Source organism: Acinonyx jubatus, chromosome B3 (genome assembly GCF_027475565.1).
Source record: "Acinonyx jubatus isolate Ajub_Pintada_27869175 chromosome B3, VMU_Ajub_asm_v1.0, whole genome shotgun sequence".
In the NCBI taxonomy this organism is placed as follows: Eukaryota; Metazoa; Chordata; class Mammalia; order Carnivora; family Felidae; genus Acinonyx; species Acinonyx jubatus.
Window position 1 is genome coordinate 117,706,630 of NC_069386.1, and position 111,561 is coordinate 117,818,190.

A 111,561-nucleotide genomic window follows, 5' to 3' on the forward strand; every position below is an offset into this window, starting at 1 on the left:
GGCCACATCATGATAAATGATATCATGGTAAGTGATAACAAGCATGTAAATTGGTACAATTTTTAGGACAGTTTAAACTTAACACAAATAGGGGTGCCTGGGTGGCTCAGTCAGTTAAGCGTCCGACTTTGGCTCAGGTCATGATCTTGCGGTCCGTGAGTTCAAGCCCCATGTCAGGCTCTGTGCTGACCGCTCAGAGCCTGGAGCCCGTTTCAGATTCTGTGTCTCCCTCTCTCTCTGCCCCTCCCCTGTTCATGCTCTGTCTCTCTCTGTCTCAAAAATAAATAAACATTAAAAAAATTTTTTTTTAACTTAACACAAATAAAATTGACAAATGTATTATGGCTTTTGGGAGTTATGGTGTTTCAATTTTGGTTTCTAATTATTCATTGCTAGTATATAGAAACAAGGTTCATTTTTGCGTGTTGACCTTACATCCTTGCTAAATTCACTTATTGACTCTTGGGTTTTTTTGGTCATTGTTGATTATTTGGATTTTCTGTGTGGACAATGATGTCTTCTGTGAATAGGAGCAGTTTTCTCTCTAGTCTGTATGTTATTAAACTTTCTTTCTCTTACCTTATTGCACTGCCTAGAACTTTGACTATAATATTAAATAGGAGTTGTGAGAGTGGACATCCTTGCCTTGTTTCTGATCTTAGAAAGAAAGCAGTCTTTCACCTTAAAGTATGATGTTAAGTGCAGGCTCTTGTGGATATTCTTTAGCAAGTTGAAGAAGTTCCCTTCTATTCCTAGTTCTCTGAGAGTTTTTTTTTTTTAATTCAATGGCTGTTGAATTTTGTCAAATGCTTCTTGCATCAATAGATCTGATCATGTGGTTTCACTTTTTATATTGTTAATATGGTTGTTAAATAATGATTAATTTTCAAACATTAAAAGAGCTTTGCATCCCGGGTTTAAATTCTATTTGGTAATTATTAATCTTTTTATTCATTGCTGGATTTGATTTGTTAATATTTTGTTACAGATTTTGCATCTGTGTTTGTGAGGGATACTGGTCTGTAGTTTTCTTGTACTCTCTTTGTCTGATTTTGGTATTGATGTATCTTTTTGGATGGCAATATGTCAAATGTAACAAATGTCTTAAGAAAATGAGTTTGCCCAGAGATCCTAAGAACTTATCTTAAGGAAACAGAGATTCTCATGACACACAGACTTTAGATTCAGATAGTCGGTAGATTTGAACACGAATGCGTCCCCTTACCAACTGCTTGAATTTTGTGGCCGTTTTCTATCCTGTAAAATGCGGATAAAAGGACCTACCTCACAGAGTGCAGTAGATAATTCACACACAGCGCCCAACACATAGTAAACTTGAAGTCAATAATAGCTCTTGGTATTATGTTATACTCTCTAGCCTATCTGGAAGGACATCATCTTTGCTCTCATATAAAGCTCCCACTTTGAACCTCCTTACTGGTGAGTATTCGTCTCTTCATCCCTGATCCCTGCCTCACAATAAGTGTGTGAGGCGATGGGAATGCAAAGGTAAAAAAGGTATGGTCCCTGCTCTCAGGGAGCTGAATCTATTAGACACAGGTGCAAACGAACCAGTTTTATGCAGTGTAACAGCATTATAATAGAGCGTCTGCCCTAGGTGTAGCGGGTCCCGGACGCGCACTCTCAGCCCGAGTCAGAACAGCTGGTGGTCACTGGAGCTTAGGGATCAAGAGGGAGGGCGGGTGGCAACTTTCACAGCACAGCCTCGGGTCGTTGTGGGGAGTGGGAGCGCCGAGACCAGCTGTTTCCATAGCAACAGAACTAGCCACCCTCGCGGGGCCTCCCAGCTCACCTCTGTCCAACTTCGTAGGAGCTGCGAACGGCCACTTCCGTTCCTCCAGCCTCGGAAGCTCGCGGACGCTCCACCGTAAATGAGCAACTCGAGTTTCTAGTCTCTGATTGGTTCAGGCAGATGGAAGGGGTGGGCTGTGGCACGGAGGGGCGTGGCCTGCGGACCGTGAAGCCCGAGTTTTCCTCGCGGAGCGGAAGCCGACTTCACCCGCCCCGGAAGTGCAACGATCGAGGTTGTACAGGTGCGGATTTCGCCGGCGAGGCGGCTCTTTTCGAGATGCCGGGAGCCGCAGCCAATGGCTCGGAGTTGTACGAGAGCATCGAGAGTTTCGTGGAGGCCCTGAAGCGGGGCGGCGGGCGGCGCAGCTCCGAGGACATGGCTCGGGAGACCCTGGGGCTGCTGCGCCGGATCATTACGGACCACCGCTGGAGCAATGCAGGTGAGGCAGGTCTATTCTGTCGCGTCCCTCGTCACTATCCGTTCCCGATCCCCAGGCGGAAAGTCGCCCAGGTCTCATCGTGCTCGTGCCCTCTCACGCTCTGTTCCTCGGACTGCAGGGGAGCTGATGGAACTGATTCGCCGAGAGGGCCAGAGGATGACAGCCGCGCAGCCCTCAGAGACCACGGTGGGCAACATGGTGCGGAGAGTGCTCAGGATCATCCGGGAGGAGTATGGCAGGTCAGGACGTGTGCCTTTTTGCACGAGCTCCGCCCTTTGCTTGGAGCCTTTAGTGGTGAGCAGGCCCTGTTGCTTCAAAGAGTACACCTCAGCCCACCTCCCTTTTTGCGTCTTGTTGCCTCCGTAGACTCCATGGACGCAGCGATGAGAGCGATCAGCAGGAGTCCTTGCACAAACTCTTGACATCCGAAGGCCTGAGCGAGGATTTCAGCTTCCATTACGCCCAACTCCAGTCCAACATCATCGAGGCAATTAGTGAGCTGCTTGTGGAACTGGGTAAGAGTCCTGATCCCGGGTGTCAGGACAGGTTACAGGCAGATGAAGGAAGAGAAGACCCTGAAAGTTGTTCATCAGCAGACTTGGGAGATCGCCAGTTATGCTGTTCTCAGCTTTGTCCTCCATCCTGACTAAGAGGAAGGTTTGGAGCAGGAGTAAGATAACCCTCGCTACATTTCTTTACAGACCAGCCCTTTATAGATTGCTGCAGAAGCTGTTAGGACAGAGCTTTATTTTCGTTTTAAAGATGAACTCCCTAAAACCACAGGTGGTAGACTTCACTAAACTTCTAGAATTTTTATGCACACACGCGCCACCTCCATTCCCCTTGTCTTTGTGACCTGGGAGATCTGCAGATATTCATTACAATCAGAATTCCCCAAGGAAGGAAGAAGCTGGGTCTGTGTATCTGGAGCTGCTGCTTCCAAATTCCTCCCCTTTTTTCTTCTGTGGCCTCCTCAGGTGGAGGTGTTGTGGCCACCTTTTGGAGGAGGAGTCCCTTTGGGGGAAAACTGTTTACCCCACGCTCAGCATTTTATGATTTCCCCAATTGGACCATTTTTTTTTTTTTTTTTTTTGGCCTGAATTCAGTGTCTTCAAAATCAATCGTAAGGAGCTGGTGTTGTGGCCGGGCAGGGTTGGGGGGTTAAGTGGGTGAGTTGGGGGTTCTACTGGGAAAGAGGGTAGACTGAGAACTTAGGAGGTAGAAGATCCCAGAGGAATGGGGCTTTGAAGAAGAAGTGACCTTCATATTAAGTCCATTTACCCTGTGTTACCAGGGTCCACTAGGTGGGCACCTGTCTCTTTCATGTTGTAGCACGGTGGTTTCATATTTTCCTTGCAAAACTGACTGTTCTTGCAGAAGGGACAACAGAGAACATTGCAGCCCAGGCTCTGGAGCACATCCACTCCAATGAGGTGATCATGACCATTGGCTTCTCCCGAACAGTAGAAGCCTTCCTCAAAGAGGCGGCCCGAAAGAGGAAATTCCATGTCATTGTGGCAGAATGTGCTCCTTTCTGTCAGGTAGGGGGGGGGCTTCTGGAGTTGCTAAGAAAAATGAAAACTGAGGAGGGAATCAAGAAGTGATAGATGGGCTCTGTGCTATCTTTGAATTGATAAGCAAGACGTTGAGAAGATAAAGTAAAATAAAACATTAAGGGAATTTTCAAGTTGTTCATCCTGTCAACACTCTTCAACATTGGTTTGGGAGGCTTAGGTGAAATGCTGGGTTCAAGAAAAGAAATATATTGGTTCTTTTGGGAATCAAAATAGGGTAAATTACCTTGGGGATGACTGATGCTTGGCCTGACCGCACTCCATCCCTACGTGAATAATAGGTCTTTCAGAAGGAACTAGGTAAGGATGCAGGATGTTGTAAAGGAACGAGCCAGGACCTATCCTGTCAGCTCTGCCCAATTATACACGCGAGCAGTATTTCCAGTTTTGTGGCTGGTCTAATGCTCCTGTGGAGAATTCAACATTTATTAGCTTCTCCTGGGCTTCCCTGCAATGTACCAGAGAATACCAACCACGGGCAGAAAAAGGAGTTATCTGGAGGCATTTGTGTGTTGGCTGTGCTCAGTATCACAGAATTCTCCAGATCCAGTTCCATTGGAGATGCCTCCCACTCTCTCTCACTCTCTCTCATAATGTCAGCCTTTCTGTCCTATTGCAGGGTCATGAAATGGCAGTCAATTTGTCCAAAGCAGGTATTGAGACAACTGTCATGACTGATGCCGCCATTTTTGCTGTTATGTCAAGAGTCAACAAGGTGGGTATATTTGGACTTATATTAAATTCATGAAGACTGTACTTCTAAAATACTGATTTTTCCCCCCTCCGTCCTATAATATCTATGAGAAAAGAAAGTTTCTAACACCTTTTGAAAGTACATATTTGGGCCTTTTTAATATATTAACTGAATTTCTTTTTCTTCTCTCTGTATCATTGTTCCTCACTTAGAGTAGCTTCTTTTTGTTGTGTTGTTTGTTTTAAAGATTTTATTTATTTTAATTTTTTTTAATGTTTTTATTTATTTTTGAGACAGAGACAGAGCATGAGCAGGGATGGGGCAGAGAGAGAGAGGGAGACACAGAATCTAAAGCAGGCTCCAGGCTCTGAGCTGTCAGCACAGAGCCCGACACAGGGCTTGAACTCATGGACTGTGAGATTATGACCTGAGCTGAAGTCGGACGCTCAACCGACTGAGCCACCCAGGCGTCCCAAAAGATTTTATTTTTTAAAGCAGTCTCTACACCCAGTTTGGGGCTCGAACTCACAACCCCAAGATCAAGAGTCATGATCTACATGCTCTACAACTGAGCCAGCCGGGCACCTCAGAGTAGTTTCTTTTTGGTGAAAGCATTGAAGAGAATGAAATAGGGCTAAGCTAAGCGTGGCAGCTGCTAGGGATGGGGTAGAGGGTCCCTGCTTTCTGAGCAGAGAGCTTGGCAGTGGTGGATGATGAATAAAAAGGCTTCTCAGGAGCTGTGACATAGAGATCCTAGAAGACAGGGCTAAGAGCAGGAGGTGGTACAGCTTCCAGTCACAGACTATATTCATTCTTTGGGAAGCCACTTTTGAGCTAGAACTCATGGTCCTTAGTCTAGAATCCCTTTTCCTTTACGGCTGTGTGACCCTCACGATGTCAAGAGGGAGGCCTGGGCATTTAGCCTATTGTGCCCAATGGCCTATTTAAGGTTGTATCTCTAGGATGACTCACATTTTGCTTCCTGTTCCAAAGGTGATCATTGGCACAAAGACCATCCTGGCCAATGGTGCCCTGAGAGCCGTGACAGGAACTCACACTCTAGCACTGGCAGCAAAACACCATTCCACCCCGCTCATCGTTTGTGCTCCCATGTTCAAGCTTTCCCCACAGGTACGTCTGTCTGTCTGTAGCCAACAGAAAGAAGGAAGCCAAAGTGTAGGCTTGATCTCCAGGCCTTCAACCTGCTCACTCTGGGGCTTCTCTTTATCTGTGTTTACTAAATGGATTAGACCCAGTAGAGGCTGGAAAAAGCCACAAAAGTCTTGAACCAGGAAAAAAATTGATAGTTTTTTTTTTTTTTAATTCCTTTTTTTTTAACGTTCATTTATTTTGAGAGAGAGAGCACGTGTGCGAGCAGGGGAGGGGCAGAGAGAATCCCAGGCTGAAAGTGCAGAGCCAGATGTGGGGCTCAAACTCACCAACTGTGAGATCGTGACCTGAGCTGAAATCAAGAATCGGACACTCAACCGACTGAGTCCCCCAGGCGCCCCTCAAAAATTGATAGTATAACTTGTCAGCTTTGAAAAGTCAAAATTGTAAGGTCAGGGTAGTACATAGTTGGGGAAGGCCCTTTGTTTCCACTGCCACCATTCCCCATCACCCTGACCATTTCTGAAAATGCCAAACAAGTTGAAACTAGGAACATAGAATCGGTTTTATTTGTCATAGTTGGAGGGACGTTCCTCTGTAGCTTGAATACAAACAGTATTACAAAATGAAGAGTTATTTCATTAGCAATAGAAGCTATTTGTAGGTCTCTTTTTTAAATTGAGGTGAATTTCACATAACATACAATTAGCCAGTTTTAAATGTACAGTTCAGGGACACTTACTACATTCACAGCATTGTGCAACTACCACTCTCTGGTTTCAGACCTTCATCATCCCGGCAAAACACTCTGTACCCGTTACATAATCACTCCCTGTTGCCTCCTCTCCCCATCTCCTAGGAATCACTAATCTGTTTTCTGTCTCTGTGGCTTTGCCTGTTTTGGATATTTCATATAAAAGAAATCATACAATGTGTGCCTTTTGTTTTTGACATCTTTCACTTCGCATGATGTTTTCAAGGTTCCTAGCTATAGCACAGCTCTTTGTTTCCTTCTGTGGCTGAATGATACTCTCTTGCATGGATATACCACAGTTTATTTATCCATTCACCCCTTGGGTAGTTGGGTTGTTCAGCCTTTGGTTTTACTGAATAATGGTCCTGGAAGCATTTGTATGCAAGCTTCTTTGTGGACATGAGATTTTTATTTCCCTTGGTTATGTACCTAGAGGTGGAATTTGCTAGGTCTGTCTCACTCTTTTTTTTTTTTTCTTCCTTATCTAGTTCCCCAATGAAGAAGATTCATTTCACAAGTTTGTGGCCCCTGAAGAAGTTCTGCCTTTCACAGAAGGTACAGAAGGGGGTGTGTGTGTGTGTGTGTGTGTGTGTGTACACGTGCACACGTGTGTTTGGGTCCTTTTGCTTTTGTTTTGGTAGTCAGTCAGGGGTGAATGCTGCCAGGTTGTGTTTTTTATCATACTTCTTGTGGAGACTTCTCTTTAGTGTCTTAGAGTGCATGGGGACCTGATCATTTTGTTCTGGGACTAATATATTCAACGGAGTATTGGGGTCATGGTGGGTTGGATCACCCAGCATTGACTGAGTTTGGCTTTGCACGTTGATTGACAGAGGCAACAACCGAATGGGAAAACAGACTTGTTTTTCAGTTGCTGTAGGGAGTCATTTTGGTGACGTGAATGGCAAAGGAAGTAGGCTCCAAAATGTTCCTACTATAAAACTTGCCTGTAATCTTTGTGCATTGGGGTCCTTTTCTGTGACTTCTGAATGTAGCAGCTGTGGTCAGTGAGCCTGCCACCTTATCAACATCACATGGCCTTAAACACCATCTGAGAGCAAAGCAAGTGCTTGGGCTACAGTTCTTCTTAGAAGTTGAATAACTTCATTTATTCACACATTTGTTCTTTCAAGAATTATTTTATGTATGTATCCACTATGTATCCAGCACTACGCTAGCAACTAGGGATGTAAAAATGAACAACAAATAGGTCCTGCTCCCACAGAGCTTACGTTCTGTTGCAGAAGATAGACAAGAAAATGTCAGGTCATGAGATGTTTTGGGAAGAGAACAAAGAAGGATGATGTGATTGGAAGGTGGTTGGAGACTATGTTAGTTTGGGGAGGGTCTTAATGAGGGGACATTTCAGCTGAGTCCAGAATGAATAGACCCCACTGTGTGAAGATCAAGGAAAGAGTCTTCCAGGCATTGGTGCAAAGGGCCTGAGTTAGGTCCCTGCTTAGCCAGTTGGAACCAGATGGCCATTATAGCTGGAGAGGAACGAGCACGAGGGAGAGTGGGATGAATTATAATTAGTGTAGTGCAGCAGGGAGGGGCTAGATCTTGAGGGCTGCTATCCCAAGCTGGAATACTGTTCTAAGGGCTATGCAAAGGCATTGGAGAGTTTTAAACAGGGAGTGGTATGGTCTGAAGTCCTCTCTTCTGGTTTGCACTCTGCTGCAGCTTCCCGAGGGGTAGCGAGTATGCCTGCATTATTGAGCCTAGAATCTATATGCTACCTGGTTATTAGAGCAGGATCCTCAGTTTTATCTTTAGCATGTGTGATTGATTGCCTTTCAGGGGACATTCTGGAGAAGGTCAGCGTTCACTGCCCCGTGTTTGACTACGTCCCCCCAGAGCTCATTACCCTCTTTATCTCCAACATTGGTGGGAATGCGCCTTCCTACATCTACCGCTTGATGAGTGAACTCTACCATCCTGATGATCATGTCCTATGACCACCATTCATTCTAAGCAGAAGCTGCTTAGCCAGATACGGAATGGAGAGGGACTTCAGTGCGACTGCTGAAAATCAAGTCCTTGTAATGGGGAGTGAACTGGAGCCAACCTAAAAAACTTAATACTGTTTCCTGCCTTTTTAGGCATCCCATAACAAGGACACACATTCAGGTCTGTCTCTTGCCTTTCTGATCTTAACAGCAGCAGCGGGCCTTGACCTATTAATTTTGTAGCCTCTTGGGGCGCCTGGCTGGCCGTCGGTAGAGCGTGCGACTCTTGATGCTGGGGTTATGAGCTCTGTTCCCACGCTGGGCACAGAGTTTACTGTAAAAATTTGTTCTTTGGAACCTCTTAGAGACCTGGGGAGTCTGTTTTAGGAACTTAAACTTTCTGGTTCAGTGGGGCGTTAAACATAACACTGAAGACCTTGATGGGATATAGGTTTTTGCCCAGAAATGGCTACCACACCTTTTCCTGGGCTGTGCCAATAAAAGCTGCTTGAAGATTCCTGAGTTGGTTTATTTATTGTTCTGCTCTGAACTGCCTGAAACAGCAGCAGCAGCAGAGCCCTTTTTGTGCTTTGATAGAGGGCTGTAATTAGAGGGAACCGGCTAAGACAGAAATGCAAATGAAAGTATTTACAGTTTCCTTACTAATTCACTGGCAGTGGTCCCAAACAACTTGTTAGTAATCTAAGAGAGTGGCTCCAAAACCTCTCCGGATCATCGGGGAGCTTAAGAAAATGTACCATCTTGGGTTCTATCCCGGGCCTACTACATCTGATCTCCGGGATGGCACCTGGGAATCCGCTTAAAGCTTCCCAGAAAAGGACCCTCTCGTGTACTGTTAATAGGATTGTACGCTGGTACCTTTCGAGAGCAATTTTGAACGTGCATTTCTCAAATTATTTGTACAAGCACATGGAGATATAGAGAAGAATACCTATCACTGTAGCAGCTGTAATGTCACAGCCTAAGTGTCCAGCAATAGCATTTTGTATTCTGTTAATTAAAAACAAGGAAGGTTTTTAAACATGACATACTGTGGAACATTATGTATACACTGCAGTAGAAGTTTCAAAAGAGTGGCTTAAGGGCAGTGTTTGGGTTAAGGACATTTTGGCTGGCTCACCCTGTATTTAATTTGAATTAGTTACCAATAATTAAAAATGTGAAAATAGGGGCTCCTGGGTGGCTCAGTCGGTTAAGCGGCCAACTTAGGCTCAGGGCACGATCTTGCCGTTGGTGACTTCGAGCCCCACATCAGGCTCTGTGCTGACAGCTCAGAGCCTGGAACCTGCTTCAGATTTTGTGTTTCCCTCTGTCTCTGCCCCTCCCCTGCTCATACTCTGTCTCTCAACAATAAATGTTAAAAAATTTAAAAAAAATAAATAAAAATGTGAAAATAAAATAGAATAATAAAAATGTGAAGATCACATACTAAAATTCAGAGTTCTTGCTTCTCTTGGAAACTCCGCAGCTTTGGCAATTTTGCGCCCATGTTCCCAAATGGCAGCAGTTGGCTACACTTGAGCAGCTTCTGACTCCATTAAATGGAAAACCTCCTTTTCTGCAGTTCCTCCCCGTCCGTGTAACTCATGTTATCTGCCTGACCCCTAGAGGCATTTGATCCGTGAGCCTTGTGTTAAAAGAATGGGACAGATTCGGAAGGAAGTCCATTTAATGTTGTTAATTAAAGACAAGCTGGGGAAAAGTCAAGCTGCCGAGCAGTATGCATAATATGACCTTTTACTTCATTAAAACAAAACAATATGTACATGCAATAGGATAAAAGTCTGGAAGAATACTACCAAATAGTGGCAAGCTGGAGGATATCTTCTAATTTTTAGTAGGTTCATATATTATTTCCATTTTTTATGTGTCCTACTTTAGTACTTACCTTTTCAGAAAGTCTCCCCAGGTAATCCAGATGATCCGCCATGTTTGGGAACCACTGGCCCAGAGCAGAGGTCCCGGGCAGACTTGAGCATACCGCGGAACCCCCCCAAGATGCGGGTCCCAGGCCAGCTTCCTGTCTCCTGCGGCACTGTCTGTGGGGTGGAGGGAGGGAGCACCAGGAGTCTGCATGTTTAACAAGCACCCTAAGGGATCTGAACAGGTGATTTGATAACCACACTTTGGTAAACACTGGCCAGAGGTAGGTTATGAGGGGAAGGCCTCTGCATCAACTTGAGATAGATCTTTGCCTTAGGGCTCTTGTCTTCCCTGAAAGAGGGAGAAAACAAGATTGAAGAGGTTTAGTCTGAAAGACCGGCCTAAAAGCTCTGACTCAGAAGAGGCTGACTCACTCAGGCCTCAGTCTGTCAATTCTTTTCCTTAAAGCATCTAAGACCCCGCGCTTTCTCAGTGAAGTGGCTTATAGCTACCAATTACGAGCAATTGTCTCCTCTGAAGGCACCAATTCTAACAGCAATCCACTTGGGTACATACAACTGTGTGGTCTGGAGTAAAAGGAGTGAGTCAAGGAACTTAAATCTGTTTCTGGTCTAAAAATGCTTTATGATACTTGTCCTTTGTGCGTCCTAGTCTCTGGCTCTAAAATTAGCACCCACATTCTTCCCAGGCATAAGTGAGATGGATGAAGGTTCCAAGGGTAGTTTTGGTCAATTTTTAAAGTGCCTGGGACAGAAGAACTGCACCAATGCATGCTCTTCGGGCTCTTTAGGACCTCAATTAAGCAAGTCCCACAAAGCTATTTATATGCCTCATTTTTCTATTTCTCTCTCTCCTCTCTTCGACTGGAGGAGGAGTAAATATTGGAAAGGGGAGAACCTTATCTGAACAGGGAGAGACAAGCCCCATGTCAACTTCCTACCTCTCGGCCTTTGTCTGCCTTTGCCAGCAGGACCCGGAAGCTAAGGACAAAAACTTGTAGCTGTTGCTTGAAAAGAATTAATAGAAAGAGGATTCCATGGATGTGAAAGTCCTCCTGAATACGCCAAATAAACCAAGTTAGATAACTTACTCAATACGGTTTGTAAAGACACTTTTCCCACGGTTTATATCTTCCAATTTAGGCGGAGGGCAGGAGAGGCACAATTCTTGGAACTCAAATCAGGAACAGAAATTCCTAATTTAGCCTCAGAAGTCTCTGAAAAACACTCCACCAAGGAAAACTTAAGTGTAAAGTGATACCTCAAAGAAATAAATGCGGGTATGGGTAGGATCATACGTTTCACAGATGTGCTTCACAACCATTTCTCAAGGCAATCTGTTGGCTCAGTCTCTGGGTTAACGAAGGCTGCCAGTCCTGTGGCTCCATCATCGGGCTACGTGATTCTATAACATATGTAGAACTCAGGACATCAGAACTGTTTTTGCTATATGGTACCAGATGGTGACGTAATTATCGTAAAGGCCCCATACTATCCACCTGTCCTCGCAAAAACTCCCTCTGCAGACATGCACCTAGTTGACACAAAGGACCTATTCTGAAATGTGGTTTGGAAGTGTTTTCTATCTGGCCTACTTTGCTTTGAATTATTCTTTCATTCACCCAACAGCTGTTCCAGGTTATTGTGCAATGGCTAAGCAATTATTATTCATAAAGAGCTTATAGTCTAAGCTTTCAGTCTTCTGCACAACACTCACACAATGGAGGGCAGCCTTTGAGCCTAACCACACTGGCAACAGTGATTGCTTGATGTTTATATTAAATACCAAGCTAAAGAGGAGACTTTTCAGTAGTGTTTTTTCAGGCATGTTACATTTAGAATTAAGACCTGCCTAGAGAAGAAGGAAGCTGCTTAAAAGCTTGACAAGATTCCTAAAATTCGTAACTTCTATGCAAAACTCTGCAGTTTACTATAAAAGAGAGGTGATAAAATACCTTGAATAATAACGATACACTAATATAGCAGTAGCTAACTCCCAACTCCAAACCATCTTTTTTTTTTTTTTTTTTTTTTTGGCCAGGGTAGGGGTGGGTGGCAACCACCACTGCATATGCCTTACTTTTGTGGTAAATAAGAACAAGTTGTTTAGTCAGGCAAGTTGTGAGGGTGAAGTCAGGCCAAATTAGCTTCTTCAGATTGCTACCTGGGGCACGCTAGCTTACGGGCTCCAGTAAGCTCCATAGATTCAGGTACGTAAGATGCTTGGATCCTCCAGATTTTGATCAGGTTGCCTGAACTTTATGTTTCAAAGCACAGGGTGCTCTCTGACAAATGGGCACAGGATGACAATGACCCAAGGGTCTGAAAGATCCGAAGCCATAGGATAGCCTCTTTTTTTCTTTATATGCCTGCAACTTCTGATACATTTAGAAGGGACACATACATGGAGTTACTGAGTGTTGAATAAATGGAGAACGAGAAGCAAGAGTTTGTTTGGTGAGATTATCTAGATTTTTGGTTTCCCAGACGTCCTTCTTTTCGGAGTCCACCTTGTTGCTATCTCAGTGCTGATAAGCAACTTCAGTTGAGAAAGTGTGACAAGGCAGGACAGGTAACCGCAAACGCAGCAGTCAGTTCTCCTTGGTAGCCTGCTTTCGTAAAGGTTCTGATGGAACCGGGTGGCACTTCAGATGGAAAACAGGTAGAACGAGCCCGACTCTTTGTGCCAGAAACTGCTCTTCCCTTCATTTGGACTTGCTACCACTGGCTCCCACTTAAAGCTTCATCCAAGCACAGTTGTCCGCGCTCTCTAGGAGCTGACCACTGCATCTGTTCTCCCTTGGCATGGCTCCTCAGGCCCCTACACATCTCTAGAACTTGGTCTTGGGCCGCCTCCTGCTCTGCCCCTGTGTTGGCCGCCTTGTTTTTTTCCACTGTTAGGTTCAGATCCCGTCTGTTCATTTGTGTCTGACCTTTTCTTTGCCTCACTCTGATGTCTGATTGCTTGAACCTCTCCATTCTCAGCTGCTCGTGGGGTTCCAGACCACCAGCTAGGTTCTGGACCTTTCCCTAGCCCTCTCCCGTCTCTTCCCTCCCTTCTAGCCTACACTCTAAGCTTTGCTTTAAGCTTTTCTGCGTCTAGCCCCTATTATCATCTATAGATTTTATTTCTGACAGAACTGTCATCTCCTCGTATCCCAGTAAAAACGACATAGCTGTAACTCAGTGACCTCTAAACTAGAGGAAGTTACCACATTCCATCATCAGTTTCCTTGTCCTGACTAAAGCTAAGCTTCTTAAAGACATGCACCCTTATTTCAAATATAATTGTGATGAACGTTCCCCAAAAAGGCACTCTCTAGAATGGCTTCATCGCACATCGTATCTTTTTTTTTTTTTTTACTCTGAAGTTAGTGAAGTTAGTGAAGTCAGTGAAGTCTCCACTAACCAGAATCTAATACAGTTGAACCACTAAGTTCACAAACTGGTAAGTCCCTAATAAATTAAAAATATATGGCAAGCACAGGGTAACAGTGGGAAGGAGTGTGCAACGTGAAGCCACCCAGATCTGGGTCTGAATTCTGGCTCTTTTAGCAAATGGGGTAACATCTCTGAGGCTTAGCAGTCTCACTGTTAAAGAGACATCGGCGGGGCGCCTGGGTGGCTGAGTCAGTTAAGCGTCTTGACTCTTGGTTTGGGCTCAGGTCATGATCTCACAGTTTGGTTCGTGAGTTCATGCCCCACTCTGCTGACTGGACACAGCCTGCTTGGGATTCTCTTTCTCCCTCTCTCTCTGTCCCTCCCCTACTGACGCTCTCGCTGGCTCTCTCTCTCAAATAAATAAGTAAAACTTAAAAAAAAAAGAGACATTAGCTTGCTAACAGAACTGTCGGAAGGCTAGTAATAATGTACACAAAACATTGGGTATATATAGTAGGCCCTTAGTAAATGGTAACATTCATTCTCGTGACTGGAGCCAGAAAACTTGTTTACCATTAGTCTGCCACTTAGTACCTGTGTGATCTTAGACAAATCACTTAATATATTTCAGCCTTTGTAAACTGGGGAGCATAACACCATCTTATCTGGTGGGTTGCCAAGAAAATTCAAGTAAGACATGCAAAAATCATGTTGTAAACCTTAAAGCACCACAAAGGTGTTAATGACTACTCTCATGTGTTAGAAAATTAAGTCTGTTTTTACTCTATGGCAAGTAAAGTTAAAAACAAACAGAATAAAACAAAATCCAAACAGGCAACAAATGTCATGTTAGATATTTTTGGCTAATAGGTTGGTTTTATGTTGATGCATGCAACTGAGTTTATAAATTATGAAAAAGGATAATTATCTCTTCCATTGCTTGAGTCAGGCTCGCCAGGAAGATTATTACATTATTTATGGAGAACTTTTTCTAATCTCTGCTATTCTCAAAAAAACGGTGGTCTGAGATTGTAGCAAAACATTTTGAAACTGCACCTCATCCTAATATAAGAAGTATCATAACACTTTTTTTAATCCCACAAATTGGTCTAACCTGAAAAATATTTTAAACTCCCAGGACAGCTGGCCTCTGTATAGCTCTGGAGAGTGGAGGCAGAGGTCCAGAGGCCACAACACCCCACTGGGCCCGGAGGCAGAGACCCTGACAGCCTTGCAAATCCCCTGAAAACACCCTCCTTTTGAAGGTCATGTCTCCCAGTCTATGAAACCGCTTATATGTATTAAGAAGAATAAAGGCCATTTTTAGACAGTGGTGCCTATTCTTCAGAGTTCCAATTATGTAATTCTACAAGGATCCCCTTGAAAACCAGTGAAGGCTTTTCCTGAACCTTCTCTGAGACACACACTAATGAATGTAATACTTCATTGCTCCTGTAAGATTCACTGCAGGGCTGCTGGCAAACAAAGTTTTCTTCCATGAGTACAAATGTGTTTCCTGTATTAAAAAATGAGAAAAATCATTCCATTGATACAAAGGCCAGTTTCAGCAGGCTGCAAAATACAAAAGTGGAAATTCTCACTGCAACGTCTTTCTCATTGTATGGGATCCCAGTTGCAACAAACATTACCAGCTGGGGTTTTTTGCTTTTCTTTTTGTCTTTCTATAAACCTTTAGTCTATTGAGTCTTATTAACCAGAAATCAAACATTCTAAAAAGGTAGAGGAAATACAGATTAAGGATGGCATAACAAGCATTTGCCACAAAGATCAGTCCTGGTCTCAAATGAAATTATGAGGCCATTAGATAGGCATATTGTAATAAAACTAAGATATAATTTGAAAGGGATCAAAAGAACTGTTGTCTCCTGAAAAACTGTAGAGAACAGGTCTGGTTAGGTTGAAAGAATAAATTCTGCATTTTGATATGAAACTTGCTCTCACATAAAGAGACACTTTTAAAGTACCAAAAAAAAAATCATAGTTTTACAAGTCCTAGTACTTTCACCATTTTCCCAGTTGGAGTATGAACAATATCAGATGCTGAATGAGATCTTGCAGGGGAAAGAAGACAACCAACCAGGACAGGAGTTTAATTGTCTCTATTCTATCCTTGTCCTTGTTTCTCTCCCTCTCTCTCTTTTTTTAATGTTTTATTTATTTTTGCAACACAGAGACAGAGTGTGAGCAGGGGAGGGGCAGAGAGAGAGGGAGACACAGAATCCGAAGCAGGCTCCAGGCTCTGAGCTGTCAGCACAGAGCCCGACTCGGGGCTCGAACTCACGAACTGAGAGATCATGACCTGAGCCGAAGTTGGACGCTTAACCGGCTGAGCCACCAGGTGCCCCTGTCCTTGTTTCTCTTTTATCAATAGTTTTTTAATCCCTAAAATAATCTAACTATAGGCCTGATGGAAGACTACAGGGGACATTTTTTATTGAGTGTAGAGAACTCTTTAAGTCTGAGATTTAGAATGTAAATTACAGCAGCAGCAGTGAGAGATCAAGAAGACGGGGGTGGGAGGGGACCAATGGAGCGGGGCTATGGGCTGTCTAGGAAGGCAGAATGGATCCCAGGGAGTTCAGCATAGGTAAATTACATCAATGCAAAGTATGAGGCTGGAAAAAATTGCAAAGCCAAAACCAAGCAACCCCTCCTCCCACCTCCCGCCACCAAAACAAAACAAAATCAAACCCACAAATGAATCAATTAGTCATTAAATTTTATCTCTAAATAAGTTATAAAAAGTAGATATCATAGGGCAACCTCCTGAGTCCACAACTGCAGATGAATGAACTGTCTTTAGCTTGGAGGGATCATCTGCTCAAGACTGATTGATCACGTTGCTTGGAGACACTGGTGGCCTCAGACTCTGCTGGTACCTGCAGCCCATGCTATCTGCTCAGAGGCAGTTAGCATCCCTTTGGCTCCTTACAGATCAATAATTCTGTTCTCACGGTGGCTCACAAGGAGGCATGGATGCCCTCTGGCTTTGCCCTGTTTCACATCTTTCCGCTTTTCCAAAGAGATGCCAGGCCTGGGCCATTTTGCGAAGTTTAGCAAGATTGGGTTTAACCTGTGGGAAGAAAGAGAATAACTCCCATATGCAGCTTGAAAAGCCAAGTACCAAATAAAAATTTCCTAATTACGGCTATTCCAATCTGTTCGGATTTCTAATTTCTGGATTCAGAAAAGATTAGAGATTTCCTTAGGATAAGCGGGACTGCCAACTTTAAGTCTAGACTCCCATCTCTTCAGGAATGAGGGCAAAAGTTTGTTTTCATTGTCCTATGAAACAGTAAGATTTTAACGGAGTAAAGCCTATTGGATGCATCAGAAAACTCCATGCAAGGAAAGACTTTATAGCCCTTACAAGGAAAGGCAAGCAAAAGAAAAGATTTTGGAAAGCAGCAACATGGACATTCCTATTATGCTTTTGTGTTCTGTTTCATTTAAGATTATAACAAGAACAGAAAATGTCTTTAATTTAAACCACTCTGTGTCTTTATTGCATTATCCACATCATTGTTCCTGGACTGCTGAGTAATCAAGGCCAAACCATAATGTGAAAATCTCCTAAGCTTGGTTTCCTGCCGGATGATCCCCAAATCATAACTCTAGAGATCCTTAGAAATGGCTACCATTTCCAGCAAAAGCACCATCAAGAAACTGGCTGTTCAGGTTGTATTTGTTAGCAGTAAATTTGCTGTGTTTCTACCAACTTTCTGTAGCCCCAGAGAGACCTTCTACATCCTATCAAACCTAGAGCTAGTAGGCAACAGATGTCCAGGATACATCAGTCCGTACATGTGTGTTAAGCTTAAAAAATACAAAGGCATCACGTGTGTAATCTGACAGTGCAGCCTGAGCTCCATGGTGAATTTGAGCTAGAAGATGAAGTGGTGAGATTTTATATAAATAAACTTTCAATGCATACTTTTCAAAACTCGGGTATTTTGGAAAGGATTAAGACAGGTTACATTTGGCTGATAGGAGTGGGAGAAGAAAGAGAAGATAAACCTTGCTCCTCTTCTTCTGTTAGTCATTACTGTACCTGCTTTTCCTGCTCCAAGTGGTCTATGTCAGCCAGCGGCAGCATAGAAGGTCTCCCGTGAGCACACTGGAATGGCAGCTGGCACCACGACAGGGCTTCAATAAGGCGATAGCTCTCCTCCGAGCTCAGGCCATCATTAAACTTGATGGCCCCTACACGAAAGACAGAAACAAGGTTATGGTGTGTATAGTAGGAAAACAGTGCTGACCCTGGGCCAGCGCCAGATATCTGGGAAAAGTAAAATGTGTCTTAGGCTTCTTTCATGTGACCAATACTGCTTGAAATTGGCACTTATCGACACGTGGATGAAACTAAGGGTTCATGATGCACCTGTGTCTCAGCTCTTCCTTATGGAATCATGGTCTTTCTAATCCCTAGGGGAGGCATTCCTTCACTTGTTGGGATTCTGCTTTCAGAGTTTTTCTCAAAGAGACAAGGGCAACATTTTGCTTCTTACAGATTGTAAAATCAAGATCATCTTTTAGCCAGTCTATCACAAAGATCTCTACTTGTTGTTTTTCCCACAATGTCCATTTTATTTGCTTTTTTCTATTTCCATAATAATCTTCCTGCTTTTATGCAGACATTGATACATTAATTCACTCGGTCAACAAATATTTGTAAGTATGTACTTTGTGCAGCAGGAGCTATGTCAGGCAGTGAATGAGACAGATGGTCTCTGCCTTTAGGGGGCTTATGATCCAGTGGGTCCAACAGGCGAGACAAACATGAAACAAATAATTATACAATAATTATAAATTTTTCTTGTAGGCTTCTATTCTTTCTTACCAGCCTAATTTCTTGGTATCCTTTGCTGCTCCTCATATAACTAATTTCTTTCTGCCTTTCGATCTGTGCATAGGCTATTTCTACCCCTTGTGGCAAACCTTCTCTTCCATCCTATGAATCCATGTCCCTCAGTTTGTTCAAGGCTTGACTTACAATGCATCTCCTCTATGAGTTACCGCTCCACTCATCCATGTCAGTCTGAATTATGGTCAAATGTATGTGTTGGTGTTTTGCTTTGTAAAAGCAATTTTTTAGTGTTCACTCTTAGTGTATTCAGTTTCTTGATCTAAACTGTACCCTCCATGGGGCGCCTGGGTGGCTCAGTCAGTCAAGCGTCTGACTCTTGATTTTGGATCAGGTCATGATCTCACGGTTTGTGAGACTGAGCCCCATGTCGGGCTCCACACTGACAGCTCGTGCTCTCTCTCTCTCTCAAAATAAATAAACTTTAAAAAATAAATAATAAACTGTACCCTCCAAGAAGTGAGTAGTAAATGTGCCTTCTATCTCTTTCATAACTTCTGTACTCCTGCCGGCGCTTAGCATACAGAAGCACTCATTATCTGGTGTGCTGAGTCTTACCGTGGCAAGCTTGGGATGCCAACACCTTCTGGACAGTCAGTGGCAAAGTCCCTTGGATGCCTCCTGTGGTCTGGAGTAGCTAATGCATAAACACATTCTTCATTAAGAAAATGAAGGGAAAAGGAAATGCGACAATAGAGCCTTTTGTGAGTGGTGCCTCTGTGTGAAACCCCAAAATAAGAGGCTTACCTCCACTTGTTCTCGAATAAATTCCTACAAAGCAGAAAGGAAAACAGGCATTAATCCATTGTTGTAACTCTTCTTTTATAGTTTAAAAATACACTTCCTGGGGCGCCTGGGTGGCTCAGTCAGTTGAGTGTCTGACTCTTGATTTTGGCTCAGGTCATGATCTTGTGGTAGTGGGATTGAGCCCTGTGTCCGGTTCAGCGCTGACAGCATGGAGCCTGCTTGGGATTCTCTCTCTCCCCCTCTCTCTCAGCCCCTCTTCCTCCTTCTCTCTCTCTCTCTCTCTCTCTCAAAATAAATAAAGGAATATTAAAAAAAAATACACCTCATAAAGGAGAGAGTTCCAGCAATATAGCACTTAGGTGCAAATAATTTATTTGTTGTGAGGCACTCTGAATATGAAATACCAAGACAATTTAATAGAACTCCTACTGAAGAGAGAATATATTTAGCTACTGAAGCTTCCTCCAGAGACAGCTCATAACTCATGAAGTTATGTAACTGCTGAGAGCAGCTTTGATGATTCCAGAGTCTAACTCTCAGGGAGGCTTTTCACTAAGAGGCTGCGTGTATTTATGATCTTAGCCAGAGCAAGTGTAATGCTACACACAAACGGAATAAATACACAACGATCATCAACACGATGGAGCACTGAGTGGGACATTCGCTTAGATATATAGTAAACATAAGTAGTCACTTTAGTTCCCACAGCATTTTTTTTTTTTTGACAATTCCATTCGGGGTCGAAAAGCTTATTTTGGGGGGCATTTTGTTGAGTTTCTCCTCACTAGTATATTTCTGTCCCTCAAGTAGCCTTTTCAATAGTTATCCCTGCAGATGTTAATATTTACAAAAGGACTTCGGAGAAATTTAAAGCAGACACTATTTTTCATGCTACCAATTTGTTTAACCTCTGGAGCTAAAAAAAACTGTTTTGAGATACAGCACATTTAATAATTTCTTTATAAGAAAACCCAAGATTTTTTTACTCCTAGAATTGGCTATGTATAAATCACCTTCCTAAGATTACAAAATGGTAGATCTTCTTGTTAAACCAGACTCAGAAAATTCTCCCCTTTCCTCAAAGACACCCTAGTCCACCATGCTTACAAATGAGCACAGTTACCAAGCACTGGGTGGTAGATACCATATATTTTTTAAAAGCTGCATACGTTCCCAAACAAACCTACACAGAAAGATGTTTCATAATACCTGACCCATTAAAAAGCTTAGTGTGGACAGAGATCAAACCTAACCTCTTTGCCATTCTCTGTTGTGCTTGGTCATCTGGGACTTGTGACACATCATTTTTTAAGCCTGGTGAAGGGGAGAAAGATCGTATCTCTGTTCATGTCACATTTCAATTGTTCAATTAATACCAGATAACTTAATATTAAAAAGGCGCACTCATCAGGCTAAAGGACAGACCTTTATAGAAAATATTTGTGATCTTTCAACTGTCAGGATCCAAGTAGCTACTCCTTTTCAAGATACCAAAACTGTTGCAGCTTCTTCCAGAATTAACAAATCTCTCCTGAGCAGTGTGACTTAACATAGTCAAGATTTTCTGAAGCCATAAGCTGTATTTCAATGTGAAGTAAACTCCTTACCAGCAGTCTTTGAAGTCTCTTTGGGAAAAGTTGTTATTATAATTTTCTGGTTAAATACTTAGGGATTGAATTACAATAAAAGATTCTAACAGATTTTATCTTTTGGATTTAAGACAGTTTGGAGGAGGAGCTCTGGAGAAAAAAGGCTGTGTTGGGAAAAAGAGCACTGCTGAAAGCAAAGCAAAGGCTGTCTGATCAGAGAGCAATTCTGGAAGGGCCAAACTCATGATGGTCCAAGCACTGGCACTATTAACTGCCTTTCCCTCTCAAATGTCTTCTCACCCTTAGCCTACAGACATGCTTAAGTCTCTCCCATCTGAAAACACACCAAAATCTTTCTTCTACCCCGTGTCCTGCCCCACACTGCAGACCACCTTTAGCTCTCACCCTCTCTCTCTTCTTCTAAAACTCTTGAAAGAGCAGGCTACTTAGCTCTACCTCTTCTCCCTCCACTCCCTCCCTGACCCATAGCAACCTGCGTTGGGCGCCCCCGCCCCCACCCCTAGGAGCAGACGCCACCATGGAACACCGTCCTCATGATAGCCAAATCCAACTTTTCAGGCTTGATGGCTATTGCTGACCATTCCCTTCTTGCTTAAAACTTTCATTGGTTTTAGTAATATTACTTTTTCCTGATTTTCTTCCTCTCTCTGACTAAATATTTTCAATCATCCTTTACAGTTTCTTCTTTTCAGCAGCAGCTTTCCAGACCGCTGCCAAAATATATGCACCCTGAATGCTGGTGTGCCACCAACTCCACCCTTTGCTCTCCTCTCTTTTTATTCTTCATATTCTTCCTTGGCAGTCACACTTCCTCTAGGCTCTTCTCCAGCTTCTGATGTTATAAAAATATATATACTATTAACTACCTCAAACATACATACAGCCCAGGTTTCTCTCCCAAGCACAGATGTGTAAGCCTGCCTATCCACTAGACATCCCCATGTGATGGCACATTCAATGCATCTAAACCCAGGCTCATAATCTAACTCCCCAGACAGGTATACCCCTCCTCCTCTACTTCCTTTTTCTGTTGATGGCATTACCATCCTTCCAGTCATCCAAGCTAGAACCTTCAGAATCCTATCTTATCTTTTCTCCTTTAATCCCTTTTATACTTTCTATTATTGTTCACCAAGTCCTCTTAGTTCTACTTTCCAACTTATGTTTCAAGTATGTCTCTCCTTTCAATTCCCAATGCTGTTGACTTAGGTCCTCATCCTTTCCTATTTGAACCAGTGCAATCAATAGCTTCTCAACTGTGCTCCCTGCCTCAAACATTTCCCATATCTATGTAGCATACAACTTATCTACTAAATCTATCTTCTAATTTTTATTTTTAGATATGACTAAAGTAACTCAGACTTCTGGGAAAATTGTAGATTTACTTCATGTGGATTTACCTGTGCTCCAAACAGAAAGAGTTAGAGATGAATAAGGAGTAGAAACCACAATGAATTAAATAGGACACCATGAAAAAAGAACAGACAGATATGAGAAAAAACCTAACCAATATTCTGGATGTAAAACATGTATTCATGGAAATAAAAAGCTCAGTGGATCAGGTAAACATCTGGTTAAATAGTAGGTGAAGAGAGAATTCAACTCACTGGAAGATAATGTATCACAAAGGGGTAAAACAATGGGAAATACGACAGAGAAGTTAAAAAGGTAGGTCCAGTAGACATCTGACAGGATTTCTAGGAAACGAGAGAGGATGGCAGAAGAGCAGTGCTTGAAGTGACAATAACTGTACATTTTCCAAGTGGAAGAAGCATGATGAATGTGAAGAAGGAAATGAAAACAAAGATACATCATAGGGAAACTGCAGAACACCAAAGACAGAGAAAATCTTAAAAGCCACCAGAGAGAAAATCAGATTACCTACAAAGTAATGATAACTACATTGACAATGGACTTCAATGGCATAGAGAACGTCAAAGTTCTCAAAACACTGAGGGATGACTGACAATGTAGAAATTCCCTGCTTTGCTCGACAATCATGCAATTGTGAAGGCAAAATAAAGACATTTTCAAAGATGGTTTATCATTTACAGACTCTTAATAAAAGAACATTTTTTCAGCAAAAAGAAAGCTGAACACAGAATGAATAATCGGATGAAAGGAGCAACACTGAACAAAGACACTGGTAAATATTTTCATTAATCTAAATAAACATTGACTCTATAAAATTAATGACTACCAGGGAGATTAAAACAGGTCGAGTTGGAGTGCCTGAGTGGCTCAGTCCAACTTAGGTTCAGGTCATGATCTTGTGGTCCGTGAGTTGGAGCCCCGCGTTAGGCTCTGTGCTGAAGCTCAGAGCCTGGAGCCTGCTTTGGATTCTGTGTCTCCCTCTCTCTCTGCCCCTCCCCTGCCCACACTCTGTCTCTCTCTCTCTTAAAAATAAACATTAATGGGGCGCCTGGGTGGCACAGTCGGTTAAGCATCCGACTTCAGCCAGGTCACGATCTCGCGGTCCGTGAGTTTGAGCCCCGCGTCGGGCTCTGGGCTGATGGCTCAGAGCCTGGAGCCTGTTTCCGATTCTGTGTCTCCCTCTCTCTCTGCCTCTCACCCGTTCATGCTCTGTCTCTCTCTGTCCCAAAAATAAATAAACGTTGAAAAAAAATAAAATAAACATTAAAACAAAAAATTAAAAAAAAAAGGTCAAGTTAAAATACTGAGCAACAACATGGAAGATGGGAGGGGAATGCTGGAAGATAAAGGGTTGTAAGGCTTTTGTACAGTTTAGGAAGAGAATAGAGAAGCAAATTACCTTAAACTTTGTTAAGGCTAAAATTCAAGGCTAATCTGAAGTAATACAAATGGAATATGTAACAACTTAAAGAAAATTTTTTTTAACATTTATTCATTTTTGAGAGACAGAGACAGAGCACGAGTGGGGAAGGGGCAGTGAGAGAGAGAGACACAGAATCCAAAGCAGGCTCCAGGCTCTGAGCTGTCAGCACAGAGCCCGATGTGGGGCTCGAACTCACAAAGCCATGAGATCATGACCTAAGCCAAAGTTGTATGCTTAACCGACTGAGCCATCCAGGTGACCATGGAATATGTAACTTCTACACTAGCAGAGGAAAACAAGGAGAAATAAAGAAAACTCTAATAGAAAAACAGAAAGGAGCAAAGAAAAGGCAACAAAGACAAAATAAACTGTTTGTTGTTAAAAAAAAAAAAAAGCGAAACACATAAGTAAAGAAGTTCTAGTTCTCAACACCTCCAATGTCGTATCCCAAAAGCAGTTTTCCAGACGTTTACCAAAACACAAGTGTAGAGGGTGAAATGAAAACTACTCAGCAGAATATGCTAAATTCCTTTATGATTTTGTATTGATGACCTATCTAGCCTCATCTAGCTCACCACTACGTATATATCTTAATTCGAGCCATATATACTGGTAGTTCCCTAAACACAGGATCTGCTCCAAGTCTCTGATACCTGTTGTTCTGTCTAGAACGCCCTTCTTCTCTCTTCTGCACTCGGCAGGCTCCTACTGTTCTACCAGATTTTTCCTAAGGCAAAAATTAGCTTTTCTGTGACAGTTTCCTTGAACTCCACCCCCCTGGGCATAGTAATCATTTTGTATTTCCATAGCACTTTGAACATCCCTCTAACTGGCCAAATTTCATTGTATTTGTAATTATTTAGATGTCCTTCTTCACCTTGGGCTAATTCATCTTTTAATTTCTAGCACCTGGTACACAGCAGGTATTGATACTTGCTGGATGAAAGATGAACACAGAATTTCTAAAGAAAACAGGAGGTTACCCCCAGTTAGCAATTTCCTCAACATCTGAAGCAGTCTTACCTCCACAATACTCTTGGTCACAGGAGATCTTCCTCTTCGAAGTTCATTGGCTTCTCTTTGTACAAAACAGAGTGGTACTTTTCCTACAAGGACCAGAGAATCACTATTGTCTGGAAATATAATTTCAAGGCCCAGATCTTCCAGATTTTTGTGGTAGCACCTAAAGAGAGAGCCTCAATTACAAAACTATTACTTCATTCGCATTTCAGCACCAGTCCCAAGCACTGGAGGGTTTCTCACAAGATGCCACAAATTTTAAAAATTGTACTGCTTTTCTCATACATTTGTTTAGGATTTTATTATCAAATTTCCTGTTTGAATTACAGTAACTTGCATTTTTTTTCTCTTTTCCATTAAGAGAATCAATTTGTTTCTAAGTCTTGTTCCTAAGTTTTTATTCTTCACCGAGGAACTGCTAACTTCTCGCTGCTGGCACTTCAAGGAGTTTGGCACAAATAGAAGGGCTGAGAATGTTTTGAATCAGCATTAAAGCAGGGAGGTAATTTACAGCCCTAGGAACTGAGAAGTCCTGATTAACTGGATGTAAATAAATGGCTCTGCCTCTACTACACATCATGCCCCAGGGAAACAGATTTATTGGCAGTAGCATATTCCCAAACCTGACATGAATTCAGAGACAATTCTTTATTTCCAATAATTTGTGCCACCCAAAAGTGGGAAAACGTCCTATCTTATGACTCACCATATGATTTGCCCCTTCCTTGCGGCCCAGTGTTTTACTTTCTTCCCAGTATGATTATGGTAATGAAAACTAAGAATCTAGAATGCACCGAGGCAAAGCAGAATGGAAGCAATTACTGCAGTAACTTTGCTTTCAGAAACAGCACAGCATAAACACGGACTTTTCCAAGAAATGGTAAGAGGATTCTAAGCCAACTGCTGGAAAAAATTATCAAGGAAACTCTATCCTATACTCAACAGCTGTGATATAGTGGAAAGAACAGCATTTGAAGTCAGAAGACCCGCATCTGAAAGCCTGCTACACCATTCAAGAGTTGTTATGACCTTGAACAAGTCATGTAACCTCTCTTGGCCTCAGGGTCTCATCTGAAAAAAGGAACAACAGGTATGCCTGTACTGCACAGAATTACTGTGAGAGTTTATACTATAGATATCACGTCCTCATGGTAGTACTAACCGTAAGAGTCTGCTTTGTTCTTCTGTCACTGTTATCTCTAGTGGAGGGCTTACAATGGAAGACAGTAATTTTTTCCGACCAGAGCCTTGTGGCTGTTGCTTCTCATAGGAATCTATTGGAAAAGAAACGAATGGGTTCAGAGTAGGAAACGAAGTCTTCTAGACTTCAAAAAGAGCATGAGAAGGCACAGCCATGTTAACTATTATTGTGCTCAGCAGTGTGTTCAAACCGGTTTAGGCTTTGAGTTTCCATTATTATAGTCAAACGAGTAAGTATCCAGACCATTTATTCATTTCAGCAGTATTTCCAAAGTAAGATGTGTAAGACTTCAGTCTTACATTCAAATGAACAATGCAATGTTCCTGTAGATAGTAAATAAATGTGATTTTAATAATGGGGTGAATAATGTTGATTACTTAAGAAATAAAATTGGTTTACTATACAATCCTGTGGTTCAAGAAAGTTTCCCATTCCTTCAGAAAGGTTTCCCAGTCTCTGAAGAGAATTTGTCAGTACTGTTCTCAAATGAATGGTCTCAAGCCTATAGCCAGTTTTTCTAACACTGCTTTTACCATATCTTTCTCAACAATTAGGTCTTCATTTCATACGGAAAAGTGAACATGGAAGTAATGTCATTGCCATTCTAGCCCATGAACTATCTCCTTAGGTCCTCACCTACCTCTTTGACACAGTTTTCCATTATTTGACCACAGGGGTAAAGATTTTCCTGGGATTTTACCACTTGGAGAACACTGCCTCATGATAAGAAAAGAGCATAGCAAAGATTAAAAAGCACATATTGGCTTTGGAAGGCAGCTATGCTCACCACTATACCACCAATGCTGCACAGCAAAAAACACATGTTGGCTTTGGAAAAGCATATAACAAATTAGTGATACTGGTTGTCTCTGGGGAGAGAAACTAGGTGGGATGGGGAACAAGGGTAAAAAGGAGACTTGATCATATTCCATTTTGTACCTTTCAGACTTGAACTCATACCACCTATTCCAAAACAAATTTTAAAGTACAAACAATATTTTGGGCCTTCTGAGCTGGTGGTGGTCTCTGCCTGACGAACTGTGAAGAAGGTATACCAAGATCATATGGGCACACAGAGGGGCATATCTTTGTGATGGATGTCACGATAAAGTAGCCTAATCCTTAGGTACCCAGCCCTTAGGGTTGATGACAAATGTATGGCAAATATGTCTTTGACCATGTAAGACCACCAAATTCGAATCTGTAAAGTGAATCACTATATTCTTTCAGTTAAACAAGAAGCCAAACCAGAAGGCTTCAGATTACTTTTTTTAAACATACAATTCATCTTTCCTCACGACAGCCACAGTTAGAAAAACTCTTTCAGTATACTAATTGTGCAGGGCAGTTTCACATATTTTCTAGTTCCAAACAGATCCTTACCAACAATCAGCTGCTCTAAACGGACACGCTCATGGGCGGCATGCTGATCCACTAAGACTAGCAGGTTTCCACCTAGAACACGAACAAGGATTACTGGAGTATCAAATTCTCAGATCAAGATTAAAATAATCATGTTGTGTGGAGGGAAAAAAAGGTTAATTCAAACTAGCTAATGACATAAGCATAAGAAAGACATACATACTTAGTATGTATCTTTCATTTCTTAAAAAATTGAAATTATGGGGAAAACTATAAATTTATCCCTAATGAGAAACTTTTGAATACATTGGTATTTCATTTACAAAACAAGGTTAAAGCCCTATATTCCTAATGTTTAAATACTGATTTTGCTTTATTAATTCAGGTTGATACAATGAAGGCCCTTAAACACATTATCAAAATCAGCTGACTTTGATTTGTAAGCTACTCTGGAGCCCACAGAGAATGTAATTCTAGTACACTTTTTATTTCCAGAGAGTACACTTTTAATAAATGACAGATGTGATTCACTTTAAGAAACATTATAACCAAACATATAAATTCAATTTGTTGATTTACATTATATAATAATTATGTATTTTAAATTTAAGTGTAATTAGAATTTTTTTTAAAGACAGGCTGCTTCTGGCCAATTTAAACTTTTCTCACAAACCATTTACATATTAAAAAGGTGCGGGCCAGATGCAGTCCATTTAAAAAAATTTTTTCTTTTTTTAATATGTATTTATTTTTGAGAGAGAGAGACAAAGTGCAAGTGGGGTAGGGGCAGAGAGAGAGGGAGACACAGAATCAGAAACAGAGTCCAGGCTCCCAACTGTCAGCACAGAGCCCAACGCAGGGCTCAACTCGGGAATGGAGAGATCATGGCCTCAGCCGAGGTCGGGTGCTTAATCAACTGAGCCACCCAGGTACCCCAGATCTAGTCTACTTTAGATCAGAGGTCAGCAAATTTTTCTGTGAAGGGCCAGATAGTAAATATTTTAGGCTTTTTAGGACATATAGTTTGTCACAACTATTCACTATTCCTTTTGAACCAAAGCAGCCATAGACAGTATGTGAACATTGTAGCTGTGTTCCAACAAAACTTTATTTATGGATACTGAAATATTAATTTCATATAATTTTAATGTGTCAAGAAATAATATTCTTCTTTTGCTTTTTCAATCATTTAGAACTGTAAAAACCATTCTCACCTCCCTGGGTGCACAAAAGCAGGTGATGGTTGGATTTGACCCACAGCCACAGCTTGCCTTGTTTTAGACCCAGGTTTCTCAAACTTTGATGGGCATACAGATCGCCTGTGGATCTTATTAAAGTGCAGATTCTGATTCAGTAGGTTACAGATGACACACGAGATTCTGCAATTTTAACAAACTCCCAACTGATGCTATTTACAGACCACGCATTTGAGTAGAAAGGCTTTGGACTCTCAAGTACAAGAAAGAAGGCAGAATGTCCTGACCCAAAAAACCAAACCTACAGGGAAATCCCTTTCTCGTTGACAGGAGGACTGATTCTCAATTACATTAGTACATCTTTTTATCTTGTCATTTTATTAATCTGGTCCAAAGGTTGAGGTCTATTGCTATCAGTTGTTTTGAAATAAAAGCTCTCCTCCTGAATTTGATCAAAAGAGATAATACCTGTTTTTTCCATTTCTACTAAAGGATATAATGTTTTTATGACACCATCAAATTCATGGCATGAGAGCTTAAGACTTCAGGAAAAAAAAGGAACTAATTTTTCTGACAGTATGTTCAACCACAGGAATAGGCCCCAAAATACTGAATTTTAAATTCCTTTGAGGATAGGAGGAGTTGCAGCTGGTTGTGATGAATACTGAACATCCTGTATTGGGCAAAACAATGGAATAAATAATAAATTGTGAGGGAGTAACCTCAAACTTGAAATTGGAGTCAGTGTGAATTACCAAGAGTCAGGAACCCTAAGAAATCAATCCTGTACGTGATGGTGGCAGAATGATTCATAGTCTATATAGGGCTCACAACATTTTCTATTCCTTGAATGAAGCAGAATATATGAAAGTAATTTAATCACATCAGAAGCTGTATTTTTGATATTCTAACACAATACAAGTTTCATAAGGGCAAGGGATTCTTTTTTCCCTTTATTTATTTTCATTTATTTCTTTATTTTAGAGAGACAGTATGAGCAGGGGAGAGGGGCAGAAGACAGAGAGACAAAGAGAGAGACAGAGAGAGAGAGAGAGAGAGAGAGGGAGAATCTTAAGCAGGTGCCATGCTCAGTGTGGAGCCCAATGCAGGGCTCAAGCCCACAACCCTGGAATCATGACCTAAGCTGAAATCAAGAGTTGGACGTTCAACCGACTGAGCCACCCAGGTGTCAAGGGCAAGGAATTTTATCTGTTGTACTCCCAGCATGTATAATGGTACCAGGCACATAATAGGTACTCAAATATTTACAGAATAAATGAACGAATCCTTTTCTTTGGGGTATCATAACTGAACAATTGTATTTTATCATAGGTGGAAACATGCAATACAAAATGCCAATATATGGCATTAATGTCACCTTAATTTAAAAACAGTAATAGGGGTTCCTGGGGGGCTCAGTTCTCTAAGTGTCCGGCTGATCTCAGCTCAGGCTTTGATTTCAGGGTCATGAGTTCAAGCCCTGTGTTGGGCGCTGTGCTCAGTGTGAAGCCTACTTAAAAAAAAAAGTTTTAAAACAATAATATATTTGTCAATTACAAAATTATGTGCACATATTAAAATAAGTCGATTATAGGAACAGGTTGCTTTTAGTACTAATGAGTGACAGTAAAAGCACTTACATTTTTATTTAAAAAATGTATTTATCTAAGAGTACTCTTTGGTGGCATCTGACTGAAGTTGACTATTGAACGACATGGGTGTGAATGGCACAGGTCCACTTATGTGTACATTTTTTTCGATAAATACAGTACAGTACTGGGATGCTTGGGTGACTCTGTTGGTTAAGAGTCCAACTTCACCTCAGGTCATGATCTCACAGTTCGTGAGTTCGAGCCCCGCATCAGGCTCTGTGCTGACAGCTCGGAGCTTGGCGCTTGCTTCAGATTCTGTGTCTCCCTCTCTCTCTGCCCCTCCCCACTCATGCTGTGCCTCTGTCTCAAAAATAAATAAAACATTAAAAAAGACCAGTACAGTACTGTAATGTATTTTCTCTTCTTTAGATTTTCTTAGTAACCCCATCCTAGGTGCCATTAGTAGAGATTTTGGTATTAAACAACAAAGAATTCTAGGTCATCAAAACCTTAGAAAAAAAATCTATTCATTTTTCCAAAACAAACTACTAGAATTTGACTTTCACTGAATCCATATTTATGACAATTCTGACCTATTATGACATTTACTAAATAAATCTACAATGTAAGCAAGGTAAAAGGGAATATTTTGAAATACAAAGAGAATAAGCTGCTTTCAAACTTTAGAAGCATTCGCCTGCAGGTCTACTGGTCTGGGCCCAAACCCTCCACTGGTGCTCAGGGCTCTCAGCCACCTGCACTATCACGCATGCCTCATAAATGTGCTCAAGAGTCTTCCGATTGGAAAAAAAACAAAAACAAAAACAAGTCTTCTTTCACCCTCACCCTCCTTCAGTCCTTCTCTTCCATGTCACAGATTTCTAAGGCTCTCCTTGTGATCTCTGTCACCTGGTCCAGGAACATCATCCACTCAGTTACAGAGGTCAGAAAATCAGGAGTCATCTTTGATCTCCCTTCCCATCGCCAATGCATCACTAAACCCTGCTGACTTTCTCTCCTACATATCCTCCCAATGCACTCGCTAGGCTTCACCAACTATCATTTTTAGATACTGAAATATCCTTCCTACCAATCTTTTTGCAGGTACTGGGACTCCACCCCACCCCCAATCCATTCTCCACACTGCAACCAGAGCAATATTTTCAAAGTACAAATGGAATGTGACATGTGCCACTGTAAAAACAATAAAAAAAGAAAACAGAAAGCTTCCCGTTGTTTCCAATTGGTGTCGGGACAAATACAAAGCTTGTAACTGGCACTTAAGATCTGGCTTTGACCTACTTCTCTGGCCTCATCTCTGCACTCTCACTCCAGCTGTACTTGTCCTGCTTCCTCTCACTCAAGGAGAGGAAACACAAATTGTGTATGTCATTCCCTCAGCCCAGAATACTCCTCCCTCCCTTCTTTACTTAGTTAAATGCTCATACTCATCCTCACTTTACCAAAAAAAACCTTTCCAGACCTCCCTAATTCAAATCTCTCTGTACAGTTTCTTACAGCATCTTGTTTCTCCCGTAATGTTAGCTAGAATTAAAACTTTAACGTTTATGTCCTTATCTGTTTCTCTTACATGTGAATTTTTTGCCACCATTATGGGCTAGGGCCTAGTACAGTCTCTGGCATGCAACAGGCAGTCAATCAATGCTTGTTGGATGAGTTAATGTTATTATTTACAAACTATTATTGCTTTATTAAAGTAGGTCACCGAGATATTGTATGTAATTCTTGATAAACTTAGCAGGGTTCATTATATGAACTTTCTATTATTACAAAGGGAATACGTGAAACATCAAAAAGTCAAACAATATAACATATTTTAAAGAATAAAAGATGAAATTTCCCCTTTGCCCACTCTCATTGTCACTCCAAAGGCAACTACTATTAATAGTTTGAAATGTATCTTACATACATATGTCTCTGTATATGTATACAAAACTAATGCACATTAAAACTGTTGTTTCAATGCCTGGGTAGCTCAGTCCTTAGGCATCTGACTTCGGCTCAGATAATAACTTCACGGTTCCTGAGTTCTAGTCTCACATCAGGTGAGTTCATGCCCTACTTCAGGTGAGCTCTGCTTTGGGTGAGCACAAGCCCCACTTTGGGTGAGCACGAGCCCCGCTTATTCGGGTGAGCTTGAGCCCTGCTTCAGGTGAGCATGAGCCCCACTCTGGGTGAGCCCAGCTTTTCTCTTTCTCTCTCTGCCCCTCATGGGATAGTCTCTCTCTCTCTCCGCCCCCTCTCCGTCTGTCCATCACTCACTTGTGACCCCCCCTCAAAAACAAAAAACAAAACAAAAAAACAATGTTCTTTCATATAAATTTAGATTGGTTTTCCCAATTGGCTTTAATCTGTCCAAATCATTGCAACTATATTATATATTAAAAATATCTTAAGAAGTGCTTGCGTGTTTCAGTCGGTTAAGCGTCCCACTCTTGATTTCGGCTCAGGTCATGATCTCACGGTTGTGAGTTCCAGCCCCACACTGGGCTCTGTGCTGTTAGCTTGGGATTCTCTCCCTCTCTCTGCCCCTCCCCTGCTTACGCTTGCACACACACATGCTCTCTCTCAAAATAAATAAATAAACACTAAAAAAAAAAACCTTAAAAGGAGGCTATTAGGAGACCAGCTGGTTATTAATCAAGGCTAAACTCCATTCTTACCTGCCTCACCATTCTCTTCAGTCTTGGTGCTCATTAAACAGGCAATAAACTTGTTATCCACTTGCTGTAGAACCTGCCATATATTCAAATAAGTGGTACAACACTAAATAAAAGTTAACAAAGCCTCATCTGTATACAAAGAGATAAAACTGCACTTAATTAAGAGTTATTTGCATTATAATCTTCATATCTAAGACTATGGTAAGGGAGTCATTAGGAAGGATTAAAAAAATAAGCAGAGCTATCAGAAGGCATAAAAGGAAGGAGACTACAGGCTAAGGATTCTAAAAAGGACACGCAAGCAACAAAACTCTACAGAGCACACCTGAGATTCTCCCGACAGGACTCTTACTCATAGGTAACTATGACCAGAGGCGCCCGAGTGGCTTGGGGTGCCCGAGTGGCTTGGTCGGTTAAGTACCCGACTTCGGCTCAGGTCATGATCTCATGACTCGTGAGTTCGAGCCCTGCGAGGGGCTCTGTGCTGTCAGCTCAGAACCTGGGGCCTGCTTCAGATTCTGTGTTTCCCTCTCTCTCTGCTCCTCCCCTACTCATGACCAGAGACTGCTAACAAATGGGGCTAAAATAAATTTTGCATTTTGCAAAAGTAAGGAAAACCGTTTCAGAGGAGCTAATCCCTTAAAGTAGTAAGTTAATAGCCACCAGGGGCTTTAACCCTTGGGGACTCCTCTCTGTCCAGGTACAGACAACGTTCTCATTGCACTTCCCTGCCTCGGTCCCTATTGTTTAACTAAAACTGTTGTTTCAGCGCCTAAGCAGCTCAGTCATTAAGCATCTGACTTCAGCTCAGGTCATGATCTCACGGTTCGTGACTTCGAGTCCCACATCAGGTGAGCTCATGCCCCACTCTGGGTGATCAAGAGCTTGTTTTGCTCTGGTACCAGGTCAGTGCCATGTGAGGGGTTTACCTAGATCTATCTAATCTCCTAATTTGTTTCCATACTGAAAATAAGGAGATGAAGACAGCCTGAGTGGTGTAGGGAGAGGGCAAACTAGCAAAGCAGATGAGACAAGGGGTCCCTTTTGTTAAGACTGCTCCTCAATCTGGAGTCTCCTAAGCCATGTCATTTGTCGCCTCACGCAATAGAGGGTCATTTACAAAGGGGCACTGTTGTACATTTAAGGACAATGTCTGTACAGGATTTAGTTGATTTATAAATTATTGTCAAAATATAAAATCAATATATAATCCTTGAAACTGTGAGCCTCAATCCTTAATTCATCCCTCCAACCTGCTCACACTACTGAAGACATTTTTTCCTTTGTAATTAAAATTGGTCCCTGCTTTTTCTTCTGATAATAAAAGTTCTAGTAAGATTTAAAAAAACACATGTGCCTTGACCAAGGTGGTCTAGATCATTAAATAAATCCAATTTCACAAGAGTTAGTCCAGCTTAGGTCTTATATATATTTTTATGAGATTTCAAAGTCAATCTCTTACCTGCATTGAATGAATCATTTCTTTGGTGAAACGATAAGGATATAAGACATTGTGAATTTTAACCGCGAGGCTTTTGGCCTGGCCACTGCTTACATCAACAGCAACCTAGAAAGCAGCACAAACATCATTTAAATTTTTAATTCTTTATATCTGCAGAACTGTTTTACCAAAGATCCCAAACTGCTTTATCATTTTCATAGAACCTATTAGAAGTGGGTTGAATTCAGGGACCTTAGAGAAATTCAAAAAGCTCTGTGAATTATTAGTCTTAAATAATAATTTTGGGGTATAAACAAAATTACTAACAAAAACCAATGTTGTTTCAGAATAACGATTCGTTTATGTTCCATGATCAAGTCCTTAAACACATCTTAACTGAAAAATCAGTAATCAAGTGCTCATTTATTCTACACCTTTATCACAACACACAAAGTACCTTCTGTGATAACCCACTGAGAACACATACACTCACGTCCAATGATGAATTGTTCTTCCAGTAGAAGACTCGCTATTTTATCTGATGATGTAACAGTCCTTTTTGTTCTGTTTTGTTTTAATTATCACCACCCTAAATACCCTGCCAAAGCTGCAAGATAGGGTTTCTAAGAGTGGTAAACACATTCAACTCATCACACACTGACTACACATGTTTAATCCAGAATGTCTGAGTTCCCAAATTCTATGGATTCTGATTTCTCCTCTCTATATTAAATAGTATTTCCAAATAAATTATTTGGAAACATGCCCACTTTCCGCTTGTAATTAAAAATTAATATAGCCATTCATGCTCATATCCAGCTTAAATGAAGTACAAATTTTAAAATAACAAGCAAAGAAAATTTGCTACAGACCCACCTCTGGATAACGGGCAAATACTGGATTTTCCCACTCTGAGAACAAAGACTGAAGTGATTCTTTACCAACAGTATCATCCACAGCATCTAAGGCAAAAGGAAACAGATCAAGTTGGCATCGAGAGCCGCAGAAAAAAAGGTGAGTGGCACTCCCGTTTGCTGTCGTGCAGCGGCAAGATCAAAGATCAGACATATTGTCCCAATATTCTACAAAAATTTAGTGTTTGCTGGATCTCTAAATTGTTCTGATCTGTTACTTTTTAAGTTAGAGTTGATGACTGTATCTTTTGGCATTATAGCTTTTTCTCCAAACTATTTTCAAGAGATATTTCAGAATACAAATCCAGAAGAAACTGGTTCAAATTAGTAGTCTCACTTCCTTTAGATAAAAATATACCTTACCTATTTTTAGAAACAAAGAATCTGTAGCTTTTTTGAAAATAAGGATTTTGCTTACATAAAACTACTACAATACGGAGTGCAACTCCAATCTTTAAAAATAAGAGATATTCTCTCAATCACAAGACACCACAGACTGTGCATAATCACCCAGTATTGACTTCAAGTCTGGAAAAGTAATTTCTGATCTAAATGCATGCACTGAATTACTTAGTTCTGCTGTTAAATATGACCGTGGGGAATTACTGGTTCCAGGAAGGCACAGCTGGCCCTGATCAAGCTTAATAACACAACCCTGCTTTTTAAAAAAAATTTTTTTTAGTTAGGTGGTACAGTATGTACTAGATGTCCCGGCAACCTCTGTTTTTGCCCCTACCTCTGTTATTCTGTCTCACCACAGTCCTCTCTTCCCGAGCTCTAGGAAGGAAGGGAAGAACAAGGTCGCTTCTAAAAGGATGACACTTGTACTGAGATCCTAAATGTAAAAAAGAAAACCTAGACATTTGAACTCAAAATATAAATTATTAAAAAATCAAGTTACATTAAAATCTTTCTGCACAAATGGAGTTGAGACCTGAGGCAGACTACTAAGCATGAGATTGAGAGTCAGAGTTCTTTAATGAGATATGCTAATTTAGGAACCTACATTAATGCTTAGTCCCGTTATCCATATATACCAGACAGAATGAGCACTAAAACAGATCACTGATTCTCAATGGGCACGATTTTGTATGAGAGACATTTGGCAACATGTGGTTGTCACAACCTGGGTAAGGGGTGCTACTGGTATCTAGCAGAGATAGAGGCTAGGGACTGCCAAATATTCTACATGTATAGGACGAACCCTACGACAAAGAGTTATGAGTCCAAAATGTCAAGTGTCACGGTTGATATAGCTGGTATTTGACATATACTGGTACTTAATTGTTAGCCTTCACTACTTGGTGCAACCTTCACGAGTCCCCAGGTTTATGTCTCTTATACTCAAAATGTGTTGCTATTATAACATTTATCTGATATTACGTTTACATAGCTGTCTTCCCTAATTGATTGTGAACTCCTGAAAGCCAAGCCAGTGAATCTGCAACCTAGCAGTGTGAACAATAAATGAATGAATACATGAACAGATAAATGAATGAGAAGTTCTCAATTTAAACTTCAAAGTCCAGGAGTGCCTGGGTGGCTCAGTCAGTAAGGCATCAGACTTTTGGTTTCAGCTCAGGTTGTGATCTCACGGTTTGTGAGTTCAAGCCCCACATCGGGCTCGGTGCTGATAGCATGGAGCCTGCCTGGGATTCTCTCCTCTTCTCTCTCTCTATCCCTCTCTGCTCTCTCTCTCTCTAAAATAAAAAAAACATACATTTAAAAAATAAACTCCAAAGTCCAGTAATATCTGGCCTAAATTCTGCCGTCCTCTCTGAAGGATGATTGAGTTTTAGAAACAGTGCCTGCATTTGACAGTTTTTGAATAGGGGCCAAAACATGATGGAACTATTATTTCAAAACAATAAATCCATTGGACAAGAACTGGAGAGATGAATTCAGAATGATAAAATGAAAGGGTAAGGTGAAATTAGGTTGTGTTATTGGTAATAGAAAGGACAGAATTAGAGGCATTTTAATTTTTTTAAATTAATGTTTCTTCCTTCAAAAAAATTTTTTTTAATGTTTTTATATATTATTTTTGAGAGGCAGAGAGAGACAGAGCACGAGCCGGGGAGGGGCAGAGATAGAAACACTGAATCGGAAGCAGGCTCCAGGCTCTGAGCTGTCAGCACAGAGCCCCACCGGGGGCTCGAACTCAAGAACAGTGAGGTCATGACCTGAGCCCAGGTGAGATGCTTAACCGACTGAGCCACCCAGGCGCCCCAGAATTAAAGGCATTTTGAAGAAAAAAACTGCCAAGGCTTAGAGACTTACACCACTCCTTAAAATTACCTGTACAGATATTCTCTTGTGTACGATTTAATTTGCCTCTTAACAATTCATCCTAAGTAACGTTTTTCTGTATGGTTCAGCAGTGTCCCAACGTCCTACCACACGTTAGCCCTTTACAGAAGGTGTGACATGCAATGTGAATGGGGGAGCCATCTTTCCATGAAACTCGTTTCTATACCCAACATACTTTTTTATTTTCATTTTTCTTATGGAATTGAGTTAACAGGACACTTCAGAGACTTGCTACAAGACTTGCTAATGCAGAAAGTTAAATAGGTTGAAGTGTTTTAAACATCTAGATCGGCTCAACGGAAGCAGATGTTCATGTTGTGTGCGGCAGCTGACGTTCCCACTTTGGTTCAGCAGCAACCATCTCAGGTTAATGTAATCGCGGCCTTTTTTGTCTCCATTTAAAAGCAGTTGCATTTCAGGAAGATGAGGTGCCAGTGCTTTAGGTTTACTTCCGATAAGCAGTTAGTATAAAACAGAACATAAAACTACGTCAACTGAAAATCACGTATGTCTTTAAGAGCCACCTGAGAGTCTCAGGAGCAGTGCTGAAAGACAGTTCTCCTACTTAAAACTTTGAAAGTTACTACAGTGATTATTTTTTCATGAGGAAAAACTGGAAACCACTGAAAAATAAAGGCCTTATTTAACCTTAGATAAATCAGAGCCTCCTACTAGAGATATTCATGCTAAGGAGCATTACAAGTCAATTTGCAATTACATTCATACAGTTTACATTCTTTTGCAACATTCAAGACTTTTAATATGGATGCACATTTAATGTTTATCCTCCTGATGCGAAACCAAGATTATAGCCAGATGGAAATCAGTTTTACCATCTCCCAACATCTGGCTCTCAACACACCGCCAAAACAATGTCACTTTTAATGTTGACTGAGACATGAGAACTCAAGAGTCCCAATCTAGGCTCTGATGTAGCCTTGTGGTATGATTTCAAAGCCACATTACTGTCTTCCTGAATACTGGCTACTTATAGCATAAACAGATCAAATGGATTAGCATATGTATTATAATAAACCATGTCTGAAAAGTATAGTTGGGAAAATACACACTTAACCTACATTCCAAAAAATTTATGGTCAAGTCCTTTTTTCTAAAAACACAAACAGTTCAAAAATATAGTACTGTACTGAGCCACAGACTTCTGGGGAAACCCAGGATGATTACAGGATCGTTCTGGCTTTTCACCTGAGAGCTGCAGAGAGCAACTTCCAGAAAAATATCACACTGGCATTGCAGGTATCTTTAAAGACAAATTTCTAGGAGAGTTTTATGTTTGGGAGAGAGAAGAAAGGAGGCTAGGGAAGCACTGTGGATCTTCTCAACTATTAATAGTGCCATTTTCATGAAAAATGGTCTCACCCTCCTACACATCCACACATCCATATACAAACACTTCCATTCTATTATGTCTTTCATTGTATTTCTAGATGTAAATAGTATTGGACCTAGAGAATCTTTATATACCATAAAACACGTTTTATAATTAAACTTGAAAATGATCTATCAGCTGAGATAATCTCTTTGGACAATGATTATCTTACTCTTTGGCCATTATTACCACCTTCAAAAGCATTCCATGCCAGTGAGCACTATACATATATATATATACAGTATACTATACTATACTATAGTATATAGCACTATATATATATATATATATATATATATATATACACACACACACACACACACACTCACCATTCTCAAGTATGACATCCACAGCTACAGTTGTCAGGTCTTTAGTACAAGCAGTCTGAACATCCTCAGTAGGAGCAATGAATGTACTCAGTCCAGTTATTTTGTTGATGTAAACCATTCTTCCCAGGGCTACATCAAAATGCTGCTGCCAATCCAAAGAACATGTGTTTGACTCTTCATTTTCAGAACAAGTTCTTGCTATAGATTCTTCACTCTGAAAACGAGTTCCTTTTCTGTCAGCTGTGCCATCTTCTATGTGACTCATTAACATTTTACTGGGAGAGTCAGGACTTCCTGTCTGTGGGTCTGAAGCTATAAGAACATCCGTATCTTCACTGATGACTTTAGAATGACTACGGGGTAATACCAAAGGAGTTTCTGGTATCACGGAGTTCCCTGTTGTGTTGTTGTTAGAGTATGTTTTACTATCTTTATTGAAGGGATTATCCTGTGTGACAGAGTCCAACACTGGAATGATGCCACTGTCTGTTTTTTTATACTCATTTTTAAACAACTTGCAAGAATCCAGGATTAACCCACCGCACAAGTCATGGTCTTTCCTACTAGAATCTGATTGTGGAAGTTCATTAAAATGACTCATCATTTCCAATGCTTGAGTCTCTCTTTCGGAACCTTTCATTCTGGATAATTTAGAGGCTAAAGATTTAGGAGACTGCTTGGCATCCAAAGGTTTTCTGTTAAAATCAGATAATTCCTTTAGAGTTACAGGACTTTCTCTTAAGCAAGGAGTCTGTTGTTCCAAACAATCTTCTTCACTAGAGAATGGAAACTTCTTTGAGTAAAAGATGTGACTTACTGGCAGACAATTATTATTTGAATCATTATGTTTCATAGCAGTGATTTTACAAATGCCTGAGTTGTCTAAGTGATTCTTCTCTTTCCATGGAATGTCAGATTCAACTTGAGGACCGAGATTGGTAGAGATTTCAGAATTATTATTTTCTTCCACCTCTGTATTCAGAGGACTTTTAACCTTCCCATATTGCCTCTTAAACTTCTCTAAAGATCCCAGTTGTGACCTTAAGCTTAGTTTCTTACGGGCTATGGGTTTGGAGAAACCAATCAATTTATCTATTTTCTTACTACCATTTGAAACATATCTACACCAAGGGGAAGAAGAGGATGTGTCAAGTAATAAGCAATCCATGTGTGATTCTTTAGTACCTTCCTGAGAAACAGCAATGTTTTCACAAGTTGCTATAGGTTTGTTCTCTAGCCCATAACTTGTATTTGTTCTGCGCAATTTCTTGTCAGACAGTTGAGCAAAGTCTTTACTTAAAGTGCTGGTTGGATCTTCGATGTTTGGAGTCTCAACTGAATGGCATGCTCTGTTTACAAATGTTTCTCTGGCACTCACGGGACCAGGTTGAATACAGTTTTTAAGTAAATGTTCTCTTTCAGTTGATTTAGTTTGCTCATTTTGTACCACATGAGTTATAAAGCCAGTGGAGCATAATTTAACTTGTCCATAACTAAAAATGTTTACTCTTCCACAATTACTAGGTTGTTTTTCTTTCTCTTCCTCTCTCTGAGCACCACGTACTCTCAATAACGTTGTCTCAAAAGGCAGAGGTTGGGATCCCATTTTGGTAGCGTCTTTAAATCTCTCTAATTGATTCTGAACTCCATTATTTTTCAGGATACTGGCAGCCATGCCATTAACAATAGCACTTGCTTTCTGTATTTCTAGATCTTCTCTATTCTTCTCAAAGCAGTATGATGTCTGAAAAGGGTTTACAAACATTTCTGAACTGGTTCCACATGGACTTTCTGAAGAGTTACATTCTAAGCAAAGTTTTTTATGTTTCCCATTTTCTCCCCATTCTGATGCTTCAGCTGTCTGTTGTTGTAAGATCCTTGATTCTGAGCAAGAGCTATCTTTGTTTTGTAAAGATGACTCTGTCACTTTACCATGGCCTGGGCCATCTGATTCACAAATGTACAAGAATGAATCATTTGTGTTTCTTCTGGTAGCTTCTGAATCTCTAGAATTCTGTGTGTTTCTTCTGTCTTCTACAGTAGCTTTTCTTTTCACAGCTTTTGATTGAAAATTAAACATTTCATAGGAATCCAAAATACTATTACATGCTTCTTGGAAACTGACCTGGTCACCCTTCTCATCAGAAGACACGTGCTTCTGAAGAGTAGCACTAAATAAACTAAAATCGTTATCTTCACTAAATTCTTTAATGTCCTCACCTGATAATTCCACAAATAGTTTTTCTTTCTTTAAAAACATTTTCACTCCTTCCTGAATGCAAACCAAAATAGTATCCCAGTTCTGAAATTCAATCAGCGTTTTTGCTGGCTCCAGGCACACATCATATTCACAGAACTGACACTGCACATTGATTACATATATCCCATGGAGTTCTGGGTTAGACCGATGCCGAGGACTTGAATTCATTTGTCTAGTGGCAGAACCATTCTTTGGCTTGCATATAATACTTTCTTTCCTCAATAAAAAGTCAATGAATTTATGCAACTTTGTCCTTAAAACCAGTCTTTTGTTCACAAACAAAAATTGCATATTCTTATTGTAATGTGCTTCAGAGCTGATATAGCCGCTGAGCTCAAACTCCTTGTATTTAAATTTTATTTCTCTTAATTTTTGGGACTTACCCAGTCCATACATTTGACAAAATCGGGAACATATGTCTTTGGTTTTAGGAAGTTGAAGAACCATGGAACCAGAAACATCATTCCTCAAAGAGAAAGAAATGGAAGGGTGCATGAGCGAAAGAGCTTCTATCCTCTGCCTGACCTTCTCAAACTCCAGTCTAGGATCCATGCATTTCCTCCTTACAGGTAACTGGTAAAATAGGTTATATACTGTTACTGTTGTCCCAGCACTTGGTCTAGTCAGGTCAGCTTCACAAGCTTTCAGGGCTTTTCCATTCTGAAACAGTTTCACAAAAGTTTTCATTGTCTTGTTTTTCTTGGATGAAATTTCCACAGCACTGGCCATGTCAGCTATACTTGCCAAGGCTTCCCCTCGGAAACCATAAAACCTGGGATTCTCCAAGTCCTGTAGCGAGTTGCATTTACTAGTGAAATAACGATTTCCCACCTTGTCTATATCATCCCTCCCCATCCCAAATCCATTGTCTATCACTTGAACTTGGAAAGTCTCCATATTCACCCTGACAGCCACACATTTTGCTTCAGCATCAATGCTATTGAGGGCAAGTTCCTCAACACACTGGCCTAAGGAGCATATAGCCAAACCAGAACGCAATCTGGCTTGTACTTCAACTGACAAGCACTTGATCATGGCAGGTAGAAAGCTGGTTAAGAAGGCCAGGCACTGGCTTTCTTCTCTGACCGGAAATAATTGCCTATGGGAGGAAAACACACACACACAATCAAACCCTCAGAGCTACGGAGCATTATCCATTGCTCTCAAGCATAATGGAGAAATGCCATTTGAGGTAAATTAAATCTCTTATTAAACCACACTGTAAAAAACAAAACAAATTATAGCTTTGATCTCTACACAGATCACACAGCTCATGTTTAGTGCAATGGATTTAATATCCAAAGCAGCATTCGCAATTTCATAATTTTCACTGCTCCTTTCTAAATCCCACATGCCCTAAAGTGAAATCATAATCACGCTTGAAGTTGACCCATAAGACAGTGTTCACAATTCTAATCACTTCACCAAAAACAGATGTCTAAATTAAATTCAGCTAGAAATTCATGAAAAAAAATGTCCAAGCTAGTTTCATAATATTTATACATTACACAATAACCATGACTTTTAGTAAAAACTTGTAATGAACGGTTAAGACAGAAGAAATTTAAAAAATCAAATCTTTGTATCACGAAGAGATGGGGGTCAAGAGATTATTATTCTTGGTTAAATGTTGTCTCCGGGGAAAAAGACCGGGAATGCAAAACGATAAGGCAGGAATTTTCATTATGAACTTTTCTGTATCATTTAATTTTTAGATCTTGTCCACATATTACTTATTTACAGATGGCGGCTACAAACTACCTTCACAATAATAGTGATGGTCAGGGGCTATCTGAACTTGATTTTAAGTTTTCCCTTCAGGTAAAAAATATGAAGATTATAGTGCCATTAAAGGTCTCCCTTCATAGGGGAGAGAGCAGCATGGGCTGGACCTCTCGAAGGTGGTAGGGCTAGTTCTTCAAGCCCGGACATCACAGTTATAATCGCAGATCTGATGTTTTTTTATGTAAGGAACTTTGCAGCCGGCAGCAAATGAGAGGTATTCTGAGACTACTCAACTTCACGATTTCCTTTTACAACCTAGTCTTTTCAGGGCCACAGTCAAAGGGGATGATTGGTCCCGGGTCTCGAGCTGCGAGAGCTCCGGGTCGGGGGCGGGGGGGACAGGACAGCCGCCGCGGGCCCCCCAGGCTCAGGCTCCACCCCATCCCCTCCCCCAACTCGCAGGCCGAACCCCTGCCGCCCGACGCAAGAGGCCTCCCGGAGCCCCTGCACAGCCGGGTCCGAGAAACGCTCGCGGCGGTCGCCACGGCCTTTCCGCTATTAGAAGGGCTCCCGGAACCATCCTTTCGACGCGTGCTTTTCCCCCAAGTCACCTCGAACCGCGCTTCACCAACTCCCAGTTACCCACCGCCTCGGACGCCGGGCACGCGCACGTTCGCTCGCGAGGCTCGCGCACGCGCCACGAGCATGCGCTTCTGGGAACGCGCTTGCGCTTCTGGGAACGCGCTTTCGTCGGTGACACCCAAATGCGCGTGCGTACCAGCTGTTGTCTGACTGGGAGACTAGGCGGGGTCTCTTCACACTGGTACCCCTAGTTCTCAATCCTTATCCCCCTTTCGCATGGTGTGAAAAGCCGTTTCAAGCAGTTTTCTCTGTTTCTGTCGTTTTCCTTCCCCCCTTTCCTCCTTTGCACCTACTACCATTTAATTCAATTATATTTTATTTGTGTTTATGTCTTCCCTCACCGTAATGCAAACTATTTGAAGGCAGGGATTTTATCTATTCTGTTTACTGCTGTATCCCGCTGGCCAAAAACAGTGCCTGGACGGTGAGGCACTCGATGGGTGAATAAATCCACACCCTTCCATCTTACAGAATTACAGCATTTCAGAGCTGGAAAACACTGAGAAACTAGCTCCACCCTCTTCATGTACGGATGAGGACCCCGAGACTCCTTTCATTGACTTTTTCGTTGTGTTCCTAATGCCACTGCAGCTTATTTTCAAACTGAATAAGAACGTTAAGAACCCTGTGGGAATAGATGTTTGGGGAATTATTTTTTTTAATGGTGATTTAGTTTTGAGAGAGAGCGAGCCAGCACAAGCGGGGCAGGGGCAGAGAGAGGGGGACAGAAGATCCAAAGCAGACTATGGGCCAACAGCAGCAAGCCTGATGGCAGGCTCGAACCTGTGAACTGCAAGATCATGACCTTGAGCCTAAGTCTGACACTCAACCTACTGAGCCACCCAGGGATCCCGATATTTGGGGAATGACCAACCAATCCTCAGTTTTTGCTGTCTCGTTTTCAGAGCAATCTAGTATTTCCAAAAATTGTAATTTATGACAAACATGTTAAACTCAGTAGGCATTTGCGATCCACCTGTTAAATGACTGACCGAGACTAATCGACACATGTGAAGGGCTGGATGATGAGGCAAAATCCTGAGTATTGCTTGTAGGGCTGCCATAACAAAATGCCACACATCGAGGGGCTTAAACAATAGAAGTTTATTTTGTCTCAGTTCTGGAGGCCAGAAGGCTGAGATCAAGGTGTTGACAGGTTGATTTCTTCTGAGACCTCTCTTCTTGGCTTGTAGGTGGCAGTCTTCTCCCTCTGTCGTCACATGTTCTTTCCTCAGTGCACGTACATGTCTGTGTCCAATTTCCTTTTTTTTTTTAAGGACACTGGGGCATATTGGATTGGGGCTTACTCTAATGTCCTCATTTAACCTTGAGTACCTCTTGAAAGACTCTATCTCCAGATAGTCACAGTTTGAGGTTAGGACTTAAACATATGAATTTGGGATAGGGTGACATAATTTATCCCATAACATTGCTTTATATGAAATCCTTGCCCAGAGGAGAGGAATGACAGCGGGAACTCCAGAAAAGTAAAAGTAATTAGTCCAAAATGCCATTTAAACAGCTAACCTTAATAGGTGTACAATTTCCTGAAGAAAACTTCATGAAAACAATTTTTTAAAATGATTCAAAGTAATTTCTTTTTCTTTCAGCTCTCTTTAAACTACCTCAAAACTCTCTTCCCATAGATGTTTGCTGAGTAAATACCTCTTATTTTGCCCAAAATGAAGTTCACCAAAGAAAGTACCCTACACAGAAGGTTCTAATGTGTTTTTATTTATTAGAATTGTGAATAGTTAGTTGTCATCCTTCTATCATACATATACAGTGATATTCAAATATCTGATACTAACATAACTTACTGACAAATTCTAATACTGAACACAGAATAGTTCTGTATTAACAATAAAAACAAAACCAGTGAGTTTATCTTAGAAAATTTAAATTCGGGCCATTATTTCACAATCTGGAAATCTGAGTAATCCAACTTTACGATGACTTTCTCATTCCTGAAGTTTGCTCTATCGATATGTGATTTGGGACTTCCTCTTGTCTCAAGCCATTCCTGCATATGACGCACTTCAGAGATGGGACCTTGCAATTGTCCTTGCACTGTGCCCTGGTCAGTGTTCTGGACCCAGCCAACCAATCCCAGCTTTTTACCCTCAGCCTAAGGGAAAGAAAAATATGAGAGAGAAAAATCCAGTGAGATTGAAAACAGTGCGACTACAATCTGTTGCCAGAATCTTGGCCTAGAATCAAGCCACTGAAACTAATTTGATATTGTCCAGAACAGTCAAAACAGAACTACAGCAAGGAGAATCTCATTGACCTTAACATGAAGAGTTGGCCACTTGACGCCATTTCCTTCTTCTACCCTATAAAACCCAGGCACTAGAAATTTTCATTATGTAATCAGTTTGGTCAAGTACTAAAGACTTAAGTACTAAAGCAAATCAGATGCTTTCAAAATGATTCCCTAAGGCTGATTGTTGTTAGGATACTGGGCTGTATCTTGCTCATTTTCCTTTCTCCTAATCAAGAATCTGGTGGGTATATTAAACAGAAAAAGCATGAAGTTATCTGATCCTTCTCTTTGTCTTTAGCCAGGACCACACCTAAACAAATCCAGATGAACGAGTGTCCATTATATCTTTAAAAATCGGGGCGCCTGGGTGGCTCGGTCGGTTAAGCGTCCGACTTCGGCTCAGGTCATGATCTCACGGTCCGTGTGTTCGAGCCCCGCGTCAGGCTCTGTGCTGACAGCTCAGAGCCCGGAGCCTGTTTCAGATTCTGTGTCTCCCTCTCTCTCTGCCCCTCCCCTGTTCATGCTTTGTCTCTCTCTGTCTCAAAAATAAATAAACGTTAAAAAAAATTTTTGTTTAAATCATTATTTCCTGGGCAACTCATTCCTGTGTTCTCACTATAGAAAAACTGTCTAACCCAAAGTCTTTATGTTATATCCAAAGCCCACTTTCTATCCTCCTCCTAGGGCAGGAAAAATCATATAGTGATTAGCCTCTGAACATCAAAGTTTCATGAGACTATATAACTATTAGGTTTTTATTTGATTTTCTTTTCTTTCTGTCTAAATAATCACAGCACCTTTAAATTGAATAAGTTTATGAATACCATCTAATCATTGTAGTTGCTTTTCTCTTAGCCTTTCCAACGTTCTTTCCTTTAAGTCATTAAACTGTGGAATGACTGAAAAACTGGGAAAGGTAGCAATGTTTACAGGTAATTTTTTTTTTTTTGGTAAAATTTGCAAGCAGAGATATTATAAAATTTATTGTTAAAGTAACCTATGTAAATGGAAGGAATTGGGTTACAAAAGAAAATGGGAGTTAACATGATTGCGTGCCCAAATGCCAGAGTAGTGACCTAATAAATATGGGAAATTGCTGCAGTAGGCCAAAGAAAATGTTATGCACGGAAAACCATGTTTGATGAGAAACTAAAGTATCTATCATATCAGTTATGTTCAAAGCAAAGACATGTTTGTATAATGAACAAAGAGGCTGCCGTCAAATAAGTAACCAATTTAAGGGATACAGAGAAAATTAAGGAATGAAGAAAAATAGAAGATACCTACAGCACACATTAAGTGCCAAAATGGTGGCATAAAAAAAAAAAAAAAAAGAAAACACAGAGAATGGATTTCAAGGAAGGACTACATCCAATTGACTTTGTATAACAATTGCACTCTTCTGCTTCAGATTAACCTAGGAGGGTCCGATATCCTTAGATCTTAGAAGTTACCTTATATGGTAACTAGATATAATAATGATTATATTAAGTTTTGAGCAGGAGTTTATAAAGTCACAATAATCTTTAAATTGCAATGTGATTTATCTGAACTCCTGAGAGCAGAAAAAAACACTCCCAAGTTTGATTGGTGTTGAGAATGGGAATTGCCTATAGGAGTTTCCTGTAGGTTTTATTTGTGCATTTGATTCTGTTCTTATTTTCTTTTTTTCTTTTTTCAATTTTTTTTTGACGTTTATTTATTTTTGAGACAGAGAGAGACAGAGCATGAACAGGGGAGGGGAAGAGAGAGAGGAAGACACAGAATCTGAAACAGGCTCCAGGCTCTGAGCTGTCAGCACAGAGCCTGACACGGGGCTCGAACTCACGGACCGTGAGATCATGACCTGAGCCGAAGTCGGACGCTTAACCGACCAAGCCACCCAGGCGCCCCTATTTTTATTTTTTCAAAAATGTATTTATTTGTTTTGAGAGAGGCAGAGACAGCACAAGTGGGGGAGGGGCAGAGAGGGAGGAAGAGAGAGAGAATCCCAAGCAGGCTGTCAGTGCAGAGCCCAACACAGGGCTTGAACCCACAAAAGCCTGAGATCATGACCTGAGCCAAAACCAAGAGTTGGATGCTTAACCAACTGAGCCACCCATGTGCCCCTGTTCTTATTTTTATTTTTAAAGTCTATTTATTTATTTTGAGAGAGAAAACAGGGGAGAGTCAGAGAGAGAGGGGGAGGGGCACCTGGGTGGCTCAGTTGGTTGAGCATCTGACTCTTGATTTCCACTCAAGTTATGATCTCACTGTTTGTGGGATCAAGCCCTGTGTTGGGCTCTGCACTGACAGCTCAGAGCCTGCCTGGGATTTTCTCTTTCTCTCTCCCTGGCTTTTGTGTGTGTGCTTTCTCTCTCTCTCTCAAAATGAATACACTATAAATACATACATACATACATACATACATACATACTTAAAAACCTTTTTTAAAAAAGAAAGAGAGATGGGGCGCCTGGGTGGCTCAGTCGGTTAAGCGGCTGACTTCAGCTCAGGTCATGATCTCACGGTCCGTGAGTTCGAGCCCCACATCGGGCTCTGTGCTGACAGCTCAGAGCCTGGAGCCTGTTTCAGATTCTGTGTCTCCCTCTCTCTGACCCTCCCCCGTTCATGCTCTGTCTCTCTCTGTCTCAAAAAAATAAAATAAACGTTTTAAAAAAATAAATAAATAAAAATAAAAAAGAGAGAGAGAGAGGGAGAGAATCCCAAGCAGGCTCTGCTTACCACAGAGCCCAACATAGGGCTTGATCTCACAGAAGTAAGATCACAACCTGAGCTGCTATCAAGAGTTGGACGCTTAACCGACTGAGCCACCTAGGTTCCCCTATTCTGTTCTTATTTTTAAATGATAGTATATTTTTAAGTGATAGCATAATGTTGCTGAATCATGTTCAGTTTTGAATATCTATCGAAATAAATGAACAGTGTTTGTTCCTAAGAAAATTACAGGAAGCTAATTCTTCCTCATAACCATATTCTGAAAACATTATTTTAAGGAATATAATCACCAACTCCAGTCTCCATCTAAAAAGAAAGTCCTTGCAGGGGCACCTGGGTGGCTCGGTCAGGTGAGCGTCCGACTTCGGCTCAGGTCATGATCTAGCGGTTTGTGGGTTTGAGCCCCGCGCCGGGCTCTGTGCTGACAGCTCAGAGCCTGGAGCCTGCTTCCGATTCTGTGTCTCCCTCTCTCTCTGCCCCTCCCCTGCTCATGCTCTGTCTCTCAAAAATAAATAAATGTAAATAAATAAATAAATAAATAAATAAATAAATAAATAAATAAATAGAAAGTCCTTTCAGATCAATAACCTAGACTTCCATCTTAGGAAACTAGAAAACGAAGATCAAGCCAAAATTCAAAACAAGCAGAAAGATAAAAATAATAAAGATTAGAGTAGGGGCTAATAAAACAGAGAATGGAAAAAAAGAGGAAAATCACTGAAACAAAAAGTTGGTTCTTTAGAAAGATCAACAAAAATTGCCAAACCTTTAGCTAGACTGATAAAGAAAAAGAGAGAGAAGGCTCAAATTACTAAAATCAGTAATTAAAGAGGGGACATCACCATCAAGCTTACAAAAATAAAAAGGATTATAAGGGAATACCATAAACAATTGGGTAGCAACAAATTACATGACTTAGATGAAAAGGGAAGATTCTTAGAAAGACTCAAACTACTGAAACTGGCTCAAGAAGAAATAGACAATGTGAATAGACCTGTACTAAATAAAGAGACTGAATTAGTAATTTAAAACTTCCCACAAAGAAAAGCCCAGGACTAAATGGCTTCAGAGGTGAATTATATCAAATGTTTAAAGAAGACTCTTTCACCAACCCTTCACAAATTCTTCCACAAAACAAAAGAAAACTCTTCCCAAATCATTCTATTAAGCCAGTATTACCCTCACATCAAAACTGGGCAAAGACATCACAAGAAAAAAAAAAAAAAAAACAACCCCAAAACTCTAAGCTAATATTACTTGTGAATATGGATGCAAAACTCAACAAAACATGAACAAACCAAATACAGCAACATATAAAAAGGATGGCACACCAAAGAAAAATTGGGGTTTATCCTAGCAATGCAAGGTTGGTTCAACATAGAAAAATCAATACACTATAGCTTAAAAAATCATATTAATTATAAGCATGATATTAATAAAACAATGTAACATACCATATTAGCAAATAAAACAGAAACCGGATGAAACCAGATGATCATGTCATAGATGACGGAAAAGCATTTGACAAAATTGAACACTCAAACTCGGAATAGAAGGGAACATCCTCAACCTAATAAAAAGGTATCTGTGAAAAACCCACAGCTAACATCATAACTAATAGTGGAAGGTTGAACACTCTCTCCTGTGATCAGGAACAAGACAAGTGGCCCTTGCCACATCTACTTAATATTATACTGGAGGTTCTAGCCAGGGCAGGGAAGAAGAAATAAAAGGCATTCAAAGTGGAAAGGAAGATGTAAAACTACCTTTACTCACAGATGACATATCTCATATACAGAAAAATCTTAGGGGATAAACTCACACACACAAATTAGAACTAGTAAACAAGTTCACAAGATTGCAGGATATAAGATGAATATGCAAAAATCAATTGTATTTCTATACACTGTCAACGAACAATGAAAAATGAAACTAAGGGAACAGTTCCATTTATAATAGCATTGAATAAATACATTTTTTTTATTAAAAAAAATTTTTTTTAACGTTTATTTATTTTTGAGACAGAGAGAGACAGAGCATGAACGGGAAAGGGTCAGAGAGAGGGAGACACAGAATCCGAAATGGGCTCCAGGCTCTGAGCTGTCAGCACAGAGCCCGACGCGGGGCTCGAACTCACGGACTGTGAGATCATGACCTGAGCCAAAGTCGGCCGCTTAGGCGACCGAGCCACCCAGGCGCCCCGAATATAATACATTTCTTAGGACTAAATTTAACAAAAGAAATACCAGATTTACTTATGGACAACTATAAAATATTGTTGAAAGAAATTAAAGAAGATGTAAATAAATGGAAAGACATCCCATGCTCAAAAATGGAAGACAATATTGTTAAGATGACAATACTTCCTAAATTGATCTACAGATTTTTAGAAATTTTTAAAAATGCTTATTTATTTTTGAGAGAACGAGAGATAGAGTGCAAGCAGGGCAGGGGCACAGAGAGAGGGAAACACAGAATCTGAAGCAGATTCTGAGTTGTCAGCACAGAGCCCAATGCAGGGCTTGAACCCACAAACTGAGAGATCATGACCTGAGCCGAAGTCAGACACTTAATCAACTGAGCCACCCAGGCGCCCCATGATCTACAGATTTTAAGCAGTCTCTATTAAAATCCCAGCTGCCTTCTTGTAGAAATTGACAAATCAATTGTAAGATTCACATGGAAACATAAAGGACCCAGAATAGACAAAAATAATCTTGAAAAGGAAGAACAAATCTGAAGGACTCACACATCCCAGCTTCAAAATTTACTTCAAAGCTACAATAATCAAGACAGCATGGCACTGACATAAGGGGTGAGGGGACAGTAGAGAAAGATGGGCTATAATACTGCCAGGTCCTTTCCCTCAACAACTTTAATCTTTGACGCTATCACCTCAATTTACTAAGACACAGGAATTTACACTGCATACTTGGTACCAAAGCTAATTGGAACATAGCTCTTGCTTTAACGTTTCAGCAGTTCTCTTTTTCAACAAGCACTTCACGTATGAGTATGAAACAGGGGGAACTGATTTGCAAGCGATTGGAAAAAGAGGTATGACACGTACCATTCATATTTCGAAGATGCAGGATTGAATTTTCTGTCCCACAGTACCAGGACTGTGACACTTCTTGTTCTTCAGTCTTAACTCACTATCTTTGGGGTTGGCAATACAGTGGGAAGGCCTGATATCCTCTTTCAGAGACAGAAAGCAAACTGAGATTGCAGCGGTGTGTGCAAGTTGAGGGTAGGTGAGTGGCATTAAGGCAGAGGTAGAGTCTGGCTGTCAATGGTTTGTTCATGTCCACAATTACTCTCTATTACTCTAGTAGGAATACTAGACTCCATGTTCAATGTTACCATTACTTACCCTGGGATACGTAAGGTATTTTTATTAGAAAAGCTTTAGCTTGAAAAGGTAACTCTTCTTTCAAAGCCATAATGAGTAGGAAGGAATCAAGTGGGGGAATGGGGTAGATGGAAGAAATAAAAGAGGTCTGAAGAAAATGCAGCAGCTGCAGAGGAAACAATTACATAAATTGCATAGTTTATCAATAGTTCATCTAAATGCCATCTGACCAATGTTAGCTTTCCTACAAGAATTGTGATCTCGTTTGATGAGGCCACAACAGGGAGAACTGGGAAAGCCCTCGATTCCCCTGGGGAAGAGAGACGCTCATTAATAAGTGTTTAGGTACTCTGGTACCATTGTCAGGAAAGACCGATAGTAACAGCAGATGATTCTGCCATTTACATTGTATTTCACTCACTACAAAGCATTTTCATACCCATTGCTCTACAAAATACCATGCGGCTACCAGACAGCCAGCGTCTCCCAAAACACATTTGTTAGGAACACTGTCTCTTGTTCCCATACACATAGCCTAGCTATGTCCCCAAAGCTTGTAGGCCACATACCTGAGTGTATTTGCGGAAAAACACCCCTTGGACCTTCCCAAAAATCTCATAATCCACTGATATCAGGGTGTCCCCTTCTGCCATGTTCATGCTCATACCTGTCAGGGACCAGAAAAGCAGAAAAGTAAAGGGCTCGGTATCTTATTCCAGGACCCCAAATCCTGAAGAAGAAAGGGCCATACCCACACGTCTCCATCTGTAACCCCTGCGACCTCTCCCTGACATAATGATCCTCGAACTTCAGAGCACAGAAGCGAATACGTGCAAGCGCGGATATTGTAAGTGACAGGAAATCACCCAGGCCAAAGAGCTACGGGTCACAAATGCCCACAGAGGCCCCTGTTGGGGCAATTACCTGCTTATCCAACTACCTTCCTAAACCCATCTCTCACCTGGCTCCCTCTCCATCCCTTCCTCTTCCCACGGACCTGGTCCCCTCGGCCACCAGAATCACCTCCTACCAACATTTTAGGGGTAATCAAACTATGAGCACGCCACGGGGCCCTGTCCCAGGCTCACCCTCCACGTCCTCTTGTCAGGCGCAAGGGACTACACCGGCGACCCGCACCCCAACGGTTCCCACAGTCCGGTAACCTCGGCGCCCGGAAGCCTAGAGAACGCCTCCTCCTTCGCTGTCTCCCATGCCCATCACCTCGTATGACCAATCAGAAACGGCGCCCTCGGTCCAGGGCCCGCCCAGAAGGCGGGATTTCCATCGGGCTAGTCTGGGAGCGCCGGTAAACCTTGGGTGCGGGATCTGTCCAGAGTCTTAGCTCTCATTCTACAGACACAGGCCTCCCCCACCTCGGTGTCTAAGCGCACCCCTTTTCTCATTTTTCTCGTGGGGAGAAAGACACACGTGAAGAAGCACTTGAGATAAATTTACTCACTCAGTGAATATTTACTGAAAGCGTTCTGTGTCCCAGGCACATTTCTAGGTGGTTGACCTACATTAGCGGACAAAAAGGATCACTGGTCGGGAGGAACTTAAATTTTGGAAGTGGGAGATAGATGATAGACATTAAATACCATAAACAAATAAATTGAATAGGACACATTGGCAATCCTGCATTGATTAAGTCTAACAGCATCATTTTTTTTTTTTTTCCAGCAGCATTTGCTCACTTTGTGTCTCTGAGTTACCCTTTGGTAATTCTCACGATACATCAAACTTTTTAATCATTATCATATTTGTTATGGTGATCTATGATCAGTGATTATGACTCACTGAAAGCTCAGATAATGGTTAGCATTTTTTAGCAAAGTATTTTTCAAATTAAGGTATGGGCACTTTTTAAAGACACAATGCAATTGCATACTTAATAGACTACAATATAATACACTGGGAAAGCAATGCATATAAAAGTTATATTTCTATTTGATTCACTTTATCGCAACCTTCACTTTATTGCAGTGATCTGGAACAGAGCCCATGATGTCTCTGAGGTATGCCTGGTAACTTTCTGCCCTTTTTCTTTCAGTTCTCTTCAAATTTTGGGCCATGCCCAAGTCTGGAATTGGTAGCAAGGGAGATAAGTGAATAGAGAGGTCCCAACGGCAGTTATTTTTCCTTCTGTGCTTCTGGAAGCTGCCCATGAAATTCTAGCTTACTATGAAAACTCCAAATAATGCTTATCTAAGTCAACCAATCACAAACACAAGCAAAATAACCCACGGCCCTGGAATCACAATTGAATCAATCAATCTAAGCCAAATGACCACAATGCATGAATTTCTTTCCAGAAAAGGGAATTGTCAAGGGGGTCGTGGCTGACGATTGTTAAAAGTACAGTCATCTTGCAGGCATTTGAATACAGCTATCCTTATGATTAAGAATGTATGTGAAGGAAAACTGTGGTGTTTATTGTTCCTCTTTGGACTGCTTGTATACATTACATCCTTTCATAATATAAGACTCCATATGTGATTATTCCAGGAAGGCAGACTTGGCGAGGTGAGGTGGATTTGCAACAGAAGTCATAAAGATTAACCATTTTGCTTGTTCCCCCACTGAAAAGTGAGGATCCAGATCCTGAGGAATCATATAACCTTAGTGGGGGTGAAGGTGGGGTGGGAAGCAGGATTGAATGTTATACTTGGAAATATTTGAAAATAATGCTAAACAGAGTGCCTGACTGATGTTATTTCTTTCTCTAAAATTCATTTTTAATGTTTTTTTTTTTGAGAGAGAGAGAGAGAGAGAGAGAGAGAGAACAAGCAGGAGAGGGGCAGAGAGAGAGAGGGAGACACAAAATCTGAAGCAGGCTCCAGGCTCTGAGCTGTCAGCACGGAGCCCAATGTGAGGCTCGAACTCATAAACTGCGAGATCATGACCTGAGCTGAAGTTGGACGCTTAACTGACGGAGCCACCCAGGCGCCCCTGAAAAATTCATTTAAAAAAAAAAAAGACAAAAAAATCCCAAAACAAAACAAAAAACTAGTTTCTCTATAGAATTAAAAACAAACAAACAAACAAACAAAACACAACTATTGTCTACTACATATGGGACATACGTAGAATATACAAAGAAATATACAAAGATGAATGATATATAATTTTGTCCTCAAAGAATTTATTTAGGGGGTGCCTGAGTGGCTCAGTTGGTTGAATGTGTGACATCAGTTCAGGTCATGATCTCACATCTGTGAGTTTGGGCCCCGCATTGGGCTTGCTGCTGTCAGCACAGAGCCCACTTCAGATCTTCTATTCCCCTCTCTCTCTGTCCCTCCCCCTCTCGCACTCTCACTCTCAAAAATAATAAATAAAACCCTTAAAAAATTTTAAAGGGTTTATTTAGTATAAGGGATGACTATGCATGCAAATAAAGTGTACAACATGCTCATCAATTCCACGACCATCCACTGAGAGCTCATCATGAGTCAGCCCTGTCCTGCCACAAGGACAGAAGATATATGAAAGCGCAAAGGAGCAAAAAGATTCATTTTGACTGGGAAGATTGGGAAAGTGTTCTTGGAGGAAGCAGCACATCATCCAAGGTTACACAACCACGACCAGTAAGTGATAGAGCTGGGATTTGCTTCCAGCAGTCTGAGTACAGAGCCCACTCCCAGAAATGTTACGCTCTCCCACCTTCCAGCGCATGGAACTTGAGGCAAGTTAGTACTGCTGAGATAAGAAAGGGGGGGGGGGGGCGGGGAGTGCAAGTAGTCAGGTGTGGCTGGACCAGGGGTTCTCAACCCTCACTGAACAATAGAACATTGGGGGAAGCTTCTCAAAATACCAATACCCAGGTCTCACCCCAGAAATCGCTTTCCAGGGAGCCCTAAAGCTCAGCCAGGGGTGCTACCCACTGGGCTAGACTCTGGAGAGGCAGGGCTGGAAAGGTAGACTGGACCTCATCTGGCAGATCCAAAAACCACGTTAAATTATGTGTTCCAACTTGAAGGGGAAAGATAAAGAAGGTATAGGTAAAGATATAGGTAAAGAAGAAGCCACTAGGTAGGAGAATGATGGGGGTCGGAGGTAGTAGGATAACTGCTCTGGCAGCAGCATAAAAAATGAGCTTTGGGAACAGATGTTGCAAGCAAGAATAGCAGTTAGGAGAGTGATGCTCTCTGAATGAAAACTGAGGAAGAACTCACCAAGGGCAGTAGAAATATAAAGGAACAGTCACAGGGGCGCCAGGACGGCTCATTTGGTTTAGCAACCGACTCTAGGTTTCGGCTCAGGTCGCGATCTCATGGTTCGTGAGTTTGAGCCCTGCACTGGGTTCTGCGCTGTTTGAGCCTGTTTGGCATTTTTTCGCTCCCCCTCTTTCTCTGCTGCGCACACACACTCTCTCTCAAAATAAATAAATAAATAAATAAATAAATAAATAAATAAATAAATAAATAAATAACTGTAAAAAAACCCAACCAAACAAGAAACAGTCATGTATGAGACATTGCAGAATAAATTCAACAGAACCTGCTGACTAGTGAAACAGAAGGGGTGACCAAAGGGAAGGAGTGGAAGACGACACGCTATCAGCATGAAGGAGAACCCCGGACAAGAAGTAGATGGGGAAACGGGGAGATGATCATGAGTTTGTTTTCTGTCATACCGAGTTTGAGGTTCCTGAGGAACGCTCATGTGAAGGTGATACACGGGCTGTTGGAAATTTGAGTCTGTAACTAAGGAGAGAGTGTTAAGGTGGATATCATTTAAACATAGGTGAGACCAGAAATGTCAGCATTTGGTTGAAATCATTAAGGAAGAGAATGTCTGGAAGTGCATATATATGAGAAACCAGAGGGCTTTGGAGAACACCAAATTTGGGAGGCAGGTGAGGAAAAGACATAAATGTCAGAGACCTGGAAGAAGATGGAGGAAGCACATGAAAGAAGAAACCAAGAAGACATCGGAGCAAGTGAGAAGAGAGTTCCAAGGGAGGGAAAAATCAATGATGGCAGATGAATAGGCTGAAGAAATAGCTTTTGTCTTTGGCTATCGGGAAGTCATTGGCAGCCTGGCAGTTAAAGAAAATGGTAATGGTGGAAGCCAGACCACAACGGACTGGACAATGAGGGCAGATGAGAGAGTGGGGACCGCAAATGTACAGCTATCTATTAAGAAGTCTTGTGGAGAAGAGGAGAAATGAAGGGGAACCTAAGATGAGAAGCAGCAGGTCACGGGAAGTGAGGTTTGTTTTGCAGGGGAAAGTTAAACATATGTTAAAACCAAAGAGAAGGAGTGTGGGGGTAGATACAACTTGAGGTAAACAAGATGGAGGGATAAAGTGATGGAGGCAATTCCTGGAGGGTACCGGAAGGGACTAATTCAACAGAACTCATGCGAAGAGAAAGATTCTTTTCCCTCAGAAACAAGAGGGAAGGAATGCAAGATGGAGGGGGGCACCCTGGGAAATTCTGGCAGACTGGTGGGGAGCTGTAGGAGTTGATGACAGGCAGGCCAGATGCTGAGATAATTGGGACCGTCGGAGTAGCGGGAAACGTCTGAAACCGCATATATAGAGAAAGCAGTAGAATCAGCTAGAAAAGAAAAGAAGGAATCAGAAAGGACTGCCCTGGAGGGCCCACCAAGGAATTTCTCTGAAACATATAAAGCTGTAATATGACATGTTGAAGCATTAACACCGACTACTGCTGTCCATTTTACTTCCCATGTGCATTAATCTTTTGAGTAGTTACAGGAAAAAAGTAAACTGCCTGTTTCAAACAGCTTACACAAATGAACTGAAGCATGAAGACAAATAAACGCTCTTCTAATGTTAACAAGTTATAGAATACCATTTAGTGTTGAAACCAAGTTATACAGATTATTTTCGATCTGGTAGTTCACTTTATTATCATTACACTTGGCTGAGTCACTGTTGGGCCCCACAAAGAGACGGCCAGAGTTACCACGTGAGAGTAAAACATTATATCAAAATAATTAGCTTGGCTACAAAAACTACCTCGGAGAGATACTGAGTAGCAAAACCTAGCCAAGTTGCTAAAATTTGACCGCAAGTTCCACACTAGTGGGGAAGAAAAGCACAGATGGACAGCCATACCTGGGGCCCGTACAAAGCAGCCGAGCGTGCTAAGAAAGGCTATCAGCAGGCCCACTCCCGCTAAGTGGGCGGACACCGGAATCCTGCGGCAGAACGACTCCAAGGCACATCTAGGGGCTCTGTCTTTTGCCAGAGAAGGGCACACCCCAGGGTCTGGGAGCATCGTTCTCAGAAAAATACAAGTTCTTTGATGGAGCCCCAGAAGAGCCTCTCCCGCCCCCTCTCCCGTTCCCCAAGGGCAGGGCGGGACAGAGCTGCAGAGTTGGCGGGACACCGGGTCAAGTGACACTCAAACTGACCACACCCCCCTCCCCCCGCGGGCCGCTCCCGACCGCATGCGGACTGCGCCTGCGCGCGCCGGCCGGGCTGCGTTCGCGGCTAGGGAAGGGGCGGGGCGCGCACGCGCTCCCGTCTCCAGGCAACGGGAATAACAGAGGCCACCTGAGAGCGCCTGCGCGGCGGTCGGTTGAGGTGGGGGTCTGGTCTGGAAAACCAAGTCCTGGTGCTTCCCCTGAGCAGGAACGGTCGCCAGTGACTCAGGTACGCGGAAGGGGGGGACAGACATGGGGTCAGCGCCTCGACCCCCCCAAGGGCTCCATGGACAGAAGAGCGAGGGCTTGTTCCCACAGCGGAATCCCCAGTGGGGGCGCCCCGGCTGACCTCGTAGCACAGAGCGTGACTTCGGCATTCCGGATCTAAAAGCTGCAGCGGCCAGGTCAGGTGGCCCCCAGCTCTCAGGTTACAGACCTTCCGCCGTCCGCACCGCCGGGACTTCTTGGGTGAGAGTTTGGCAGCCAGGCACCTGCTGCAGGCCCTGAGCGGCCGCTGTGTTTGGAGTCAAGCACGGTGCCAGCAAGAGCCAAGCCCTGAGAGCTCTCTTGTGCCAGTCACTTACCTCTAGGCCTTAGTTTACTCACCTGTGAAATGATAGGGCTGGATTCGGAGCCCTAAGGTCCCTAAATGCCAGTCATGTAACTGAGCGAAACGTTCAGTTTATGGGTGAAGAACCGAGCCAGCAAGGGGAAGCTGCTTGTGCTGTGTCACAGGCCTAAACCTTGACTTTCAATTCGATAGCTCTTGCCATTAAATCTTTCCACCCATCCATACTGCGTATGGCAGGAGCATCACTGTGTATGGCAGAGGCTGGTACTGGAATAAAGCTAGGTGGCAGGAACACCCGTGTCACGTTCTTCGTTTTTCTATTCTCAGGACCTAGTTAAGTACCCACAGGAAATAATAAGCATTCACCAAATGCTTATTGGAGGAAAGCTCTGGCATACCCAACACCACTGTTCCTAAGAAGTTCAAGAGAATATGTAGGTAGGACAAATGTGGAAACAGTTTACTTTAGCAGCTGGGGTGAACCTCAGACAAACTCCTTACAGATATCTGGTTTAAATCTCCCCTAGGCTTCAGTCCAGTCCCTGAATGGCTGGTCTCCAGTTGGCGCCACATCTGCCTGTGGGCGTTATGCTCCCATATAATAAAGCGGAAGCTCCAGGGCTCCTCTCAGCTAAGCAAGAGCCCTGTGAAAAAGGTGACTCTTCTCAGCGGTCCTCAATGGGGCACCCAAGGAACAATTTCCAGCAGAAGCTTTTGAGCAACAAAGAGCTGATGCTGGAGAATCTCTACACTCCCTCCAAATGGAACACGTACAGCAAAGCTTGGAGCTACTCCTATCCCCAGTGTGTTGGAATCAGCCAGCAGGATTCCAGAAGCAGTCCCCAGGGCCAAGCAAAGGGTTTGTTTTACTCATCAGATCCTCAGTCCTGGTATCCCAAAGCAGATAACCAGGAATTCATTCCCTTTACAAAGAAGCGAGTTGGGGTGGACCGGGCATACCCACTGAAACCTGTGTTCCACAGGAAGTCTCATAGTACGAGTGAGGCTGCCATTGATGGGGACCAGAATGTCTCTCCAAGACCCCCTGAACCAAGAGGGTTTCCATACAGCAGCGTTGGTTCAGGGAACTGGGAGAATTCATCTGGGGTTTGTGCTGTTGCTGCCACACAGGAGGAGAGGGCCGTGGTGGCATATCCCAACAGGACTGAACAGGTGCAGATCCAAAGACTAGAAGCTGCAGGGGAGAGCTTACGGGAGGAAATCCGAAGAAAAGAGACCCTCCTAAGGGAAAAGCTGAAGAAGACAGAGGAGGAACTCAGAAGGATCCAGAAAGAAAAGGAACAGGCTAAGGAAAATGAAAAAAGAGAGCTACAGAGAATGACACTCCCCAGGAGGAGAGTTAAAGGTAATAGCAACACCACATACAAATCTACCTTCTCCCCAGAACTGGGGGCTGAGGAGGTCTTCAGCAGACACAGGGGAGAGGATGAAACTAGAGGATGGCCTCAAGAAAATTCTAGTCCACTCCAGTTCTCTGATTATGGAATACAGAAGCTCAAAAGGGAAAGACTGGTGGCAAGCAATAACAAAATCCGAGACTTAGTCTCAGGGCCACCAAAAGAGTTCTCTCAGTCTTCAGGAGTGCCAGGCCGTGCTTCACAGGGATCCACCAGCAATTCTAGTCTGTCTAGGGCACCAGACTCCTCAGTTTCCAGCTGTTCTACCGAGGAGCCAGAACTTGGCGAATGTAGCCATTGTGGACGCAAGTTCCTGTTGCTCAGACTGGAGAGACACTCCAACGCCTGCAGTAGGATGCAGAGTTCCAAGAGGAAAGTGTTTGACTCCTCCAAGGCCCGGGCCAAGGGCACAGAACTAGAGCAGTACTTGAACTGGAAGGGATCAGCCTCAGTCCAGGTAACAAGGGCAGGGCCTTATGGATTTGACTTTGAGTGGGGATCATTGTAAAGGGACTGTTATATCAGTTTTCTTTAGAAAAAGTTCATGTGTCATATAGGGAGAGAGTGAGAATGAACATTTATTGATTACAACTGCGTGCCAGGCACTGTAATGGTAGCTTTTCATAAGACCCCCACCACAACCCTTTGGGGGTTTCACTGTCTCTTATTTTATCAATTCAAAAATCAAGTCTCAGAGAATTTTACTTAGTTGAGATCACAAAAGGCTTTAAATGGCTGAGTCAGCCTATAAATCTGGGTTGGAATGACTTCAAAATCTAGACTTAAAAAGTATTATGTCCTATTGATTATAAAAGTAATAAATGTTTACTACAGAAAATGTAAAAGATGGGAAAAATATAAAGAAAAACCATGCAGCTGTTCAACCCGCCCCCCCCCCCCGCCCCGAGAGAATTCCTTGCTCTTTGCAATGTATGTTCTGCCACCTCCCAAGATTAGGATTTGTTACTAACTCCTATAACCATATCTACTTTTTCAAGATTAGCTCAATTTTGATATACCTTCTTAGTAAGTATATAAAACACAATTAAGTTTGCACTTTTGGTTAACATTCCAACTGCAGAAAAACTAGGTTGTAAAAAAACCATGAGACGCTTCCGTGGTAAGGTTAGGGGTACCTCACAGGCACATCTGGACAGTCAGATCTGGAGAAGATTGTCTGTCTCATGGATCAGTCCACTACGCCGCCAAGGTTATGCCCCTTGGTTTTTCAATGAGTGTTTGCCAAAGTGTGGCCTGCTGGCAAATGCTTTTTATTTTAGTAGTTTTAGTGTGCGTTAGAAAAATATAACATCATATGAAGCCCGTGGTGTCTAGGAATCATGAACTTAAAAGAAAAATATGAAGTAATCTATAGTAAGGGGAATAAAATGAAAGTGGTAGGCAAATGATCAAAGTTTGGGAAAGCCTAGACCACATGACCTCAAAGCTCCATCCAACTCTACTTTTCTAAAAAAAATATGAGAGCATATTCTGTTTTCATTTCTTTTCAACATTCCCTTTGCTGCACTAGCACGTCTTGTCCGTAAGCACTTTACAGCTTCCATGCATATTGCTGGGGCCTTTGACAACTCAAACTTATGTGGTGGCTGTTAGGAGAAGTCATTTGTAGTTATTTCTTTCAGTACTATTTGGAAGATCACCACAAGAAAGTCCCTTCTGGGTTCAGAGATAATCTGCCTGAGGTCCAGTTTCCAAAATTTTGCTCTTGCAGATAATGATATGATCACCAGTTTTCCTGCTCTTTCCTGTTTTCTTTCTTGTCAACCCAATAACCCACTGGGGTCTTCTCTGTCCCACTATAGCGGTTATTTCTGGCCAGCACCTAAAAGAATCTTGTGTTTCTTAAATTCCTAAATACATCAGGAGTGAAGCAAAAGAATGGAGTTTCTGAGATCAGACCCCCTAGCTTTGTGGAAACTCATTTGGGGCAGTATGTTGCACTGAGGACACCAAAGCAGAAAGGGTCTAGATTGAGATGCGCTCCGCTCCTTGGAATGTCCCAAGTCTTATTCGAAAGCTTTGTGCCTTTGGAAGCTGAGTGGTTTGTATCTCCCTCTTACTCGTCTGGTGTACTCATGAGAGTAGGTGATTTTCCTTGAGTCCTTTAATGTTCCCATAACTTCTAGTCTCCAGTCTGGAGACTCTCCAGTCTCTCCACTGGACCTTAAGCATTTGAGCACAAGGCCAACATCTTTGTGCTTTGTGATTGATGAGTGTTAACTGAATAAAATTTCAATATGATGAATTCAGTGTAACTATCATATAGTTGAGGAACTTCTCCCTAATTCAATTCTCTTTAAAGTTCCTGGATTCCATCTCTAACACTCAGATTCTCTTGTCTTCTTGTCTGTTTCATTCAGTAAGACTCTCTCCTGAAGGATCCTTTTCCTTTGATAATATCTCTTTCTGTTATTCATCATTAATGATGTCAGATCACCAAGCGGCTACTTGCCTTCTTTCTTCTGAAGAATTAATTTTACACTAATCTAAATCATACTTGAATACATTTTAAAAATCATGTACTGAGTGACGTATAAGGTAGATAAGCAGGATCCTGCTTCACCCCTCCATCCTAACCTGGCCCCCAGCAGCAGCCTTCAGTTCTGAAAGATGACTTCTTCGATATGTATTTCCATATTTCTCAATATGCTTATTTTCTTGATTAACCCATTTTACACATCATCTGTTGACTTCCTCTTATGAGTACTGTGGGTAAAGCTTTCTCTCACATCTCCTCTCTTTTTACTTTTCTCTTTCCCTTCTCCTTCCATTGTAGTGGAATCACAATTTTGCATTAAACCAGTAATCAGCTTTTCCATTATAATAACCACATAAATGTTGTTCACTCAACAGTGAACAAATTCTGCCTCTGCCCACATGAACCTGGAATTAGTAGTTGACTCATGTTTTCATTTGCTTGGTTTCTTGCATACCGGTCTCTAGTTTTTTCCCCTAAATGATCCATCTGATGTCAGACACCTGTTAATGTTTTTGTAAATGTTCAAACACCTCTTATAATCCATCAATTTGATTTTTTTTTTTTTTTAATTTTGGAAACCTCCCTCCCACCACTCTTTTTCCTCCTGTACCAGTCTGGACTGGTTATTTTCTAGACCTGGTGCAGACCTATTGTTTTAGGATTTCTATTTGTTCCTCTTATGTGTTGGGTCCCATTTCCAGCTTCTTATGTCTTCCTTCTCTTGCCTTACTTTTTGCGTTGCTGAAGCTTTCAAGAAATGTGCTTGGGAGGCATGTTTTTTTGTCTCGGAATGAATGAAAATATCTATAGAATAGCATTATATTTGATGGATGACTTGGCCAGGTATAGAATTCTCGGTAGAAAATGAATTTCTATTCGAACTTCTAAGGCATTTTTTTCCACTAGCTTTTAGCCTCCAATGTTACTTTTGAGAAATCTGATGCTGTTTTGCTTCCGCTGCCCAATATGAAACCTCTTTTGGTGTTTCTCTTTTTCCAAAAGCTTACAGGATTCTCTATTCTGAAATTCTGAAATTTTACAATGATTGTGTTGGATACTTGGTAGGCCATTTCAATTTCATGAGCAGTCACCTTAATTCTAGGAATGCTTATTGTTATTATTTCTTTAATAATTTCCTCCTTGTGCTTTTTCTGTTCTTTTTGAAACTCCTATTGGTCAGGTGTTGGATTTCTTGGATTGGCTTTTTAATTTTGTAATCTTACCTACTTTCTATCTTGATCTTTTTTCTCATTTGGAGTAATTTTCATGACAGTATTTTACATTTCTGTTTTTATTTTTAGCTATCACAGTTTTTAATTTTTTAAAATTTACATCCAAATTAGTTAGCATATAGTGAAACAATGATTTCTGGAGTAGATTCCTTAATGCCCCTTACCCATTTAGCTCACCCCCCCCCCCACACAACCCCTCCAGTAACCCTCAGTTTATTCTCCATATTTATGAGTCTCTTCTGTTTTGTCTCCCTCCCTGTTTTTAGATTATTTTTGTTTCCCTTCCCTTATGTTCATCTGTTTTGTCTCTTAAAGTCCTCATATGAGTGAAGTAATATGATTTTTGTCTTTATCTGACTAATTTCACTTAGCATAATACCCTCCAGTTCCATCCACGTAGTTGCAAATGGCAAGATTTCATTCTTTTTGATTGCCAAGTGATACTCCATTGTATATATATATATCACATCTTCTTTATCCATTCATCCATCGATGGACATTTGGGCTCTTTCCATACTTTGACTATTGTTCATAGTGCCGCTATAAACATGGGGGTGCATGTGTCCCTTCGAAACAGCACACTTGTATCCCCTGGATAAATGCCTAGCAGTGCAATTGCTGGGTCGTAGGGTAGTTCTGTTTTTAGTTTTTTGAGGAACCTCCATACTGTTTTCCAGAGTGGCTGCACCAGCTTGCATTCCCATATCATAGTTTTAATTTATAATAGTTCCTTCTGGTTCTCTGGTTGTAAGTTTTCTTTTACCTGCTTTGTTGCTGTTTCCTGAGGGAGGAGGAATGAGTTCATGTACTTGTTTTTGTTTCTCTCCTGTTAGAGCTTTACTCAAATATCTGGTGATTCTAGGCTGTCCATTCATATTTAAGTGAGGCTTGTTCATATTAGGGTTATCAAATAGTGAACCTTTGCATTGGGGTCACTCAGGGTCAGCATCTAATGGCTTTTCTCTCAACTGCTTGGTGCATCCAGAGAACTCTTGTCTCCTACAAGGGTGCCAATGTGTTTGATATCCTGGGAGCAGAGTGGGGGAAACAGACCGACAGTTCCATAATTTGTCGTGTATACTTGCACTTAATCCCAATTCTCAGTCTCAATATTAACCCTGTTCGCTACTGTGCCTGGACTTCCTGAGTCCGAAACCTGTCTGGTTCAGTTTCTCCAGAGAATAAAGCCCTGTTCTCCTGTGAGGGTGCTGGAAGTGATGGAAACTTGGTTGTGCAAGATGGCAGAGGGGCCCCGGGACCCAGTTTATTCTTGCCATGCACATTCTCGTGAGCACCAAGCCTCCCAGTACTCTCCTCCTTGGCAGGCCCTTAGCTTAAGTGCCTCCACTCTGGCAAGTCAGCTCTGCTGCCCTTTCCTGTTCTCTTTGACCTTATGGGTGAACACCCTTTACATTTCCTTGCTGTCTTTCTGATGATGACTCAGGAGACGAGGTAAACTCCAAGTTGAATGATCAGCCTTCCTCCTACTTACAGGCTGAACCTCCTCGGAAGAGCAACTGGAGACAGAAGCATGAGTCTTTCATCTGTACCCTCCGTCAGGCTCGAGAAGTCCAGCAGGTAATTGCCAAAGGTGGAAACCCCTCAGACTTGCCTCCTATCCTGCCTGCAGAAAATCCAGATTATATTCAGTGTCCTCACTGTAGTCGCCACTTTGCCCCCAAGGTGGCTGAGCGGCACATTCCCAAGTGTAAGACCATCAAGAACCGGCCTCCACCTCCAAGGAAGCATCCCAGTTGAGCGGACAACAGTGGAAGCCTCCTTGATAATTCAGAAGGCTCTGCTTCTCTTCAGCAGTAAATGGGAGTAGAATAATTTGATGGAAAACAGAACTAAAAGTTTTATACCTCCCCCATCTGCCTGCAGAGCTTCAATCAGTGAGGAGAGACCCTTTGCTAAGCAGCAGGAGGCAAAAGGAAGCCTCAGCTTCCCACTAAATTACCAGCTCAGGCTGGAGTGCCTTGTTATTGCCCTAAGAACGGATGGCTGAAGACACTCGAGAGGCGAGCGGGCTACATTAAAGCTCTGTTCTTGCAAGCCCGACTCGTGATATGTGCTGGTTAAGTGCCTGCATTCGCTCTGCCTTCTTGCCGCTGCCTCTGCATGTATGTCTGTGGTTCCAGTTAACTCTTCTCTTGCAGGAAGTTGGTTCATTACATTGAGTTGGGTCAGAGGATCATGATCACCCAGGTGGTATCTTATGAAAGATAATACGATTTTGCCCTTAAGGCAAATGGAAATTTACCCTTGACCTCCCTGATGCATGGTCCTGCCAAAAGCTAATACAAGTCGGTAAGGTTAGGGTGCCAGTATACCCTAAATCCTCCTGTGGTTACTGTGTACTAAAGGGAAACTCATCTTTATGTGCTTTACAGGGTAAAGGGGGGGGGGTGGGGAGCACCCTGTATGTCTCAGTAGTTGTTCTTTTCTAATGGATTTCATGTCAAAAAAAAAAAATGAAGAAACTTCAGTTTCAGCCACTGCTAGCATTCTGCTTTGAAATCAGTTTGCTTGTATGGCTTTTAAAATGAGAACAAAATCTACCATCAAAGCAAGCTGAGACATTCCCGTGGCACACGTCCCTCTCCATTACACCACAGTAAACAGCTATCTTAGCAAGTAAACAGATGAAGATACCAGATCTTTTTAACTTTCCCTGTGCAGAATTGTGCATACTGCAAGTAACCTTCATAATTAGACCTTCAATAAATGGGGTTTGGAGATTAAAATTAAATAATAAAAAGAGGAAGTCCTAGATTGGTCAAATGGGAGAAGTGATAAGGTAATGCCTGTCAGGGGTAGTATCAGTTCAGACAGGATGAAGATTGCACGAAAGATCTGAAATAACTTATCTGATTATGGTCCTGAGACCATCACTCAAATTGTTAGTTTCAAATATTAGAGGGGTGCCTCAGTGGCACAGTCAGTTGAGCATCCCACTTCGGCTCAGGTCACGATCTCATGGTTTGCGGGTTCAAGACCCACATCGGGCTCTGTGCTGACAGCTCAGAGCCTAGAGCCTGCTTCGGATCCTCTGTCCGCCTCTCCCTCTGCCCCTTCTCCGTTCATACTTTCTCAAAAATAAATAAACTTAAAAGAAAAGAAAAAGAATGGGGTGCCTGGGTGGCTCAGTCGGTTAAGCGTCCGACTTCAGCTCGGGTCATGATCTCATGGTCCGTGAGTTCGAGCCCCGCGTCGGGCTCTGTGCTGACAGCTCAGAGCCTGGAGCCTGCTTTGGATTCTCTGTCTCCCTCTCTCTCTGCCCCTCCCCCCCCCACCTCACTCTCTCTCTCTCTCTCTCTCTCAAAAATAAATAAACATTAAAAAAAATACTGGAAAAAAAAACACCCAACCTGACCTGGGCCAATGTGACTAGGCAGACAATAAAGCCATATTTTACTAAACAATAAATGGCCACTCACTCTTGTTCCATCTCCTCTGCAGCTTCTGCTGATTGGGCTAACAGATCAGACCAACATGAAATATGAACTTAAAATTTTAGCTGTGAAGCTGAAAAAAATTTATATACTTAAAAAACAGTACATATTAAATTGCTTTATGTTCTTCCTAATTGTTGCAAAGAGGGATCACACAATGGAGCTTTAGGTTGGCCGCTTGAAGAACCCTCACACACAGTGGATATTTAAACCGATATATACATTCATTCCCCAGGCAGGCCTAGTGAGGTACAAATTGTGTTTCACACTTGATGGTAAAAGCAATAGATGGCAAGAATGAGCTGTGGCCAAGGCCGCAAAGTGGTAGCTTATGGACTGCTTTGTCCTACAGATGTGTTTTATTTGGCTGGTACGGAACTAAAACTGGATTGACATTTCAAAATTGGGATATGGAGGGGCACCTGGGTGACTCAGTCGGTTCTGTGTCCAACTACGACTTAGGTCATGATCCCGTGGTTTGTGGGTTCAAGCCCCATGTCGGGCTCTGTGCTGACAACTCAGAGCCTACAGCCAGCTTCAGATTCTGTGTCTCCCTCTCTCTGCTCCTCCCCTGCTTGTGCTCTGTCTCTCTCTCTCTCTCAAAAATAAATGTTAAAAAAAAAAAATTAAAAATAAATAAAAATAAAAATTGGGATATGGAGAATCTCTTGAAAAGCCGGAAGTTCTGGAAACACCAGGCCAGCAACCCTGCATAGCACCACTGAATGTCCTTCAGACAGGCTGGCCACTCAGATAACCACAGCCCCTCCTGGCCTGCTTCACTTATTTGCCTTATCTGCCTGGCTCAACAGGCACTTGGGTTTGGGATCCCTGAATGATGTTATTAAGTTCACAGATCAGGGTCCTCCGGGGGAACAAATGTATGTGTGAGGAGTGCTGTCTTTAGACACAGGAAGCAGTTATTCATTCTTACATTGCTAGAGAAATAAAATAGTCGATACCTTAGTGTTCCCTCCACTCTCAACATGTTTAGGCCTTGCTTATATTAGGAATATCTATTAGTCTTTTAAATTTAGCTTGATCTGATCTTTGGGAAGAGGTCAGAACCCTTTTTCTATCTAAGTCCATTCCTGGATAGCAGAGAATAATAGTGGATAAATAAATGCTGCTTGTTAATGTCCATGTGTTATACTACTTTATCCAAGAAACTTCAATACATGCAAATGTTACAAATTTTAAAGTTCGAAAGGTTAATAAACAATGGGGAGAAAATCTCATGGTGAAACTCACTTCATACAAAAGTATACGCAGACGTGCTGAGAGAGTATTTCCTAACAGCAGCGTATTTAATGCAGCCTCGTACCTTGTGGCCAACATTTGCTTTTGGTCATTAACTTCTCGTTCTTCCCAACTACAAAGGAGGTAGTGCAGATGTGATAAAGTGTTTTTCTCTCTAATGTTCCTGATTCTGTGAGGTTCAGTGATCAGCATGTTTATTTCCATAGTTAATCATTGAAGTAATAAATGATTTTTGGCTTTGTGGCAGGAAGGAACATGTTTTGTAGTCCTGACTACAGCCCAGCCTGCCTTGACACTAATGAATAATACTACTTTGGAGGCCCAGGGATACTCATCTGAAAGAATTTATTTATAATACATCCTCGCTCCAGAGCTGTTCTTTCTCTTATGAATGTTTCCAAATATATGGCAAATCAAATGAAATTTGAGTTTAAGGCTGCTTTTGCTTTAAACTTTAATGACATGCTCAGCCAAGAGAAGTGATAACTTGGCTATGCCAGGGAGACCAAATACAGTTCACCCTCTTTGACGGAAAACAGATTTATAAACATAGACACACATTATCACTTGAAAAAGTCCACTGTGACTGAGGGGTAAGTATAAGAAATGATCCTTCCTCTTTCAGTGGCTCATTTTTTCCCTTCCTTCTGCATTTTAAGCACTTGAGAAGTTTGGGGAAAAAAGTTGTAGCAGCAGAAACGATTCTATAAGAAAAAGAAACTGGAAAAAAGCAAAAGATTATTTGTGCAAATGTCCCTTGTGTTGTTTCTATTACAAGGTCATTTATTTATTTATATAAAGACTCATGGAATCAAAGATTCATGAAGGCCTAGAATCTGGGTGTTTCATCCCCAGTGACTAAGGTCCGTGCGCAGGCATAGCACTGATTGAGAGTTTAAATGTTTATTTAAAACAGAAATGCCAAACCACTCCACCCTCAACCTTTCAAACATCTGGCTAACAATAAGCTAGTTCTTCAGCAACAATGTCAGAGCAGCGGAGTAACTCAGGTTATATTGTAACTCAAAAGCAATACTACTAGAAAACTGAAAACACCTAGTGCTGCAGAAAGAACGGCAGGACAAACTCGAAGAGAATTAGCTATTAAAAAAACCATTCAAAGGCATTTCTGCTGCCTAACCTTTCACTTTTTATCTAATGCATGGCTGCCACCTTTGAACTGGTTTCTACTTGCATAGCTATTTGGTGGGAAAAATCATATGGCTGTCCCAGGCACAATTTGGGAAAGTGCAAATTGTCTCTAAGGCACAGAACTCAGATTCTCAGCCAGATTACCAGCAAACTAGACTTCCCAAGGGAACATGCTAGAGAAAGTGACCAGTGTTCCCCTGCTAGAGAATGGCTCCCCTCTGGAACAAGAGCAGGGCTCTCCCCCTCCCTCCGATGCTTACTTTCATCCCTGTCTCAGCAATGTGCCCCTGTTCCTCCGTTCCACAGCAGAAGCAATACTCAGGATTAACACCCAAACTGAGCCTGCCTCTCAGGCCTGCTGAGACGGTGAGTCTGAGGGATACAGGAACGTGAAAGGCCAGTCAGCCCTTAAAAAAATCAAAGGTGCATTTACATGATGAACCAAAACCCATTGTTAGGGTTTACAGCAAACCCCCAAGTCCCCAGAACTTGTAACTTTAATCTGGGGTTGGCCCCTTCCCTTATTTTAAGAAAAGGCTTTAGTGATTACGTTAGTACCATTGTACTAGGCTTCCCAGAATTGAGAAAACAATGGGAACATCAAACCAAAGAAGATCCCATTGAACAGAGTTGCCCATCCCCAGCCATGGGGTCTTCCCCAAGCTTCCCCTTTACGCCACGAGTTTTAGGGAAATAGCAAAATTTCCATTGCACAGGTCCTTCCAAAATATTATAGAGATATCAAACATTCATTTTTGGGGTTTGGGGAAAATGAAACACAAATTAATTTAGCTGTTTCTAGGAAGGCAGGATGTGAGACTCATCAAGGCAGCTCCTATGACCCCAAACGCTAACGGAACATTGCATAAGGCTAGGTGGAAACCCAAAGCTCATATCCTTAAGTAAAACCATCAAAAGCTTTGAGGACACTTTCTCTCTTTGGGAAAGCTGGTTCGTTCCTGTCCATAAGGACATAATGACTACGGGATTAGAACGGAGCTCTCAGCCAAATTCCTTTCACTTGGCGGCTTCTGCCTGTTTTGTTAGGCTTCAGGGACTACCAGGTTTTGGTGCTGGCTTTGGGCCACTCAAGTAGGAAAGAGGATACAGATTCACTGATATGGCTTCATAAAACACCAAAAGGGGAAAATACTGACTAGACGTACAGAAAGGGAGTGGTTGGGGCTGCTGAAGTCAAGGTTAGAACCCTAAGAGCCACGAAGGCAGAGGCACTCTAGACCTTCTTAAAGATACCAAGTAGAGGCAGCTACAGGAGGCCCTCTCTCCCTCATGGTTTTCTCTTAAGGCTGTTCTATTGCCCCACTGACTCAATTCTCGATGAAGCACCTCACTTTTTAGAGGCATTTTCCAAAGTTAGGAAATCCTACCTGCATCGGTCACAGACTGAAACTCCAGCTGTGTGATGAGGAGGGACCTAGCCTTCTTTCTTGACTCCTCACTGAAGAAATTTCAATCGACCCTCAGAGGAAAAGCAATCTAAGCCCGCTTTTCCTCCTAAAGCAGTTAGCTGCGCAAAGTAACTGAACTTTCTGAAAACAAGCCCTAGATTGACTCCACCAGACATATTTTCCCAGACTCAGGGCTCCTGAGAGGGTTTTACCACTTTGCCGCTCTCCAGACGACCCTGGATGGGCCCCACCTGGTTCCAGCCCACTCAAGTTTTACACTTTTCCCTCCTCCACCCAGAGGTGCAATGCCTGGTGTTGAATTCCCAAGGCAGCTTCCAAGTAATGGTGAAATGATAAATGGGATATAAGCTGCTACCAGCAAAATTAAGGTGAGCATTGTGTCTCCTCTTCAAAGGTGGGATCACCAGATGAGGTACAGAGCTGCTGTTGCTATGGCAGTCACTGAGGACAAAGCCAGGGCCATGGGGCCCTTCCATTCTCCAAACAAAACCACTCCTAGATCCTATCTAAGAGGCAATGCCACTCTCCAAGTGTACACGGAAAGTGCTTTGGAGCCTCCGCCTTGCACTCCTTGTCTGCAAGTGAACAAAGCCAGGAAAGCGCTCTCTGCATTCAGTAAGTGTGCTATGAAGTTCTTTGGATCCCAGTTTCCTGGAGGCCATACGGGCTCAGGAGACTAGAGGCTGGGTCGACAGGAGTCTGTTCCCAGGAGGCACCAGGAATCTGAATCTAAGTCAGGCTTTGGATCCATTTCCATCTCTTCCTTTGCTGTCTGAGTTCCTTTGGAATGCATCCCCTCCTGTCCAAACAAAACACAATTCCACATTAACAATACTGCCACCAGTCACCGCAGTCCAGGACTAGGTTTTCAATGTTGACTTCTAAGGATCTGTGGCCACAGTTTTGTGAGAAGCTCGTAATACTACCCTTAGATAATACCTTAATAATGCTGCCTTAAATAAAGCCAACACCTTTACACTTGCTGCAGGCAGGGTGACCAACTGTTTGCCCAGGACTGTAGGATTTTCTGGAATGCAGAACTCTAAGTTTTAAAACTGAGACAACCATGAGGTGCCTGGGTAGCTCAGTCGGTTAAAAGTCTGACTTCGGCTCAGGTCATGATCTTGTGATTTGTGGGTTTGAGCCCCATACCCGGCTTGCTGCTGTCAGCATGGAGCCCGCTTTGGATCCTCTGTCTCCCTGTCTCTGCCCCTCCACCACGCATGCATGCACGTGTATGCTCTCTCTCTTTCAAAAATAAACAAACATTAACAATAAATAAAAGTGAGACAGCCCTAAGCCAAACAATCCTCCTGCCTGCCATGGCTGCCAATCACCCCATGCTTGCCTTGAGTATATTACTTCCCAAAGTCCTTTCATAGACAAGATTTCATTTAATCCTCAAAACAACCATAACAAAGTACATGGTATCATTTGCCCTTTTTAGGTGAGAAACCAAGACTCACAGAAACAAATTTGTCCAGACACACAAAACTGACAAATGGCAAAGCCAAGGGTTGAACCCTATTTCCCAGTCCTGGTTCACTCTCAATAGAACTAATGGCTAAAAGAGCTATGGCTCTTGATAAACAATGCAAACAGCATTGAAATTATTTTTATCAAAAATGTTTAATATGAACCTAATTAAGTCTTAAGTCTAACTTCTAGTTTATAGAAATGACAGGGTGACAAAAGAACAAGTTAAATAACGTTCTAAGAAGAAAAGACAAATCCAGAATGTAGCTCATTTTGTTAAAGAGCCGACCCTGTTTCTTCAACAAATTGATGCCATGAAAATTTAAAAAAGAAAAGTTCATATATTGAAAAAAAAAATCATATATTGAAAAATAAAAAAGGAAACCAATTTGACAATAAACTTCATATATTGAAAAAAAAAAAGGAAAGTGATGGTAGTAGAAAGAAGTATTCTAGATAAAAAAAAATAAGAGATGTAACAATGTGGTAATGTAATGTAGGGCCCTTGACTGGATTCTGGGCTCATAAAAAAAAAAAGTTATAGAGAACATTTTTGTGGGAAAACTGGGAAAATTCGACTATCAATTGGGTACTGGATGAAAATTGAGAATATCAGTGTTGAGTGTGATAGTAGTTTGGTGGTTAGCTGGGAGAATGAATGTGTTTATTTTTGGATTTGTGTAAGAAAGTATTTAGAGGGGCTATGTTATGACTTTTACAATCTATTTGAAAATGGCTTAGCAAAATAAAAAATATATACACACACATATACCCACATATATTTTAAATACACACAGATATATACCCACATATTTTAAATGCACACACACACACATACTTTTGAAACATGTTAACAATTGTTCAATCTAGATGGTGGATTATGAGTATTCGCTGAACTGTATGTTTATAAAGTTTTTCATAGTAACAAGTAAAAGAGGGGTGCCTGGGTGGCTCCATCAATTAAACACCCAACTCTTGATTTCAGCTCATGATCTCATGGTTCGTGGGACTGAGCCCCAAGTCGGGCTTTGTGCTGTCAGCACGGAGCCTTCTTGGGATTCTGTCCTCTCTCTCTGTCCCTCTCCCACTCACACACGCACTCTCTCAAAATAAATAAATAAGCATTAAAAAAAATAATAAAAGAAAAATATACAATAACAAAAAACAAAGTGATGAAAATGATCTAACCGAGGTGCCTGAACAAGGCCCAGGGCTGCTGAAATTAATTACATAAGTTACATCATCAAAAGATAAGTCTCTGCAAAGGAAAAGGTCTATTTCAATTCTTGGGTGTTTTGTTTCTGTGACTCTTCAAAACAGAGTTAAAAATTGAATTATTCCTTTAATGCTCTCACCTGCTGCCCTCCGTCTAATTTCTTGTTCAGCTTCTGTAGTTGGGTAAAAATCTGGAGGTTTTCTTGCTGTAGCTTCTGTTGTTCAGCCAGACACTTTAACACCAGCCCGTGCAATCTCTCAACCTCTCCCTGCAGAGTGCTGCAGGCACAGGTAGGAGTTAATGGCGTTCCCTTCCCAGCACAGGTCTCTGCAGGACTCAGCCGAGGTGGCTAAGGAGAGAAGAAAGAGGTCACAGGGGCTTCTGCGTGCTTATCCCAACTCCCCAGTCCAACCTTCCTCGAAATACTATCGGACCTTACTTTAAAAGTAACAAGATAAACCACACACACACACAAAGTAAATGCAAGAGAAACAGAAAGCTGCTGGGATTACAATAGCACCTGGCTCTAACATAACAGCAAGAGAACCCTCAGTGCCTCAGTCTCCATTATGCTAAGGTAAAAAGAACAATCACCTGTTTTGGAGAACTTGGCAATTAAATTTAAAGTGCATGGCTATCCTCCCATTTAAAATGCTGAAGTGGGGGATATGGTTTGGAACAAGTCTTTCTGATCACAGTGAGAACACTGTGACCCAACAGGTCAATATTCATGAAATGTAGTGGATCACACTTTAGAAGAGATTTAAAAGGTGTTCAGTAAATAGGACTGCCAAAATAATTCAAGAAAGTTAATTGATAGAGGAATTTAAATGTTCACCTTAAAGTTTCAAAGGTTTTATTACACCTTTTCTAGTCTGGATTTCTCTCCTTTCTTCCACTGTACTTCGTTTATAGGAAGGGTCAGCAAATGATAGCCAAATCCAGCCTATTGCCTGTTTTTGTAAATGAAGTCTTATTGGAACACAGTCATGCTCATTCATTATGTATTATCTACAGCTGCTTTTATGCTACAGCGTTGACTAGTTGCAAAAGGGACTGCATGGTCCATAAGCCTACAATAGTTACTACGTGGCCCTTTATAGAAAAAGCTTGGTGACCCCTGGTTTACATTTGAGGTACTTACCACAATTTGATTTCTACCAAGGTTAGGCACACGTGTGTGGCTCCCTCACGAGACTACAAGCATTATTTCTTACTCATATTTAGAGCCCCCAACCTACACTAGCAGTGTCAAGAAAAAGTGGATTTGAATTTTGGAACTTTAATTTTGGTACTTCTGAGGCAAAGAGAAAAGAAAGTCCTCTGGTGTGGAGAACTGTTAGTGCATCAGGAATGTGAAAGGGTCAATGCTTGTCCAAGGCAACTCAGGTAAGCCTAGGGCAGACGCTTTAAGCACTGCCGAGTAGACGGTATAATTAGTTGATTCAGGGCAGTGGGAGACTGAGGAAGCTAGAGGAGACAGGCCAGGAGAAGTGGAGAGAGCTCTCTGGTTACCTAGTTGTGACTCAAAGGCAAAAAGTTCAGTTACCCAGGCTCCTACTGGGGGCTTGTGTTCCGAAGGAGCTTCAGAGGCCACTTTGAGTCCTTGCAGCTCTTCATAGGGCAGGGTGTCTTTCTCAGACTCTGAAAAAGCTGTACTTAGGGGAGATGGGCTGTCAGGCATGGGGATGAATTCTGCATTTTCCAGCTCCTATGTATAAGACAAAGAATCTCATCAGTTCTGTTTGAGCCATCTATTTTCTTTCTCCCAAATTCCCATCTTGCTATAGCTTTCACTCTGCTGTGACATCAGCACCCCCTAGTGGGGCATGACAGTTGTGAGTACAACTCAGCTCACCGGGCCTGTCAATAGGACATCCCTTCCTCAGAGGAGTAACAGTGATTTGAATTCAAACTCAAATTCAAGAACATGGTTTGGAGTGTGTGGCGTATCTCCTTGACACACTTATTCTACACAGTCTGTTCGAGCTGGGAAGCTTGAAGGTGATGGCAGTAAGGCCAATGCCCAGGCTGAAACGTTAGGTACAACAGTGTACTGCCTCTTGCATTCATACTCCTAACTGGCTATCAAGTTTCGTCATCTTACGCGGGAAACTAAATCTCTAGATTTTTTTTTTTACGTAAAAATATAAATTTCACAAACTACAATGTAGTTTGACAAAATACAGAAAATGACAAAATCCAGATGGGCAAAAAGACCAGCAATTCCATCACTCATAAATAAGCACTGTTAAAATGAGCAATACTGTGTTCAGTCTTCATAGCAGATACTCTTCTATGCATTACATATTTTCTAAGAGAACGGGATCCTGCTGCACAGGTATTCCATCTTTTTCTGCCCAGCCACATGTTGTAGCCAACTTTCCATCTAAATATACTCCAACATTTTTACTATCCGCACTTCAACATTCATAACCTCTCTATTGTAAAACATTCCAACTGCCCCAATAGTCCACTTCTACAAACCACAGTACAAAATCTCTAAGCTTAATCTGCACACATGCATTACAAAGACTGTTTCAAGGAAGATTTTATTAATTTAAATTCATTTAATACCGGTATGAGAACATTTTGTATCTCTTCTTGTCAGGAAGAAAAAAGAATTAGAGGTTTGGTAGTTTTGTTCCAGGTGGAAGTCAGAAACCTCGATGCCTACTGCAAAACGCCTGAACAGGGCATGGGACACGGAGAGATTCTGACGGCTCCTTTCTAGTTCCTGTAAAGGGTCTGCTATTTTATCGAAGATACCTCTGCCAAAGGAATTACCTTTCGAAGCCAGCCAGGGCAGGAGCTGCTGGCCCCACTAATGATCCCCATGGCCTCCGTGGGACTGACTAAACCTTCCATTCCTCGGTCTGCTTCCATTGTTCCTCGGAAGCCTCCGCTTGGATCAGGAGTTTCAGATTCCCGCTGACTGTCCTCCTCTTCTCCCCCACCGCCGCCGCCTCCTGGGCTAGCACTCTGAACCACTGACAGATACACAGCACAGAAAGAGAGAGCCTTGCTAGGCAGCAAGAAAGATTTACGATCTCACAGCCCCCCTGACCCCTGGAGAGCTTCCTAGAGTCGCATGAAGTAGTAGCAACAGTGTCAGGATATTTGGGACTAAATTTGTAGTTTTTATACAAGATATTGAGTATCAGCATCTTTATAATGATAATTGACTTCTACATCCCAAACTTACTCATTTCTATGTCCATAGCAGATTATCAATGTTCTAAAGCACTACTGAACAGCCGCCCCAACCACAGCTCATTGAATCTACCACCCGTGCTTTAATAGATACATCCAGACTCTAGCATTCTCCACCAAGGCTTGTCAAGGTTTCGTATAAATACAAAGCACTTTCACATTTGAGCCAAACAACTCTTAAAATGGCCAGATAAACTCACCACTAACTCCTTTCTGGAGAAGTCTTCAACCATTAAATTCATTAAATTCTTTTGATAACGATTTGTAAGAATTTTTAAAATATGATGGCTGGTTCTTTCATATCATGCAGCACATTCCAAGTTATCTTAATGAAGACTAGCTGACGTGTGGTCAAAAAATGGAATGAAATTTTAATATGGGCCAAAAAGATGTATTTGCGCTAAAGCTAAAAAAGTAAGTGCATGGTATATTCCAAAGTTAAACGTAAAGGACTGTTCATGATCACCAGCTATAGTGGCTTGCAGACTGTGTCACACTGTGATCCTACCGAAGCAGCAGACCTGCAGATGCCAACAAAAGCTCCGAAGCTTGTTTTAAATGGCTTTTGAAAATAACGTTACATTTGAAATCTACAAAAGACTATTTTAACACACGTGTAAGTTTTGACACCTAACAAAACAAAAACGTGAATCTACCACTTGAAGAACTAGAACTGTACTTTCCAATACGGTAGTCACTAGCCATACATGGCTATTTAAATTTAAATAAAAAGTTTAGTTCCTCAGTCACGGTAGCCACTTTTCAAGTGCTGGACAGCATACATATAGAACATTTCCACTGTTGCAGAACGATTTATGGGACAGTGCTGAACTAAAACATTACCTGTATCTTATCTGTCCTGTGAATTCCTTCTCTTTCTCTGGCCTCCTACCTACATGTAACTACTGATTAATTCTGTATTTGTCATTTCTTTATATAGTTTTTAAAGTTTGAGAGAGAGCGAGTGCCCGTACGTGTGAACAAGGGAGGGGCAGAGACAGAGAGAGAGAATCCTAAATAGGCTCTGCATGGTCAGCACAGAGCCCAACGTGGGGCTCGATCCTACAAGTCATGACCCCTGAAGTCATGACCCCCTTCATGATCCCTGAGGTCATGACTTGAGCCAAAATCAGGAGTCGGACACTCCACTGGAAACACCTCATAGAGTGTATGTGTGGTTTCCTTTATTCACGGAGCTATGTGTTAGATCTGTGGGAAAGAACTACAAGACATTTATCTGCTAAAACACTGAAAGACCCTAACGGTCAAATTTTTAAAATCTTATGTATTGGAATATCCCAAGAATCTGTACAGTTCTAGGCTGTGCTAGTTTAGTGGTGAATGGGATTTGAACTCATTCACGTTTAGAGGGTGTTTGAAATTGAGAACCAGGTAAACCCATCTATTCTGACCCTAAACATGACCCAAAGTAAAAAAACTGAATCCCAAAGATTACAGGTGGGGAATTCTTGAAGCATATCCATATTCAAGTGGAGATTAAAGAAGCCCAACGGAAAGAACTCTGTACTAACGGTGCCAACTGTGGACTGAACAAAAGCTCTTTCTAAAAGGGCTATTTTGAAGATTGTGACCCAGAGGGAACCACAGTGACTGGGAGAGGAAGGAATCACAGGTTAAAATTCTTAAATAAAAATTTATTGACTTAAAAAAAAAAAGAGTCCAGATACTGAACCGACTGAGCTATCCAGGCACTTCTATCATTTCTTCTTAAAAAAAAAAAATCTATCACATACTTATATATCCTTAAGCAATATATAAATCTGGCTTGTTTTTCAACTTGATAAAAAGGCACATAGTCTGCTGCAACTTCCTTTTTACATTTCACATTATAGACCTATTTGTAGATGTTCATTTCTACTTTCGTACAGTATTCCACTGGATGGTTAGAACCCATCCAACCAACAAGTATTTATTGAACATTCACCATTTGCTGGGCACTCTTCTAGGTAATGTGGATAAAACTAATGAATAAAAAACCCCCAAAATCCCTGCCCTTATGGAGTTTACATTTTCCAGCTAATTGATATGTGCTTTTAATCTTATTTTTTCCATTAAATACTGTTCCAGCAAAACAACGCTGTAAGAGAACAGCTGTGATTAGCAAAAAGATATTTTATCATTTGTGACAGAAATTAATATGCACAAATAAATGCTGAGCAATAGATTACTAAAAGAAACTAATAAAAGGTATGGTGTGTGTGTGTGTGTAAACTAGAGTTCAACAAGTCTAGATCAGACTTTCAACTTTCTTTTTCTTGGATTAATTTGCTTTTATTCTGGGTCTTTATCTGTGTTGATTCTACAAACTATCAGAATCCAAGTTCCGAGACATCAAAGAGTACAGGTACTTTAGAGCAAGTGGAAAACCAAAAAGGAACACAGATTTAATTTCCTGGCATAGTCCTAAATAACAGAGAACCATGCAAAAAGCAGCCAGAGGAAAGCTATCAGAGAGCTTTGGGCTGATTCTCCTAACTGCTTTGAAAGTTTAGCCAACTTTTAATTCTGAGGGCCTGTTTGGAAGAACTATTTCTATAGACAGGAATAACCCTGGGAATACGGTGGACGCAAAGAGTAGATAGAACCATAGCCCCTAGCATGGTAAGGAAAGAAACAATACATAAGCCACATTACAATGTTGGGCAAGCCACTTAATTACTTCCATATGCTTGGTTGGCAAAGATGTACTCTCCCTCTGACCACAATGTAATAAAAGTCATAACTTATTGTGAAATACACCCAAAATATGATCCTCCCTCTTGATCATCGTATTCCTCATTTCCCAAAGATATTTCCTATTTCCTTTTTTTGGAGACTGCATGGAATCTAACCCAAAGACCCACAGCTCAGAAAAACCACTGGTACCTGAGACACTGCTACTTACCAGTTCCAATGGATAAGCCACTGCTATTGGAACGGATGGTCTTAGAATTCAGTACTTTCTCTGAGGAAAAATATTCAGTAGGTACGCATCAGAAACAGCTATAGGCAGGAAAAGTGAGAAGACTAGACTAGGGAAATAATATTTGAGATAACAGCTATCTCTCACTCCAGATAACTTTATAAATACTTACTGTTCTAGATATTAAAGCACCACTAGCTACCCTAACTGTATCCACTATGTAAAGTAGCAATTCTTCTTAACTGCTCTTTGGAATTACCTGAGAAGCTTTAAACAGTAGCAACCTAGGACCCACCCCAGAGATTCTGATTCAATTGGTCAGGACAATGGGATTTCCAAAAGCTCCTTGGGGGATTCTAATGTGCAGCCAAGGTTGTGAACCACTGATCTAATTAATAGAATGGACTTGGAAACCCTCATACAGGCTTTTATAATTTAGTTCCTAACAGAGTAATCCTTATGCAGAAAACAATTGATTTAATTTCCTTTTAAAGGTATACTGAATGTTTTTCTCAAAAGCATGAACACAGGCAACAAATTAGTGGACAACTAGAGATAACGATTCTATGGCAGAGGAAGAGCCCAAAGTTATCATATTAAAAAAGTCAGAAGGTTGCAAATGACAAATGTCAGGAAATAACAGCATTCTGTCCCCATCACAAGGCATGGCGTCACTGTTATAAGACTTAAAGGAACAGCCTCTTTTCTTAGAAACACTTCTGTTTCTAAGAATGTGACCATCAGTACCTTCAGTGTGGGTCTACCCTCTGTCAAATCCATCCCAACCCACACATATGAGACACTTACCAACAATGAGAATGGTGTGCCAGCCACGGCAAGATAGGTCTGGGACGTGATGCAGAGATCCAAAAATAGGCCGAGGCCATGAGGTGCAGATGTCAGAGCCATGTGGTCTCTCTGTGGGGGTCATTGCCAGGCGACCATTACCACCATTGCCCCAGGCAAAAATGTGATTATCTAGGGAAAAAAATTAAACAGCAGATAGTTTAACAGAAAAGTGACTTCCCTACTCTTTGGGTTCCCCATCTTTATGCCCGAGAGTTAGAAAGATTTCCCACTATGAACAAAACAAGGGAAAGCTGTTTATTCCCCTAAACAATTCCTGATGCCAACCTGGAAAAAATGACGTGTCTATGTATTGCCTGCCATCCATCTATCCACCCATCCATCCATCCACCCATCCATCCACTCATTCAACAACCTTTTTTGGTCATTCAACTGTTTATTGGGCATTGATTTCATGACATGCACTGCTGGAGGTGTGGGAATACAGCAGTGAATAAAACAAACTCAACTACCCTTGTGGAACTGACATTCTAGTCAGAGGAGACTGATCAGTCAATAAGTACCAAATACTTCTGGTAGTCATAAGTGTTATGAAAGAAGATACATGGTAAAGAAAAGTGCAAATAAAGACTAATAATGGGGTAGCATTATTTCAGATAGGGTAGTCAGAGAAGTACTTGTCCATACTTCAGCAGAGACCTGATTGAAGTGAGAGAGGGCTATGTGGATATGTAGGGGAAGAGCTTCCCTGGCAGAGAAAACAGCAAGTGCAAAGGTCCTATGTGAATAACAGGAGCATCAGGAACAAAGAGGAAGATGGTCCCTGCAGCTAGAGCAAAATAAGCGGGGGGGACAGTGGTCAGTAAAGAGGTCAGGAGGTAGCTGGAGTCCTGGTCACATAGGGCCATGCAGGCCACTATAATGGCTTTGGTTTTTACTGATTGAGATAGGAATCCATTAGAAGTTCTGAGTGTACTAATAGGTATTTAAAGGATTCATCAGGCTACTATGAGAAGAATCAATTGCAAGGGACCAAGGGTGAGCAGGGAGACCAGTTGTAGTAGTGAAGATGGTGGGAAGTGGTTGGATATATTGTGAAGATAATCGATAGGATTTGCTGATGAATGGGATGTGGGGAATAGGATGAAGCTGCCATTTCGTGAGACAGGAAGGCTATAGGAGGAACAGATCTGGGCAGAAAATCGAAAGTTTGATTTTGACTATAATACGTTTATCTGAGATGCATGTAGCTTCTTATCCAAATCAGAGCATTTTTTAATGAAAAGGGGGTACTATTAATGATTAAACCTGGACAATAGGGATGAATGAGGACTGACCTGGGAAAACTGGGCTCTAAAGCCACCATATCTTTAGACATCTAAGTCCAGGGGCTGATGAATAACCGAGCCTGGAGTTCAAGGGTGGTGACGATATAAAACTGTCAGTGGATACAGGGAACTTAAGGTAATAAGCTCACTTAGGGAGTGAAGGGGGACAGAGGAGAGATAGAAGGATTGAGCAGTTCCGGGCATTCTAGGACTTAGAGGGGTCAGATACTGCCATCAATGGCACCTGATCTATCAGCCTGTACGAGTCTGTTTATAAGTGTCTCCCCTACCCTACTTAGACTGTGAGCTCCTTAAGGATAGGGGCTTTCTGAGACTCACTTTTTTTATATTGCCAAAGCCTAAAGAGGACCTGGAACATAGTAGGCACTCAATTTATGTTGGCTGTGTGAACGAGGCAATAGAGAACAGTCCGGAAAAGTAGAGGAATACTGGGAGGTAATACGCCCAACCATGGAATCCAATTCTACACTCCTCATTCTGAAGTTTACCTTGTGAAGTACACAGATCTACTGAGGAGACATTACTTCCCTGAGGCCCTGTCAGGAAGTGCTGGTAGACTTGCAACACTAAATTTAATCCTCAGCGACATCCTCACTCTTTCTAGGTAACATTTCCATTTATCTAGCCTGACCTGACCTAACCAGTTTGCTCCCTAATATCCCTCATTTGGGGACAAGCAGGGAACGTTACCGTGCCCCTCTGAAAGCTGCTTCACTTAAATATGGCAACACATCACTTATCTGACACCGTCCTTGGATCCCTCATGTGTACACAACAGGCACAGACCAAAAGAAAACGAAGGCATCTTAGATCATGAGCAACAAAAAAAGCTGAAATGAGTCACAAGACAAGATGATAAAATGTGATTTGTTGTTCCCCCAGTCACAAGAAAGAGTGGCTACAATTAGTCCAGAAGGTGATACAGGGAAAAGAGAGAGAGAACAAAGAAAGAATGTGGAAGAGGGAGGGGATAAGGACTAGCAGAACTGGCAGCAAAGAAGAGAAGTGGGTGAGTTGCCCGGGTGGCTCAGTTGGTTAAGCGTCCAACTCTTGATTTCGGTTCAGGTCACAGTTCGTGAGTTTGAGCCCTGAATTGGGCTCTGCAATGAGCGTGGATCCTGCTTAAGATTCTCCCTCTCTCGGGGCGCCTGGGTGGCTCAATTGGTTAAGTGTCCAACTTCGGCTCAGGTCATGATCTCACGGTTTGTGGGTTCGAACCCCACATCAGGCTCTGTGCTGACAGCTCAGAGCCTGGAGCCTGCTTCGGATACTGTGTCTCCCTCTCTCTCTGCCCCTCCCCCACTCACGCTCTATCTCCCTCTGTCTCAAAAATAAACAAACATTAAAAAAAAATTTAAAAAAAAAAAGATTCTCTCTCTCTCTCTCCCCCTTCCTCCCTTCCTCCCCCACCTCTCCCCAGCTCACACATACACTTGCTTTCTCTCTCTCTAAAATTCAAAAAAGAAAAAAAAGGTTGGGGTGCTTCGGAGGCTCAGCTGGTTAAGCATCCAACTCTTGACTTCGGCTCAGGTCATAATCTCACAGTTTGTGAGTTTGAGCCCCGCATCAGGCTCTGTGCTGACAGTGTGGAGACTGCTTGGGATTCTCTCTCTCTCCATCTCTCTCTCCCCTCTCATATCTCTCTCTCAAAATCAAAAAGTAAACTTCAAAAAAAAAGAGAGAGAAAAGTAGTAAAAGAGGCAAGAAAATGCCACAGAGCGAGCAATGTGAAGAAAGAGAGAAGAAAGTTCAATTAGACCAATTCCAATTCCAATTCCAATGGAAGCTGAGAGACACATAGTATTCAGCCCTTCAATCCTTAGCAGTCCCTGAGGACATCACTGCAGTGTGGCTGACAGCAGCCAAGGAGCAAAATTAGATTATGTCGTTCTCCTCTCCAGCCACTTCACCCAACATTTACTGAAACCAACGTGGTCCTGGGCCAGGTATACATAGAAGTGTTTAGGGGTGCCTGGGTGACGCAGTCAGTTAAGAGTCTGACTTCAGCTCAGGTCGTGATCTCACGGTTTGTGAGTTTGAGCCCCACATCAGGCTCTGTGCTGACAGCTCAGAGCCTGGAGCCTGCTTCGGATTCTGTGTCTCCCTCTTTCTCTCCCCCACCCCTGCTCATGCTCTCTCTCTGGCTCTCAAAAACAAATAAAAAATGTTAAATTAAAAAAAATTTACACAGAAGTATTTAATAATTTTTGGGGTGCCTGGGTGGCTGGCTTAGTCAGTTAAATGTCCAACTCTTGATTTTGGTTCAGGTCATGATCTCACAGTTTGTGGGTTCGAGCCTGCAGTGGGCCCCACAATGTAGTGCAGAGCCTCCTTGGGATTCTCTCCTCTCTCTGCCTCTCCCCTGTTCGCATGCCCTCACTCTCAAAATAAATAAACTTAAAAAAAAAAAAAGATTTAGTAATTCTTAAAACATTTAACCAAAAAAGTAAAAAAAAAGCAGGGACTTAGAATATTAACTTGGCCATTATTTAGATAACTATTTTTTTTTAAACAATCACTATGTTGAACACACAAAAAATTAATGAAGCTCTATGAGTGTAACAATTAGATACCAACTGAATGTAAATAAAAAGTGAACGTATGATCCAGCTATATAACCAGTCTACCTCTTTCCCAGCCAAACATTAAAATATAGCCATCCATCCAGAAAGCTTGAAATGACGTGTCCAGACTCACTCACCATCGGTGGCAGCAATGGTAAACTCATCACCGCAGGAGACCCTGACCACTTGCTTCCCACCTAGGGGTCCTCCCAGCAGGTTGATTCCTAGACGCTTCTTGTAATTCCCAACGCCCAGCTGTCCACACTTATTGCAGCCAAAGGTCAGCAGCCGGCCTCGTTCTAAAAGAGAAAAACAACCAGGCACACATGGGGCATGGAGTACAAGGGAAAACACAGCCAGAGCAGAGTTCCACGGACTAGCTTCTGGTTGTTGAGAGTATACGAATATAAAGCTTGCCACACAACCTTGCATCTATGGCAGCTAGGGTATCTAAAACTAATTAGACTCTGAAAGTTACTCAATATCGTATTTTCTAATATTGTATTTTAAATGTGGAAAAGGGGTACTACCTTAGTAAATGGACAGATGGTACTAATTTAAAGGCAGTCATTTTCTGGAATTATTGGCATGGCACTGTCATTAAGAGATGTACTGACTGCGCATTTATAATGATTATTAAAACAAATTTACTTGAATTCCTGATTTGTTAATGAGATAATACTGGATGCCAGGGGGAAAACGGGAGAATGTATATGTTGTTAAGAAGGGCTACTACTAGGGCTGCCTGGCTGGCTCAGTCAGTAGAGCGTTCAACTCTTGGTCTCAGGGTTGTGGGTTTGAGCCCTGTGTTGGGTGCAGAGATGACTTAAAAATGAAATCTTTTTTTTTTTTTTTTTTTTTGGTGCCGAAACCTGGGACCATTAAAAATGAAATCTTAAAAAAAAAAAAAAAAAAAAGGAAGAAGCACTAACACTTGACAGAATAAAAGAGCATGAGCTACTGAGGCCTGTGTAAAAAGTTGTAAACCAACTCACCATCAATAGCAGCCGTGTGAGTCTTGCCTGGGGCAATTGTACGGATCTTATAAAAGGACAGCTGTTTGGCCAAGGTAAAGGAGGTTGTGTAGGGAACTTCGTGGTAAGCCTGAAACAAGATAAAGCACAAAGCAAATACTCCTTAGGTAAAAAACGAAGGGGTAGCAGGCTGAGAATGTTGTCATGGTGACCAAAAGGCCTTTCAAGCAAATTTGTTACTAAGTAGAAGATGCCAGGTAGCTTTTCATCTCCAACAGAATACAAAACGGAATAAGCTCAATATGTCATCAGAGAATTTAATCAGTATATGAGGCAGGGCTTCCCGACAACAAAAATTTTAGATTCCTAATCTAAGAGTATGTAAAACATTAACTCTCCGTCCCAGAAAGTATCTACATGAGGATACAACCAGGGACACTTATGTTGGGTATAAACACTGTATATCTAACAAAAGCAGGGCAAAGAATTAAAATCTTGAAGACTCTCCAGCCCAGAATGCAACCAGTTTACTGTGATCTAATTGCATCTACAAGGCAGTGTTCTCAATGTGTTAAAACCCACGTTCCCTTTAGATTAGTATTAAAAAATTCCTCTCATGTAAGCTTAAAATTTCACAACAAACCCAATGTTATAATAAAACTGAAATCAAGTAATGGTAATTTTGAATATGCCTTTTCAAACTATGCAGACACCCTTCCCAGATTTGCCCCAAATTTGTACTCTCCCATTTGAGAATCAATACTGCAGAGATTACTTAAAAATTCTTATCTCTTTCACTGAGTCAGGAAACTTTCTTCTCTTGATTCTTTAGAACATGACAAAAACTCATTATATTAACACAAAGAGGAGACTTAATGTGAATTTCACAACATCCTTGAAGGAAGTGAACAGTAATTATATTTACTAAGCCTGTACAAGAGCAGTGATTTGGGAACAATAAATCTAAAAAACTCTCCAGGGAGATCATGCATGAAAATGTGTTTCTTGTCATGTCAATTATCTTGTACCTATTTTAGTGATAGGTAGAACCTGAGTTCCGTCACTTGATTCTTTGTAATCAATTTATTTGTTGAGGCATAATAAACTATAAAATATTGTACAGCTTGAAAATTTTTTCTGTATGGGGCGCCTGGGTGGCTCAGTCGGTTAAGCGTCTGACTTCGGCTCAGGTCATGATCTCACGGTCCGTGAGTTCAAGCCCCATGTTGGGTTCTGTGCTGACAGCTCAGAGCCTGGAGCCCGTTTCAGATTCTGTGTCTCCCTCTCTCTCTGACCCTCCCCTGTTCATGCTCTGTCTCTGTCTCAAAAATAAATAAACGTTAGAAAAAAAATTAAAAAAAAAAAAAAGAAAAAATTTTTTGTATGCATATAAATGTAAAACCACCACCCAGATCAAAATATAGACCATTTCCATGATCCCAGGATCCCTTCTCTTTATACCCATACCCCCCACCCAGAAGTTACCACTACTTTGTCTTCTGGTATCTATAAGTTAATTTTGCCTGTTCTTAAGCTCCATATAATTGGAATCATATAGTACGGACTCTTTCATGGCTGGCTTCTTTTGTTGAACATAATAATGTCTGTGAAATCTTTTTTCTTATGTACAATTTCATGGTCACTAACCAAAAGCATTCCCAAAGAAATTCCAGCCTAAGAGAAGTTCTGACAGTGTGGTGAGGACACCAAAGAGGGTACTTACTTCATGGTTTATGATTCCAGACATGCACTGATTCAGACCCAGCTTATTGAATTCATTGAGTCCACAGGCCAGCACTTTACCTGACTGGGTCAGCAGAAAAGTCCCATCACAGCCACACTGAACTGCGACAATAATCAAGGCCTTGGGAACATCCACCTGCAAGAAAAAAAAAATCAGAAAAAAAAAAAATCCCCCAAATGTAACTTGTATTAGGAAAAAACCCTCAAATTTTGTGATATCCTGCATCTGGCAGAACTGACCACAGTAAAGACTGCTCTATCATCTTCAGATTTTCCCAGCAGCTTATTGTTTTTAACAAGGAGCTCAAGTTTTATAATTAAGTAAAAGGCAGCTGTTCCAGGTTGGCTCAGCAGTCCTGTTGAAGTTTGTTTCAGCAACAGGTCTTATTTAGAAAGACTTCTCAGAAAATGTTGGGAAAGGAGAAGCTTCGATCCATTGCTGATTTTTGTTCTCTGAGATGGAAGGCCCCATGACAGTTATAGAAGAAACTCAGTAGCCTTGTAGGGTCCTAGTCTGGTCACATTATAAATGAGGTGACAGAGTACTGAGGAGGCAGACAGGACTTCCAACTGCTCACATCCCTCTATAACTAAATAAACAGAGCTGGAGAATGATAGGGGGATAGAATGGATGTCTGTGAAACCTGAAAACTCAAACTTCAGTGCTTCTACTGTGGCTTTTTGAAGAGAAACAACCATGAAATCCACTGAGAATGGTCCCACAAGTGATAGAAGTTAATTTTTAAGATGTTAATGAGCATTGTTAACAGTGAATGGTACAGTCGATTCCTGTCAACCTTCCAGTGGGCAGGCAAGCCTGTGACCCAGGGTGGGTGTGAGAGAGGACCATGTTCTTCCTGCAGCTGCTTTTAGCTCCTGGGCCAGCTCCTGCAGGGCTAGCTCCTACAGTGCAGACAGTAATTAGATATTATGTTTCGTACAACATGACCCCTCAATACAAACACATATTTCATCTGGTGTCCAAATGTGGAAATGGGGAGGGGGGGATGGCTGTGTTGGGTTAAGAAACAATATACTGCTTTCCAGTATCTTCCCAAGGAATTTTCTGGGTTCACTGTACTTGCTGATTTTAGCTGCCATTCCTGAGTAAGATGTGACTCCACAGTGTCCAAAGTGGCCATATCCTCTTTCTCAGCTTTTTATGATTTAGTCAGATGACAAGATCACATAGTGCTAACTCAGGAATTCTGGGTTGTCAGTCTCCCAGAGAGAAAGTACTTCAGAAATAAACACCTTGACATGAGGATCCGGAGAAAGAGGAGTCTGTATTATTACTGGAGTCTGTGTGTCCTCTACACAGGCTCTAGGAAGAAGCTGCTTCTGAGTTTACCTTTTGTGGTGTATAATAATCCTCTTCTGAATCCAAACCCAGTCGTCCTGAGACATACATAAGAAAGAAAACAATGAAAATGAGGGTCTTCTTCCCAATGAAAATATTCTACAGCATTCTCTTCCACTGAATCAACACTTCTCAAGTATAGGCTACATGTGTTTAGATGCATACAAGCTTGAAGTCAAGTTGGCTCCTGGGAATAAGTGGACAGAGACAAATCTATACCTACCATATTCACCACAGCCCCAAGAATAGACTTCTTTGTTTCGTGTCAAAACCACCACATGATTATCTCCACAGGAGACCTGCTCCACTGGATTGTTCAGGAAGAAGTTCAGCTGCATGGGTTCTAGTACTTCGGGCCCAGCAACCTTGTCCACCCCCATGCAGCCATAATAATCAGATCCAAAGGCATAGAGCTGACCCTCATCTGCAAAAGAAAGAAAGGCATAACACATCAAAGGAATGACTCTGTCCAGCCGGAAAGCTGGGCAGGGCTGGCATGAGAACTATCCCAGCCACTGATCTTATATGAAATGACTGCATCAGAGAAATCTGAAGGATAGACTGTGCAAGTCTAGAGTTATTTTTATTTAGGGGGGTCACGTGTACTGTTATAATAATTTTTAAAAATTGGTAGTATTATGCTGAAATTTTATTAGGGCCATCTCTATTTTCTAGAGAAAAGGAAAAGTAAGCAATGGCAAGACAAAAACTAAACTTTAGCTCTTGATTCCTGATTTAGTGTTATTTACACCTGACCAGGTGGTAACGTTATTTTTCCTCCAACTGGGACGTACAACATATTTCTCCTGATCCCATGAGATTTGTTATCTGTGTGCCTCATGTGCTATTTGCCATAGAAAATTGGGCATGTTATTATTAAAGTGTGTATCCGCTCACTGCCTTTGGTTCATGAATATGGTCTTTTGCTGTAAAATCCCAGCTGAAACTGCACAGCATTAAGTACAATACTTCACTTTAAATGCACTTTGGATGCTTTCTGTTGATGGCTTACCTGTCACACAGACAGTGAAATCATCACCACAGGACACCTGACGGATAGCTCTGCCTTGCAACTTTTCCACATGCTTTGGCTGTCGGTAGGAGGCTTTGTCTCCGTGGCCCAGCTGACCATGGAGTTTAGTACCCCCCTGCATGTTCTGTGAAATAAAGAGGTCTTGTAAAGTTTTAGCTTTTCATGCGAAAAGCTAATCTTCAACAAAACTTCCTATCAAGAAGACCAGGAGTGGGGCACCTGGGTGGCTCAGTTGGTTAAGGGTCTGACTCTTGATTTCAGCTCAGGTCATGATTTCATGGTTTGTGGGATTGAGCCCCACATAAGGTTCTACGCTGACAGCATGGAGCCTGCTTGGGATTCTCTCTCCCTCTCTCTCTCTGCCCCTCCCCTGCACGTGTGCTCTCTCTCTCTCAAAATAAACAAACATTAAAAAAAATAATAAAGAAAAGAAAACCATAGGAAAAAATCAGCTGGAAATTTAGAAACGAAAAAAAAAATGGGTAAGGGGATTAAACCTTTTAATGATAGGTAGTATAAAACCCCTGCCAACAGGTAAAGATTTAAAAGTATCCAGATTGCTATCCATCAAGACTTAAAAGAACACATTCCCAATTCTTTCTCCTTCAAGTCTAAGGTGAACTTTATATTTAATTATGAGTGCTGGTAAAAAAAAAAAAAAAAAAAAAAAAAAAAAATCCGTACATAGTTTAATTAATTTGATTGTTTTCTATAGGAGTATACTCTCTTGGAAATCCTTACTAGGAGTTTTACAAATTTTGGTCACAGTTTCCCTGAAGTATGGAACAATTAAAAAGAATCTGGCTATATCAAAGAGGCTGCTATATAGCACTAAGAATAGTCCCAAATGACTTTTCAGCAGTTTTATACGGGCTGTGGCAGCCCCCTAGGGGCTAGTTCCTTAAGGGACAGGGCTTTAGGAAGTAACAGTTAACATGCATGCATTCATTCATTCATTGATTCTTTTAATCAATCAATCATATCAATCAATCAATAATTGTCTACTCTGTCACGCACTGGGTTGACAAAGCCTGGCCTTGTGGAGAAGTTATCTGAGACTGCTGGAAAAAATGAGCTCTCAGGAAGAAAAGGAAGAGTGAGAAGAATTGACGACCAGAGACAAAGTTAGGTAAAGGAAAAGCACTCTGAAACACATGAGAAGGCACGCTATGGCCAAAAAGACAGGAGAAAAGCCAAGAGAAGATGTTCTCATGGAAGTCAAGGGAAGACACAGCTTCAAGGAGGGAGAGATCAACTATGTCAAATGCTGCTGGGATGTCAAGCAAAGTAAGGACTACAAAGTATATGTATTATTTCCACAATTTATAGGTCATTTTGTTAAGAGTAGTTTCAATCAAGTGGCAGGGACGGAAGCTGCATTGTAGGCGAATGAGGACTGAGTGGCAGATAAAGGAATAGATAGCAAATACACACAATTTGTTCCAGAAGGTGAGAGATAAAGTGAAATCTAGAGGGGAGCAAAGAAAAATTCTGAAGATATACCTAGCCATCTTCGATCACTGACACAGGTCTTAGAATTTTCCTGATGTGGGAACACTGCTTCATTTGTTTATAAAACTGTTTCACAGATACTAGTTGCTCTGAAATTCATGGTAACAGAACAGAGTAATTAAGGGACTTCCTGAAATCACCCAGCTGTAAATAAGAGTCCAGTCTCCTGAGTTTAAACCTAGGGCTCTTTTAATTCTTTCTTTCCTTCTTTCTTCCTCTCTTTCATTCATTCATTCATTCAAAAAACACTTACAAATGACCTAATATGTACCAGGCATTGGGGACACATCAGTGAACTAGACAGACAAAATCCTTGCTCTCGTTAGAGCCTACATTCCATCACTCCACACTGTCATTCCTGTGCACATGTTCAACTAACAAAATACTTAGACATCCTCAGCCCAGTAAATAATTAGGCTCACATCACTGTTCTAAAGTACTTAGCTTTCACTTACCACCCAGGTGTACAGTTCCTTCTCCACTGTGACCACAGCAAAGTGGGTATTCCCTGCACACACCTGCCGGGCACTACAGCCACTCTTGATGACATCCAGTTTCTGGGGAGTGGATTTTCCACCACCCCAAACATAGACTTCACTGGTTCGTGACGTTACCACAGCAATGGGTGCTTCAGTCACAGTGCTTGACCTGTCAACAACCCCCAGAACAAAGGCACATTTAACATAAAAACTGTATCAAAGGAAAATGCTTCCAGTCCGTTCCCAGAGAAGAACCGCCAATTATGGTATGAGAAAGTATGTTCTTTCTCGACAACTTATTTCAACCCTCTATCATAGCAGGCTCTGCAATTTCTGCCTCTGGGCTTCATCACAGCTCAGCCAGATCAGATTCCAGTCTGGTCCATAACACCTACACGTCTCAACTTTTCAACATTCATCATGGTAATGATGACCGCTACAGCACGAGGGTGAAATCACAGCTTTCTTTTTCTCAGAAATAACTATCTGACATTTACGCAGATGTTGGCTTCTGAAAGGATGCCAAAGGCTACTTACTGGGATCAAGCAAGGCACAGACCAAAAGAAAGAAAGACCCCCTGATGGTAATTTAAGATATACCACTTTTCACGAGTCTCTTAGGCATTACCTTGGTCTTTTTGTAGGTGCATTAAGCAGTATGACTTTTTCCTCCATCTCTCTACCAAAAAAAAAAGCAAAGATACGTGAGTGAAAGAATTGGTTCCTATGCTGCACCAATGTCTCTGAAATACACTTCACAGGTTTAGTCCTCTAATAAACCATATGTCTCCAGCAACACGACAATACTTTGGGGAAAGTACCTTGATATGATTGGAACAGTTATACAGGCCTGGCTTTGGACCATTCATTAAATAGGAAGGGGCCAGCAGTTTGGGGACATTTGTTTTCTATCACCAAAAAACATTCCAAACTGGAACAGAGAACCTTGAGAACCTCTGATGCACATTTTAAATACTTGACATCTCCATCTAGTCTGCCCACTGACTTCCCAAACTCACCATCTCTAAACCTCAGTTCATTTTTCTTCTCCCACACAGCTTTTCTTTCTGACTCTCCTATTTCTGTAACTGGCACTCCCCATTCTCTCAGCAGACTACACTTACAACGTTGGTCATCCTGGACTCAGGTGTCTCCCTTTCTTCAATATTTGAGTCCTACAGATTCTACCTATGCAATGCCCTTTATAGTCACTTCTGCTCTCCAGGCTTGCCACATTAGCTCTGGGCAGCTTTGCTTCCTGGAATGTAGTAGCACCTCCTAACAGGTAAGACTTAACACAGTACCAACTGACTTTATTCAGTCCTATACTGATTCAACACCAAGACTAGTTTGCTAAGTAAGTCTTCCTTAGGCATGCCCCTCATCACATGAACTACCCTCTCATAAACATCCATTACTTCTACACTACTGCTTAAATTAAGCACAGATCCCTTTGTCTAGCATTCAAGATTCTTGACCTACCTTTTCAGCCTTTCTTCCTGCTACTTCCTCCCCATATTCTGGTCCAGGGTTCTAATTTTGCCTAAAACACTTATAGATGAATTCCTGGAGTGGTGTTTAGGCATCAGTATTTTTGGAAAGCTCTGGAGAGGTTGCTATTGAGAGTCCCAGGTCTAGAACCACTAACCTACTCAGGTAGAACTTAGTATTTCCTGAATATTTTCCACAGTTTGCTATGTCTCTGCTTTATCTGGAAAGCTCTTATATTTTTTCATCAAAGTACAAAGTTCTAATGAAGTACTATGTACACATCTACAATTATCTCTATAAAAATTGCAATTAAAAATTATCAGTGGAAATATCTGAAAAGAAATTAAAATAGTGATTATATTGTTGGGAAGTAAGCCAGATAAAAAATTTAAATATGCCTAACCGGCCGCAAAGGGTGATATTGCTGGACGATGTATGGGATATAAGTGGAAGGTCGGAGTGCTGTATCTGGAGTATTACACATTCTAGGCACTGAAACACTGGCTAGAGTTCAAGTGGAGAAGAACCAGAAAAGATTAATTAAACAATACCACAAAATAAAGGTACTGACCAAATAGCAAAGATTATGGAATTAAGTATATGCTTAGTGTATCTAAGAGCAAGCCTTGAAAAAGAGCACAGCAAAGGTCTGAATATTGGGAAGATACAGAAACAGAACTGGTAGGGGAGGAGGAAGGACAGTAAGACAAAAATAGTATAACAGGATGAAATATAGACTAGAACATTTAAGAATAATAATGGGGTGCCTGACTGCCTCAGAGGAGCATGTGACTCTTAATCTAGGGGTCGTGAGTTCAAGCCCCTTGTTGGGTGTAGAGATAGGAAGGAAGGAAGGAAGGAAGGAAGGAAGGAAGGAAGGAAGGAAGGAAGGAAGAAAGAAAGAATAATAAAGAACATGTCTTTTTTTAAGTTAGTGTTTGAAGCCTCTTATAAGACGTGAGGGATAAAAGATCTCCTTCCTACCTCTAGAGACCAATGCCACAGAATAAATCTCAGGAAGTAACCTGTCAACAATGAATCAAGTCTGATTTCAGGACATGAGCAAAGGTATCTGAAGAATACTCCTCTAACTGAAATCTACCATCTGAACACATGTACTGAAAAACAAAGGCCCACTCTAAATCCACACTACTGTCTGATCATTACTGAGCATCTTGTGCCAAGCCCCGGGCTGAGCACTTTAGATACATTACTTCCTTTAATCCCTACCCTACCTGGCTTTATAGAGGAGGAAATGAAAGAAGAGAGGTGTTAAATAACTTGACAAAGATAACAGAACTCAGATACAAATCTAAGGATGTCTGAATCCAGAGCTCTCCTCTCTTAATTACTACACTCTAATGCCTCAACTCTAGATTAAAACTCACAGATGGGGGGAGTGCAAGGTTCTAGGGTCTCATCATATAAATTCAGAACCAAATAGCACAAACTAAGGAGGTGAAAGTCAGGAGCTCCTCTCAAGCAACAAAAGAAGCGACGTTAGTAGAAAACAGCACCAGAGTGGCCAAGTCAGGAAACACTGCCCTCTTGTGGTCCTTTGATCAGGCCTTCAACAATCAACCATCTATATAGAAAGACAACAGAGTGACTTCTCTGTACTTTACCTCCTGCGTTTCCTGAGAAGGGGACGATCCAGAAGTTCATCTGCTGTGGGTCTCCGCTCAGGATCCTAAAAAGTACAAACTGGGTTAGTTTTAATTTAAAGGAAAAGGGAAAAATGGGATCTAAAGAGGCATTTTACTTCCTCTTAGAAGGCTGTATGCTAAAATTACTCAAAGACCACAGTGTATTATCCTTTTGTATATTATCTTTATGTTTCAAAAAACATAATTCCTTTTTTTTTTTAAATTTTTTAATGTCTATTTATTTTTGACAGAGAGAGAGAGAGAGAGAGAGAGAGAGGGAGACATGGAATCGGAAGCAGGCTCCAGGCTCTGAGCCATCAGCACAGAGACTGATGCAGGGCTCAAACCCACGAACCGCAAGATCATGACCTGAGCTGAAGTTGGATGCTCAACTGACTGAGCCACCCAGGCGCCCCAAAAAACATAATTTCTTATGTCATATTACATGTTTCACGCATATCATCTCATTATCATCAACACTTGTACATGAATGAGAATGCACCTTCCTTACTTGTTCAGTTAGGCCAGTGACTCTCAAATTACAATATATATAGCACTTAAGAATCTCCCAGAGTGGGGCCCCTGGGTGGCTCAGTCAGTTAAGCATCTGACATTGGCTCAGGTCATGATCGCATGGTTCCTGAGTTTGAGCTCTGCATCGGGCTGTGCTGACAGCTCACCTGGACTCTGCTTCAGATTCCGTGTCTCCCTCTCTCTCTGCCCCTCCCCCACTTTTGCTCTGTCTCTCTCTCTCTCTCTCTCAAAAATACATAAACATTAAAAAAAAAACAAACCAATCTCCCAGAGTGCTTGTTATAAAGATTTCTGGGATTTACCTACAGAGGTTTGGATCCACTTGGTGTGCATTGGGTCTCAGGAATCTTCATTTTTTTTTTTTTTCAACGTTTATTTTTATTTTTGGGACAGAGAGAGACACAGCATGAACGGGGGAGGGGCAGAGAGAGAGGGAAACACAGAATCGGAAACAGGCTCCAGGCTCCGAGCCATCAGCCCAGAGCCTAACGCGGGGCTCGAACTCACGGACCGCGAGATCGTGACCTGGCTGAAGTCGGACGCTTACCCGACTGCGCCACCCAGGCGCCCCTTCATTTTTTTTACGTGTAAAACATCCCCATCCCCTAGTGATTCCAACACCTATGGTCCATGAACCATATTTTGAATAATAGCAACCTAGACGACACTGCAAGGCAACTGTGAAATGGCAGAACTATATTTATTCTGCACATTAGGAACTCTAAATTATCTCTGACTATAATTTTGTAAAATTGATTTACAAAAATTAATCTTGATCATAAAAAATGGAGCACAATGTAGATGGTAAAATCATTCTACAAATTAATTACAAAGTAAGAATTAAGAATCTGCTGCCTGAAGGACATAACTATCATGAATTGCCAATGCCTATTCTTCTAGGTACAGCCACAAATACATCCTACCCTGGGGAAGTGGATGTGGCTTTATACAGGTTCATCTATGCCATACTCCAAACACTACGGTGGGAAGGGAAAACACCAAACTGAAATCAGCATGTAAGTCACACTTACCTGGTCAAGGCATGCATGGACCATTTGAATCAGTTCCAAAGAGTACTGGCTAGAATCAACTTCCATGGCCCGGATTCCTTGTACAATCTTCACACACAAATTGAGTGGATTCTATGGGAAAATGATTATTCTTGGTTATATAAAGATTATAATCCACCAACAGGGGCTCTGAGATATCTGTGACTATTATTTAAAGAAATGGAAATATGATTCTTTTATAAACTATTAATGTGCATCAGCAAGAAACGGTTAGGGATACACTGTTGCAATCAAGAAGAATGAAGCCAAATGGCTAACATGGAGATATGACTGTGTGGCCAGTGGCATAATATATTATATTATATTATAATCTGACCCTTCAGCTGAATCACAAGAAAAAGGAAAACAAGATTAGCCATGCTTCTTAGCTTTAAGCACTTCCTTTACCAAGTAATCTGCTTCCTAATTCATATATCCTAATAATGGTTATGAAGGGATACTCTGCCTCAACAGACAACGAGGTAAATAGTAAGATGATAATGACAATATAATAATACCATCAACACCTTAATCAAGAGACCACTCTGTACTAGGTAGGCATGTTACATATATTATTCTTTTTAACCCGTGCAAACCTCCCTTAAGGAGGTTATTATGATTACCAATTCAGAGATGTAAAGTATCTTGCCCAAGACTCCACAGACAGTAAAAAATGGAGACATAACTCTAACCAAAGTCCATCTGACTCCAAAACTCATTTTCCTTCCACTATATTACTTAGGAGAATTAAATGACAGACCAGAATAAACTTCAGGATTTAGAAAAATAAATAGGTCTCATGAAAGGCCAATGAATCTGCATTATCTTATATTTGCATTTTTCGTATACATTATCGTAGCATCTCTATGAGAAGGATATATATTTTTCCTTGTTATAGATAATGAAACAGAGGATCAAAAAGATGAAACGATTTGCTTAAGTTCTCACACGTGGCTTGCAGAAGATCTGAATCCATTTTTGCTACTCAGATTGGTCCACAGATAGCAGCATCAGCATTGTGCGGGAGTTTGTTAGAAATGCAGAATATTGGGGGAGGGGGGGAGGCACCTGGGTGGCTCAGTGAGTTGAGCATCGGACTCCGCCTCAGGTCATGATCCCATGGTTTGTGGGTTCAAGCCCTATGTCGGACTCCGTGCTGACAACTCAGAGCCTGGAGCCCACTTCGGATTCTGTATCTCCCTCTCTCTCTGCCCCTCCCCCACGCGCGCGCACGCTCTCTCTCAAAATTAAATAAAACACTAAAAAAAAAAAAAAAATTAAAAAAGAAAAAAAGAAATGCATACTATTGGGACCTACCCAGACCTACTAAAAAAAGAGTCTGCATTTTAACAAGGTGCCCAGGTGATTTCCTATGTGTATGAAAGTTGGAGAAGCACTACTTTACATTGGGCTTTAGTTAGGAAGAAAAGAAAAAAAAGACTTAAAGGAATTTGTTGTCAGGAAAGAGGACAACAGCCTTGCTAGGGATGTAGTGTGTAACTTTTTATAAAAAATATCAAAACACTTTAATGAGTATTATATAATTTGCCTTAGCTTTAAAAAAAAAAAAAGTAGCTGAAGCATAAGAAATGAAATGGTTTATCCAGACTACAGTGTCACATAGTGGATCCTAGAGCCAATTTCAAAATTATAAGTCAATAAATTCAAGTACAATGCTTAAAGCACTTGAGTAGGATTATTTCAGTGGGGACTGAATATAAATCTGGCACATAGCAATTTAATAATACACTACTAAACCCTTGCATACTTTTTTTTTTGTCTACAGCTGATTTCTGTTGAAGAAATCAGAAACTGAGGGATAAATGAATTTGATTCTCTCAACCGAGTTATACCATTTGGAAGGACAAGGTGGGGATAATACAACTTACTGTGGCATCAAATGTTCTCTTTAGTGTAAGCAGTTCAAAAATGACACAGCCTACTGCCCAGATATCAGACTTGAAATTGTATTTTACTCCTTGGCAGAGCTCTGGAGACATGTAATATGGCGTTCCCACAAGCTGAACAACAAAGAAAACAAAGAGTAACTTCATTTTTGAGAGAACTATATTAATATTTCAACAACTAAAGTAAATTTCCCACAAACTAGTGATAACACCTATGAAACGTTCACGAGTATATCCCAAAATGTTTTTTATGAGATGATGCCACTATGGAGAGAAATTTTCTTTCACATCAAATTTCTTGGACCAATGATAAAGGGCAAAGACACTGTGGTATTTGGGAGGTACAACGGTGATTCCTCGATCACAGAGGCTTTAGGCCCACTGAAGACTTCATACAGATAAAGGCACAGTAAAAGCTCACCAATGGAAAAAAATAAAAAGAACTGGCGGTGGGGAGAAGATAACTGAATAAAGGGGTCAAAGTTGTAACTAAAATGCATAGTAGTGAAACTCTGTAAATGACTCAATTTGACATCTGCAATACCAACACAGCTAGTGAATTTCTTTCAAATTTAAAAAAGATCTTCTGCCTTGAAGAATGGGTTTGGAGGGGTATCTGGGTGACCCAGTCGGTTGAGCGTCTGACTCTTGATTTTGGCTTGGGTCATGATCCCAGGGTAGTGGGATTGAGCCCTGCCTCAGGCTGTGTTGAGCATAGAGCCTGCTTAAGATATTCTCTCTCTCTCTCCGCCTCTGTCCCTCTATCCTGTTCTCTCTCTAAAAAAGAATGGGTTTGGAAATAAAAATATCCTGAATGGCGGTTGTGCCAATGTACCCCAGAAGTTCTAATAAAACTGATAGCCATGTTTATTTTTCTTAATATGAAATTTATTGTCAAATTGGTTTCCATACAACACCCAGTGCTCATCCCAACAGGTGCCCCCCTCAATGCCCATCAGCTCCTTTCCCCTCCCTCCCACCCCCCATCAACCCTCAGTTTATTCTCAGATTTTAAGAGTCTCTTATGGTTTGCCTCCCTCCCTCCCTAACTTTTTTTCCCCCCTTTCCCTCCCCCATAGTCTTCTGTGAAGTTCCTCAGGATCCATATAAGAGTGAAAACATATGGAATCTGTCTTTCTGTATGACTTATTTCACTTAGCATAACACTTTCCTGTTCCATCCACGTTGCTACAAAAGGCCATATTTCATTCTTTCTCATTGCCAAGTAGTATTCCATTGTGTATATAAACCACAATTTCTTTATCCATTCATCAGTTGATGGACATTTAGGCTCTTTCCATAGTTTGGCTATTGTTGAAAGTGCTGCTATAAACATGGGGTACAAGTGCCCCTATGCATCAGCAATCCTGTATCCCTTGGGTAAATTCCTAGTAGTGCTATTGCTGGGTCATAGGGTAGATCTATTTAGAATTTTTTGAGGAAGCTCCACACTGTTTTCCAGAGTGTGATAGCCATGTTTAATCAGCAAAGCCAGTAATTTTTAGATGACTTATATGGCATTTATAAATTTTCCTATCATTCTTTCTTTAAACTTGTTAAAAAAAAAAGTCAAGTTTTGGTTTTACCAGAATACTGTTGATGAGAAAAACTCATATAAGGACACAATTGCTTCCTTTGAAGCAGAGACTCCCAACCTCGGCTATCAGCATCCTTGGATGGCTCTAAATTGCTTATAGGCATATCTTAACATTATCAAAAAAAACATCAACAGGACAAAATTCATTTAATTAACTCACATTTTCAAGTTCAAGGACAGGGCAGTATGAAACCAGAAGAGTACTAACTGGGTCTTATAATTCCTAAAAAAATGAAATCACTGTCCTTAAAAATCAACGTATGTCTACTCTTTACCAACGGTCTTTCTTTAAAAAAATTTTTTTAATGTTTATTTTTGAGACAGAATGTGAGCGGGGGTAGGGCAGAGACAGAGGGAGATACAGAATCTGAAGCAGGCTCCAGGCTCTGAGCTGTCAGCACTGAGCTCAGCTCTGAGACGTCTGAGCCGAAGTCGGATGCTTAACTGACTGAGCCGCCCAGGCACCCTACCAATGGTCTTTCTAAGTAAGGATCAGGGAAGAAGGGAGCCCTGCAGTTCAGACTATGTATGATATTAAGATCAGACTGTTCTCTGGGCATCAGCCTTTATTTGTAATATCAGGCTTCTGCACCAGAAAAATTCAGAGGAAACACAAAAAGAGATGTCTAACATCCTAAGCTCAAATATTAAATAAGAGATAAGCTGAAATCCACTAAAGATCCTAGGCTGGAAAAAATGATAGAGCATTTTCCTGTTTTCAGAAAAGTCTCCTGGTCAGTGTTAGAAAGGGCTATGAGGTCAGAGCTGTGATGTGGACAATGACTCTTGAAAGAACATCTCAGCATGTAAATGCCTGTTAGCAAGCCCAGGAAAAAACACTCCTGAAGACTTGCTTTATAAATATGCAGAACTTGCAAGAATACTGAGAAAAGTGTGTGAGATTTAGAGTGTACACTATCTCATGGTACTGGAAAGGAAAAGAAAAGAAAAATTATGACAAGGGCAACACATACTTACCGTCTCAGCCATGGAATACTCAGAATTAAGTTTCTTTGCTAGGCCATAATCTCCAAGTTTTATCAGGTTTGCCTTGGTCAGAAAAATATTTAATGTCTTTATATCTCTGGAAAAAAAAGATACCATATATTTATTATTTACCATATATTACCATATATTTTGCTTCATCCCCAACTCTGCCCAGAATTAGTACAGAATAAAATGTGTGGTTACCCCTGCTCAGACTGTTACAGGATCCAAAACAGTGGTCCCCACTTTCACACATACTTTAACATTGAAAAGGGAATTTGAGGGGCTAGAGGCAGAGAATTAACTTCATTCTCCGGGGCTTCATAGCACAGGCATGTCTCCCACACCATGGAGGACGTTAGGAAAATGGAGGGCTGGATGGAAAATATAGTGCCCCAGGTAATCCTGTAATTCCTATAAAGTGCACTGCCTCTTCAACTACCATTTATGCCTTGAACTGGTTGGTGTTAAAGTTTCAAATCTGTTAAGGCAAGGGAAGAGGCTGTGCATCTCAGCAGCGACATGATTCGGCTGTAGAGATGGCCTAAATAAAGTCACTGGCTATTTTTCTAAAGATGAATTGATCCTATGCAACACAAATAAACTGCCTGGTTCACACTCTGGCTTCCTTAAAAAGGGAAAAGAACAGAAAAATGTTCTTTTTTTTTTTTTTAAGTTTATTTATTTATTTTGAGACAGAGAAAGAGAGAACACACACATGTGCAAACAGGGGAGGGGCAGAGAGAGAGGGAAAGAATCCTAAGCGGGTTCTGTGCCTCCAGGGCAGAGCCCGACACGGGGCATGATCTCACAAATCGTGAGATTATGACCCAAGCCAAAATCAAGAGTCAGTGCATGGCGCCTAGATGGCCCAGTTGGTTAAGTGTCTGACTCTTGGCTCAGGTTCAAGCCCCACACTGGGGGGCTCTGTGCTGACACTGTAGAGCCTACTTGGGATTCTCTCTCTCCTGTATCTCTGCCTCTTCCCCACTTGTGCATGTACTCTCTCTCAAAATAAATAAACTTAAAAAAAAAAAAAAACTTAAAAAAAAAAGTCAGCACTTAATTGACTAAGCCACCCAGGCACCCCACAACAATACTCTTTGTGACTTTTGCAAAGAAAATGCAAGTGTAGCCATTCAATAACTATTGAGAAACACATATTAACTGAATGAACAAACCAACAAAAAGAGAAATACAGTACTGGGGAATCAACATTCATCTCTAGCAATGATCAATGACTTACTTCAGAAGGGTATAATGTGGAAATGTTCTTCTAACAGTTCTTTCCTATAGCTAGAAATGAATAGAAAGATGTTTTCCCTCCTCAAATCTGGTAAAACTGTGTAATTATACAAAACAAACAAACAAAATATTTTTGGGGGCGAGGAGGGGCAGAGAGAGAGGGCGACAGAGGATCCAAGGTGGGCTCTGCACTGATAGCAGTGAGCCCAATGCGGGGCTCAAACTCACGAACTGTGAGATTATGATGAGCTACCTAGGCACCCCAACAGCTTTTTATTTAAATTAAGACTCGATTATCAAATTACAAACACTTGCCAATTATTATTGCTCACCGGGAACATTTACTGGGAATTCCAACCAATCTAATACCACTCCTCTCAGTGGCTTCTAGACTTTACTGATGAATTAATGAATTGAACTCTAAAGTATCTGTTAAAGAAGTGACTGAGTAGTACTTAGCTATTGAAGAGATTCTTCCTAGATCATAAACATAGTTTAACTGCAGGAAGTGAAGGTAACACGCCTCATTACTCACTCTTTCCTTCCTAAATTATATTAACGGAAAAGCCTTGACAGCTTAATCAAGAAAATAATAGTGCTGACAGGAGGCACATCCAAGGTGGGGCTCAGATTGGTGGGGAGGACTTCATCCCGTATTCTTTTACTCATACCTATGAAGGATTCCAGCTTTATGGATACAGCTCACTGCTGAAACAATCTGAAATAGGTACCACACCACCATCTGCAGAAAAAAAATGAATTATATTTGGACTGGAAATAAGAAAAATTCCATAAAGACACACACTAAAACAAAACAAAGGAAGCTACAACCAGAGGTTATGATTCAACATGACCTTACATCTCTTGCTTGGAGGTTGAGTAGACAAAGAAAAGTGGTAGGGGTAAAAATAAAAAACAGGTACTCATAAGACAGTTCCAATGTCATTATAAAATATAATACGGTGAAGCAGAGTTGTGGAAAGAAATCCAAGAAGAATGCAAAGGTATAGAAAACTGGGCATACCAGTATGCAGTAATAGAACCAGGAAAGAAAGCCCATAGAGAATCATGATGTGGAGGTAAACCGTTTAGGAAGCAGCTATAGACAGCTTCCTTGTTAGAGGTTTCCTTTCTCATGAATATCAACCAGGGCCTGGAGGGAGTCTGAACAAAAGGAAAAAAACGCTCTTCATTGTTGGAAGAGGAAATACAGAACTAGAATACAAGAATCACAGCATTACAATTCTAGCTTCCTTCCACAGAAATATGAATTACCTCTTCCTCAAACAACTTGTCCTTCTGGCGAAGGATTTTGTCATACAGGTTCCCTCCTGCAATTAAAGGAGAGGCAGGTTTGAATTGCTTAATAAAGATCAAAGCTTGACTTCTATATCTACCAGGGTTTTAACAGGTGACCCAAAGAAATGAAGGATTCTACTTCCTTTCCAAAGGAAACCCCTTCTTCTCTCTTGGCTCTTTACAAAACTCTTCCATCCCTCAAGTACTGTATCTGAAGTAATTTTAAAAGGTTCCCCTAAAAAATGAGGCTCAATACAAAAATGGGAAGTATGACATTTTTAGAAAAGAATAAAGGCCATTCCTATATTATCCCAATTAGCAAAATACCTTGAATGTCTTCATATCAGAAGACTTTCTTTTTTAGAACTCCTTTTAAAGGAATCTGCAATATTTTTGTAACAACTCTCTGAAGTGTGACTACTAGAACACTGGGTACCTGTGATGCAATGTTTTGTACATACAGGTGTATCTCATCGACAACTTCCTTTTCTATTGCGTACTGAAAAGGTTTCCCATAATTTACGGTACACCTTAGATTGTTTCCAGTCCTTACTCCCTTTGCTAACTCCTTCCTGTGGAATAAGTCTGAATTGGCTTCTCCCTTTCCTTTATCAAGTAACAGACTGCAAATGATCACGGTTCATTTTACTTCCTACGGGCAACTATAACTTAGGCCTTAGCCCGGGCTCTGTTTCACAACTTCTTTTCCCCTGCAATTTAGTAACTTGTCACTTCAACAAATCTACCACCGTTCTAGTCCCTCCTAACCACAAAGGAAGTTACTACTTGTGGCTTCTGCTACTTTAGAAATATCTAATACAATCTTCTACATTTAGGGTTGATCAGAACCAGGAACAACCGTGGTGCACAAGAGTCAAGACAAAAAGTTAGAATTCTAGGAGCTTTCTCTTTGAGATTTAAGTGAAGAATATGCTGGGACTTCTTTAGCATAGCTAAAGCTTCTTTAGGGTAGCTTAAGAAAGGGCTTTGAGGGTTCTTCTATGTAATAAGGATAAGAGCTAGGACAGCATGTATTAAAGATTTGCTGCACACCAAGTACTATGCTAGGGGCTTTACATATTCGTTTAATACAACACCCTAGGAGACAGGTACTGTTTATTAATAAACTCATATTAAGGTGAGGAAGCTGAGGCACAGAGAAGTTTCTTGTGCAAAGTTACAAAGTTAAGAAGCAGTGGAGCTTGGGAAATGGGTTTAGAGTCTATTTTCTTAGCAAATGAGCTATACATACTGCTATCTTATAAGCAAAATGGTCCAAAGTAATCAAAGACCAGATATATTAAAGCCATCCTTTACTACCTGTCATTTTCATTCACCTATGATCTTTGAATCACTCTTCAAAAGGACAGTTTTGGTTGAGTCAGTATTAATAAATGTCCCTTATAAGATTTCATTAAATATACCAAGGAGTGCCAAGCTACACTATGTTTCTAGTGCCTAATTAGATGTCTAACATTAATGCCTAACTAATGTTAATTCATTAGAAAAAACCTTGAAGAGTGAATGTAAAATTCAACTGAATTAATAATTTGAAAATGGAACTATAAGCATAATAGAGAATTTGAGCATGCAGTATGCAGTATTCCTTCCCTTATTTTGTAAATCACTTCAAAATTCTCCAGGGTCTGAACTTATTTCTCTTAAACTCTCGAAATCCATTTAAAGTTGTTTTTTTGTTTTTGTTTTTTTCAAAGTAGGCTTCACGCCCAGTGCCAGAGCCCAATGTGAAGCTTAAACTCACAACCCCGAGATCAAGACCTGAGCTGAGATCAAGAGTCAGATGCTCAACTGACCGAATCACCCAGGCAGCCCTCCATGTGAAGTTTTTCACCAATGCATATACCTTATTCTCCTCTCCCCCTCAAGGTAGGTACAAGCACAATAATGTCTTGCCAGAGGAGGTCCCACTGAAGTCTACCTTACCATTACAATATTCCAGCTCAATCAGCAGAGTCGTATTGTCCATGAAATGATTGTAGTAGGCAATAATGTTGTCATGCTGCAGCAGCGCCAGAATAACAATCTCATTCAAGGCATCACGACGTTCCTTCTCTGACAGTCGGGTTAAATCAACTTCCTTCCACACAACCAACGAGTCATCCTACAACACAGTAATAGAGGTATCGTGCTTTCCTCTTGGCTGGCAGAGAATGAATCCACACCTGGATCTCTAAGCCTAGAAAGAAAACTTCCTAGATGGGCACAGACGGACTCCTTTTAGTTTTTCCTTTAGACAAAACGGGAACAGAATTTTAAGATTCTTCATAAAATTAAGCTTTACAATTTACTGCAGGACTAGGGAAAGCAGAGCACTAAGATGCTATTACATTGTGGCCACATTTAAATTTGCATGATGTCAGTTCCAGATAAAAAATAGGAGATATAGATCTCAAAGATCCTACTGAAGGGCATCATGACAAACTGCGAGTCATAAGCATTGAAGTAGGGCTAGAATACTGGAGAAATGGAGAACTGGAGAGACTGGTTATCTATAGCTGACCAGAGTTTCTTATAAAATGGAAACATTACACTTATCTCTAATTTTATAAATTTAGATTTCTCTAGTGATTTCTGTTTATGTTTTCTGGATAGGAATAAGTCATGCCTAAGGGTTCAGAGTTCACTTTCCTCACCTGCCCTATTTTGCAACTCTGTATCTCCTATAACTTTTATGTATCACATGTTTCCCTCTATCTGTGACAACTCACCTTCAGCTCCCAATACCCACTTCCTTTTATAACACCCACATTCTTTCCGGATACTGCTTCTTAGCCCAGAAGCATCCACACCTACATCACTCTCCCTATTCTTTAGAATGATTCGGCTAAGCCTTTTAAACTTTTGGGGGGGAGATATCCTGATAAACCTTCTACTGTGCATGTATTCAGTGCGACCGTTCCCTTTAGAACTCAGACACTAAAATGATATTTGTCCGTCCTTTTTCATTTATGTACACATACAACTTAAATACTATTTGTTTACTAACAGGGCTAACTTGAAATATAAGCTTCCCATCGAAATATAAGCTTCTTGGGGGAAACGGCTGCTTCTAATCAAACCTTTGTACATTCAGACCTAATAAACATTTGGCCAAATGGCTAATGTTGTGCCATTTTTTGAGAAGTGTAATCAAATTTAAATAAACCAACCTCAGTAATCAAGTTCAACATGATGGAAAGGCATGGATAAGGAGATGTGAAACTCTGTTCTAGCCCAAGATTTACTTCTAATTTAAGTGTCAAGTCCTTTAAATATACCGTCTTAGTTTCTTTAACTTAGTTTAACTTTAACACAAATAGTAATGCTCATCTCCTCTTTCTTATATTTTGAGTACAAATAAGAAAAGCAGAATACTAACAGTAACCCTAACATCATACGTTAATGCGGCATTAGGATAAAAAAGAACACTTGAAAATTTTCTCTTGCAACCACCCCTCTCCTCCATCTTTTAGCCTTAAAACTATGCTAGCTTGGAACACACCCCAGAACTGCAGATGGCGTACTGATGGATGAATCCTCCTCCTCCTCATCATCATCACCTATAGTCTTCAAGTTTAAGACTTTAGTGATCAAATACAATTGATGGTTAGTTTTTGGAAGCAGAGTCACCACTACAGGGTTTTTAATATCACTATACATTTTGAACTTGGTGGTCAGTGATCTAGGAATGTCTTCAAAAGATGTGTATATATGCAATAGGGGAGCGGGGGTGGGTTATGTTCACATTAGGTTCTCAAAGGTCTCTTTGCCTCTGGCCACCCGAGAGGCTTAGAATATACCAAAAAGGTATTTCCCACGCATAAACACTGTGGGATAAACATTGATGAAGACAGCGATGACCCTCTCAGTGACGTTCTAGAAAAATCTCCAATTAAATGTTCATACCTGAACTTAACGGCAAAGACAGCCGGGTTGCCACTGATTGTGGGAATTCTGAAGCTACGCCCCTCCTCTCCACCCCTCCACCCCGACCCTGGAGAGCTATACTGCATGAGGAAGTAAGTTTTGACAACACTTCACATTCGTATGCCATTTTTAATTTACAGTTTGCAAAAAGTACCTTCGTTCGATTCTCAAAGTAAGCGTAAAAAAATAAAGATTATTTTTGAAGGTAGTTATCATTAACCCCAATTTACAGATGGGTAAGCTAAGGCTCAGAGAAAGTTCAATGACTTGCTCCCTTCCCCGGGTTCGACAGAAACGCCCAGTTAGCATAAACAGCGATCTGACGGATTCCCGGTGCCGGTGAGCCGGAGACTGGAGAAGACCCCGAGACACACACCCGCCTGCGGCTGCGCAAACCTAAGCGAGCACAAGGCGCAAGCCACAGGCAAAGCCGGGAACCGGTCGGGGCTCGGAAGCGGGGCGGCGAAGGAGGGGCTGGCACGGCCGGAGCCAGGGGCCGCTACCTCGGTGCGGCGGTACAGCGTGGCCTCCCCGAAGGCGCCGCGGCCCAGGACGCGGATGGGGATGTAGTGCAGCTCCTCCTGCTCCGCCGCGCCGCCGCCGGCTCGCGGCCCCGGACCAGCACTGGGCCCCGGGCCCGAGTCCCCGCCACCCCCGGACTCGCTCCCGAAGTCCGAGTTGATGGAATCGCAGTGTCGCTCGTACTCGCCCAGCACCGACATGGCGGCGGCCGCGGAACCGGCCTGCGTGTCCCCGGCGGCGCTGACCACGCTGAGCCTCTCTCGCTTCAGACGCCGGCGCGCGGCTCCGTCAGCCCCGCAACCCCGCGAGGCTCCATGGTGGCTCCTTCCCCCCCTGACCCGGAAACAGTTCCTGGTGCTTCCGGCCCGGCGGGCTTTCCGCCGCCTGCGCTGGCCCACTTGCTTAGCCCGGCGGCCTCGGCTTCCCTCCCTCCCTCCTGGGCGGGCCGGGCTTGGCGGGCGCTGCTGGGGACGCCGTGGGACCGAAGGGCTCCAGACACGGCAGGGGATCACCGACGGGTCTGTAGACCACTTCCCCGATCCCTGACCAGGTCCCCAGACAGCCTCGAGGTCCGGAGGTCGCCCAGTCACCTCTTGGCGCCAGGCCTATCTCAAGGGCAAGTGATTCCACGCTGGACAGTGCTCTTTGTTTAGGGAGATATTAAAGATACTATAGTAAGCGGAAATATTTACTGCCTGTCATCTCAGTAGGTGGGCCCAGTTATTTCTCCCAGAACCCCCACTAGGTTCTCCCTGTTCTGTACTACGCCAAAAATATTTTAAATCAACTCTCCTGACACTCTTTTTCCAGATTTAACATTCTCCTTGCGTCTGTCTTTCCAAATCTCTGACCGTCTGATCTCATGCAGCATTCTTCGAGCACTGAGGTGTCAATGTATTTGAGGGTGGGAAATCTACAATAAGATGCTCCTTACCCTTAAGTCACTAGGAGAATTGGAATACAGTTAAAAAAAAAAAAAAAAGGTCCCAACAGTTATTGACCTTGGGCAACTTTACGTTACCAAAGTTTTTTAAAATCTGTAAAGCTTGTAGGAATATGACCTACCTCACAGAGATAACAGTTAACTTTTTATTGTGTTATGTTCCTGACACTACGCTAAAGGTTTTCTTATGTCATCCCACTTAATCCTTATATTATTCTTATTCTAAATAAAGAACTGAGATACAGAGGTTAAGTAACCTGCTCATTGTTACACAGCTAGTAAGGGGAGCCCAGAGTCAAACCCAGCACTCTGGATCCACATCTTTCAGAGAGCACAATGTTTTGGGTGTTGTGGGTGGAGGCCAGGGTGTGTGTGGGGTAGAAGCAAGAGAAGACCGGGCCTCAACTGTTGAGTTTGGCTTTCCTGTGGGCAATGAAAAATTATGTGAGATTTTTTTAAGCAGGGGAGTATATGATTAGTGACCGTATGTCCTAATTTGCTGGGGAAGTCCCAATTTATGCCCCCTCCCCTCCCCTCCCCCCCCCCCCCCAGCATAACAAATAGAGCTTTATTTTGCTCAGGTGCCCAGTTTGGACAATAAACTATAATACGGTCACCTTACATGAGACCAAAGATGTATCTTACAAATGACTCCAATGACAATGTGGAGGACAAAGACTGGAAGGCAGGGAGACTAGATAGGAGGCAATTTAATAGTCTAAGAAAAGAAAAGGCACTGAAGTATTTATCGGTGTGAGTGGAGAGGGTTCCAGATTTGAGAAATCCATTTGAGGAACATTTAGAACTTTGTGATCAATCGAAATGTGGTTGATGGGGTAAATTTGAGTGGAAGAGATTCACTTCCTGATTTTTAATGAGGATGAAGAAAATTGGTAAAATGGGATAGAGGAGTTGTGAAGGATGAGTTCACATTCCTCTGACCTCTCTACGGTTCATCAATGTCCCTTTCATTTATGTATGTATGTATGTATGTGTTTAAGAGAGAGAGCGTGGTTGAGCATATGAGTGGCGGAGGGGCAGAGAGAGAGAGAAAATCCCAAGCCAGCTCAGCACTGTCAGTGCAGAACCCAGTGCGGAGCTCAAATCTACAAAAGTGAGATCATGACCTGAACCAAAGTCAAGAGCTGGGACGCTTAACCAACTGAGCCATCCAGGCGCCTACACTGTGTATGATGTCCTACACTCTGCATAACATTCCACATTGGGTCTGAGTAAGAGAGTACAAAGAGACTCCTGTCTCCCTTGATCTGGATCCAATACTTCTTTTTCATATGCTAGTCTTCATAATGATGGTCTGCTTATGTCATACTTGTACTTTAAGCCTCTTTTTCACATCCAAAGCAATCCAGAGTAACACAACTCTCCCAGTAGATCACATCACTTCTTTGTAAAATACTGATGCTTGTTAGGTTTACTTTATTGTCTATCTCTATTCATTAGAACCTTAGCTCCACAAGAGTCTGGATTTTGTACTCTTGTTTACAGCTGTATATCAACACCCAGAAAAGTGCTTGATATTCTAGGGTTAAAATTTATTTGATAAATGAGTATCAGGTCGTTATTATCTCCTATGTATAGAACATTTTTTTTTAACCTAAACACAGGCCTGATAACTCCTGTCATGTTTTATTTTGATGGCTTCATTCCAGGATGCCAGATTATAGATATTTTTAAAAATTTCAGTTAATTCATTCAACAAAAACGGAGTACCAATTTATGCCAGGTGCTGAGTTACAACAGAAAACAAAATAAACATGGTTCCTACTCTTATGGAGCTTACAGTCCATATAAACAAACAACCAAGCAATTACAACTGTGTAAATGCTGTGGTTAAGTACAAGCTTCCAGAAAGGAATCCAGGAGGGGCATCTTTCCAAGAAAACTTGCTGGGTTAGTGAAGGCTTCCTGGAGGAATATCCAAAATTCAGTGATAGGTGAACAAAGTAGGGAGATTATTCTGGATAGACGCCATTCCATTTACCTTCTATTCATCACAAGGCACTTGGAGGATTACGTATTGCTTCTTATTTGAGTTTACTCCAGAGCTTGGCTCAGCACATTAAACAAAATATGTGTTCAATGTGTTTTTTTTTAGTGTTTTTATTTTTATTTTTTGGTTAAAGGAATGAAAAAAACAATTACTTAAAAAGCAAATAGGTTTCACCAAAGCTTAAAAATTTATTTTTCTGGGGGCCCCTGGGTGGCTTAGTTGGTTAAGAGTCTTGACTCTTGGTTTTGGCTCAGGTCATGATCTCACAGTTTGTGGGTTTG

General features: G+C 41.5%; 5 protein-coding genes, 1 long non-coding RNA gene and 1 other non-coding gene across 15 annotated transcripts; 4 read left to right on the forward strand and 3 right to left on the reverse strand.

Moving 5' to 3' along the window:
* The first annotated feature begins 1,992 nt into the window (after positions 1–1,992).
* Positions 1,993–8,851, forward strand: EIF2B2 (eukaryotic translation initiation factor 2B subunit beta). The gene is made up of 8 exons (XM_027066175.2): positions 1,993–2,252; positions 2,371–2,491; positions 2,619–2,767; positions 3,630–3,793; positions 4,446–4,541; positions 5,514–5,651; positions 6,873–6,939; positions 8,185–8,851. Exons 1-8 carry the CDS (start codon positions 2,090–2,092, stop codon positions 8,340–8,342), a joined length of 1,056 nt encoding a protein of 351 aa, XP_026921976.1. The 5' UTR covers positions 1,993–2,089; the 3' UTR covers positions 8,343–8,851.
* A 7,490-nt stretch (positions 8,852–16,341) lies between these two features.
* MLH3 (mutL homolog 3) lies at positions 16,342–44,032 on the reverse strand. 3 transcript variants are annotated; one of them, XM_027066177.2, is made up of 13 exons: positions 43,728–44,032; positions 39,097–42,455; positions 35,804–35,902; positions 35,030–35,115; positions 34,175–34,279; positions 32,713–32,785; positions 27,262–27,333; positions 25,840–25,951; positions 24,681–24,840; positions 19,251–19,274; positions 19,062–19,140; positions 17,691–17,842; positions 16,342–16,712 (listed from the first exon to the last, which is right to left on the reverse strand). In XM_027066177.2, the coding sequence occupies exons 2-13, from the start codon at positions 42,389–42,391 to the stop codon at positions 16,590–16,592; spliced, it is 4,380 nt and encodes a 1,459-aa protein (XP_026921978.1). In that variant the 5' UTR covers positions 42,392–42,455; positions 43,728–44,032; the 3' UTR covers positions 16,342–16,589. The 3 variants fall into 3 exon arrangements, with proteins under 3 accessions (XP_026921978.1, XP_014927114.1, XP_053080708.1); XM_015071628.3 differs by having other exon boundaries at positions 43,693–44,032; XM_053224733.1 differs by lacking the exon at positions 35,804–35,902.
* On the forward strand, positions 19,524–24,837 carry LOC128316077 (uncharacterized). Its single transcript, XR_008299527.1, has 2 exons — positions 19,524–23,006; positions 24,564–24,837. It is a non-coding gene; the product is annotated as an uncharacterized LOC128316077 (long non-coding RNA).
* Positions 44,033–45,436: 1,404 nt separating the features above from the next.
* On the reverse strand, positions 45,437–58,412 carry ACYP1 (acylphosphatase 1). Of its 3 annotated transcripts, none has more exons than XM_015071624.3 (3): positions 58,145–58,412; positions 52,629–52,726; positions 45,437–45,851 (listed from the first exon to the last, which is right to left on the reverse strand). In XM_015071624.3, the coding sequence occupies exons 1-3, from the start codon at positions 58,305–58,307 to the stop codon at positions 45,636–45,638; spliced, it is 477 nt and encodes a 158-aa protein (XP_014927110.1). In that variant the 5' UTR covers positions 58,308–58,412; the 3' UTR covers positions 45,437–45,635. The 3 variants fall into 3 exon arrangements, with proteins under 3 accessions (XP_014927110.1, XP_014927113.1, XP_014927112.1); XM_015071627.3 differs by lacking the exon at positions 58,145–58,412 and adding an exon at positions 56,232–56,386; XM_015071626.3 differs by lacking the exon at positions 58,145–58,412 and adding an exon at positions 53,148–53,294.
* Positions 58,413–58,540: 128 nt separating this feature from the next.
* ZC2HC1C (zinc finger C2HC-type containing 1C) lies at positions 58,541–67,476 on the forward strand. Of its 5 annotated transcripts, none has more exons than XM_053224736.1 (4): positions 58,541–58,684; positions 59,554–60,901; positions 65,671–65,754; positions 65,860–67,476. In XM_053224736.1, exons 2-4 carry the CDS (start codon positions 59,573–59,575, stop codon positions 65,932–65,934), a joined length of 1,488 nt encoding a protein of 495 aa, XP_053080711.1. In that variant the 5' UTR covers positions 58,541–58,684; positions 59,554–59,572; the 3' UTR covers positions 65,935–67,476. The 5 variants fall into 5 exon arrangements, with proteins under 5 accessions (XP_053080711.1, XP_026921981.1, XP_053080709.1 ...); XM_053224734.1 differs by adding an exon at positions 59,354–59,464 and having other exon boundaries at positions 58,559–58,684; positions 65,671–67,476; XM_027066180.2 differs by having other exon boundaries at positions 58,542–58,684; positions 65,671–67,476.
* Positions 67,477–69,219: 1,743 nt separating this feature from the next.
* Positions 69,220–108,690, reverse strand: NEK9 (NIMA related kinase 9). The gene is made up of 22 exons (XM_027066182.2): positions 108,308–108,690; positions 105,822–105,999; positions 103,854–103,909; positions 103,250–103,320; positions 101,325–101,430; positions 98,732–98,863; positions 96,825–96,935; positions 95,239–95,303; positions 92,751–92,801; positions 92,099–92,291; positions 90,111–90,255; positions 89,322–89,522; positions 89,090–89,136; positions 87,719–87,874; positions 86,017–86,125; positions 85,159–85,320; positions 81,109–81,279; positions 80,284–80,343; positions 76,953–77,155; positions 75,715–75,876; positions 74,305–74,514; positions 69,220–72,272 (listed from the first exon to the last, which is right to left on the reverse strand). The coding sequence occupies exons 1-22, from the start codon at positions 108,524–108,526 to the stop codon at positions 72,150–72,152; spliced, it is 2,931 nt and encodes a 976-aa protein (XP_026921983.1). The 5' UTR covers positions 108,527–108,690; the 3' UTR covers positions 69,220–72,149.
* On the forward strand, positions 78,483–78,613 carry LOC113601686 (small nucleolar RNA SNORA18). The gene has a single exon (XR_003422971.1). It is a non-coding gene; the product is annotated as a small nucleolar RNA SNORA18 (small nucleolar RNA).
* Positions 108,691–111,561: the final 2,871 nt, after the last annotated feature.

What these genes read in the sequence shown, in the direction of transcription:
- EIF2B2 (XM_027066175.2), top strand. Translation starts at nt 2,090, where the DNA reads ATGCCGGGAGCCGCAGCCAATGGCTCGGAGTTGTACGAGAGCATCGAG. An exon ending in TGAGCTGCTTGTGGAACTGG is followed by an intron (nt 2,768 to 3,629) that starts GTAAGAGTCCTG and finishes CTGTTCTTGCAG; the next exon opens with AAGGGACAACAGAGAACATT. An exon ending in AGTTCTGCCTTTCACAGAAG is followed by an intron (nt 6,940 to 8,184) that starts GTACAGAAGGGG and finishes ATTGCCTTTCAG; the next exon opens with GGGACATTCTGGAGAAGGTC.
- MLH3 (XM_027066177.2), bottom strand. Translation starts at nt 42,391, where the DNA reads ATGATCAAGTGCTTGTCAGTTGAAGTACAAGCCAGATTGCGTTCTGGT. An exon ending in TGACCAAGAGTATTGTGGAG is followed by an intron (nt 19,275 to 24,680) that starts GTAAGACTGCTT and finishes TCTGCTTTGTAG; the next exon opens with GAATTTATTCGAGAACAAGT. An exon ending in ACTTGGAGCAGGAAAAGCAG is followed by an intron (nt 16,713 to 17,690) that starts GTACAGTAATGA and finishes TTCTTCCCACAG; the next exon opens with GTTAAACCCAATCTTGCTAA.
- ACYP1 (XM_015071624.3), bottom strand. Translation starts at nt 58,307, where the DNA reads ATGCTCCCAGACCCTGGGGTGTGCCCTTCTCTGGCAAAAGACAGAGCC. An exon ending in CTGCTTTGTACGGGCCCCAG is followed by an intron (nt 52,727 to 58,144) that starts GTATGGCTGTCC and finishes GGTCCCTGACAG; the next exon opens with GTATGAGCATGAACATGGCA. An exon ending in TTTTCCGCAAATACACTCAG is followed by an intron (nt 45,852 to 52,628) that starts GTATGTGGCCTA and finishes TCTTTCCCTTAG; the next exon opens with GCTGAGGGTAAAAAGCTGGG.
- ZC2HC1C (XM_027066180.2), top strand. Translation starts at nt 59,573, where the DNA reads ATGGCTGGTCTCCAGTTGGCGCCACATCTGCCTGTGGGCGTTATGCTC. An exon ending in AGGGATCAGCCTCAGTCCAG is followed by an intron (nt 60,902 to 65,670) that starts GTAACAAGGGCA and finishes TCCTACTTACAG; the next exon opens with GCTGAACCTCCTCGGAAGAG.
- NEK9 (XM_027066182.2), bottom strand. Translation starts at nt 108,526, where the DNA reads ATGTCGGTGCTGGGCGAGTACGAGCGACACTGCGATTCCATCAACTCG. An exon ending in AGTATTCCATGGCTGAGACG is followed by an intron (nt 98,864 to 101,324) that starts GTAAGTATGTGT and finishes TTTGTTGTTCAG; the next exon opens with CTTGTGGGAACGCCATATTA. An exon ending in AGAGAACATTTGATGCCACA is followed by an intron (nt 96,936 to 98,731) that starts GTAAGTTGTATT and finishes ATTTTCCCATAG; the next exon opens with AATCCACTCAATTTGTGTGT.